We start from the raw sequence: 102471 nt of genomic DNA on the forward strand, positions 1-102471 counted from the left end.
TCCACCTGCACCTGTGCAGGGGCAGACTCGGCCACCTGGAGAGGAGGCAGCGTTGCGGGTACTGGTTGAGAGGGGGGCAACGGGTGAGATGTGGGAGCGCTTTAAGTGGCATCCCCACTTCCATGTCCCCTTTCGCCATCATCCCTATCCTGGGCCTTCTGGCATCTCTCCTCCTATCAAGGCAAAACACAGAGAGGTGTGACCTACTGCATGCATTGGTGTAGGTGTGGGTGGGGGTGACCGTGAGGGAGATGCATGGGAGGGTGTGTGTGAGACATAGCCATGAGATTGTATGAGGATTGGGTTGCGTGGTAGTGTTCGAATGGGAACTGGGGCGGTGAGTAAGTGCAGGCAAGGTGAGGATGATGGTTGAGTGGATGAGGAGTGATGCAAGAGCGTTGTGGTGACAGTGCAGAAGGAGTTGTGTGGTGGTGGAGGTGATGTGGAAGACGGAGTGTGGGAGAATGCGTAAGTATACTCATTTTGGCTGACCTGGTTAGGTCATTAAAGCGCTTCCTGCACTGGACCCAGGTTCGGGAGATGTTACTGCTGCTGCTGACCTCCTCTGCCACCTCGAGCCAGACGCAGAGGCAGGCCACTTCCTCCCGTCCGCTGGGAAAAATGTTTCCCACCTCCTCCTGACCCCATTGAGCAGCACCTGGAGTGAGGAGTCTGAGAACCTTGGAGCAGCCTTGCCTCTGGGCTGCTCCATGCTGCCAATTTGGTTCTCTGCTGCAGGAGGAGCATTGGAGGACTGCCCCTTTAAATAGGGCTCCTCCTGCTGACAGCCTGTGATGCGGGTGCGCAGTGCGCCCGCTGCACAGGTCTGGAACGGGAAACCCGGAAGCACGCGTAAGTACCTTCAACTAGGCTGCGATTGTGTGCGGAGCACCCCGATTTCAATGGGCATGTTACCCACGCGCCCAGTCAACCCCCACTGCCAACCTGCCTTCCTCTTAATATCGGGCCCCTGGTCTTCAATCAGCACTTTGCTAGGTTGGCCTCAGATCAGGTATTCACCCAATGGCTCATGGTTCAATGTAAAAGCTCATTATCCATCAGCAAAGCTTTGAGAAATTGGAAATCAAGAAACATGGATAGAGTTAAAGAAATACTCCAGGATACAACATATTTAGAAAGAATGGATTTATGATTTTGCTACATTTAATGGACAGGGCAATTCTTGCCCTTTTTACTTTATCTTCGATTGTTCCTTTTAGGGATGAACCTTGTCTAATTAATGCACATTTTGTAACCTTATTTTTTAATGTTAGGATGAGTACAAATGTTTTAAATATTAATAACTGACCTCAGATCACAGTAACCATTTCCATTGTGTTTTCTAGACTGGGTGCTTAGATCTACTAGGGCAGAATTTCCGATTGGTTATGCCCATTTAACAGACATTGGTCCATCACACCATATATCTGCCTATTCAGCACCCAATACAATGTACAACATGTACTGTCACCAGAAGTACCTGTCAGTTTTCAGTTAAGTATTTTAAAATCATATGAAGACATAATTCTGATACCCAAAGAGTTTTGGCCTGTATGGTGCTCAGCCATCTATCTGCCTACATACAAGGAGAACCCTGGGCTGCGGGGGTGTGCTGTTTACCGATATTGTTTCTTTTTGTTTCCTGTTTCCACTTAGTTGGTTCATAAATTTTGTGCCAAGTGTGGACTTATTTGGTAATTTCACAATATTGCGACAATGCTTTTCCCAGTCGAAAACCTTCTTATGATTTAAGGAAGAAGATAAGGAGAAATGAAGGGATGCCAACAGGTTACACCAGAGGCAGACTTTGCTCCTTTGCCAGTGAACCTGTCCCACCCACATTTTTGGACAGAGGTATACCTCCCTGGCAATGACACTGCAGAACTGACTACACAGATTCTGAGTTGGTTGAAAATCAGGTGCAGAGCTGTGCCATTTCCCACAAGCACACCTGTACCTAGCATGCATCATAGGGTTGGCTTTGCTAGTGGCAGTAATGTGCTGTGGTGCCCCCAACTCCTCTTGCTCTGCCTCCTTCCATGCTGCAATACAATCTGATGGGAAAGGTGCTCTGGAGTGGAAAACATGGCCACCCTCCTCATTAAGACCTCATTCTGAACCACCAGCACTTCACCATCCATCAAATAAGGGGTGCGAGTGTTGAGCCACTCCACTTCTTAGCCACAGACTCAGTTTCCTGCCTCCGTATTTATTATACATATCATTGGATTTTACCCAAACAGCCTTTGCAGTGGCTGAAATATACATAAAACATATTAACAGCCTTTGTAAAATCTAACGACATTTTTATCCCCATATGATGACACTCACCTTTAAGTGGCCACACTCTTTAAATTTACCCTAGTAAGCAACCCTTCCATACTTCCGTCTCCTCCCATCTCAATTCTTAAATGTCCTCCTTGATAGCCTTTCCAATTCCACTCCACATAAACTCCAACTCATCCAGAACTTATCAAGTTCTGCTTACCTGTCAACCCCATCCTCCCCAACCTTTATGGTTCACTAACCCTCAATGCATTGATTTCAACATCCTCAAGGCTTCACTCTATCGTATCTCTGCAATGTCTTCCAACCCTACATCCCAGCTCAAACCTTCTGTTCTTCTGAAACTAGACTATTTTGTATCCCCCCTCCCTCTGCTTCACCACTGGCGGCAGAGATTTCAGCCAACAAGGCTCTGCTTTCTGGAATTCTCTTCCAAAACCCCTTTGCCGTACTCCATCTCTTCTCACCTTCAAAAGATTCCTTAGAACCTACCTCTTTGACATAACCTCCAGTCAACTCCACTAACTGCTGCTAATTTATGCACAATATCTAAATTCTTCCCTCTTCCAACTCCACCACCATCCCCCCCACCCCTGCTCCCCCCAAGTAAGTGTGTCAGGATATTTCACTACATTTAAGGCACCCCATAAGCGTACATTTTTATTGTTTTGTACACATTGTAACCTTAAAATAAATAATTTTGAAGTACTGGTGTACTTATAAAATGAAAACTCGTGGCCACCCAAAGTTTTTGTTCAGGAATATTCCTTTCAAATATTACTGCAAATTCTCCCGATGGTAAGTGGACTTTGTGCTGTGATACAGGCCAGGATGGGTCTGTGCTTAGTTAACCATTCAAGTTTTGGTGAGGCAATACAATTGGACTCAACCTCCCTGGGAAAGGGAAGGGAAAATTCAGCTGGAATTCCTGATTGCTATCCATTGACTGCGACTGTAAGTATACATTCATGAACATCTGATGAGAACAGTTAGATTCAGCAGTGATGGGCTCCATGTTTGAATAACCTGCCAATTGTGACTTTCTGCCATGAGGTGTGGGATCTGATCTTTGTGAAACTCCACTTCAGCACGAGTAACAGTCTTCAAAAGGAGAGGGAGGGAGGACATTAATGTGGGGAGGGGAGTTTTTTTTAAATAGAGTTACAGTCAAAGTAAATAGTGGAACACCCAATTATAGTTTATTTGAACTTTCAACAAGCTTTTATTATAGTTCTATATGAAAGATTTCTAATTAAACTAAAATCCACAGGAATCCAGGGTAGAACATAGAAATGGATAAGATGCTGGTTAGAAAATAGGCAATAGAGAATACTTGTGAGAGATGTAAAGTCACGGAGAATTCAATTCTTCTGATCTACATTATTGATCTAGTACTGAAACCAGCTGTAAGCTGGTCAGATGTGCTGATGGCACTAAAATAGGGAGTAAGGTGTTGCACATGGGTCAAGAGATGTGGGACACAAGTGCACCATGAAAAGAAGATTTAAAAAGGGACCTGGGCTTGATAGCAGGCACATCACTTTCAATGAACAATGTGGTGATGCAATTAATATTGAATTCCAGGCTATTTAGCCATAACAGTAGAATACAGAGGTTATTATAAGGCTTTACAATGCATTGGCCAGAGTATTGTGTTTATTTCTGGTCATTACTCCACAAACATGCACTAAGAAGATACAGGAAAGAGCGAGAAAACAGATTGCAATTGTAAAAGGGATGAGCTGTGAGGGAAGATTAACCTTTACAGACTAGAAAGATGGTACTTAAAGGGGAAACCTCGCTGAAGTAAAAGCATATTAAATGGTATACAGATAAAATAAATCCAGATTGTTCCTTCAAAATAATTCCAGATAAGTAGGACCAGAGGGTATAAATGGAAATGAGTGTAAAGTAAATTTGAAACAGATATCAGGAAAAACTTTTCTATTCTCTATATTTTTGGAATAATCTGCAGGTGGGGTAGTAGAGGTAAAAACATTGGAAATGTAGAAAAACAGTTGGATATTATGATTGGAGTGTTAGGGTATTAGAAGGATGAGTTTTGATAGACAAAATCTTGAGTTTCTCATGCTTGAGTTTTTTATGGTCTTACACAGCTTTACAATGGAACTGTTGGCAGCCAAAAATGGCACATACTTCATTTGTTATTTGCCACATACCATGGGTTGGGTATCCACAATTGGAGAGAAATTGTAATAGGACTTTTTGACTCTCCTAGGTAGTTACACTTGATGCTCCTTAACCACATTCAATATATGTGGAGATGCCGGTGATGGACTGGGGTTGACAATTGTAAACAATTTTACAACACCAAGTTATAGTCCAGCAATTTTATTTTAAATTCACAAGCTTTCGGAGGCTTCCTCCTTCGTCAGGTGAACGATGACGAAGGAGGAAGCCTCACATCGTTCACCTGACGAAGGAGGAAGCCTCCGAAAGCTTGTGAATTTAAAATAAAATTGCTGGACTATAACTTGGTGTTGTAAAATTGTTTACAACATTCAATATAATTCACTCCCAATCCTCATTACAATCATCTATATCGTTTCCCCGGGTATTTTATCCATTAGCTAGGACTATGCGAAGGATAATAATCCAAAGAATGATGGCTTCTACACTTAAGTAAGGCTGGGTGGTCTACCAATTTCCTGGAACTCCCATTCATTTCTTAACAGTAATTTTAATTGTAGTTACTTTGAAGTGAAAATGTTAACAGTTCAAATATTAGTTCAAGACTTTTGAATTCAATGTTCAAAGTGAAAGTAATTGTATATATTTTGCAGAGACTGGATTCCATTTTGTAGTTTCAATTTTAAACTCGGAGATCATTTTGAAATGTCACTCAAACATGCCAAGGTAAAAAGAGGTGCAGTCCATTTTAATGTCAATCAAGATAAAGTTGTATTGTGATTTGTTAGCTAAGGAGTTGGCATTCAACTTCAACCAAATGAAACAAAGTATCCAAAACAGTACGTGGCTCAGTACAACCCTTCTAACATTATTATATAATCAGATTCGCATTTTACTTCAAATACGTATGCAGTTCATTCTGACACTAGTTGACATATCCACTTTATATTTATAAACTAATATATGCACGAGGTTGTAGGATTGGACAATGAGTGGTGTCTACACCACAAATATTGGGGTCATAGAGTTCTGTTGATGGTCAAAATATTGTCTGAAAGGAATATGCCACGTGTCACCTCTGTCAACAGAACAAGTCGCCAAAATACTTTGACATCAACGCCAACATATTTTTAAATAAATTGTTTTTTGGCAGCAAAAGCTCATTTCACCTAAAAGAAGAATTGGATCCTGTCAGTAGAATAGTCTATGTGGTTTCTTTTCATTACAATATAATTAAAGATTAACCTTACCGGCTGAACAAAAGGCTTGTGTTTTTGCAGATAAGCCAACTGCTGCAATGTCCCTTGCTCATGCTGACAGTGCACTTTACAGCACTCTACTCCATTTTGTATTGAGCAGTGTAGATTGCCACACTCTGACACTCAAAGAGATTAAGTTGCGTCGCATCACCTTGTTCCAAGTCTTATATCTAACAGAGGCATTCGATTTCCAATGTTAGGAATCGCAATGGAGCAGAGGGATGTTAAAGTAGAGTTAAATGTTAGAGCAGCATTACCCAAACCCTAATGCTGGAATAGCAGGATAAAGTGGAAAATATTGGATTTAGAAGCTTGGATCAAAAGTTTGGGAGAAGGGAAGAAGAGGTGAGATTATAAAAATGAAACAGAGGGGGCAGAAAGGGGAAGAGTTAAAGAAAAGAAATAGTTTGCTAATCAGTTCAGAACACTAGAGAATTCCTTTGGACTTAGTAGGGCTGATTCCATGAGCGGGCACTCCCAGCAAAGAGTAATGCTTGTAGGGAGTGCAGAAATCATAGGCCACAGGGATTTACCACTAGCACCTATGAGAGGTTGCAGTGACTATTATGGGAGAGTTAGGGTACTAGAAGGCTGAGCTTTAAAAGGCCAAATGGTCTTTTCTCACCCCTGACTTTTCTAATGTTCTCACTCAATAAAGCAATTAAGCCAAGACATCAAATCTGAAGCAGGAGGCTTAGCTAAGAAACGCGACTAACGCAGATCGGAGTGCAAAAGGGTAGACTACCTAATGAATAGTAGTCATTATGGTGCTTGAGAATGAGGTCTTAGCTTTTGAAATAAGATTCTGAAAACACTCTCCTTTATAGTGATGTATATTGTGTAGATGTTGATATGGTATAGTGGGTTAACAAGGCATTTAAATTTGCTTGTTTGACAAGCTTCCATCAATCATTCAAACCAAAGTTGTAATTTTTCCATTCTCTGTAAACATTCTAAATATAAATGGCAAAATCAGACAAGAAAAGTTGCTTTCCCATCCTAATTTTAAATGCAATTGCAAAATTTTGCCTCTTCAATTAATTAATACCTGAACTGACAATATTTTGTGAAGCTTATAGATCACCATCTCCACTAATGATCTCATGCACAGGTTGGCAGGGTTACCACTACCTGGGGTTGTATTGTTCGTCCCATAAATTTGGGGAAAGCCAAAAGTAATGGCTTCTTTTTTCTGATGAAATGCAGGGGCATGATCATCACCATAAGAACATAAGAAATCGGAGCAGGAGTAGGCCATACGACCTCTTGAGCCTGCTCCGCCATTCAATAAGATCATGGCTGATCTTCTACCTCAACTCCACTTTCCTGCCCTATCCCCATATCCCTTGATTCCCTTAGTGTCCAAAAATCTATTGATCTCAGTTTTGAATACACTCAACGACTGAGCATCCACAGCCCTCTGGGGTAGAGAATTCCAAAGATTCACAACCCTCTGAGTGAAGAATCTCGGTCTCGGTCCTAAATGGGCAACTACTTATCCTGAGACTATGACCCCCAGTTTTAGACTCTCCAGCCAGGGGAAACAGCCTCTCAACATCTACCCTGTCAAGCCCTCTATGAATTTTATACATTTTAATGAGATCATCTCTCATTCTTCTAAATTCCAAAGAATATAGGCCCATTTTACTCAATCTCTCCTCATAGGACAACCCTCTCATCCCAGGTATCAATCTAGTGAATCTTTATTGAACCGCCTCTAAGGCAAGTATATCCTTCCTTAGGTAAGGTGACCAAAACTGTACGCAGTACTCCAGATGTGGACTCACCAGAGACCTATATAATTGCAGCAAGACATCCTTATGCTTATACTCCAACTCCCTTGCAATAAAGACTAACATACCTTTTGCCTTCCTAATTGCTTGCTGTACCTGCATGTTATCTTTCTGTGATTCGTGTACAAGGACACCCAAATCCCTCTGACTACCAACATTTCTTAGTCTCTCAACTTTAAAAAATATTCTGCTTTTCTATTCTTCCTACCAAAGTGGATAATTTCACATTTCCCCACATTATACTCCATCTGCCACCTGCTTGAACCACTCACTTAACCTGTCTGTATCCCTTTGTAGTCTCTTTGCGTCCTTCTCACAGCTTACTTTCCCACCTAGCTTTGTATCGTCAGAAAACTTGAATTCATTACACTCAGTCCTCTCATTAATGTCATTGATATATATTGTAAACAGCTGAGCCCCAAGCACTGATCCTTGCAGCACCCCACTAGTGACATCCTGCCAACCCGAAAATGAGCCGTTTATTCCTGCTCTCTGTTTTCTGTCCATTAACCAATCCTCAATCCATGCTAATATATTACCCCCAATCCCATGAGCCCTAATCTTATGTAACAACCTCTTGTGTGACATCTTATCGTATGCCTTTTGAAAATCCAAATATACGACATCCACTGGTTCCCCCTTATCCACCCTGCTAGTTACACTGCTGCCAACATAGTTTTCAACCACCCAGCCATACATAAAACAAGTATCCAAGAATTGGAATGTGATTGATTTACTTATTGTTCAGCAACCTGACCTGCAGGATCTAAGAATCACCAAAGCCATGTGTAGGGCTGAATGCTGGATTGACCTCCATATGATATGCTCCAAGCTACTCCTGACAATCCAACTACATTGTCACAGAACTGCCTTGAAGTCCATTAAATACTTAAATCTGCTTTGCTCTGGAATTCCCTCTGCAATTCTCTCCACCTCAATCTCCTCCTGTAAGACGCTCTTAAAACCTACCTCTTTGACCAAGCTTTTCGTCACTCTGTCCTAATGTCTCCTTCTTTGGCTCGGTATCAATTTTTGTCAGAAATGGATCAGCTCCATAATTCATAGAAGGGGACAGCTGGATTGCTATCCAAACCTTTTATCATCACTAATACGGTGAGGCACCTAACCTCTTTCAATCTTTTTTCATAGTTAGCGACACCACAAGAGACCTAGATGTCAATATTCTCAAATACTTCGGCACAATTAGAAAATGTTTCAATCTTAGAAGATTATGAAATGTACTTTTGTTTGCAGAGACTCTCCGGATTATTATTAACTGGTTGACCATAGTAGCAATCTTATCATAAGCCTGAAGAAAACATAGGTCTTGTATCAGCCAGCCAAAGTAAACACTGCACCAAACCTAGCATTATCATTGGTAATACTGAACTAAATATGGTTGTAACAAAGGACATTTTATGCCATGCTTCTTGCTTCATCTTCTTTCTGAACTGCTTTGAAAGTCAAATTGTTTCATCTGATGCTTGACAGTCACCTTGGGCTCAATTTGTGTCTCTGGAGAAGATAGTTCTCTGTTAGTCTGGGACATATTAATATTGACTTTTTCTTTCTCTTTTGTTAGTCATAGAATCATAGAGTGGTTACAGCACAGAAGGAGGCCATTCGGCCCATCGAGCCCGTACCGGCTCTTTGTAAGATCAATCCTAGCCAACTTTTATTTTCTCCCCATTTCAACATTTTATAAAGCTTACCACCCAAGTTTGAAGGATAGTTTCCAGGCCTCCATGAATGATCATAAATAACCAGAGGAGTTCAAGACCAGTGTAATTAGCCCTTCAAATTCCTTCCAACCACCAGCTCTCCAAAACAGTATAGCCAAGAGTAGAAGCTCAGCGTGCAGAAAGTTTCATCTCCTACCCGCTGCATCCACGGTACTGCAACTCTTTTGATACAGTATTGATTGCAGATACAAAAGAGAGAATACGGGATACTTGAGGAGGTAAATCACACATTTGGAACATAAATTGAAAATAAATGCTAAGGAGATGAATTCAATGGCAATCACAAAGAAAGAGGATCTCCCAAAAAAATGACATTTTTAATGGAAATAGAGCAAGTTGTTGGGTAGCCTAATATCGTCAGATGACTGAAGTAATAAAGAAATTAGGAACATAAGAACAGGAGTAGTCCATTCAGCCCTTTGAAACTGTTCTGCTATTCAATTATATCATGGCTGATCTGTACCTTAACTCCATCTACCCGCCTCGATTCCAGGTCCCTTAATACCTTTTACCCAACAAAAATGTATCAATCTCAGTTTTGAAATTTTCAATTGACCTCCAGCCTCAACAGCTTTTTGGGGGAGAGAGTTCCAGATTTCCACAACCCTTTGTGTGAAGAAGTGCTTCCTGACATCTCCCCTGAACAGCCTAGTTGTAATTTTAAGGTTATGCCCCCATGTTCTGGGCTCCCCCACCAGAGGAAATAGTTTCTCTCTATCTACCCTTTCAACTCCTCTAATCATCTTAAACATCTCACCTCTTTATCTTCTATACTCAAGGGAATACAAGCCGAGTCTATGCAACCTGTTCTCATATTTTAACTCTTTTAGCCCCGGTTAAACTGGGGATAGCAAATGCAAAAGAAACATTTAACATGGAGGAATTTCTGTGTAACTGTAAAATCAATATAAAATAGAAGCCCAGAAATTGCACGATCCTGGGGGGCACAATTCCAGGGTAATTCTGGTGGGGGGAGAATAGGGGAACAAGTGGAACCCAGATCGACCGGGTTTTTCCCACTTTCAGAAAAAGTCATCAAATTACGATCCAGAGAGAGCTTCTTCTGCCAGTCCCGGTTACAGTCAGCCAGTTCTTCAGGGATATGTCTGTGAGGGTTCCTAGGCTGCCCCGGAAATCCCACCAGATGCATTACTAATGGGACCTATGCTGCTGAAAGCAGGTTTCATTTTTGTTCCAGGCCGAGTGAAGGCCCCGACAGTGAAAAATCCAATGAGAACCAATCCCAGAGGAATTGATTACGGTTATAGACTATTTTCTACCTTTACTAATTTAATTGAAAAATGTTGGCCCTCCTTGGTTTTCAGGTTGATCCGACATCTGGCTTTCCCTCTCGGCGTTACAGGAGGTTTGGATTTGGCATGGTGCTGCTGCCAGGTTAAAGTTGTGGACAGAGCTTCTGTTGCACCATGTTTCCTCCAATGCATTGGCCTCAGGGAATTTGTCATAAGGTCAAGAAAGGGGCTGTTTGCTGAGGATTTCAGTGTTCAGCACTATTCACAACTCCTCTGCTAATGAAGCAGCCCATGCCAGCCTGCAGCAAGACCTGGACAACATCCAGGCTTGGGCTGACACATGCCAGGTAAAGACCATCTCGCACAAGAGAAAGCGCATTCAACTCCCCTCAACCTTCAACAGCACAACTATCGCTGAGTTTCCCTACATCAATATCTTAATGGTCTCCATTGACCAGATATTTTAACTGGACCAGCCATTGCAACACCATGGCTACAACAGCAGGGCAGAGGTTGGGTTTCTGCGATGAGTTGCTCACCTCCTGGCCCCTTAAGGCCTCTCCACCATCTACAAAGCTCAAGTCAGAGTGTGATGGAATAGTCACCACTCACCTGGATGGGGGCAACTGCTACAACACTCAAGAAGATCAACACCATCCAGGACAGGACAACCCACTTGATTGGCACCCCTGCCACTGGACTTAATATCCATCCCCTCCAGCATCAGTGCACTGTGGCCGCTGTGTATACTATCTACAGGATTTACTGCAGCAACACACTAAGCTTGCTTCAGTGGCACCTCCCATCCCCATGAATGATACCAACAAGAAGGACAAGACCAGCAACAGCTCTCTCACCGCCAAGTTACCCTCCAAGTCACCACCATCCTGACTTGAATTGCAGAGATTCAAGAAGATGCACCATCAACTTCTCAGAGCAGTAGGATTGGGCATTGAATGCCAACATCACCCACATCCCGAGAAGAAATATAAATTATACTCAAGCAGAAAACCATCACACATAAAGTATATTGCACTGGAAGCACTGTTTGAAGGTGTCTCTTGCAGCTATTGTTATAACTTACATTCCTCTTCTGTTAAAGTTAGAGGAGAAGGCCCACCGCCAACTTCTCAGAGCCACTCGGGATGGGCAATAAATGCTGTCTTGCCAGCATTGGCCACAACTTAAGAATAAATAAAAAAACAACGAGGCAGAGATTCATAGATCTCATCACGGGCCCCACAGCAGGAGCGTGGCTGGTGATGGCACAAATATGCTGTTGTATCTCAAAGCAACATTGCATCCAGCCCATACAGCTCCCCTATGCTCTTGACAGTAGATGTGCCCGGGGCCAGCCAACACAGCAGAAGCAGATGTGGGTGAAACAGATACAGGGCCTTCTCAGGAACCAGTGCAAGGAGATACAAGGTCACCTCAATCCCAATTGGCTGTGACTGAAGTGATCAGTCAACATATTTACTCCTTCCACTGGGGAATCACTTAGAAGAAGCCATATGTTAGGAGGTAGAAGTTGAACACAGTGTATCAATACTAAGGGGAAGCATTGTGAGAAAAGACGTTAACATTACTGAGGACAATGCTGTTTGGAGCCACTTTCTCAGTGCATTGTAGACAGCAACATTTCTTAAGTGAGCAGCTCAGATATTTAGCAGAATGTCTCTTGGACAAAGAGCTTCCTGCACTAGTCTTCCTTGTTCAGATACAGTTGGTGGCAAAATGGCAGGTGCAGCCAGTCCACCTAGATTGCCCTGTGATAGCTCTGGCATCCTTTCCTTGGTCTCCTTCATTCTCTTCCATTATATTCAGTGATTGCTGACCACCAAAAGCAATTGCCATAGCTTGCAATTGAATGGCAACAATAGGAAATGAACAGTGCAGCTATAAGGGATCAGTTCCAGGCAAGTGAGAACCCAGCTGGCTTTTGAACACCCGTTTGAAATGGGAAAAAAACAGCCCCCAGCAATTGTGGTGTACGAATTAAAGAAAATCATAGGATCCCTCATTAATACCTATTTTGCTTTGATTTAAATGGTAAGTTCAGTGAATCTACACTTCCAGCATGGAACTCCACAGGAGTGCTGATCAGAGAACGGGACAAGGAAGTTAGCGTGCCTGATTCCCGACGGTCCTGATTTTCTGAACATAAGAACATAAGAAATAGGAGCAGGAGTAGGCTGTATGGTCCCTCGAGTCTGCTCCGCCATTCAAGAAAATCATGGCTGATCTTCTATCTCAACTCCACTTTCCTGCCCTATCCCCATGTCCCTTGATTCCCTTAGGTCCAAATATCTATCGATCTCAGTCTTGAATGTGCTCAACGTCTGAGCACCCAGAGAATTCCAAAGATTCACAACCCTCTGAGTGAAGAAATGTTTCCTCATCTCAGTCCTAAATGGCCGACCCCCCTTATCCTGAGACTATGGCCTCTAGTTCTAGACTCTCCAGCCTGGGTAACAGCCTCTCAGCATCTACTCTGTCAAGCCATCTAAGAATTTTATACGTTTCTAAGAGATCACTCTCACTCTTCGAAACTCCAGAAATCATACGCCCATTCTACTCAATCTCTCCTCATAGGACAACCCTCTCTACCCAGGAATCAATCTAGTGAACCTTTGTTGCACCCCCTCTAAAGCAAGTATATCCTTCCTTAGGTAAAGAGACCAAAACTGTACACAGTATTCCAGGTGTGCTCTCACCAGAGCCCCATATGGTGCCAATTCTATGTGAGAGTGTGCCCTACTGGGAGGCAACCAGGTCAGGAAATTGTCACATTTCATGACAAGAATTTCTCAGACTTGTATTAAAACTTCTTTCCACTTCTATGATGAAAACCCCAGGCTCCTTCCTCTCAAAGAAAGAGAAGTGAAAAGTGTGCCAGCTTATTTGAAAATACACCAGCCTCTCACTATACCATTACCGATACGTATAACAATAAAACCTATGTCTTCCCTTCTTACAGAGGAACTGTGTAATATACCTTTCCTAAATCACACCCGCCTTGTCATGTATCTTTTGTAACACTCTATAAGACATTTTTATAGAGCGGGTCAAGCCATTTGATACTGATTAAAATGGCATAGGTAATGGGCAGCAATTCCTTGCACAATTAGTTCCTCAATCTTGCCCAGTGCAATCAGGAGCAACGTGATATTCTTACTAAGAAGAAAGGAAAACCAGAAGGTCAGTCACATGCATTTTTCTTCCCTCCCCACCCACCCCCCCCCCAATCATCTGCAGGTTCTGCTGGGTGCACATTGCACTGTCCACATCGGCCCGGAAATTGCACTGAGCGACAAATGAACGTGTCCCGCTGCTCATTAGTTATAACACTCCACATTCACCTGAGGAAGGAGGAAGCCTCCGAAAGCTTGTGGATTTTAAAATAAAATTGTTGGACTATAACTTGGTGTTGTAAAATTGTTTACATTAGTTATAAACTCACCAGGTTTCTGTGAGCTGTGAGAGCGGGATCAGCTTGAAGCATTCTTGACAAGCCGCACAGTCAGAACCAGAAAGTGAAGCCAGCACAGTGAATTCAATGTAAAATCAGTTAGAGAAAGCGAAATAAAGAGAGGGCACGAAATATCAGACAGAGATAAAAGAGACAGGAAGAAAAAGTTAAAACTTTTTTTTAATATAAGTGTCCAACAACCATTAAAATCAGATGTAATGAGACTCCACATTTTTAAAAGTTAATTTTCAGTGCCAGAGAGGTTGTTTGGCAGTCATTAAGACTCACCACGACGTTGAAAGCTAGTTTAGACCTAAAAAAAAACAGCGTACCTTTTTTATGAAGAGATTAGTTTGTTTCCAGCTGGGCAGGAAAGCAAGATCGTGCTAGTCCATTCATTCAGCCGACGAGCTGTCCTGCCCAAACGAGCAGGGCAAATGGTAGAGCAATTTCCAGATTTCCGCGTTTGACTGCGCAAATGCACTCGTCAGAACTTGCTCTTCCATTTGCCCTCAAATAACGGTGAACCCTGTTAGCCTCGCCCTTGTTTTATGAGCAATTTCTGGGCCATTAATTAAGAGCACGGGAAAACAGATGAACACTTCCCATGTAGTCATCAATGGTGTTTTCTAGCCATCGACTTATAGATATGCGAGAGGGGGAGGGATGTATTGAATCTCCATATATTTTTTTTAATTAATTTTTAACTAGTCCAGCATGGTGTTGTTTTTCTGAAATGGTTTTCTATGTCGCTGACTCAGAGTAGCCTGCCTCTACAATAAAGGGGGAACAAATCCAGATCCTTGTTTACTATGTTGATTCCACTTAAAAGGGAGTTAACAAATGTTGAGAGAAACAAAGTCCACCAAGGTGACAAATAAATAACACTGATAATCAGGCCATCAATTGTTTATAATTGCATCTATGGTCTTTGCAATTATCTTTGGGTGAAGCAGATGTTCTATGAGCAAGATTCTCTTGAAGGTGTGACTGGAAGGTGTGTGTATTGTTTTTTTAAATTAATTCTTGGAATGTGGATGTCGCTGGCAAGGCCACCATTTATTGCCTATCCCTAGTTGCTCTGAGAAGTTTGGTGGTGGGCCTCCTTCTTGAACTGTTGCATTGAAAGCGATTTGATACAACTGAGTGGCTTGCTGGGCACACTTCAAAGGACAGTTAAGGGTCAACCACATTGGTGTGGGACTGGAGTCACACATAGGCCAGACCAGGTAAGGATGGCAGGTTTCCTTCCCTGAAGGACATTAGTGTACCGGTTGGGCTTTTACAACAAACTAACAGCTTCATGGTCACCCAAATTTATGACACAACGCATTAATCTAGTCGTAATATGTTGCACCACTAAAACCTGTGTGCTATATGGGTGCATTCACTTGAAACCAATCAAATTAAAAAGCCAAAAGTGGATGGTTGATAGCACCTGATACACGATACCTGATCAATGAGGTAGATATGAGATACGGGCTTTTCTTTTATTTTGTTCAAAGTTCAAATTTCATCCAACCACAGCAGAATTTTATGACACATGCCATGAAAAGACAGATTAAATAGAGCTCATTGACATGCTGACAGATCTGTGCACTGTGAACTTGGCATTGGAGTCCTCCTGAAGTTATTTCATTTTTTTTCCTGGTCAAGTGGATAGTCAAGCGGATAGTTGAGCGATCCACCTCCTTGCCCACTGCCTGCTGCCCGTTGTGCTTTTTTTTCCCCACCTGGAGACACGGGAAAGCTCAATCTGAATTTGCCCACCTATTACTTGATGGCAAAGTGAAGAGAGGGAAGTCGCCACGAGATGAACTGGGACCAGTAAACCCACATCCTGCCACTTTGGAGTACAACACATTGGAGCAAAAACATTCGTCATCACCATTCTGAACACCTCATCGGAGTCCCTAATAAAGTATGAACTTTTCTAATGATTTTCATAGACACTAAATGGTAGGAGTTTCTTGTTACATATTATGTAACAATATAATATATTATATATATATGTTATATATTATACAACTATGTGCTGGGTATGGTAGCCTAGTGGTTATGTTACTAGACTAGTACTCCAGCGGTTTGGACTAATAATCCAGAAAATACAAGTTCAAATCCCACCATAGCAGTTTGAATTTGAATTGAGTTTTTCAACAATGCTAGAAATAAACAAACAACCATGTAAAAGTGAACATGAAGCTGTCAGGTTGAGATTAAAAGCCCAACTGGTTCACTAATGCCCTTTAGGGAAGGAAACCTGCCATCCTTACGCAGTCTAGCCTATATGTGACTCCAGTCCCACACCAACATGATTGACTCTTAACTGTCCCCTGAAGTAGTCTAGCAAGCCACTCGGTTAAGGGCAGCTAGGGATGGGCGATATATGCCAACCTTGCCAGCAACAGGCATATCCCAAGAATGATTTTTTTTTTAAAAATGATCACAAAACAAAATATTGGTAACGGTCAAAGAAAAGTACATCTTTCCATCTATATAAAAATATATAATCCATGTATATATATATATATATATATCTACAAGTTCCTTATCGCTATGTTTAGAGTTTCTGCATATACTGAACCACTTCAACAAATTATCAGGAAAACTAAACTGTCTGGAGTAGATAATGAACACAAATTAGGTGACATTCTTCACAATCTTAAAATATTTTGGAGCTCTCAAAAATGTTTTCTCATGTTCAACTATCAGAGGTTTTACTGAATTTGTTCCAAAAAAGGTCACTAAGAATATAAATGTAACTTTTTTTCCCTCTTCTACTTACTGGTTATGCAATTCTTTTGTCCTTTCTACTGTAGTCCAATACTGACCGTCATTGAAATAAAATCAGGAAATCATTTTCAAATTACAGTATAAGCAACACACTTGTCACTGTACCTGATGACTCATTTCTCTATTTAAGCCGTAACCACCAGTCTGTTCAGACCATTGTACTGAGAGGTAATACACACACGTTTGCAACACCTGAGGGGAATAGTCATAAATCAGCAGTACTTGTCAGTGTTTAGAGGTAAGCAGATTTCTGGTGTTTTTTTCAAAGAAATGAGGGACCTGTTCTTGATTTGCAAAATATTTTTATTGCTTATTATATTTTGTGTTGATAGTTCCAATTCTCTCAATGTAGAACTATTTTTAAATAAGCAACCAAACTCAACTAGAATTCAGTTTCTGAGCTGCATCTTGCATCAATTTTAAACTTTCGTGATAAAGCTTGATTAACTTTTGGAGCATGTGTATTGTATTCGTGTGTCAGATAATTAGTCAAGAAATATAATAAGAATTAGATATCCATGCCTTCTTTTTATTGTATATTTTAGACATGTCAGAATTAAAATATTTAGATATTGTATTTTAAATGTTGAAATGGTATTTTCCATTTAAGCAATTAGAAGTGCCCAATGGGCAGACAGATGGCATCAGTTAGCTGTACGTGGTTCTAAATAATAATAAAGCACAAATCTGTGCATGTGATCCCCACCATATGGAAAGTTCCTGATATTGGCCGTGCCGTTCGGTGGGGAGGCTGAGGCAATAGGGTCATTTCCACGTGGGGAGAGAAGACTACAATCAACAATCGAGTCCACCCAGTTACTCTTAATCACCTCCTGACAGTCAGTGCGAGGACAGCACTGAAACAGTGCTGGGAAGAGGTCACCTGTCCTGCCTCTAGTCTTTAAAATGTTGCGAGTGACTAGGAGATCTTGAGTGGCAGAGAAAATAATAATTTTTTTTAAGGTTCAACTAGCTTTTTTTCTGGGTTTGAATAGGAAGGAATCAGAACAGCCACAACTCATCTTTATCAACTTGATTTTCCCACAAAAGATGCAAATGTATGTTTCAACACGATTTATGACACTGTATCCGGTCTTTATTTAGAAGGGTGAACAAATACCTTTTCGTAACGACGCTGTTCCTTTAAACCGTTCTATTGGAAAGAAAGATACCAGCATAAGTTAGGGTTTTTAAATTTTCATTTCTTCTTAAATGTTTCTGGGGGGTTTCGTTCTTATTGAGTAGAGGGGTTCCAGTTGTCGGGAAATGGAACATTCATTCTTCTTTTGTCACCCAATATCAGCATTAAGCACTCCCAGGTAAAGTGAGCACAGCCAAGTACACTGTAAACTCCACTCTGTTCCAACAATATGCCTTAACCCCAACCTCAGAAGAGTGCCCCCTATTGCAACAATTCGACTTCCTTTTTTCAACACCAGTCAGCCCTATGGCCTCTCTGAGTGAGACTGCCAATTCATGTATCAGATTACAGGTAGCTTTGTGCTGTGGGACCATGTCCACTAGGAACAAATTTAATTTTGTCCAAGTTTATTGTACGTAGGATTCGATAGGCAACAGAAACAAGAGACTTGCAAAAGAACAGTGTACTGCCCCACTGAGACACCTATGCCCAATAGGCAGGCTCCAGGTAGGATTTCTTTTTAAAAGCACCTTTGTACAAATATCTGGAACATTTCTGTAGCAATTCTTTGATCTCCACTGACTCAAAATCGTTTGCAAATGCACCCAAATTGTTGAAGTGCGTTATTTACAATATCACAGCAGCAATGCTCTTAAACCCTACCCTCCACTCATGTTACAATGGTTTTCTCCCCCACTCCCATAATGTTCTTCCTTTACCCCAACTCCCTTGGAGGTGATGCCATGTGTTGGCATAGTTCTATGGATACTCTCAATCCTTTGATAACTCAACCTAGTAGCCATTCTTCCTATGTGAGGCTAGATAGTGAGTCAGTGTTGGTTGGCTATTTGTCCCATAGGAATATAACACTCAAGCCTGATCCTCTCCGATATCCGTACACTGTCCAGAAGGGGTCACTGGATAGTAATCAGCAGTGGAGCATGACCAATGATTTCCCTACCCTAGTCCACAGCTATTTGGATAGATATTCAGCATGCTGCCCAGGTGTAAAATCGGTGTTGCAGATTGGCTGCCCATTAGAAACAGGGGAAAACCTCAGCAGGTCCATTGCCATTCCTTCCCCAGTAACTTGTGCTACCCCCATCCCTATTGCATTCCCTATCTTTTCACCTTCCCATTACTCAACCTCCTTCTTATTGCCCCCTGACCTCCTCTACCTCTTACCCTTTGAAGTACCTGTTCAACCCCTGTATCCTCCTCTTCCGTTGCTCTGCTGTCACTCACCTTACTTTTAACCCTCAATCCATTCACTCTCACTGACGCTTGAGAACTTGGCAAAGAAGCTGGGGGTCCCCTCATCTTCAACCAGTTTCCATCCTCCCCTCCCCTTCCTATTTTTCCTTTCTATCATTTCCCGCAAATAAGCTTTGTTTGCTTTCAAAATTTAACTTGTTTATTTTAAGAAATCAAATTAGAATGAGGAAAGAAACTGACTATTTTAGACATTAGCAATTTCAGTTACTGAGAAAAAAAATGGAAGATGAAAAAATTTAGACGGCACTTTGAGTAATTTGTGGGAACCCAGTGGCCAGGTTGCACAACCGGAATTACAAGTTTACATACGCTAAACCAATAATAAATGCGGACATAGGAATTTATAATGGGAAGTGTGATAATATTGTGACAACAGGAAGTTAAGTTGTATAGACAGGAAATGCATGCAGGCATAGTTTCTTTGTAACCAAAATCAATACTGAAGCATAGCAGTTTTATGGTACTACAATCTCACCTTGATAGCAGTGTGAATTGTGAATTATGAAGCTTTCACACCTGTGAAAAATCGTATCAGTGAATCACTATCAGTGGAGTATCTTCTGTTAAAGGCAGGTTAAGTGATTGCTCAGTGTTTTTACTAGCTGCTATGAACAGACGACTGATATACTGTAGATATAGAGGTTGAACACTGAGCCCATTTGGATACAATAGCTGTACAATACAAAAGTGGTAAGGTCTCATGTATGTTATGGCCCTGGATCTCAAGCTTGTATAAGATACTTAACAGGCTGCCTTCATGCGTTTATACCATGGCTCTCGTCAGAATTCCAATGTAAATATATATAAAGCTAGGAACTAGTGTCGATGATATTAGTGGATGAACGTATGATATTCTCCTGTCCATTATTTTAACAGAGGTGTCAACCCAATTATTTTAAACGAGTTAATGCTTCCATTAAAATAGCACCACAGAAGAATGTCATTCAAACACATTATGCATTTGTTCGCCATCATTAGTAATGGTAGTTTCTGGCCTCTACATTTTTATTGAGTTGGTATTGGATGAATCCAATTATGCCATTGGGTCACGCTCATTTGGATGACTGTCACAGGAACCACCATGTTCAGGATTTCCCCAATTGTTTATTAGGACGATGACAGTCCAAGACAGTCATGACCAGAATGTTCAGTAAAGTCAGAACACTACCAAGCAGTCTTTACTGGAACAGTCAGTCTTATTTTCCTCCGACAGGCATAAGTACTGTAGGGCCCAGGGTTCATCATGAACTATATTGTAGCGTATAAACAAATATTATTTTTTGCCACTTTATTCCATGAATCAGGTTATTAGAGATTGCATCATATGAAAGATAAGTGGATTAACAGTCAACGTACGAATGGTGAATGTGATCTCCTGGACTGGTTTCGATCAACTGAGAGGATTGGAGAAGAATTTTCCAGTTTTCTTTTCCCTTTATTGGCACATGGTTTTTCTGATTTTTTGCCTCTCCCAGGAGATAACATACCCAAAGGGGGGTCAGGAAGGGTCTAGTCATGATGCTCTAGGCATCATGAGTGTGCGGCAGACTTGATGGACCAGCTTGTCTTTTCCTGCCTGTCATTTTCGTATGTTCGTATGTGTGTTCGTGTCACACCAGAAAGCAATCAAACATTTTAACAACCAACTGCTAAGGTAGAAAAATATATTTATTGAAAACTCTTTAAAGAAAAAGATTGTTCTATGATTTACATACTTTGTTACCATCATTTTTAAAGACACCAACAACCTTGCTCGGCTCTCTCATTACTAACCTAAATCAACCAAAACAGAGGGCTTGTCACTCACATAATGGGCCAGAATTTCCTGGAGGCTTGCGCCATTGTAATGGCACATCTACAACATTGGGTTTAGTTTCCAGTGCAAAAGCTCCAGGAAATTATGGCGTAAGTGAGTTATGCCATTATTCACGCCATGCCATAATTCCCTGGGACTCTGCCAATACCCTCGCTAAAACCATGCTCATTTGCTTATCATAGCTCCCTCCCCCAGTCAAGTCAATGGCATTCATGAATTTCCTGGATTTCCAGGTGAATGTATTCATCAGTTCAAAATAATTGATTGAGGTAAAATAAAATCTCAGCTCTTTCTTAATATTTTTCATTCTTAGCTGAAACCCAACAATAGACTTCTTCTTCGTCATTGATTATTAGGTTTAGTGTCCATTTTGTGTACAGCGCAGGGCACTGAAGTGCCTGAACATGTCATTGATGAAAATGAGAAATTCTCTTAGGCCTGTTTTTGGGCCTAAAATGGGTAGTGCACTAGCAACATGTGCCAGAGACCCAGGCCTCATCTCCTGCTCACCCTGGCTCCAAGGTAAGTTAAAAACAATAAAACGTACCTTTCTATTGACTGCCTCCAGCTGACCCCTTTAAGGAATGCTGGTTAGGCCACAGAAGGAACCTGCAGCCGCTTCATTTCTGACCAATTTTAAAGAGGGGCCCTGTTACAGGCATTAGGCCCCTACAAGGGCTTAATGCTTGTTTAAGGCGGCCGCCAGGGATGCCTTAATAGTGCCTGAATTAATATGGCGTCTGACATAGGCAGCAAAATTAGAACTTTTCGTCCCTGTTTCGCACCCAAGAAACAGGCGAAATGAGGTCCAATTTCACCCCCTGTTTTTTTAATCAATGATTTCTTAGGTGGCTTAAATTACTAATGCCATCTTCTAAACAAATGATTTTTAAAAATCTGTTACTTAAAATGTTCCTGAAAATAAATAAACAGCTGGGTGTGTCCATTACTCAAACAATTTTATTACAAGTGATCAAGTTCAGCAGAGTGAAAGGATTTGAAATTCTGAACTCTATGACTCAGGTCGTGCTAATATTGATCCGCTTAATGAGCTCATTGATGGGGCAAGCCATTTGTTGTGCTACTTCTGAGCTCCCTGATTTATTATGTTTGCTGAAGTATATTTAAATTACTTTTCCAGGAAATTTTGGAGTAAGTATGCACCAGGAAGATTGTGGCACTAAATGGTGTAATTAATAGCATACGGCGCCATTTGACGAAATTCCAGGCCAATGTGTCCCCATACAAATGAGAATTTTACCACTTTGCTTGGTCAGATATAGTATCATAGAATCTTACAGCACAGAAGGAGGCCATTCAGCCCATCGTGCCTGTGCCGGCTCTTTGAAAGAGCTATCCAATTAGTCCCACTCCCCTGCTCTTTCCTCATTCCTGCAATTTTCTCCCCTTCAAGTATTTATCCTATTCCCTTTTGAAAGTTACTAATGAATCTGCTTCCACCACCCTTTATTTGAGGAAATGTGGTATGGAACGCACCCTCAACATAAGAACGTAAGAAATAAGAAATAGGAGCAGGAGTAGGGCATACGGCCCCTCGGGCCTGCTCCGCCATTCAATAAGATCATGGCTGATCTTCGACCTCAACTCCACTTTCCCGCCCGATCCCCAGCTCAGGGGTTACGTAACTCAATGCAGAACGCAACGCTGGGTGTGGAAACTGCATCCTCTCAACCAATTCCCCAACCGAGCTACCATTCTTACACTCTGATGAGAGACCAGGAAGACCAGAGAAGCATCCTATGGTTGTGTTAATGTTATTGATCTGGAAAGAGGCTCGCACTTTAGTAAAAGTCCAACTAGATCTGTCAGTCAGTCAGCTGCAACAAAGAACTCCCAGGTGTTCTTGCCACAAATGGGTTCTGAGTCTGGCATAAGGAATGCATACCGAGCTGGGCCAACTTCTACACAAGAGGAAAGTCTTCCCCGGCACCAGTTGATAGACAAATCCCACCTCACCCAGCAGGCCATTTTCAAGTACCTCCAACTCACGCACGGGGAAAAAAATGAGAGAGAAAAGTAATTAACATCACATCAATTAGAACCTTTAAGAAGCAGCTGGATGAATACTTGGTTAAGAACAGAGTGAAGCACAGATGAAGAAGTTCAAATATTGAATGGAACATGATGATTTTTAAGCTGTTGGGACCATGGGGACATTTGAAGTCTTTCATATCTCTCCTACTTCTTATAAGAGTTAGTCCAATTCAAACAAAGGACTGAATTTTTCTCCTGTTAGTTGCAGGGGGGGGGCGGGGGGCAATGAAGTAGTGATGACTCCAATTTCCTTTTTGTTGTATTTACAACCTGCTGAGAGTTATATAACTCTGTCTCCCAACCAAACTCATCAGTAAAACATTTCACTTTGAAGTGAGATGGCAACAAACACAGATTGGGCAGCGTGTAATCTTTTAAATATTGATTGTTTTCTTCAATACCTAGTGTAAATTTGTGTAAACAGAGTGGAGCTGTGAAAACAACGCTGGAGGGAAAGCAAAGTTTTCTAAATGATGTTTTGGTGTACACACTTTAGAAACCCTCTCAATGGGGCTGTCAATGGACATCGTAGAAAAATATTAAATCAAGGCCATTTTGTGTGTATGCGAAGAGAGCCAAGAGTAACACTCTGAATGTTGTGATAAATCATAGAATCATAGAATCATAGACGTTTACAACATGGAAACAGGCCCTTCGGCCCAACATGTCCATGTCGCCCAGTTTATACCACTAAGCTAGTCCCAATTGCCTGCACTTGGCCCATATCCCTTTATACCCATCTTACCCATGTAACTGTCCAAATGCTTTTTAAAAGACAAAATTGTACCCGCCTCTACTACTGCCTCTGGCAGCTCGTTCCAGACGCTCACCACCCTTATGCTTAGGAGTTTATCTTGCTCTGTGTGTTATTTTCCATTGACTTCAAAGGAATTGAAAATCAGGAGAGATGTATAACGAGCGGTTGAATCGATACCGCCCCGCCTTACATTAATTGACCAAAGTCAAAATTACCCCTGTTTGAACCTGTCTTGGCGGGGTAGTGAGGTCACTCACTGTAAAGACTTCCTCGGGGCTATTCCCACTGCACCTCCGTAATTTCGAGGAAACACTGCTTCCACAGGTAAATGGGGTATCTGCCGAACATTTGCCGAAGTTAACGGTGATGCAGTGGGAGAAATCCCAAGGAATTTCACCCCCATTATTGCTATTACTTTTACCAGATTCCTTCCTCTTGCCAGAACAAGTCCCAATTACACAAAGATACCTAATGGCTGCAGTGGTAGATCATTCAACTCCCAAAACCCAGATTCCGTTTGACTGCTGTTTGATTTCAGCTATGCCCACTGGGAAAGTTTCACCCATGAACTGGGTGTACATGGTGGCAACATAGTCCAGGGTAGATTAAATTAGTAGCAATTAAGAGGAGGGTCACATCTCAGCCAGGAGATGCATCGTCGAATCTCAGTGACAGCCACTACAGAGAGGTTCACAGCCTCTATCGGAAGATGATGTGGAGTTGGGGGAAGGCAGTAAGGATGGGATTGTGAAAGAAGGAAAAGCAATACTTGTATCGGCCAACCTGCATGTAATTTTACAGTACGCAGAGATGCTAATGTTTGATGGGGAGATTTTTCGTTTCAACGTTTCAGCTTGTTTGCTGCTGAAACCCTCATCCATGCCTTTGTTACCTCCAGACTCAGCTATTGTAATGCTCTCCCTCCTTGCACCTTCCATGAGCTTGAGCTCATTCAAAACTTTGCTGCCCATATTCTAACTCGCACAAGTCCCTTTCACCCATCACCAGTGTGCTCGCTGACTTACATTGCCTACTGGTCCGGCAAAGCTTTGATTTTAAAATTCTCATCCTTGTTTTCAAATCCCTCCATGGGTTCGCCCCTTCCTATCTCTGTAACCTCCTCTAGACTTACAACCCTCCGAGATCTCTGCGCTTCTCCAATTCTGGCCTCTTGTGCATGCACGATTTTCATCGCTCCACTGTTGGCGGCTGTGCCTTCAACTGCCTAGGCCCTATGCTCTGAAATTCCCTCCCTAAACCTCTCCGCCTCTCCACCTCACTCTCCTCCTTTAAGACGCTCCTTAAAACCTACCTCAGCGTGGAGAAGGAGGTGGCTCAGGCCACAGCTGACCATTACTGTCACTGAATGTGCCAGCTCTACACTGTGTGGTAGGTGCAGGTGTCCTTGCAGCAGATGGCATGGTTTCCTACCTGGCTGTCTGATGAATTGGACCCTTGTAAAGACAGTTCCCCATGGCCATTACCAGGTAGAAATGGTTGCCATTTTGAATTGATGTTCTCCACACCAGAATCTTTAAAAAGGCATCGTGGGCGCCAAAGTATTAGTTAAAATTAACTCCCAGCTGTTTGAGGCGGGTGCTTCCTCTCCTGGAATTTCCTGCCCATGGGAAATTAAGCATGGCGCAGAGTGGGCGGCGATCCAGCCTGACAGAACCCTGTCCAATGTCCCAATCAGGTCTGCCTGATTAGCATCCATAAATCGTGCACACCCAATCGGAAAATCCAGGCTTCAGAGAGTTTAAGATTTCCTGCCCTAAGCTGGTCCGCAAAGTTGGGGGAAAATGGACTCGTGCCGTGTTTGAGAACGACATTGCTCACAAGTCACTGGAGCTCAAAAAAGAATAATGTTAAATGCATTCAGATGAGAAGCAGGCACCTTGATACAATCTGGGCAGCCATTTTGTGCTCAGATAGAAGTCATCGTTCCTCCCACTCGAGTAACTGGAAATGAAACGTCACCTTTCCTTTCTGGGTCACCTGTCCCACCAGCCACACAATTTAGTCATTTTAAAATAGAAAGCGATTCACTAAAGGTGGAAGAACTGCTTATGGCAGATTTATCTCTTTCTGTTTTCAGTTCGCACTTTAGCCAAACCTTATTGCACAGTGCTCTGTCTTTGTTCTGTATTAGAATTATATAAAAACATATTCATATTCTCACAGGTAACAAATGCATTACTGCGTTCATATAAAATTCATTAGTCCACTGCTTCAGTGAAGGCTTCACTCCAATGGGTTTATGTCTTTGTTGAAATAGCAGAGGTAGATTGAATAAGTACATTAATGCATTCAATGCTAATATTGCACAGCTCAATTTCATCAGCCACAATGATTAAAACAGGATAAATGAGCTGAGGGAACAGCCAGAGGGTTGTTTGGCCATAATTCTAGCCGTGACACCACCTGGGCAACTAGCTTCTTAGGGGAGGGATGTGGAAAGTAAAAACAAGAATGCCCTCAAACCTGTTTTCTGCCTGTCTTGGGTGCAAATGATAACTGGGGAGAATTAGACTCTGAGAGCCCACATGCTCTCATATCATAGTTCTTTTTAAAGTTGGTAGTGATTCAACATGTGTGTAAATATTGTGCAATTTGTAAAGATAGTATTAGGTTGATAATAGACTATTCATTGGTAATAAGAATTTCACCTCCAACAGTCCTCTAAGGCTTCTGCTGCAGACAGTCTAAACAGGTTCAAAGCTCTTGGACTAATATTTACCTCTGTAAAGGTGCTTCAGGTAATCAGATAATTAGGTATTCTGGTGCTACGTCACCTCTGGCTCACTGCTACCTTAATGCCTGTGTTTATAAAATAGAGTGCAGAGAGATAACCAGCTCCAGTCGAGGTGGGACTGCTTACAGTGCAGACAACAGCCCATTGAAGGAGGGATTGGTGGAACCTGAGGTGCCTGGAAATAATACCACATCGTCCTAAACTGCAGACCAGGTCGGTCCCTTCTGCTAATCGCTTTTCTTTTCTTTCCCTCAATTGTCCATTCCTCTTTTCCCATTTGCCTCTTTGCTCTTTTACTTCTTCATAGTTGTTAAGAAACGTTGATTCTCCCTGGTCTGCAGAGACCTGGTGATTGTTGTCCCATTTTTAACGGATGCGAACGTCTCCCAACTTTGGCTCTGCTCGTTCAGCTTGGCTCAGTCCTCAGACTGAACCTCTGCCTGTTTTTACAGTTTGTGGGCAACATTTGGCATTTTCTTTTTCAAAAGTAGGTTGTCAGTGTTGTATTCATTAAAGTGAGAGATGAGTGTGTTGGAGCACTATTCAACGGGTTTGGTTGTTTTGCTCTATTTGACACAGTAAAGGCTAAATTCTCAATTTGTGCAGGAGAGTCTGTGAGACTGGGGGAGGGGGGGGAGGGGGAGGGAAGGGCAACTTAATAGCTCTGTGTTCCAAAGCAGCTAAAAGCTCACAAAGGGTGTCAGCTGTACATTTGAAATTCTCCACACAGTATGATCTACTTGTTGGAAAACACTGGGAAATTATTCAATTGTTATCTTGTTGATTAACAAAAGGTTCCTTTAATTAAACTCCACTGATCCTGTCAGCTCTTTTGAGAATGATAGAAAGATGTTCCATCTAGTCACTGACTGGAGCTCAAAGTTAATCAAACATTAGGATAATCTTGGAAAAATTTTGTACAGTAGTGTGTGAAAGCTGGTCACTCCTTAAGTAAAATTAAACTGATTTAATATTTCACTCTTTATGACTATGGGACATATCAAAGTATTTGTTCTACTTCCTGCTCCAATTTTCCATTGTATTTTTATGTCCAAAGTTCTATCTTATTGAAAGAATACCTGTCTAATATTTTTTAAAACCCTGTTGCATGCTGTTGTAACTGGATATAGAATCATAGAATCTTACAGCACAGAAGGAGGCCATTCAGCTCATCAGGCGTGTGCCAGCTCTTTAAAAGAGCTATACAATTTGTCCCATTCCCCCATAGTCCGGCATTCTTTACTTTTTCAAGTACATATCCAATTCCCCTTTGAAAGTTACTATTGAATCTGCTTCCACCACCCTTTCAGGCTGTACATTCATTATTCATATGATTTCAGAAAGGCAAATACTGCTATTTGAATTAGATTTCTAGAGTACTTGTTGACCGAGACTAATGTACATTTTAATCTGAATGTCGCTATGTTATAGGGGTTCAAGGTTGTTGTGTTGTTCAGGTATGTGCTGCTGTTCTCTGCTGCCTGTATCCTAACTCGCACCAAGTCCCGTTCTCCCATCACCCTTGTGTTTGCTGACCTACATTGGCTCCCAGTCCAGGGATGCCTCAGTTTTAAAATTCTCAACCTTGTTTTCAAATCCCTCCATGGCCTCACCCCTCCCTGTCTCTGTGACCTCCTCCAGCCCTACAACCCTCCGAGATCTCTCGCTCCTCTTGAGCATCCCTGATTTTAATCACTCCACCACTGGTGTCCGGGCCTTCAGCTGCCTGGAACCTAAGCTCTGGAATTCCTTCCCTAAATCCCTCCGCCTCTCTACCTCGCTCTCCTCCTTTAAGAGGGAGGTCTACCCCTTTGACCAAGCTTTTGGTCACCTGTACCTTCTTAATACCTCCTTATGTGGCTTGGTGTCAAATTTTGTTTGATAATGCTCCTGTGAAGTGCCTTGGGACATATTACTACATTAAAGGCGCTATATAAATGAAAGTTGTTGTTATTGTTGTTTGTCTGTGATATTGTTATTTCACTGGTCAGTTATTTTTTAAAGGTTGTTTATTTCTTGTCCCACCCTCTTTAAGGAAACACTATTGCCAAAGGACATAAGTTTAAGATCATCACCGAAAGAACAAAGAGAGAAGTTAGGAGTTTTGGTTTTTTTCACAGAGATTTGTTCGGATATGAAACAAGGTGGAAGCAGAATCCACAATAGCTTTTACAAGTAAATAAATGAATAAAGAATCAATTAAAAAGTTGCTGGGAAAGGGGCAGAGGGAATGGCACCAAGTGGTCAGATCTTTCAGAAAGCCAGCACAGGACCAATGGACCAAACAACCTCCTTCTGTGTAGCAAAATCCTAAGGGGTAGATTTTCTCACGCTGAGGTTTTCAGGCAGCTGGCTTGCAGAGCGTGCCGGGCAGTCATCCGATGGTGCCAACTCATTAGTATAGGGCCGACGGGCAGCGGTCAGAAAACGAGTGCCCTGGGGCTGCCCCCGGCAAAGCGGCGACAGCAATGGCAGGAAGGGGGCAGTTAAGGTCTTCCCCATGATTTTCGGGGTGCTACTGCCCCATTTCTGCCAGGTTAGAGAGGCCTCAACATCTCCCCCTAAGATTCCAGGCCATCCCAGGCCATACCACCATTCTTTAATGATTGAGGGGGACACGTAGGCTGCTTTCGAGCTGTTATCAGTTCTCTCTAGTATGTGATCAAGGGATGGCTGAGGTGACTCTGCCAATGATTATTTACATGGCCTCCATTCAATATCACATTCCTGACGGCACGGCCGGGACTGGGTACTTTCTGCCATGAAAAATCGACTGTGGCACAGTATGATGCATTGCACCATCACATCACCATGCCACCTCATGTTGGGGTTAGGGTTAGAGTTGGAGCTTGGATACTCAAATGTTCTTATGTTGGCATTTCATAAAATATTAGGCCATTGTCAAAATTCTCGATCAACTTTCTCATAGTGAGCACTCATGTATTTACCTTTTATAATAAGGGGCTAAATCCTCTTTGATCTTCCTGCAATATCTGAAAGCAAGGGTGACGGGAACTACTCCCAAACTCTAACCAATCTGCGCACCACCACTAGGTAGTGACTGAGAGTAACCTGGGAATGACGATTCCTCCAGTTTTCCCACCCCACAGCCGCAAAGCTGAGATCAGTGACTCAGTGCCATGAAGGACGGACCCTGCTTGCCTTGTTATTGTGATGCCATGTTGTTGGTGCGTCAACATGTTGTACCACCCAATGAGCATTTATCTGTAAAATTAGGGCTGACAGGGGTGTACACAAACTGAAGCATCTGACAATCCCTCTGTGTCTCTGTGCCCCCTTACTCTCTCTCTGCCTCTGTCTCCTACTCACTTTTTCTTTATGACTCTGTTTCCTTACTCTCTGTCTCCGAGTCCTTTGCCTTTCGCCATGTCTCAAAATCTCCTTACTATTTCTGTGTCTGTCTCTATTATATTTCTGTCTGTCTGTCTCTCTCTCAGTATCTACCTCCTTTTTCTCCATCCTCTGTGTCTCTTTAGTCTGCCGCTTTACTCCCTCTGTGTCACTCTCTCTCTCTTGCCATTCTTTTCACCACTCTACGGGCAAGTTTGCGCTCTCTGTGGGATACAGCAATTTCATAGGCATTTTTTTTTATTCGTTCATGGGATGTGGGCATCGCTGGCAAGGCCAACATTTATTGCCCATCCTCAATTGCCCTTGAGAAGGTGGTGATGAGCCACCTTCTTGAACCACTGGAGTCCATGTGGTGAAGGTTCTCCCACGGTGCTGTTAGGTAGGATAATTGTGAATTATGGGATAGTTCCATTGCTACAGGGAGATCATTCCTGCAATAATTATTTCTGGAATGGTTTCCCTATGAAGAATAACTTACATACAAGAGTACAAAACCACTGAACCAAACAAAGTGGCTGCCGTTGGAAAAAAAGCATGATCAGATCAAAACAGTTGATTATTGGACCTGTCAGCTATTCTCAGCTATTTGAAACATTTGCTTTATCTACTTCCTGTAAACTTCTGACACAGGGCACTATTGGCCAAAATTAGAGAAATGTACATCATCCTAGTAAATCATATTATCACTGATTTTATTATAGTTATGTACAAAATGCTGCTGCAGTTAATAACTGTCAAGACAAGAGATCAAAGCAATACACTTTTACAATTGTCGGGAATTCCTTTGCAAGTCCTTTCAAGCAAAATGTCATGAAGGAACACTGTGGTTTTCTTGTAAAAACTGCCCTGCCAGTTACCTCTGTTGGCCCATAAAAGTATTATTCAAATTATCTTTATCAGGACACAGAGAACATTTTATAGAATGCTTTGGTCGGATAAAGACATGTTGTTGATAAGATTTGTATTAAAAGAAAGAAAACATAGGAGAGCGATTCTCAGAAAAATGGTCCTGGGATCGTTGCATGTGCAGAAATAATTAGGCAAGAGGATTGGGGAGCTCATCTTACCTGGATCAGCTAAGTTAAATAAATGGCATGTGCATCCTGCGTGTTTTACGTGAGTGCAAGTAGCAATAGGGCTGCAATTGAGTGGGGAATGGGGAGCAGAGTAGCTGTTAAAGGACTGCTGCTTGTTGGAAACATTGCTCTTTGCAATGGCAGTGTGGTGTTGCAAAGGTGGAATCTCACCGAGAGCCAGAGGCAGAACCAACGAGAAGACTGGACATTCTACTGGAAGAGACGAAACAGAGGAGGGTAGCCATAATTAGAGCAAAAGAGAATCCTCTTCTGTGACCAATCGGGCAGAGTGCATGGCTAATTGAGTCAGTGCTGTCTCCTTCATCCATACGTCATGTGAGCCCATGAAGATGAATTCTCTTCATGAGGAAACGTGCCAATTCAAGGTTGCCTACTACTCAAATTAAATCTATGTACAAACTGTACCTACCACAAGCACTGTGCCCCCAACATGGTGCAGTATAGCAATGGAGCATGAACAGCACTGGCTGAACCCCTCACATCACGCACACCAAAACTTCTATGTTTACATTGCTTCAGCTTGAACCTTGTGGGTGGCACAGAGAAAGGTTACAATGTAGCACTTGACTTTTGCACACTGTTACACCAAGAAGAAATGCCATTTCAAAATACTTGCATGCTGTGTAAGCCTCCGTTCACACAAGGTGGAATGTAGGCTGGGCGTGCCACTCATATTAGATCCAGGTGCTGAAAGTATATATTTTGTCTGCTTTGAAAGGAGAAGGCTGCCCACAACCATAGAGATAAAAATCACATTTGGTGGTGGCCCTGCCAAACTGCACCGTCTGACCCCACCAAGAGGGGGCAGCTCCAGCGGCCACAGGAGGTGTGGGTCAAGGAGAGCTTGGTGGCTCCATGCCAAGTGTTCTCTTTAACTTGTTCTTCTTCCTTCCCCTTCAAACTCACTCACTCAGTAACATGCAAGCACATCTGGCCAGTAGCAGCATGGGACTGAATGCCTTGCCCTTGGTACTGCGCATAAACCATTTTCAGGAAGCTAGGTTTTGTCCTTTTCTCTTTGTGTAGGGTCCTCCCAGGATAACGTACCTGCCACCAGGGATGTGCAGGAAACTGGCCCATCACACGAGCATTCCTGACCACACAGGCACCGGTTTAGATATATCTGCCTTGGGGGAATTAGTGGGTCAGGAGGGAGCACTTGGAGAAGCACACAGCACAAGTGAGGAGGAACAAGTGGAGGTGGCAGCAGAGGAGCAACAATAAGATGCAGGGAGGTCCAGGACCAGCTGTTCCTCTGCTGCAGGGCCCATAGATATAGACCTTCTCTGGCTACTTAGGAGTGGAACTCATTAGTGAGCAGGAATTCTTCATGCAATACAGGAAGGGCTGTCCCTGTGGTAAATCTTGCCTGGAAAGTGGGTTAAAGTAAATGGCATAATTCTGTGACAGCCTCCCTCGTGAAGTGTAGACAGCAAAGACTCAGACATATACACTACTTGACGATGTCTGAGGAGACCTGAACTGGGCCTAGACCGGATGGACATCAGGTGTCTGAGGTGCAATCACACCCGCCCTGAGCCTGAATTCCTTCAAATCCAGCACAGCCTCTAGAAGGTCCAATGGAATGCTCATGCTGAGCAACAGTGCTGCGATAAAAGGAGTCTCTGCAAAAGGAGTCTTACACAATGTAACAATGATGTGGAGATGCCGGTGATGGACTGGGGTGGACAAATGTAAGGAATCTTACAACACCAGGTTATAGTCCAACAAATTTATTTTAAAATCACAAGCTTTCGGAGATTATCTCCTTCGTCAGATGATTGAATGAAAAGGTTCTCAAATCGCATATCTTATACGATGTTGGGACAGCATCACACCAATCAAAAGGTGTCGTTGTTATTCAAACAGGCCAGTCACGGAGAACAGCACGTCCCAGTACACTCGATATACATTGTGTCTTTTACACAGGCAGGCAGAAAGAAACTTAAAATGGCAGAGAGAGAGAGAGAGAGAATTTTAAAAAACATATAAATTTTTTCCCCCTTTTTGCTGGTGGGGTTACGTGTAGCGTGACATGAACCCAAGATCCCGGTTGAGGCCGTCCTCATGGGTGCGGAACTTGGCTATCAACTTCGATGTAACAATGCAGCAAAGAACAGTAGCAGAAAAAATACCCCAAATATAATGCAGAAACTGCTGTATGACAAGTCCAAACAAGTGACAATTTGCAACATTGTGGTAACCTGTCACTCACATCTTTAAAAATCCAAGTTCTCAAGCCAGGGCAGAGAAACACAGAAGCACTGGTTGGGCAATATCAAAGGAGAGCTACGGGCAATAAAACAAAACCTTGAATTTGTTGTGGGACCAATTTGCAGTAGATTGACTATAGTTAAGAGCTTTAAGAAGGTCCATGCACGGTCTGGGCACAGGCTTCAGAACCAGTAAAAACCACTGGACCACCGAATGCAGATCCTCACGTATCTGGCACTTGTGCTTACTTCAGTAAGGCGTGTTTGTGGAATGCATGGTTACACACTATCAGTGCATGATCACGGAATCACCCCTACGGTTCCCAGGTCAAACACTAATGATCCTCCTGTCTCTTTACAAACAGTTAAAGCTGTGGTATCCTGTTTGAAGGTGTGCCGTACAAAAAATGTTCCATGACACATTCTTCGTTCCCTATCTAGAACCTTTAATATTGCAGCGCTTGCAAATGACAGTTGCCCCTGATTAATAGAGAAGGCACACCTGGAGCTGTTGGATGTGAGGTTGGTCCAGCCAGGGTATATGGCTGACTAATGCCCTAGTGACATCAGGCCCACTTGTTGAGTAAGCACAATATTCAAAGGAACCCCAAAGTATTTGTGTTTATACTGCGGTTAAGTTTTTGTTTAACATCATTGATATTTTTTTTGAGGTAAGTTGTTTTAAAGAGCCATGTATCCATGGGAAAGAAGGTAGAACGAAAGACTTGCATTTCTATAGCACCTTTCAGGACCTCAGGACGTCCCAAACCTCCTTTACAGCCAATGAAATACTTTTGAAGTGTAATCACTGTTATAATGTAGCAAACGCGCCAGACAATTTGCACACAGCAAGGTCCCACAAACAGCAATGCGATGTTGGTTGAGGGATAGATATCTGGGACAGGACACTGGGAGAACTCCCCTGCTCTTCTTTGAAATAGTGCCATGGGATCTTTTACGTCCATATGAGAGCGCAGACGGGGCCTCAGTTTAACATCTCATCTGAAAGACGGCACCTCCAACAGTGCAACACTCCTTCAGTACTGCACTCGAGTGTCAGCCTGGATTATTGGGTCAAGACTCTGGAGTGGGGCTTAAACCCACAACCTTCTGACGCAGTGTCGAGAATCCTATCACTGAGCCACGGCTAACATGCAGGGAAGGCCACAACATCTGCAGTGTACTGATGACACAAGCATTTATTAGGGTAGAAATTACTATCGGCGATGTTATCAAACGAATGATTAACGTGCTCGTACCAAATTCCATTCTGTGCTATTTTAACACAGGTACTAAGCAGTTAATATTAAATGGGTTATTCCCTCCACTAAAACAGCAGAGAAAAGACTTTAATGTAAGGGTGTGCAGTGTTGATCCGGTAACACAGTGACAGTAATTTCCATGTGAGAGGGAATAATTTTGTCATGAGGGTGCGATGAGGAAGTGCTTTGTTGGTTCTTTGAGCTGAAATAACTCAAGGGGACTCTCAACGTATCTGCCTGGTTGTTTAAATCAGTCTTGTAGCCATACGGCCATTTAATGGAGCTGGTAGAAATCAGATTTGATATTGCATTAGAAGCAATATCCAAGAAACGAGGGAGAACCGGTTACGCAGGGTGTCTGCTGTTTCTACCAGATTCCATATTGACCTGTAAGGGGGTGGAACTTCCATCCACCCCTTACAAGGCAAATAATGGGTTGGGGTGGGGGCTTGCTGGGACTCCCTAAGCCAGGAGACTCCAGCCCTGGCAGTAGATGAGGACCCAACACATCAATTACGGCCGGTACACCAAGAAAGACGAAGCATACTGGCCTTGCCAAAGGTGAATGTCGGCCCCACTGGTGGGGTTTAGGCCTGGCAAGCGATCTTAATCGCCGAAGAGAATAAAGTAAAACAAAAAACTCCCAGATCAATCCCTTCGCTTGGCAGCTGATCAGAGCAGACGCTGGATCAGTGGGGAAGAGCTTTTCACCCACCCACTCCCCCCTCCCCCCCCCCCCATGGGCAGGGGTCCATCCAAGTCTGCAAGCAAACGGGGTAGTCAGCGCCAATGAATTACCCCAAGTGGCATTTGCACCCAGCTGCCCTATGAAAATGAGGTAACCTCCCACTCCAGCAGGAGTTGGTGCTGGAGCCAACCAGCGGGCACAATCCTGGCACAACCACTGGCATCACGAGCCGTGGAATTTCAGGACCATAGAGGTTTTAGCACAGGAGGTCGTCGGTCGGCTTTTTTTTGCCCCTGCTGTGTTTAGGTCCCTCTCACAAGCTGATTTTATGCAGTCCAATCTTTCTGCTCTTTTCCCTAAATAATCCCATTTTCTTGCTTTCTTCCTGCACTCTTTTATACTCGTTAGATAATTGTCCGGTACCTTTCTCAATGCTGTAATTGATTTAGCATCAATCACCACCCATGGCAATACAAACCACATTCCGATAATTTAGCACAAAAACGTTCCTTCTAATGTCCCTATTTTGTGTATCCAGTGCTCACCTTGAGATCATGGTTTTTGATTTATCTGCCAATCGAAATTATCTATGTTTACCTTGCCTGTTTCCTTTGTTATTTTGAAAGCCTCTATCAAATACCCCCTCAATCCTTTCAGTTTAAGAAAATACAGCTCTAGTTGCTTCAACCTTTCCTCACAACTCAGAACGCTCATGCACGATAACATTTAGTGGTCCACTGCGATTGGCCATTGTTCTGCCATTAACAGAATTGTGTTCCAAAATCAGCAGAAGTATAACTGAGAGCACTGAGGGACATTTTAATTCACAGCTGTTCAACAAGTCTAATGTCTGGCTCATTAACTCCAAATGGAAATTAAAATCGGGAGAGATGTATAACAGGCTGCTGACTCACCACCACTCGTTTTACACTAGCGCACAAAGTCAAAATTACCCCATTAAGTGAAAGGGTAATTGCTTCCAGGCAGTAAGAAAGAAAAAAAAAGAACTTGCATTTCTATAGCGCCTTTCATTACCTCAGGACGTCCCAAAGTTCCTTTACAGCCAGTGAAGTTCTTTTGAAGTATAATCACGGTTGTAATGTAGGAAACGTGGCAGCCAATTCGCGCACAGCAAGGTTCCACAAACAACAATGGGATAATGACCAGATCATCTGTTTTAGTGGTGTCGGTTGAGGGATAAATATTGACCAGGACACCGGGAGAACTCCCCTGCTCTTCTTCAAAATAGTGCCATGGGATCTTTTGCATCCATCTGAGAGAGCAGACAGAGCCTGTCTCATCTAAAAGATGGCACCTCCCTCAGCACTGCACTGGAGTACCAGCCTAGATTTTGTGCTCAAGTCTCTGGAGTAAGACTTGAACTCACAACTTTCTGGCTCACAGGTGAGAGTGCTACCAACTGAGCCACAGCTGACAGTACCTGGCAGGTGTATTAACTACTGGCAAATTAGTTGCACCAGTCAGGTATAAATTGGAGCTCTTGCTGCAGAAGTGTGGAAATACCATTGCGGAGCTGTTTACTACAAATTACTGGGACCAAAACCAAATATAGATAACATGGTTTGTTCCACGAGGTCTGATAAAGGACAAGAGTCACCTTCAGAAATAAAGGGAAGGCCTGTGATAACCTTGAAATGGAAAAAAGTTGCAGCTCTGCACCTTTATCTTTCTTGAAAGAGGCTCTACATAAAATTAAATAATAATGAATTATGCAAAGAAGCTCTATTTACTTAATCAAGGCTGTTGCCTGGAAGTATTGAAACGTGATCATAAATTGCAGATTACAATTTTAAGAAATATATATGTGCTACCATGAAATGGTCTGAACCTAAGCACTGGACCAACGCACATTAATCCCAGGTAAGACCCTCAGAAGACCTCAAACGTGCATAAATAAATATACAAATAAAATCTATCATATTGATAGGTATGTTGGAGATGAAGTCGGCATCAGTCTCATTGTAGAAGTTGTGAAAGTCATTTGTTTCTTTTGTTAACTGGATGCCCTATCAAACTATGTTGTAAGTGTGAAATAAAAACAGTCAGCCTCTGAAAAGAGAAAAGGCAGACCGATAAAAGCAGGATGTGAAATATAGGCCATGAAAAGCCAGGCTTTGACGTGTCGGTCCATGAAAGGTAAGCCATGAAAAAGCAGATCATGAATAGGTGGGCTTTGAAAAGGCAATGAGGTTGAAATTGTGTTCTGGAATTAGTAACGGATACATTAACACACCTTCATATCAAATTTCCTTTTTCTTTTATTTTAATAAAGATATCGGGGGGAAAAGAAAGGGCCCATTTTCGGGCGCGGGTAGCGTGATCCGCTATTACCCTGCACCCGATGGCCCCTGCGCACGTGAATTTCGAGCTGCCTGTTACTTACCGTGATATTTCCACGCAGCCAGTGCTACCCGCGCTGCTGAGAGGCTGCACTGAGAACGAGGAAGCCGGAAATGGGGCGCACGTCATCGGCCACCTGCACCTCTTAAAGGTGCAGGTGCACATTTTAAATGGGACATGCACAGTTAACGAGGAGGAGGGAAAGATGGCCGGAAGGATGGCAGGACTGGTCAAAGAGAGGGCCCCACGCTTCTCTGATGATGCACTAGATGCCCTGGTGAAAGAGGTGGACGATAGGAGGGCCAACATGTACCTGCAGGGTAGCAGGAGACCCTGCAGACTGCAGCTCCACAGGCACTGGAAGACTATGGTGCAGGAAGTGAACGCCAGGAGCATCGCACCACGCACATGGGTGCAGTGCCGAAAGAAGCTCAATGATTTGACTCAAGTGGTCAAGGTGAGTGAATGCAAGTGTCAAGTAGCACATCCTACCAACTGCACCACTGCTCCACGCATCACGCCCCCCGTCACCCATCCACCAACAAACACTGCCCATCTATACGCAATGCTGCACTTGGCATGCTGCATTGCACCCACACATAGTACCACACTTGCAGGCCACACAACCACCACTTAAAGGTCACACACACTGGCAGCTATTTGACCACGACAGGCACATCACCCACACATCTTGCAGGATACTCACTGACACACTGTCCTCTATCTTGCAGGAGAAGATGGCGCATAACAGCTGGCAGCAGGAGAGACCTGAGGGTGGACGGGGACGCTTACACGTCCTCAACCCCCTAGAGGAGACAGTGCTTCGGATCATTGAGCGGGACGTCGCTGCAGCCGTGACAACATGCCGCGCTGGAGGTCCCGATGAAGGGGGTCTCTGCATATCTAATGCTCCTTCTCCTTTCCCACATCTCCCTCCTCCCATAATCTTTTCTGACTCACGTGCTGCAGATGCTGTCAGCACGCAGGTCTTGTTTGCTCCTCTCCCTGCTCCACAACTCAAAGTGTTTCCCTTTGTCATTGCAGATACCCAAGAACACGTGGCGGCACCGTCCGAGGACGAGGAGGAGGAGGAGGAGGGAGACACTGAAGCCACACCGTCACTCGATCTGACACTTGCTTCCACCAGCTCAGAGACTGACACTGCGTGTCATTTAGAGGCTAGTTTAGAGGAGGGATCTGCACTTGGTGAGACACCGGGCACAAGTGCGCAGGTGCCGGGCGGGGTGGGGAATGGATACCACAGGTGCCAGCTCACCAGAGGGCGAGGTCGCTCACTAGTTCTGCTGCAGAGGAGTCAGATGGGGACGTTGATGGGCCAGGCTACAGATGGGCGTACACCACCAAATGCTTGGGGCACTGGAAAGCCTGCCAGAAAGCCTGCGCCCAATGACAAGGGGCATGGAGGAGTCCAGCTCCAAATTGGCACAGGGCTTTGCACGGAGCTTGGAGCCCATCCTTTCCAACATGGAACAGGTGGTCACCTCCATCAGCACACCCGTGGAACCCACCATGATGCAGTGTCTGATGGCCAATGTCGCAGCTTCCATTGCAGCACAAACCGATGTCATCAAAGATCTGCAAGTCACGGTTGCTGCTCAGACTGCTGCAATGGAAGCTCAGTCTGCTGCTATCGTGGCTCTGGGGACCACTTTGGAATGGGACTTCCAGGGCATCACAGCACTCCAGCAATCCATTCCCCAGCAATCTTCAGCTGAGCCAACTCCCCGGGATAGTGGCAGTGGCGCCATGGCAGTCGGACCTGCTGTCCTCTCTCAGGACAACAGTATTCCTGCTCTCACCCCTGCCACTCAGCCAGTGCCCTTGTTGTAGCCTATCAGCCAGCCAGGCCAGACTGTGCAGCCCATGCTGAGATGGTGCAGTCTGAAGCCGGGCCCTCCCGGCCCAGAGCTGCTCAAGGTCATCCTCCAAGGCCACCTGCATGCTCCTCCATTGAAAGCCAGCAGCCTCCCACCACCCAAGCTCCAGCCACTGGGGAAGCACCTCGGAGGAGCACTAGGATAGGTAAAGACACATGAGCAAAATGCACTAAGGGAATTCACAAGGGTGAATAGTTCTGTTCTGTTTCCATAATTTCATTTATTCATTGATAAATGTGACTCTGAATTTGCATTTGGTGGTGGTTTTTATTTGTGCGATGAGAAAATGTGCAATCGGATGGAGAGCGATTTGATTGTTTTGTAGGAGCGGAAAAGTGGGTAACGCAGGACTGTTGATGAGTTGGGGGATGTAGTCAACATTATTGATAGCAGGCACGGATCAGGCGAGCACGCAGAGCCCTTGTAGACAAGGCGTGTGGTCCCTGTTGCACCCTTGCGTCTTCCTCAACTTCCTCTTCCGGCTCCTCCTCCTCCCCCTCTTCCTCCTCAGCCTCTTCCTCCACCTCTGGATCAGGGTCTTCTCCTATCATTGGTGGCAAAGGTTGGTCCCTCACGATGGTGAGGTTGTGCAGCATGCAGCATACCACCACAAATCTGCCCACCCGCTCTGCGGAGTACTGCAGGGCTCCTCCAGACACCGGTCTGGGCAGCGGAAGCGTTGTTTGAGGAAGCCTATGGTGTGCTCCACGATGTTGCGTGTGGCAGCATGGCTCTCATTATAGACCTGCTGTACACGTGTGCATGAGTTCCTGACCGGAGTCATGAGTCACAGAGTGAAGGGATACCCTAGTCACCCAGTAGCCAGCCTTCGACTTGCCGAGGTGGGTGACAGATAGCTGGCACGTTGGACTGCCGCATGACAAAGATGTCATGACTGCTCCCAGGGTAGCGGGCATCGACCTCCATGATTCGATGCGTGTAATCACACACCAGCTGCACGTTCAGGGAGTGGAAGCCCTTTCGGTTGACGAAGATGGCCGAGTTGATATGCGGGGCATGCGGGGCACGCAGGGCAATGTGCATGCAGTCAATGGCACCCTGCACCATCGGGAAGCCAGCAATGCGAGCGAACCCCCGTGCTTGTTCGTTCTTCATGTCTCTGTCAAGAGGGAAGGTGATGAACCTGTTCCTCATCTGGTACAGTGCGTCTGTGACCTCCCTTATGCAGCAGTGCACTGCATACTGCGAGCTGTTGCACATGTCACCAGCAGAGGCCTGAAATGATCCTAAGCTGTAGAAATTCAGCGCCACGGTGACCTTTACAGCCACAGGCAATGCTGTCCTCGCCCTGCTCTGAGGCTGCAGTTATGGCCACACCAGTTGACAGATCTCGGTCACGGCTTCCTTGGTGAACCTCAGGCATTGGTCGTAATCCTCCTCGGTCATGTTGAGGTAAGAGAATTGGTTCCGGAAGGCTCTCGTTAGATATGGCCTCCTGCTCAGTGGCTTGCGCCTCCTTGTCCTCCCTCTCTTCGCTGCTTGACCTGGTGTGCCTCTCTGCATGCTCCCAGTCGTGCTTAATGCCCAGCAAAGCCCTAGCAGACCATCCATGGTTGCCAGGAATGTTGTCCAACCATGGTTGTAACTTTCTGAACCGTAAGGCAATACCTGCCAAACCATTCTCAAATGTACTCTAGGAAATCTCAGTAAGTACCGGGAGCTTCAAAAAACACTTCCTATTCCACCAGCAGCCGGAAGCAATAATCCAGCAACTAACCTGTAAATCCTGCATGGCCCCTTTAAATAACGCTGGTGGGGGGGTCCTCTAGGCACTGTTATCACGTTCAGGTGTGCGTGGTTAAGATTGTGCGTTGAGTTGAGCGTTAAGGTCCAAAATTGTGTGCATCACTTTAAATCAGCGTTGCACACTGATTGCACGAATTTTCTCCCTATTTTACAAGCTTCCGGTATGTGCGCGTGCGCTAATAACTATATCAAGATGGCGTCCAGCGCACGTCACGCACAAAACGTGCGTGTGCAGCCAAGACGCCATCTTGGACATTCAAGAGGCCGCGTAGCGCCGAAACAACAGGCGCGACACGGCCCAATTTACGCCCATTAACTCATCTATTTAAAGCAAGCTAATGGGCTCGATTTTAAAAGTAAAAAACAGGTAGGTTGGGGGCGGGGGTCATTGAAAATTGCCATCATTTCAGACCCGGTCCCCAACCCGCCTCCAACCCGTCCATTTCCGGTTTTCATGGGACCGGGCAACCAACCCGCTCCCAGGAGGCGGTCGGGCCTTAAAACCTATCAAGGATGCTTCGGGCTTCCATTTTTCACAATTTCAACCCTGGGGGGCCAGGATTCCCGGGCCTTCTGTTTTACGTCTCGTGAAAGGAGGCGAGAAGGCCCAAGACTAAAAGCTAGGTGCCTAGAAAGGCATAGCATGTGGGCCCGGAGGAGCAGGAGTGCTTCCCCCAGGTCCAGCAAGCCTACCTGCACCGACACCCCCGCCCGATCGCGGACCCCCGACCCCCGACCCCCGATCGTGGACCCCCAACCCCGATCCTCCCCCTCCGACCTCCGATCCCCTGACCCTGATCCTCCCCCTCCGACCCCGACCCTGATCCTCCCCCTCCGACCCCCAACCCTCCTCCCCCAATCCTCCCCCTCCAACCCTGACCCCGATCCTCCGACCGTCTCCCTCAAAGATCGCGGAACCCCGTGATGACCCCCGATCCCGATCCCGATCCCGGCCCCCCCCCCCCCCCCCGGGTGACTGACCCCTGATCCCATCCCTCATGACACGTGACCCCCGTGCCCACCTATGCCCACCCGTGCCCCAGTCCGACTGAGACCAGCCGATCAGTTGGACGGGAAACCAACAAAAAATAAATAAAAGATGTCCTTACCTCAAAATCGTAAGGACATCCGGGGAACCCGTACTAAAGGGTTTCCCAACCTCAAATTGACCTCCCGCCCCCTTCCCAGCTCCGTTTTAAAATCACCCCCCAATATCTTTGTTAAAGTAGTGGAAAGAGGAATTTCAAACAGAAGCGTTAACGTATTCATTATTAATATCACACAGCACAATCCAAACCCCATTGGCTTTACCAATGTCAAACCTTAAGCATCTTCTCCAGTTTCTCTCATTTATATTCCATTTTACTTCCTTCTTTCTTTCTATATTGGAACGATTTCACTCAACCTTTTTCTCTTTCTAACACTTTCCCAAAGCCCAGTTGCGATGAGATATTTCATCTCTCACTCATCACATCTTTCCAGCTTTTTAAAAGAATCTGCTGGCATCCCATTAGCTGCCTCTTTCCATTATCATGTCATTTACCACCTTCCTGTTCTCCCAATATTTGTCGTATAACATTTCCTTCATCAGTCTAACAAAGGATCTACATGGGACAATGTTGCAATTTTAACATTAAAATCTCTTTTCGGATGACAACAGATTTTTTTTCAAATGATTTGTTCAAGGGATATGGGCAGTGCTGGCAAGCCCATAATCATTGCCCACCCCTGGTTGCCCTGAGAAGGTGATGGTGTGTCTTCTTTTTGGACCACACAATCTGTGTGGTGATGGTACTCCCACAATGGTGTTAGGTGGGGAGTTCCAGGATTTTAACCCAGTGACAATGAAGGAACAGCGATATATGTCCAAGTCAGAATGGTGTGAGGGAAACTTGGAGGTGATGATGTTCCCACAATATTATTGCTCTTGTTCTGCTGTGTATTTTCATAACGCTGTTATCTGTTTCACCTTTATTGCATAGTTTGAGAGAACATTCAATATTCAAAGGAATATACGACTTTAATGACTTCTGCAGAGGGGCTGTCTGGCACCGACTTCATCTCAAACATACCTAGCAACACCACATTGTTTATGAGTATACTTAACTATGCACATCCACAAATAATGTATGTTTTTCCATGCCTGTTTGACTACAAAGATTGTTTTATTGCTATAGGTCTTTAAAAAAAACATCTGAGCAAGTAACCACACACTAGGCATAAATAGCACGGTGACATTTTGTGGGAGTATGTTCCTGCCAGCGTAGCTGACACCAGCAAGAGTCTTCACAGTGGTTTTGGTAACAGCCATACTCAAAGAGAGTGCCAATTGTGGGTAAATATGTGTAAGGTTTTCCTGTTGAAGATGTACAGGTTCTACCTGTGAAGTCAGGATGTGTTCTTGTTTGGAATCTTTTTCGGTGATGCTGCTTGTTCAACTGCTTGAAGTGTCGTCATGGGCTTTTTGGGGCTGCTTAAGTGAGAAGAAGGTGCGTAGGTGTCTGGGATGTGTAGAGAACTGAGTGAAATTCAGCACTACCTACAAGTGCAGTGGACACAATGAAAGGATAAAACTGCTGTCAACAGTTTCCGCCACAATTGAGACACTGGTCTTGGGTGTATAATGCAGGATGTAAAGTTAGTCAGGGATTCAGAGGCTTTGCTTTATTTATCTCTTGGAAATGCCAGAGATCAATTTTGTAGAACTTTCCCTCAGGAGATTAATTGGGTTGGATATAGTTAAAGATCATTAAAGTCAGTTTTTATTTGGCAATTTAAAAACACGGGTTTCCTTGGGTGCATTTCAAGTTCTAGCTATAGGGGTCTAAATCCATTAGCCCCCCGAAACCGGATGCAATCTGTATGGCGCGCAGCCAAGGCCGTCAGAATGGAGAGTTCCCGTCCTAAATAGGTCCTCATCACCATCATTGCGGTGAGCTGCGGGCGTCAGTAGGGCACGACGACTCAGCTTACCAGTCGGGGCCTGGGAGGGAGGGAGGCAATTGGAAGGGAGGTGAGCGTGAGCCGAGAGTGGCTGCAGTCTTAATGTGGAGGTGAGAGGAGCATTCCTTCCTCTCCTGGCTCCACATAAAAGCAAATTTTGAAAAAAAAACTTGCCTGCAGGCTTCTACCATGGCCTCCAGCAGTCCCTTTAAGGACCACTGGTTAGGCAGCTGTAGATCCTGAAAAAAGTCGTCAGAGCTTGTGGTCACGCAAACTCCGACTCCTTTTAACCAATTTTACGAACAGGTCCAGAAATGGGCGCAGGAGGCTCATTTCAATATTGAAATGAGGCCAGCACTTATTTCAGGCAGTTGCCATGGCTGCCTAAAAAAAGGCCCTAGCGTATTTTGCAGTGGCCCAGGCACATGTCCAGATCATTCAAGGGCCTTTCTACTGCTAAATTTGCCATTGTTGAGCCTGTTTTACGCCCATAAATTCAGGGTGAAAGAATTGGACCCCAAAAAACCCAGGTGAATTTAAGAGGAAATCAGTAAGAAAAAAAAATCAGTTTTCATTTGGAACGTGGCTAAAATTCAACAATAAAGGAATAAAGTAAAGGCACCTGAAGCTAATTCACAACCTACAATCATTTACACAGTTTGCAGGCATAGTGTGAGGCTCCACCAAATGGAGTTTGTGCTTCACATTCCATCCATAAATATTGACAATGAAGTGCATTTTATTCATCTTTAGCTCCTCGTTGGCGAATGCTGAATCCACTGGAAAAAACTGATGCAAGGGAAGTATTTTAAGACTTGAAATGGAGGGTAAATTATTTACAGTGACAGTGAAAAATGAAAGAAAAGGGAATGTAGAACTTTGTCGAAATCTACCCAGCCAAACAGTAACGTTTACTCTGCATTGTATCGAAGTGAAGGGGAAAACAAGTGCATACAAGTGAAGGCTTCCTTTAAAGATAAGTTAATCTTGTGTGTTGTAAGACCAGTTTTGATTATTGAAACAGCATATGACTTGCCTCTTGTGTAGCATTGCCCTGGAGTCTCCAGGAATTAAAGATTAATTTCCTGGACACTGCTGCGAGCAAACACCCAGGAGAAAAATCATAAGGGCATTAAAAAAAAGTTATAATTTTTTCATTTGCTTTAAACACTTTTGTTTATAGTGAGTTATTAGTTATAAAAATATTGGAGGTGTGAAGAGAGGCTGTTTGACCCGTTGGAGGCGGGAGGTCATGTGATGAAATACATCTCCAGGAATACATCCAACCAGAGTTGGTAACTACTCCTGTTTAATCTGGAATCTCTAATCTCACAAACATTAATATTATAGGAGGAATTGTAACTATCCTGCGCTGGTTGGCCTCCCAATCCCTCTGGTGGATCCATTTCGAGGACCAGGGCCTCGTTACCATACTTATGTTGAGCTGCGCGCCCTAAACGGGCATCCCCAGTACAGTTGGCAGCATGGTAGGTCCAGGGTGACCGTGCGATCGCGAGGTGGGGGTGGGGTACCCTGAGGCCGGCTGGTGCCCACGTTATTCTTGTGAAGCCTGGAGCAGCACTCCTGGCCCCAAAATTCTGTGTCTCCCAGCCCATGATCCACTGTGCAAATGCCCTCCCTGCCCTTGGAATTTCAAGGTCGTAGTTCTTAGACGGCCACACTTGAGTTTCACTTCTACAGTTTGTAGCAGTAAGGGAAGTCTGAAGGAGACAAGCAATTTTCATTGTTGAGGCCCTGGGAAAGAACAAGTCCGAGGCTTTGGGGTAGATTTTTTATTTGCTGCCTGGGTGTTGCGGATCGACCGCTTGTTGTAGAAACCACCCGCTTTTCAATGGAAAGAAAACGGAGCTGTTTCTATAGTGGGCGGCCTACCCATAGTGTCATTTTTACGCCTGGAGAGCAAGTTGAAAATCTATTCCTTTATTTCAGTGGGGATGCAGGGAGCAGGAGGTGTGTGTTGTACAATTGTTTGTCTAGTTATTGAGCTGCACATTTTTGGAGTGAAATAACTCAGTATTCCAAAGTAAATGATGCACAAAAACCCCAGTGCTTAGCCAACAGGGTTCAAATCCATATTTTATAATTCCACCAGCAGGTTTATGCCCCGCTTTTTTAAACCTTTAATTAGATCGCACTTTAAAGAAAGTGGTAAAGAAAAGGGATTAATAACACACACTGTGGGGGGAGGGGGGGCTAATTTTGATTTTGTACGATAGTGCAATGGATATAAAAATAGGGAGAGATGTAAAACTGGCTGCCGACTCGCTAACTCTCGTTTTACACTATCGCACAAAATCAAAATGACTCCCAGTGTCTGCAATATTTTATTTAATGGCAGTTTTATTTGTCGGAAAGTAAATGCTACATACCGGGGGTGGTTCCGCAGTCCAACACCCACAGGAATCGTAGGTGCCCAGCCTGTGATTTTCTGTCCATTCAAATGCATAGCTTTTGAGCAGGAAGCAGTGTTTAAAGCCTGAAACATAATCAATATCAATCCTAAATTTTGACGTCATTGTATCGTGCCCTTAAGATGTTAAAATGTTTGGCAAAACTTTTTTTTGGGTGGGGGGCAGAATTATTTTCAACAACGGCAAGACATGCGCATCGGATATGTAACTGTAAACAACAAAAAGATTTGCCAGCCATTTCTTAGTAACGGGGTTGGCCTTTTTAAGAAGAGTGTCCTTTACGACACAATGCAGAGCAATAAACATTCAAACTAAAATAAGACAAGTGATTGCTACTTACTTGGCACACAGTGTGCCGAGGTGAAGGATCAAGTTAAATCATTGAGGCACACCTGAACGAAACAATTGTACTGGAATTGCCAGGTGCAAAGATTTTATGTGAGATTATGTGGGGCAGACTCATCCTAGCTCCTAATGGGACACACAGCAACAGCAATAAACTGTCAACTGTATAGTATAAACCTGCATTATATCAGCAGCTTCACTCTAAGAGGCCATAAGGACAGTTGGCGGAGAAGTGGAAGCTAATTTCACACTAATGCTGTAGATGGAGGGGTGTGCTTCTGAGGTTGGAACGCTCTGTTGGAGCTTCCTAGAAGGAGGTTTACTTGGCATCTATCTTGTACCTGGGAATGTTTGATGTTAATGTTCCCTAGCACTGGCACCCCTCGCCTTGATGAGCACAGAATTCACCCTCATCCCCCACACATACGCACACCAAGTAAAATTAAGACGACACCAGCAGTAAGACTGCAAGGGGTGAAACTGATCTTGGGCGGTGTGGGAAAGAATATCGGGAGCAGCGTGAAACGGGCTGCCGATCGGCTATCGTCCATTTTGCACTCCCGCCCAAGGACCAATTTCACCCCCTACGAGTCCAACCAATGCGTGGATTCAGTGGTTACTTGAAGGACTGAAACGTTGACGACTTGTTTCTCATTATCTGTATATTTTTTTACCCCAAGACTTTAAGGCAAGGGCAAGATGCATTTCCGTCCACGTTATATTGTTGACCGCTCGGCTTATTCAATTCCTGAATTTGATGAAGAGTACCAGAAGAAAATCAGAAGTTATCCCCATTCACAAAAAGCACGGAAATTATTCAGGTAAAAAAAATCATTTAAAATGACCATTTTTGTCTTGAGACTTGCCAACTAATTTGAATGCTTGAATTATTTTTTTTTTGCATTTGGTACTATTGCCGGATACTCTTCCAATTACTTGGGTTTGTTGACCAAGTTTACATCTTGGTTCTATTGGCAAGTACTCCCTTCGGTTTCTCGGAGCACCATTAAAGGCAAGGAAGGCTCAAGGTTTGATCCCTGGTCTGTGGTGGGTGGTGTTAGGGTCACTACAACTAACCTCTGTGCCCCTGCGCTAGGGAGGGAGGCAAAAATCAGCTCCTGACCACTCATCCAGTGACCCGAGCTGGCAAGTGCAGATGCAAGTACGTAAGGTGAAGTGAGGTCAAGATAGGGCTCGGTCATGGTGTCCGATTTGGTCAAACATCCTACTGGCAATCATTGTCAAGGACTACATCCAGTAGAGAATTCAGGCAAAACTTCTTTACTCAGAGGGTAGCTATAATGTGGGACTTGCTGCCACAAGTATTTGAGGTGGATAGCATAGAATTAAGAGACTATACCTATCAGGAAAGATTGAACAGGCTGGAGCTCTTATCTCTAGAAAAGAGAAGACTGAGGAGTGACCTGATAGAGTAGATGTTGAGAAGATGTTTCCATTTGTGAGGGAGACCAAAACCAGGGGCCATAAATATAAGATAGACACTAATAAATCCAATAGGGAATTCAGGAGAAACTTCTTTACCCAGAGAGTGGTTAGAATGTGGAACTCGCTGCCACGAGGAGTAGTTGAGGCAAATAGCATAGATGCATTTAAGGGGGAGCTAGATAAATACATGAGGGAGAAAGGAATAGAAAGCTATGCTGATAGGGTTAGATGGAGAGGGGTAGGAGTAGGCTCGTGTGCAGCATAAACACCGACATGGACCAAATGGCCCATTTCTGTGCTGTACATTCTATGTAATTCTATGCACATACATGAACAATGGCCTCTTGGCCGCAGTACCCTAGGCTACACAGGGTCCTGGGGCCCACATCCTACTGATCCTACTGCGAGTCAACAACTTGTGGAGGGGAGAAAACTCGGATTTATTTTTTCCAAAAGGAAATATTTCACAGCTCTCGGACCTCAGAAGTCTTTAGGATACTTCGGGGCAATTTCAAGCGATTAGCATAAAAAATGCATAGTGCTGCCTTTAAAAAGTTCTAAAAGATGGAAATTTGACCGATTGCTCCTAGCAAAATATATTTACATTGTGCTTTCACGCAGTCTAATTTGACAAAATGATGCTGAATTTTTCCTTGACGTTTCCTAGCTGCTCAGCGGCCCGTCTCAAAGCCATTTTCATTCAGCTCTTCCCAATAATTTCATGGCTTCCAAAGTACAACATTAAGAAATGTCTCATTTTTGATGTCATCGCTGGGATCAGTGCTGGGACTATCCAAGTCCCTCAAGGTAAGAAGCATTCTTCTCTAGACAGAAGTCCAGTAACATTTTTATGCATGTGAGATGTCACAGCACAGATGAAATAATGACTCTATACTTCAATCCTGTTATTCCAAACTCACAGCACCCAGCACAGTACTGCTTCTTATAACTGGTGTTCTGTATCAAGGCTAAACATTCTCCCTTTTTTAAAAAATTATGCAATAGTTTCCCCACAAGGAGCTTGTATTCACCGTTTTTATTATAACGAGATCCCATTAAATTCCATATTTGTGTTCTTCAGATCCACACAACAGCCAATGTTATTTTTGTTCAATTTGCTGCACTTTGAACTATCAGCTGGACAAATACTCAGGAACCGATTCCCTTTTTAAAATTCCTCTGCTGGCTTTGGTGCGATGAGGTCCAATCATAGAATTTTACGGCACAAAAGGTGGCCATTTGGCCCACAGTGTCTGTGCCTCTTCTCTGAAAGAGTTACCCACTCATTCCCTGCCCTTTCATTTACAAATATTTATTCACTTCCCTTTTAAAAGCTAATATAGATTCTGCTTCCACCATTACAACCTTTTGTATACAATGAACATTCTCCCAACCTCTCCCTTTGTTCATTTGTTCATGATGCTTGTGCCACTACAATGAGTACACATGGTGCCTGTCAGTAAAATGAGTACACATAGTGCCTGTCAGTAAAATGAGTACACATGGTGCCTGTCAGTACAGAGTACACATGGTGCCTGTCAGTACAGAGTACACATGGTGTCTGCATCAGTACAATGAGTCCACATGATGCCTGCGTCAGTACAATGAGTACACATGATGCCTGTGTCAGTACAATGAGTACACATGATGCCTGTCAGTACAATGAGTACACATGATGCCTGTGTCAGTACAATGAGTACACATGATGCCTGTGTCAGTACAATGAGTACACATGATACCTGTGTCAGTACAATGAGTACACATGATACCTGTGTCAGTACAATGAGTACACATGATGCCTGTGTCAGTACAATGAGTACACATGATGCCTGTCAGTACAATGAGTACACATGATGCCTGTGTCAGTACAATGAGTACACATGATACCTGTGTCAGTACAATGAGTACACATGATACCTGTGTCAGTACAATGAGTACACATGATGCCTGTGTCAGTACAATGAGTACACATGATGCCTGTGTCAGTACAGAGTACACATGATGCCTGTCAGTACAATGAGTACACATGATGCCTGTGTCAGTACAGAGTACACATGATGTCTGCGTCAGTACAATGAGTATACATGATGCCTGTCAGTACAATGAGTACACATGATGCCTGTGTCAGTACAATGAGTATACAAGATGCTTGTGTCACTACGAGCACACATGATGCCTGTGTCAGTACAATGAGTACACATGATGCCTGTGCAATTACAATGAGTACACATGATGTCTGTGTCAGTACAATGAGTACACATGATGCCTGTCAGTACAATGAGTACACATGATGCCTGTGTCAGTACAATGAGTACACAAGATGCTTGTGTCACTACGAGCACACATGATGCCTGTGTCAGTACAATGAGTACACATGATGCCTGTGCAATTACAATGAGTACACATGATGTCTGTGTCAGTACAATGAGTACACATGATGCCTGTGCCAGTACAATGAGTACACACGATGTTTGTGTCACTACAATGAGTACACACGATGTTTGTGTCAGTACAATGAGTACACATGATACCTGTGTCAGTACAATGAGTACACATGATGCCTGTGCCAGTACAAAGAGTACACACGATGTTTGTGTCACTACAATGAGTACACACGATGTTTGTGTCACTACAATGCATACACATGATACCTGTGTCAGTACAATGAGTACACATGATACCTGTGTCAGTACAATGAGTACACACGATGCCTGTGCCAGTACAATGAGTACACATGATACCTGTGTCAGTACAATGAGTACACATGATACCTGTGTCAGTACAATGAGTACACATGATACCTGTGTCAGTACAATGAGTACACATGATGCCAGTGCCCGTACAATTGGTACACACGATGCCTGTGCCAGTACAGTCTAATATATGAACTATTTGATCCTGAATTAACAATGATTGCTTATACATACTGATAACAATCTTACTTCCCCAAATGTCTTCTTATGGTCTGCCCAGTGGACGGAATTCATTGTAGAACTATTTCTATATTCCATTTAGTTGAACCATTTCCAAAACACCCTGCCAGTTATGCCATTGGACTTCAGCAATATTTCATTGTGTCGAGTGTTGTGATATGATAAGGTGCCAAATAAATGAAAGCATTATTATAAGCAATCTTATTTTTAGTCCATATGATTATCAAAGGGTTTCAGTAAGATTAATATATACCTTGCAACAATCTTAAATGAACCCAGAGACCTAAGTTAAACAGTTAATCGGAAGCAACAATATAAACTCAGGAAAGGGACTAGTCCTTGGCAGTCAGAATATTAGCTTGGAGCTGTAAACAAGGAAGCTGATAAAATGATCTGATGCAACTTGTAATTTTGCAAATCACCCGATAGCGCAAATCTTGCATTGAATAAAATGGAAGAGAAGATTTCAACTTTAGGAATTTACCATAAAATCTGGTGTAAAAGCTGCCTTGCTGTGCAGTTTTTATGTTTCTATTTATGGAGGATGCATCATTATACCAGCATGCTCTAATTTGTTTTAAACTTTAAAAGTGGGCGGAGGGTGATAGGTACTTGTGTAATTTATCACTAGGATTTTATGGGCGCGTTATGGATTATACCAAAGAAAAAATGTTTTTTTATGTTGTTAACGACCGTGATTTATATGCAGGGCTGTTTATTAGTAACTCAGTAATATGTCGCTTTCTATTAAGACGTGCTTTATTTAATAGGAATGGCGTTTGCTCTGCTTGCCAATCTACCACCAGTTAATGGACTGTATTCCTCGTTCTTCCCACTTCTTCTCTACTTCTTCCTTGGAAGCATACGGCACATGGTCCCAGGTTAGTCTATCTTGCTTTTTTGATTCTTAGCACAAGACAACATGGGCCAGAAATCGCGCAGAGCAGCGAGGCGATGCTCACTGCAGCTCCTGCAAATTTAATTAATGAAAATACTGACTGCGGGCTCTGTGGCATACAATTGCTTGAATTTGAACTTTAAACAAAATGCACGCTATCAACCCAGCCCCTGAGCAGCGTGAGCTGCCGCGCGGTTGGAAAAGTCAGTGAGGAGACGACGCGCAATCTGTCAGGAAGAGAAGTCACGCCCATAGATTCAGGCTGCATCGCTCAAGCAGGCAAGCAGACTTCATTCATTTAAAGTTCGTATTCTGGATGTCATTGTAAATAAAAAAAAAAAATTTTTTAATAAAAAGCCAAAGAAATAACTGAATTAAATTAAAGAGACAGAAGGAAAAAGTAAAAAAAAAATGTTTTTAATTTTTTAATTTTCAATTTTTAATTAAATCTATTAAATAAGGAGTAATATGAGACTACACATTTTTAAAAGTTAATTTTTAGTTGTTTGGCAGTCAATAAGACTTACAGCACTTTTAAAACTTAGTTTAGACCTGGTATTTTTACAGTGTACCTGTTTGATGGCGTAATTAGTTACTTTCCAGCTGGGCAGATAAGCAAGTTGCCGCTTTTTCAATGATTTCTCTGATTGCAGCGTGCGATGGCCCTTTAATTTGAAGCTGTGATATCGCCAGCGAACCACGAGGAGCAAGTTCAAGATGTTCGCATTTTACTGAGCATGTGCAAATGCAGGAACTTGCTCCTTCAATTCACCACTAAAATCTGAGCGCGCTGTTGAGCTCCTCCATTATTTCAGAAGCGATTTCTGGCCCCATGTATTTTTAAACACGCACTTGTACAATGACATAACCCAAATTGGACGCCAAACTTTTATTGTAAATAATATTTTATAGAACTTGCTTTTGTGTTTATGATAACTGAGTTGAGTGTTTTTTTAAAAATTGGGATTTTATTTCTGTTGCCTTTGTTTTGACAATGGGATTCATTGTCACCCCATTTTATGCTCCACTCAACAAACCACAGTCAAGTAGACAGACAAAGTGACCCCTGCCAGCGCCACTGTTCATGTCACTCTTGAACCAACAAGGGAGCTATGGAAACAGGAGATGCTGGAAATACACAGCGAGCTAGTCAGTGCCGAAAGAGAAAGCCAAATTAATGTTTCAGGTGAAAATTTGGGCGGGGAGGAAAAAAAGATTTCTGATGAAAGATAGCCTGTCTGTTCTCCATCTTGCACAACCTGAGCTGCTTTGTATTTCCAGCAATTCTATTTTTATCTCAAGTTTCCAACATGCTTTTTCTCTTTATCAGGGAGTGTCTTGACTGCTAAATATACCACCCCCCCCACTGCCCCATCCAGGAAAATACCTCATACAATTCCCTGTTAGCACGACTGAGTTTGTGATTAATGGGCGTGAGAAATTGCAAATGGGAACCCACGGGGTCAATTTTGATATTTGAGCGGTCGACTGGTGGAGCGTGCACACAGCATGCGAGGACCAAGACTATCTCCCCTGTATGGCCAGCTTAACAAATGGCCACAAGAGGGCAGGTAGAGAATAATCTCGCTGGGAACTCGTTCAACAACAACAACTTGCATTTATATAGCGCCTTTAACATGGTAAAACATACCAAGGCGCTTCACAGGAGCGTTATCAAACAAAATTTGACATTGAGCACATGAGGAGATACTAGGACAGGTGACCAAAAGCTTTGTCAAAGAAGTAGGTTTTAAAGGGTGTCTTAAAGGAGGAGAGGGAGTTAGAGATGCAGAGAGGTTTAGAGAGGGAATTCCAGAGCTTAGGGCCTAGGCAGCTGAAGGCACGACTATCAATGGTGGAGCGATTAAAATCGGGGATGCACAAGAGGCCAGAATTGGAGAGATCTCGGAAGGATGTAGGGCTGGAGGAGGCTACAGAGATAGGGAGTTATTTAATGATTACTTTGATCACATAAGTGATGCGATCTTCAATAATTCCTGATCCATCGCTCAACAGACTGCAGCGCATTAGATTAAGTTTGTAGATAGGGGTGGCATTATATTTTAGATTCAAATGTATCTTGAGTGGCAAAATGAGCTGAGGTACATTTTAATATATGCAGGATTCTTAAAATATCATTGGGGTCTAAATTCAAATATATGAACATGCGAAAATGACGGCAGGATAAGACTAGCCGGTCCATCAAGCCTACTCCTCACTCATGATGCCTGGAGCATCGTGATCAGACTCTTGCTAACCCCCCCCCCCCCTCGGGTATGTAATCTCCTAGGAGTGGCAAGGAAACAGAAACATCCAGGACTAATAAGAAAAAAAAATCTGGAAAATTCCTCTCCGACCCCCCCTCAGGCAAACAAAACCAGCTCAGGAATCCAACATTGTTGTTCCTATTTTCCAGGAATGAAACGGACACAATAATAACTAATTTTTAGCTGGGAAGAGGCCAGCGTTGAACAGGCGTTTGGGCCGCTGCTCAATTGGTTGGGGCCTTTTGGGCCTTGGCGGCCACCTGAAATGAGGCTCCTGCATCCGTTATCAATCCAGATGCCTAAATTCGTTTAGACTAGTCGGAGCTCTGGAACAGTGTCTCCGGGTCTTGAGCTACCTAACCAGTGCTGCTTAAAGTGACCACTGCAGGCCGCTCAAAAAAAAGGTCCCAATTCTTCTATGCGGAGTCAGAAGGAGCTGTAGTGCTCCTCCTGGCTCCACAGAATAATTTCAGGCTGCTGTCAGCCTGGCTTCACCTCCCCCCCCCCCCACCTCCACTCCCGAACACCTCCCCCCCACCCCGGGCTTACCCGAGGGCCTTGGCGCTGGTTGAAATCAGTATTCTAGCCCTACCTCCGACAGGTAATTTTTCATCATGGCATCTGATTGGCACCCACAACTCGCTTGAATTACGATAATGAGGCCCGAGGACAAATTTATGAGGCGCACTGCCAGAATCGAGCACGGTTTCAGGCACGAATCAATTTAGGCCGCTGTTGTTACAGATTTTGATCCAAATCTGACATTTTTTGGCAAGCTTTTACGCTTCTTATTCTGGTGTAGCTGTTTCCCAAAGTGAAAACCCGAATTATTCATGTTCAAAATTGTCTGCTCTTCAAAATTATTCTCTGTAAGATAAAATTCAATGGTCCTGCAGCCCCAGCCACAATCAAAGAGAGCACAGGTCGGAGGTAGGGCTATAATAATGTTGCACAGATTCTCCAACCGTGCTCTCTTTGAGCATTGCTCCCCGCTATTGAATGCAGGAATAATGAATATATTCCTTCCAATTGAGCTATTCTACCAGAATATACAAGTTTTACTATAAATACCATATTTCTAATTGTGGTGCAGTGGGAAAGCTCTCTGGAGTTCCAACGCACCATTGTCTGGAAGTTATAATGTGGATTTGCTGCCACAATTCCCTCCCTGCAAATTAAAGTGTCAGCTGTGGTTCAGTTGGCCGCACACTTACCTCTGAGTCAGAAGGTTGCAGGTTCAAGTCCCACTCCAGAGACTTAAGCACAAAATCCAGGCTGATACTCCAGTGCAGTACTGAGGGAGTGCCGCACTGTCGGAGAGGCCAACTTCCGAATGAGGTGTTAAACCGAGACCCCCATCTGCCCTCTCAGAAAGATCCCATGGCACTATTTCGAAGAAGAGCAGGGGAGTTCTCCCCGGTGTCCTGGCCAATATTTATCCCTCAACCAACATCACTAAAACAGATGATCTGGTCATTACCTCATTGTTGTTTGTGGGACCTTGTTGGGCGCCAATTGGCTACCACATTCCTCTACATTGCAACAGTAACTACACTTCAAAAAATGTACTTAATTGGCTGTAAAGCACTTTGGGACATCCTGAGGTCATGAAAGGTGCAATATAAATGCAAGTCTTTCTTTTTACTTGTTTCCCTTATTGACTGAGGAACAGTGGTGCCATATGGGAGTGGTACAAGAAGAATTTTTATTCCATTAAAGTTGGAGTAAACAATTAAAAAATTAAGAATAACAAAAATAAATTCATGTTTCTCAAGCTGGTTATAAACGTCATCTTATATTTCTCATGGGTTTCTAACAGGTACCTTTGCTGTGCTGAGTATTATAGTCGGGAACGTGATTCAAACTCTGGCTCCAAATGAAAAATTTCAAACCTTCAACGAGACTCTGAATAAAACAGTCATAGATCATGTAGCTATGGATGCTGATCGCATGAGAATTTCAGGAACTCTGACGTGCTTAACGGCTGTAATACAGGTAAGGAATTCAAAAACATCTCTGACAGATGGAAGTTATTAAGGCAAAATGGAATGGAGACATTCTTCTGCTCCAAGGAGAGTTGCAGATTTAATCGCTTTTTCATTTTAAGCTTTTTTTTTCCAAACAAGGGGAAAAAAGAACAAAATCGCCTCAGCTCCTCAGAGGGAGTAGAGTCATACAACAGTAAATTCACGGATACCAGCTCCTCAGAGGGAGTAGAGTCATACAACAGTAAATACACGGAAACCAGCTCCTCAGAGGGAGTAGTGTCATACAAGAGTAAATTCACGGATACCAGCTCCTCAGAGGGAGTAGTGTCATACAACAGTAAATTCACGGATACCAGCTCCTCAGAGGGAGTAGTGTCATACAACAGTAAATTCACGGATACCAGCTCCTCAGAGGGAGTAGTGTCATACAACAGTAAATACACGGATACCAGCTCCTCAGAGGGAGTAGTGTCATACAAGAGTAAATTCACGGATACCAGCTCCTCAGAGGGAGTAGTGTCATACAACAGTAAATACACGGATACCAGCTCCTCAGAGGGAGTAGTGTCATACAAGAGTAAATTCACGGATACCAGCTCCTCAGAGGGAGTAGTGTCATACAAGAGTAAAACCACTCACGCCGCACACCCAGTAGGGAGCCACACTCAAAGGGAACACGAGTCGGAGATAGAGCTATAACATTGCAGTGCTGATTCTCCGGCCCGCAGTACCTTTGAACATGGCTCACTAGTGGAGGATTGTGGAATTAGTGAATTCACCATTTGGTGTCATAGAGTCCTGACCTTGCTTAACAACATTGGACCCAAGGTGGAAACATTTCCATTTGCCATTTCTACTGTCTGTCATTCCTATGAACACAAATAAACACAAATGTGCGCGCACACGCATACACACACGCAGACACATAAACATGCACATGCACGCACAAAAAGATGAGGGGAACCTGTGATGTCAGAATGCTGAGGGGAATGAGACATAACAGAAAGGTTCTTTTCCCCAGCACACCGCTTGAGAATTCTAACTGGTTTGCACTGACAACCAATGAAAGTTGCGATACTCCTCGACACCTCAGCTCCAAAATGGGAAGTCAAACATGTTTTTAAGCCACATCTGTAATATCCTTCAGGTTCTGTGGGGGGTTTTTTCCACTTCCCTCTTCTGAAGCTGTGGATTATTTACTAGGTTTCAGCTCCATGGGTACTGGCACTGTAAAATACCTTGCCCTAGTGTCCATAATTCATGTGTGAGGCTTGACATTAAGGCCAATCACAATGTGGCTTAGGTTAAACACAACGTGACCTGGATTAATCAAGGTATAACCTGGGTCAAATACAACATAACCTGCATCAATCACATTGTAACTTAGGCCAAACACAGCGTGACCTGGATCAATCAAAATATAACCTGGGTCAAATACAACATAACCTGCATCAATCACATTGTAACTTAGGCCAAACACAGCGTGACCTGGATTAATCAAAATATAACCTGGGTCAAATACAATATAACCTGCATCAATCACATTGTAACTTGGGCCAAACACAGCGTGACATGGATCAATCATATGTTATGGCTGATGAGCCAAGGATGTGACTTGCTCACCAGGAGTTAAATATTTCAGAAGATTTTTTAGCATTCATTAAGAAATACCCAAACGGGCATTCTTCAGGAGACCTAGATAAGTCATGTTCTTGTTAGGGTTCTTTGTAATTCAAAGTGGTGAAAGTTTTAAACAACATCATACAGCAGTTCAACTTTTGCTAACAAATAATGTGCAATGTGTCTGGAGCAGGCTGGTACAAACTGGTGCAGCAAGTTATCATCAAAACCATTAATTGGGTTACAGTACCTTTACTTTCCCCCTTCTCTTTGCAGCCTCGGTGAAGTCTTGCACTATGGGCCTCGGTCCTTTGCACGTTTCTCGATTAGAAAACGTGAAGAAAACCAACAAATGAAATAAAAAACACGTTTAGCCGCTTAGAATAAGATGAACTGCATTTATAATTCAGTAAAATGACAGGGCGGCAATGCAAGTAAAATGAGGAGGTTTACCCTCAGTTGGCCAGATGGTTTAAGAGCATCTTAAGAACTTCTACATGTCACCTGATCCCGTCAATTAAGTTACACCCTTAGACTTACTTATACCTGTCAACTTTTTACAAAAGGAGGGGCTCTTTTGTGAGGTTGTGCCGCCCACGTGGAGCCCCACATGTTGCCAGTGCAAATCGGAAATTCAGGTGTGCACTGCCACGATATTCCGACTATTTCGTCAAGGAATCACGGGCAGCGCACACCCGAATTTCCGGTCCGCACTGCCACCAATGGAAGCTCGCCCGCCAACAGCGCAGACTTGGCAAATTACCACCACCATCTCAATGAAATGAAAACAGTGCCGCTGACTGCACTTAGGGTTGCCAACCCTCCAGGGATTACCCCGGAGTCTCCAGAAATTAAAGATTAATCTCCTGGACACTGCTACGAGGGAACCCAGGAGAAAAATCATAGGGGTATTAAAGAAAGTGTTTTTTTTTTCATTTTCTTTGAACCACTTGCGTTTATTAAATATAAAAATATTGGAGAAGGGGGGGGAAAAGGCTGTGGGGTGGTTAGAGGTCATGTGATGAAACCTCCAGGAATACGTCCAGAGTTGGCAACCCGTCACCTGATTCACAAGAACCTATAATAAACTACCTTACCAAGCAAGGGAAAGATACACAAGATTTGAATTAAGGCTATATTCCAATGTCTTTACATGTAGCAAAAAGACAGGGTATGGCAGTAGACAGCTCTAGACAAAGAGCTGGCATTGAATGGTATTGTTCTGTGCTGTAATCTTTGATTCTACATGTTGTACAACAATAAATACAATACACTGAATAACAAGCTCCCTTCTTATTGATTAACAGATTTGTTTAGGATTCATTCAGTTTGGCTTTATTTCCATTTACCTCTCCGAATCCTTCATCAGAGGATTCATGACTGCAGCTGGGTTACAAATTTTCATCTCGGTGTTGAAATACATCTTTGGTCTGACCATCCATGCACACAGTGGCCCGCTGGCAATAATATATGTAAGTAACAGACAGGCAGATATTAACAGGATATTGATTCATTGCTCTGTTTTGAGCTACAGCGTAACTTTTCTGATCTTGTTATTTTTTTTTAAACCAGACGTTCATTGACATCTGTAAAAACCTTCCCAAAACGAATGTAGCATCATTGATATTTGCTCTGATCAGCAGCGTGGTCCTGTTCATTGTAAAGGAGTTGAACGTTAGATTTAAGCACAAGCTTCCATTCCCCATCCCTATGGAAATCGTTGTAGTAAGTAAAGCCTTGTAGCTCCTATCTTTTCTTGGACCTTGCGTAGATTCTTGTTAAGACTAGGAGTCGCATTTGAGAGTTTCTGAAATCACAGTTGCTTTTCACGTGAGATTTAGTGATTCTGCAATCTATCAGGGGGAGCCCTAATGGCTCAGTGGGTAAATGGATCACCCAGTGCAGGACTAACATGCAGCCCAAGGTCAAATCCTCGTTCCCTGGTCTGTGCTGTGTTTGCTGATCTCAGTGGGGTGGTGATGGAGAACAATTGGATATGTGGGCGTAATTTTGAGCTTGGGGGATAATGTAAAACAGGCGATATCAATTCAGCTGCCCGTTATACATCTCTCCTGATTTTCATTTCCATGGAAGCAATGGAATTGCACCAAGTATCCCCAAGTTAGGAAAGGGAATAAAACAGCCAGGTTCTGATCATTATCCAGTCAACCCTGTTGGAAAAGGTAAATGTTATATTGGGCGAAGATAGGATCAGGATCAAGTGAATAACCTGCCCACACTAACTAACCAGACTCGAGTGGTGACTTGGACAAAGTATCAAAGAGCTGCTGGTACCTGGTGCACTGAATCATCACAAACGTCACCACCTCTAGCAGAGAGGGGAAGAAAAATGGAAGTTTGGGGTGGGGGAGAAGGAGGGAGGGGAAATTGATTTATTACAATATTTTTTAAAAATGGAATAATGTTATGATTTCGCTTTTAGGTCGTCGTTACCACGGCAATCTCAGGAGGCCTACACTTACCAAAAAAATATGAAATTGATGTTGTTGGAGTGATTCCTCTAGGGTGAGTGAGAATGGAGAATATAAACATCCTCCTGCAAAACGTTTGGTGGTGGTGAACCCTAACAAATATACAACATAGCTGGATCAAATACGACATCAATGCTAAAGTGATTTATGATCGCTATCTGATTCCAGAGATCAGAGGGGTAAAATTCTGAATTTGAACTCCTGGTGGGGGGGGGGGGGGCGGGGGGGACATTGCCCACCAGCAGAACACATCGGAAATTCAAACTCGTTCTGCGCACAATTTTCTTGAACATTAGTTTAAATCACATGCAGGGTGCGCCCGAATTTCTGATACACAAAGGCGGAAAATTATCCCTTAGATTTGGATTTGGCCTTGGAATCACTGGCGGTTTGTTCCCCCCATCTCTTCTTCCCCATCCCCCTCCCCCCCAACCCCAATATCCAACAGAATGACTTGGAATTTAATAAAAGGAAATGCTGGAAAGCAAAAAAAAAAATCAAAAACAAAAGCAAAGGTCCCGATATAATCCCAGAGACAAGAACAGAAAGGGATGGGAGAAGGGGGCGTTAGCGGGCAATGAACGTGCAACATCACAGGACATGTAGGAATGGTCGATTTTTACATTTTAACCACCCATCCGACCCTCTCCTGCCCTTCGGGAGGGGTTTAATATCCAGGCCAAAGTGCAGGAGGTGATCAGCGAGCATGTCAGAATCTCAAAAGGGACGAGGTAGTTTCGCATTTTTAGTTAAGATTGTCCTGACAGAGGGTTCGATCACTAATTCCACAGCCTCTCAAAATTTCTCCTGCTCTCTGTCCTAAATCTCTGGCAGGGTGATGGGGAAAAGAGGAGGAGAGTGGGACTAATTAGATAGCTTTTTCAATTAGATAGCTTTTTCAAAGGGTTGGTAACCAAAGGACACGGATGTAAAGTGATAGGCAAAAGAGCCAGAGGCGACATGAGGAAACATTTTTTTTAATGCAGCGAGTTGTTATGATCTGGAATGCATTGTCTGAAAGGACGGTGGAAGCAGATTCAGTAACTTCCAAAAGGGAATTGGATAAATACTTGAAGAGAAAAAATTTACACTGCTATGGGGAAAGAGAAGGGGAGTGGGACTAATTGGATAGTTCTTTCAAAGAGCCAGCACAGGCACGATGGGCCGAATGGCCTCCTCCTGTGCTATATCTACCGTGATACTGTGATCCAGAACCATGCAGCTGACTGACCTGTTTTGTATTTTCACCACTTTCTATTTTTTCTTGCATCGTGTTTACTGAGAAACAATTTCCAGTTGGTTGGGGCCAGATTTTGTGCTGATTATTTAATATGCGATATGGGGTAGATTTAATGAATTAGCATTCTTGGCACCAAGCTTTGTGCAGAGAGATGGGGGGGTGGAGGGGGGTGCATCTTGGGAATTTGGCTCTGGAGGCCAGAACACCCTGCATAATTAACGGAGCACTGGGCGGGACACTGCACTGGGAGCTAATTCATCAAATCCATCCTTTTAACTCCAGCTGGAATATGAAGGGAGTGGTTATACTGACAAACAAATAATAAAAAGTCTGCCCTGGTGTCTAATCTCTGTATGATAATATTTATATTAAGAATTCCCACCCACAAGACTGAAAATATGTTCTTTGGCTTGAAGCAGATTTTAAGCAATACGACCAGCTGGTAATAAATCCAAAAATTATCGATCAAATCTAAAACAAGCGTTGTCATCACACTGGTGAATTTTCTGGGAAAACCGAGGAGCTGTCAAAATCAGTCTATTGTTCACTACTCGGAAAAGTTTGCGTTGTAACACATGATGCGTCACACATGCACGGTGGCATCTAGATACAAATCCAGGATTGTTATGAAAATCGCCTCTGTTTGCTGCTGTAAAGATCCCACATGAAATGAGTTTAGGAAGTCTCAATCCAGGGACAAGCAGCGGAAAAGTGTCCACAATTCAGTATTAACTGCCATAAAATCAGTTATCATTCTCAGTGATGGTACAAGATGATTTTAATAGGAAATGGAATAAATTCCCATTGGTGCAGCTATTCTTCTGAGATTTGGAATCACTGGGCAGCGTAAAAGGATTTTAACTCTGTATTTAGTTTGTCCTGTGTGGGACAATGGGTGTCCAAAGTGGGATCTGTTTAATCCCCCCCAGTGATATCCCTCACCTTGATGTACACAATTACTCTTCTAAAAATAATATTTTTTAAGGAAACTGGATTTTATCGGGAATTCTCATTTAAAGGGGAAGTTTATGGTGATAGAATTATCCCTTGTATTGAAATCTATGAATATGTGCTTCTAGCACAAAGCTTCACCTGGTGGGAGTACGTATTGGAATTCAGGTAAGAACTCTCCGCGATTTTCAGTCCATTCATTTTAATGGCCAGGAAATCATGGTGAACATGTTCCCAAATTCCCATTATGCACTCCCAGTGAGTGAAGCTCCACACCAGGATTGCGTTAGGTGGAATCTGTGTATCCATAATTCCCAAAATACTCTGGATGGGTGAAGCTTATAAAGTACTCCCAAATCCAAGCAATGTTGAAGGAAACTTTTATCACAGATAGTTGCAGTGTCAATTTGAGCATCTAAGTCAGATCGCCCAAAACAAGAAGTTAAACTTCAGGAAGGGGAAACTGCTCCATATGGGTGCATTGTGTTTCAGTGATAACTTGGAACGAGCCAACCCTGGTGTAAGATCACTGGTCTATCTCACTGGGGGACATGATCTGAATCTGAACTCCAACTGATATTCAGTTTACGCTGTTGTCAGTGAAGAGGTTTCACCAGCTCTGCTAGTTGCAGTAGGTCAAGAGTAGCGATGCACTCCATCTCAAAAAGAACCTACCCCACACAGGGAGGTCGGGGGTGGGTGGGGGGTGGTGGAGGTCAGCATACTCTGCTTAATTAACGCGTACTGGGAGGGGCGCACATGCCCAGCTTGCCACATGCCCAGAAATACCACACGGCATTAATGGCAGCCCTGGCAAAATTTGTTGTGCAGAATGCTTTCCCTCCCCACTGAAAGAAGAGAGTGTAGTCTCCTTTTATTCTTTAGCTCTACAGTAAAGAGTGGGATATGAGGAAAAGATTTAGAGGAAAGAAACTTAGAGGCAATGGCTAGAGTTCCACATTGCCACTCAGCTGGAGAAGATAGTCGCACTTTTCCTACATCGGACCAAGTTCAGATTTTGGTAGCCTTGATTAAATTGGGATTTGTCCAAGTGATCCACTCATTCCCAGTGGAATTCCTTCCATCTACTTCAAGCAGTAAGTAAATATTGGCACTTTTTTTCTTTATCTAACAGGATGCCTGCTCCAGATGTCCCTCAAGTCAATCTGTGGACTGAAATGGTCGGAACAGCTTTCTCACTTGCCATCGTTGGTTACATCATTAATTTAGCTGTCGGGAGGACAATCTCCGCCAAACACGGCTATGACATAAATGCAAACCAAGTACGAATCAGACAACTGCCTGATATAAATATATGAAGAATTAGTTGTTCTGTCCTTTTAAAAATTAGCTACAATATTCGACATCACAACATTGCTACAGTGAACTCTTTTTAAAAAAAGAGTTAAAAAAATTTGCTCTGGTACCTCTCCCTTAAAATGAACCTCAGTCCTCAAAAAAACGAACCACTTTGTCGCTGTGGATTTTGTAATGATGAGGTCAGAATGTACACTGGCACTAATGCCAAGTGCCTTGTATCCCGAACGAACTTAAACAACTAAGGGAGCAACCAGCTCCTATCCCTGACCATCTCAGTAATTCAGCTAATCAGCCTGATCCAACTTTATCTCTGCTCATGATGTCTGTAAATTGATTATTAGAGCTGCAAAAATGCAACCTTACTGAAAAGAAACATTAACTGCGGTTTTCCTGTCCTAACGGCAACTGCCCCTGATGATCCCTTAGCCAAACCTGGCTCTCAGAACTTTGATCACTCCTCTTTCCATCCCACTTCCTATGGTGGTACTGTTGTCAGCTCTTCCAAAAATAAAGATCACCCTTTCGGCTCACGTTTCTCCTCCAACTGTAATCTTGATGATGTAGGGAAGGAATCTTCCTCTCTTGCTCCTTCCTATTTAAATGATTATAACTGAAATCGTGCTTTATCCTCATCTGAACCCTCCACGCTCTGAACGCCAATATCACCTGAGGTCCTAATAGTATCTCTTCTATTGTCCTTAAGATAGTGACATAGAAACTCTTTCCACTTGGAGGGAGGGGAGCAGATGAAATTCTTGCACTGTAGTGGCAGAGGGGGTTTCTGCTCCATTTACACTAAGCAAAAAATCTCAATCCAGGTGGGGCAGGCACATTACTTTGTCCTTGTTCATGTGGACCCAATCTTGAAGAAAGGTGATTCAACTTATCTTTCAAACCACTGTACTGTTGCCTTTACCTGAGTACTTTGTAAAGTTATCAAAGTTACCGTTAATTTTAAAAACCCAAGTCCATCCAAGGCATGAATACTGCTTACGTGTCTGGGGAGGTTCTTCCAGCACCCGTTTTGCACTTCTGGACAGGAGTCAAGAAAGAACTATCATCTGATTCATCTCTAGTCTCTAATCTCTCTGCCACAGTCTTTCTTGTTTTTTCTTCTATTTATTAATATGATTATAGTCACTGTTCCACTGAACTTTCCTTTTCCTTCTAAGCTACAAATTTGCTATTCTCCATGTGTTTCCTCCTTGCTACATATTCACCATGCTGAAATCAAGACTCAATGCAAGTTTCTTACTCTAACTCATTCTTTGCCAGAACCATAAAACTGTGGAACGCTGTACCTCCCTCATCCTTTCCCTCCTCCTACAATCTTCTGACTTTTAAAAGTTAAACTCAGCATTACCAAATCACTACTTAGTTTGTCTTCATTTTTGCTCTTTTCAACTCCAGTGATGCCCTGTACTACGGGTCTTTGCCTTTCACCCTTCAGTAAAAAAATTGAAACCTCTCGAAAGAATATGGCAATGCAGTTCCATTAATAGTTAAAATGAATTACACAAAAAGTGACTCAGGATGACGACACCCCCACTTCCCCCTGTCTCATTATGGGGAAGTGTTTAGCCTCACCTTGTCACACAGTTAACAATTGCCAACTCATCAGATGCAAAGTTATCACCTGCCACACGATGACACAATGTCAGAACTCCAGCCATTCTGCACCATCACAGCCACCATAATAGTAGAGTTTAATTAGAACAGCAATTTAGAACGAGAATGCTAAACCTATATAATATACTCAAGCAGCACCATGTGAACAATACAGGTTCAACTGAGAAGTATTAACCATTGGGACAACTCTAAAACAGACGTTATTCTTTTCATTCGCTTTGGTTCATAGAGGACATTAAGATTTTTAACCCCTTTCTCAGGCTGATCCTGATTATATAATGTACAATATAGTTCCTGACCTTACTGTCTCCTTATACCAAAGGAGGCTGCAGCTATACTGAGCACCTGCTCTAAATCCCTTCAAGCAAGGTTCAGATCCTCGCTAGTACAAAATATGTTGCAGAGTTCTTGATCTTGGCTTTGCCAGCTGGAAGTGGGGATGGGGGGGGAGGGGAAACAAGCAGGGGCTAGTTGCTTCCTTTCAAAGAGGGAAGGAAAGCTAATAGGCAAGTGCGCTGTATGCCATTGGCAGAGACATGGAAACAGGTCACCAACCATGCATCTTGAATGAGAAATATACATAACGAGTCAAAAGAGAAAAAGGAAAATAAATACGAGATTTTAAACATATATATTTTCAAGTTCCATTTTCAAATGCAGACCAAATACAAGGGGATTATGACCATCCTCCACCTAAAAATGGATCTGATGTTTGGGTAGGAGTCAGTAGTTTTGTGACATGCCCTTAGTACATCAGTAAATGTAACTCTGTACCAATACATATTGCCATCAGTTATACAGCCTTTCAGGATTTTGATCCTTCCACTTCTTCCTTGTTGCTGCAATAATTTGTTTCTTCTATATTCCAGGAAATGTTGGCACTGGGCTGTGGTAACTTTTTTGGATCATTTTTCAACATCCACGTTATCTGTTGTGCACTGTCTGTTACGTTGGCTGTAGAAGGGGGTGGTGGAAGCTCACAGGTAAATTGATTCATTTCTCTGCCACTATTGTCAATCGTGACTGAAGCTTCAGATTCCAACCATCACTTGATGGGGCATGGTGTGGTCAGAGGGATTTCATGGTCATTTCTATTGTTCACAAAATGCCACTCAAGAGGGCCTCCTGGTACCTGATGCTCACCTACCGTGGACTCAAACATTCGCTTATCAGTTGTCTAGTGACTGTCCTCCTGAGGGATGGGTACAGTTAAGCAGGATCTTTGAGGGACTGAGCTGGCTCCAAGGCAAAAACATCTAGTGATGGAAATTCGGAACCATGTCAACTGTATGTGACATATGAGGAGTAGGCCATTCAGTCTGTTCAGCCCTTCAATCAGATCATGGCTGATCTGGACCTCAACTCCATTTACCCATCTTTGATCCGTAGCCCTTGATACCCTTACCCAACAAAAATCTATTCATCTCAATTTTGAAAATTTCAATTGACCCAGCATCCACCCAGTGATAGACTTGGTAATCTGATCCCTGAGCTAAGCAGGTCCACAGTGTTCCAGTGCACTGAGAAGGAATCACCAGCCAGCCTGGCTCATTATTGGGACCTAGAGGGTTAGACCTGTCACTGGCGATAGAATTCTTCCCACTCAGCTCCATGTAGCCGTGTAAAGCACTGCCCTAAGCGGTAGGATAGGTTTGGCTGGACAAGTAGCAGGAAGCTTACCCGTGTCCTGTGCTGGTAAGCTGAGTGGATTTAGTTAGTTAAACTGCAGCAGTACCCTTATACATACTTGGAGGTTCTTAAGCCTTTGCTCTGCCAATTTGCAGCTAAGTTCTCTGGAATTAGGGTATGTCCCTGAAGGGAGTGAGTGCATACTCCATATCGGGCAAACAGAAACTCTACCTATGTGGATTTCTCATTTGCTTGGTTTGGAGACTCTTAAACATGGGGATGGGTCTTGACGGTCTCTTAGCGAACCGTAATAATAAAAACAATCTGGCAGTTTAATTGGTTTTATGGTTTTTTATGTCAAACCAAAAGCTTTTGGTGTTGGATCGGTGACTGGAGGGAATTGCCTAAAATCATCTTCAATCATATTTTTAAGACTTAGAACGCAATTCAATTTCTTTAAGAAATCATGTGCGTTAACTGATGTATATCAAGCAAAGCACATCACTCACTTGAGGAGTGGCTAGCAGGGATTTAGCACACTTGATTCATGGTGCTCCCAATTTTCTGGTCATTAAGATTAATCCCTGAAAAATCAGGATCCCTCGCAAATAAGGCAAGCTGATCTCTGTGCCCAGTTCTCCAATCCACATGCCCATCAAGCAAGTCTCCTTGGTGGGAGCAGAGCCCACCCACATTTACCCTGGGGGCAATGATCCATGCTTTTCTGGTGGTCTCCCACTGTAATTTTGGTGGGAAGCTGACGGATTGGCTGCAAACTCAGTCTAGGGCCTGGATAGTCCCGATACTTTAGATCCCAGTCTTATGTCCAAGATTCCAATACGGCCTTGTCGGGAAGAGCTTCCATCCACTCCTACAAGGCCACTAATGCAAGAATGTCAGAACCAGAAGTGAGGGCACACCCCAAGTTGTGAGTTTCTATGTCCCAGCCCTCAGCCAATACCTGATGTAGTGTTGATGGACGTAGGACTCACCATGGGGGCTGAGCCAAGATCCACGAAGATCAGGGTAGTTCAACTTTTTTTAAAATTACAACCCGCTCCCTGATGGAGGGAGTCACAGGAGGGGGGTGTTGACACCTTTTAGGGGGGACCCGGCACTTCGCCCCTCCGCAGAAAGCTTTAGCTGGTGTATCTGCTTATTTCAGCGAGGGGACACCACAAACGTGCTCCTAACCTACCAGAGGCTTGCTCCTCTCCCTGACTGCGGGATGAGTGACGGAAGCCATGAGCAGGCACATCCCGGCACTTACATTGGAAGGCCCTTTCCCCCACCTTGCGAATTTTCAGGGCTCCTATTCCTTTTGTTGCTTTCGCATGTCGTCCAAGATCTCCATCTTCAACTGCTAGATGTGACTATTTTTCATCAATACTGGAAAGTGCACTGGTTACACGGTGGTTCATTTACTCAAAGCACTGACTGACCAAAATGAGAGTTACTTTTTCCTCCCATTTTTTAGTGCACTGGCAGGAACACACAAGTTCTCTCATTGGGCATTCAGGGACATCCAAACTAACACACAATTCAGCAGCCAATCATGCCAATGTTGAACTTGATGAATGCAGATACTTGCCAAAAGAGGCCATCTGCTACCTCTAAGGTGCAGTGGTTAACTACGCACTAGCTGATCTTTTTGACATCTGCTACTGTCTGGAACAAGCCAATGACATAGACGTTTAGTGTAGCAGTCACTTTTACTGAGAGTGCAAAAGAAATATTCATCCTTGGCTGCAGGTCTTCAAAATATACCTTGTAACTTGATGTGTCATCTCTTCTTTCCAGTTTGCAAGTCTGTGCGTTGTGCTTGTGGTGTTTGTGGTATTTATGGCTTTGGGAGTATACTTGGAGCCACTTCCTAAGGTAAGAACCTGTCACATGGTGATACATACAGTAGAAAGAAAGAACTTGCATTTCTATTATGCCTCTCATGTCCTCAGATTTCCCAAAGCGCTACAAACCAAAATGAATTACTTTTGAAGTCTAGTCACTGTTGTAATGTAGGGAAACACGGCAGCCAATTTGTACACAGCAGGGTCCCACAAACAGCAATGAGCTACATAACCAGATAATTTGTTTTGACTGCTGGTACAAACATATGAAATGGCGAGCAGGAAAAATCCATCAAGCCTACCTGCACTTGTGATGGCTGCAGCATCAGGACTAACCTCCCCCCCGCCCCCTCCAAGAGCAATGTAAACCACTGGGAGAGGCAAAAAAAGAGAAAAACCCAGGGCCAATAAGAGAAAAAAAACTCTGGAAAATTCCTCTCTGACCCCCTTAGGCGATCGAAACAAGTCCAGGAGATCACATGGTCCAAGTGTTATCTATAAAGACACCTACCTTCTATATGATACAATCTCTGCCCCAGTCAAGAACCGGTTCAGCTCCCTCTTGTTGTTGAGGCACAACTTATGATCAGGACACTGAGAACTCCACTACTCTTCTTTGAATAGTGCCATGGGATCTTTTACAGCCACCTAAGAGGGCAGACGGGGAGTCAGTTTGACAACAATGACTTGCATTTATATAGCGTCTTTACTGTAGTAAAACGTCCCAAGGCGCTTCACGGGAGCGATTTTCAAACAAAAGCTGACACCGAGCCACATAAGGAGATGTTAGGACAGGTGATCAAAACCTTGGTCAATGAGGTAAGTTTTGAGGAGCGTCTTAAAGGGGGAGAGAGAGGTAGAGAGGCGGAGGGGTTTAGGGAGGGAATTCCAGAGCTTAGGGCCTAGGCAGCTGATGGCACAGCCGCCAATGGTGGGACGAAGGAAATTGGGGATACGCAAAAGGCCAGAATTGAAGGAGCACTTCTGACGGTGCAGCGCTCCCTCGGCGTCAGTCTAGATTATATTCTCAAGCAGGAAGAGAAAAGGTCAGAAAGACTCAGCAGGTCGGGCAGCATTTGTGGAGAGAACAGATAAGTCAACTTTTCAGATGTCGATGCTCTGGAGTTGGGTGTGAACTCACAATCTTCTGATTCAGAGGTGAGAGTGCTACAACTAAACCAAAGCTGAAAAATTAATTCAAGTTAATCTATGACTGCAGGACAAGGGGTACAAACTGGGAAAAGGCAAAGTTACTCTCATGTCAGGAAGCATTTCTTCAAACAGAGTGACTTATCACCTAAAATGAACTCTGGGCAGAGTAGTGCAGGCAAAAACTCTGGAGTCCTTTAAGAGTTCGACTTCTATGGATGGATGGATGAACAGCCCACCTCATCTGTGCTTTTCTTTGTGATTTAAGGTGGGCCAATCAAGTACTGACATTAACAATCTTTATACATAAGTGGATTATTCCATCCTCCCCAACAAGGGAGGTAAAGTGGGAAGGAAAAGAGTGACAATATTTTAAATAGATGATGACAGCATACAAAAGATAAGGGTTTACTCTGGTATACAGTTTGATGCTACATAATCCATACAATTTTAATACAGCAGCTTGTGATATTATTTAAATACACAGAAGTGCTTTGTTTCTGTCTCTAGTCTGTGCTGGGAGCACTGATTGCAGTGAACCTGAAAAACACCTTGATGCAGGTCACAGACCCTTACTACCTGTGGAAGAAAAGCAAACAGGACTGTGTGAGTGAAACTTCCTTGTTATAAAGTGCGAGAACCACACGTAATGTGTTAATTGATGTGTGTCAAGTCATGCGTGTACAAGCTCATGCTTCAACATGCAACTCCCAGTACCTCTGTCCTAATACGTTGTTTGGGAACCCAGATTTTTTGCATGCATTTTGAAAACTGTAAAAATTTCAATACTCAAAGTGTTAATGAAATCTACTAGAATTAGAGGGTCCACTTATTAAATGCACTTGATACCGTGGCACTGAATAATTCATCCCACATCCCAGGTTTGATTCCCGGCCTACACCGAGTTACATGATTACTACTACAACAACAACTTTCATTTATATAGCACCTTTAACATAGTAAAACATCCCAAGGCACTTCACAGGAGTGTTATCAAACAAAAATTGACACCAAGCCACATAAGGAGATATTAGGACAGATAGAAGTAGGTTTTAAGGAGCCTTTTACAGGAAGGGAAGAGAGGTGGAGAAGTTTAGGAAGGGAATCCCAGAGCGTACGGCCGCCAATGGTGGAGCGAAGGAAATCAGGGATGCAGAAGAGGCCAGAATTGGAGGAACACAGAGCTCTCGGAGGGTGGAGGAGATTAGAGAGAGAGGGAAGAGAAAATCAGCCATGATCCTGATTGCCACACAGTGACCCCTTGGAAAGTGAGCATGTGTGGACCACTGGGTAAGGGCACAATCGGGCTGAACGGTGGCACCTTCCACAGTTGAATAACTTGCCAGCACTAGCTGCTTAGGCTCAGGCTTAAAAATGGCCACTTAGGAGAGATGCAGAAGAGCAGCCGACACCCACAGAACTGTGCCCCAAACATGAATCAGCAGCTTCAAGATAGAAAACTGGAAACCAAAATTAGACCCTGGCACAGAAGCACAGTGAAAAACAGTGTGGGGAGGTAAATAGTTGTGGTATAGGAATTGCGGTAGGCAAAAGAGTTGGGAAAACTAGGAAACCCACATGAAAGTCCCGGAGTTATGAATCTGCAAAAGAGATTACAACTGGCTTGTTTAGGTCAACCTCACTGGTTTGAACATACTTTATTTTGAAAGTGATGTTGAGCAATAGCTGTTGACACACCCCACTGTGGATCTATTCAGATGAAATAGTAGTTTTGTTTTTGTGGTGAGCGTTTGCTTCTTTCATGTAAAAGTTACACATCCTCTCTTTATCCCTCAGTGTGTGTGGGTGGTGAGTTTCCTGTCAGCGTTTCTGCTCGGTCTACCCTACGGGCTAGCTGTCGGAGTAGGATTCTCGGCGCTGATGGTTGTGTTTCAAACACAATTGTAAGTACGTTGGCATAACTTAAAGCTCATTTTAAGTAACCGTTAAAAAAAAAACACAAGGGTTGGATCTCAAAATTAAGCTCGAAGGTCGTGGAAATTTGAAGTGAATGAAACAGTATATGGAAAAATAAGAGGAGTGAGGTTGCTGTCAATACTGAACACTTGTCTAAACAGGGTATTGCAATTCTTTTAATCACTTTGGCCCAGAATATCATCTTTAGGGTAGCCAAGTGATTCCTACCACATTTGTTTTTTATTAAAACCAGAAATGGCTGCTGGAAACATCCAGTTTTACCCCTTATCCCCTAACACAGAGAACTACGGCAGAAAGGACTGGAGAGTTAGCTGGTGGAGTGGCCAGTCTGTCTACCCAAATGTTCTTCTTTTTGAATGCTAATGCAAAAAAGGCCATCTTAGGTTTGCCTTATTCAAGCACATGTTGGCTCCTCATCAGAGTCCTGTCTGCCATCCGGAGATATGATGTGGAGATGCCGGTGATGGACTTGGGTGGACAAATGTAAGGAGTCGCACAACACCAGGTTATAGTCCAACAGCTTTATTTGAAATCACAAGCTTTCGGAGCTTTGCTCCTTCGTCAGGTGATGAAGGAGCAAAGCTCCGAAAGCTTGTGATTTCAAATAAAGCTGTTGGTAAAAACAGAATGAGGATAGGATAGATGGAGAGAAATTATTTCCTCCGGTGGGGGAGTCCAGAACAGAGCAGCATAACCTTAAAATTAGAGCTAGCCCCTTCAGAGGTGATGTCCAAAAGCACTTCTTCACACAAAGGGTAGTGGAAATCTGGAATTCTCTCCCCCAGAAAAGCTGTTAAGGCTATTGAAAATTTGAAACTGAGATTGATAAATTTTTGTTAAGTAAGGGTATTAAGGGATATGGAACCAAGGCGGGTAAATGGAGTTAAGATACATGACCTGACTGAATGGCAGAACAGGCTCGAGGGACTGAATGGCCTACTCCTGTCCCTATGTTCCTGATTCCGTTCCCCCTCACCCCGGTCAAATAACTAGCTGGATTGTTGTAAACCCAACTGGTTCATTCGTGTCCCTTAGGGAAGGAAAGCTGCCCTCCTTACCTGGTCTGACCTATATGAGACTCCAGTCCCACACCAACGTGGTTGACTCTTAACTGCCCTCTGAAGTGGCTTAGCAAGCCACTCAGTTGTATGAAACCACCATGTAGTGGTTCACGAAGAAGGCCCACCACCACCACCTCAGGGCAACTAGGGATGGGCAATAAATGCCAGCCTTTCCAGCGATGCCCACATCCCCAGAATGAATGAATAATAAAAAAACATGAAGAATAGCCACCCAGTCAAGTTAGCAGAGAATGGCCCCAAGCTGTGGAACTGGCCCCCATCAACAGTCAACAAAAAGTTCCAAAGATGTGACAGAACCCAACTTGGGGTTCGATATATTCTTCTACATAATCAACAAGATTTGCCAGTTGGATGAACTGTGCCTGGCGCAATTGCTGCTGAGGGAAATGAAATTAGCACTTGAGTCTAATATCCTGCAAAAGCAAACTTCAAACAGGGCTTACAGGGAGAGCTGAAACATTTCCATCTTGATGTGGTTTCTTCTGAATTTTCCTTCATTTCTTCAGAACCTAACTCGGGGATTTTTTTTTTGTCTCACGAAAATATACCATTTCAGAATTGTTTTGCCAGCTGTGTTTACATAAAGATAATTCCCCCGATATTAAAACAAAATTAAGAAGTATGAAAAAGGCACATTTAGTTTAGAAATAGTTTCAAAGGACAAAAAAAAGAGCTTGTCCAGGTCCCCTCGGCCTCATCTGCAGTTTCAAACTCGACAGAGATTCCAGTTTATTTATTTAATCTTTTTGGTAATATCCAGGCACAAAACAAAAACTCCTTCCTTCAATGATTTGCATCCTTAAGATAAAATACAAAGTAACTGCAAACCAGACAACAAGCTGAAAAAATATCAGGTTAATCCGAGAACTAATTTATTTTATTTTCGTTGGCTTCAGAAAGAATCCTCAGCAAACAGGTTGCTCCCAGACACGTTGTAACTGTTCAGATAGCTTCATAACATCATGAGAGCCATCTTGAGCCCCAATAATAAAGAACTTTTCAATAACCAAAAGATAATGGTCAAAAGAAATCAAAGGGGAGATAAGGAGAAATCTCTTCTTTCTTTTACGCAGTGAGTTGTTATGATCTGGAATTCACATCCTGAAAGGATGGTGGAAGCAAATTCAATCATGGCTTTCAAAAAGGAATTGGATAAATACTTGAAAGGAAAAAAATTGCAGGACTACGGGGAAAGAGAAGGGGAGTGGGACTAATTGGATAGCTGTTTCAAAGAGCTGGCACAGGCACGACGGGCCGAATGGCCTCCTTCTCTGCTGTATGATTCTAAAATGGGTCAGTGAGGGTCCCAGTACTACTTTTTGATGGCTTTTGGGGAATTCCGATACCGTCATATCTTCAGAATTCTTGTACGTTACAAGAAAATCAAGTCCAACACTTGTCTAACAGAGGAAGGAAAATGGCAAAGGTACAGAATCGACAGGATTTTGGGCTCTTGTTCATTTCTGTCAGACTTGAAATAGCCACCCTCTTGTTTCCACAGATGGAGCCAATGACTGAATGCAGCCCTCCAATGATGTTATTGGCAGAGCAAAGAGGTTGAGACTTGATTTATGGGTTGAAAGCTTTTTAGCAACTATTTAGCAAAATATCAACAGAGCGATTTTATTGTTTGCATCCTTGCCTTGTTGCATTTTAACTTGTAGATGTGTGCAGGAAAGGACAGGGTAAAAACATCAAGGTCTTGAGGGAAAAATACTGGGGCGATCTATGTAATGCACAAGAAAAATAGTGAAGGGAAGCTGTTTGGCGACAGGAAAAATACTGGGGGAACAATGTCATGTATAGGAAAAATACTGAGGGAATTGTGCCATGTATAGGAAAAATACTGGGGGAACGGTGCCATGTATAGGAAAAATACTGGGGGGAGCTGTACCATGTATAGGAAGAGTATCATAGAATCATAGAAGGTTACAGCACGGAAGGAGGCCATTTGGCCCATCAAGTCTGCGCCGGCTCTAAACATGAGCAATCCAGCTAGTCCCATTGCCCCTGGGGGGGGGGGGGGGACTGTGTCATGTAAAGGAAAAGTACTGGGGGAAGGACTAGTCATGGACAGGAAAAGGGGGAAACTGTATCATGTATAGGGAAAATAGTGATCAGAGGAACTGTGTTATATGCATAAAAAATATTGGGAGACATAAGAACAGGAGTAGGCCATTCAGCCCCTCAAACCAGTTCCTCCATTCAATGAGATCATGGCAGATCTATATCTTAACTCCATTGACCCGCCTTGGCTCTATGTCCTTTAATATCCTTGGCTAGCAAAAATCTATTGATCTCCAATTTAAAAATCATTAATTGAGCTAGCAACTATTGCTTTTTGAGAGAGAGAGAGTTCCACACTTCTATCACCCACTGTGTGAAGTGTTTCCTAACTTCTCTCCTGAATGGCCTGACTCTGATTTTAAGGCTATGTCTCCTTGTCCTAGAGTCCCCCACCAGCGGAAAAAATTTTCTCTCTATCGACCCTATCAATTCCTTTCAAATTCCTCAAAACCTCAATCAAATCACCCGTTAACCTTCTCTATTCCAGGGAATATGAGTCTAGTTTATGTAATCTCTCCTCATGTCTGTGTCGTTCAGGGCAGATGTGATGGGGCTGGACTGCAGCGGGCTGCCATGCCAAGTACAGGAAATAGTCTGAAGATGAGTCAGGAATACTGACTGGCTTTGTACGTGAGCGTGCTCAATTAACTTTTTTCACTGGCAGAAACAGTTGCCGTGAAGGTGTTTACACTTAGTGTACAAGTCCGCACAGCCCCTCTTTCTGTTTGCTCAGGTCCAGTCACATTCTTATAATCCGTGTGGCATTGTACAACTAAAGTGCATCGGGTACTGTAGCATAGTGGTGATGTAATCAATAAGCCTGGATTAAAAATCCAGAGAACGTGCATTCAAATCTCACCATGGCAGTTTGAGTCATAAAAAAATTCTCAAAATAAAAAACTGGTATCAGTAAAAGTGACCATGAAACTGATGAACTGAAAAACCCAATTGGTTCATTAATGTCCTTTAGGGAAGGAAACCTGCCCTCCTTACCCAGTCTGGCCTAAATGTGACTCCAGTCCCACACCAACGTGGTTGACTCTTAACTGCCCTCTGAAATGGCCTAACAAGCCACTTGTACCCAGTTGGATCAAACCGCAATGCTACGTGGGCTGCAGTGGTTCAAGAAGACGGCCCACCAACACCAGCCTTGCCACAACGCCCACATCCTGAGAATGAATTTTAAACAAAGGATTGAAATTCAGTAGGAATTTTCAGCAGCTTTTGTAAATCAGCAAATGATGCAAGGAAGATGGATCCTCTGATAAGGGTGAAACAAGGTCTCTCAAAGCTTCAAAGAATCTTAGCAACATGTTACAGCAGTGACACCGAGCATACTGTGCTACAAACTCACTCTGCCATTCTCCCATCTCTGCAGAAGCAACAATACACATTAAAGACTTTTAAAATACTACATATGTATAGAAGGGAAAGATTTTGTGAAGCAATAGTGTGCTGGCGATTCTCCCATTCTTCATCATATAAACAGGATAACCACCCAACCAGCTGCTTTTCTCTGATGACACAGCAAATTATGCTCAGAATCTGTTTCAGTGCTGAGCATTCTCGTGTGACACATTGTCACATTTATAAATGTGGTTTCACACTGGCAGTTATTTGGGTTCTCTGTTTCAGCCAAGAATAGCATACAGAAGTATAATGATGTGAAATGGTTGATGGATGCCAAGAGACAGGAGGGGAGAGGATGAAATTACTTTTTTATTGAAAAATAGCAGAATGCCTTCTTCCTGGTTAAGAAGCCAGAAATGAAGCTGTGGCGATACGTGGATTTGAAATGTGAAATTTGTAAGAATGAGACTTTCAGTCTTGGCTGAGTGGTAGCATTCTCACCCGAGTCAAGTAGTTATGAGTTCAAGCTCCACTTAATCTAGGCTAACACTTCAGTGCAGTACTGAGGGAGTACTACACTGTTGGAGGTGCCATCTTTTGGATGAGATGGTAAATCGAGGCCCCATCTGTCCTCTCAGCTGGACATTAAAAAAAATCCCATGGTATTATTCCAAGAAGAGCAGGGGAGTTCTCCCCTGTGTCCTGGCCAACATTTATCCCTCAACCAATATCACTAAAACATGTGGTGATCATCTCATTACTGTTTGTGGGAGCTTGCTGAGCGCAAACTGGCTGCCACTTTTGCCTACATTACAGCAGTGACTATTATTCAAAAGTACTTCTTTGGCTGTGAAGCACTTTGGGACGTCCCGAGGTCATGAAAGGCGCTGTATAAATGCAAGGGCTTTTTTTTTCTTCATAAGCATGTGGCTGATTACAGAGACATGTTGTTGGTGTATTTGGGTCTTGGGCTGTGAGTGTTGTTCCTGTTGCTGTACATATTACAAGGAAAGTTGGGATGGAAAGGGTCACTGTCACCTTTGCTTATGTGTTTCTATCTGTGCCTGTCTCCCCAGTCGGAATGGCCATCTCGTGGGGCAGATTGGAGCCAGTGACATTTACAGAAATCCCAAGGTCTATGAAAAGGTAAGGATGTTAATTAACACAGTGGCATCTCGGGCAACCGTTATTTCTTGAGATCAGTGTTATTACACTACAGTCTGGAAATTACTGTTGAAGATATTAACAGATGCAAACTTAAATGGCGACGTGACTGTTTTAACATAGACGATTACCAGTTTATTTTAGTGGGGTTGGTACCTCCTCTAAAACAGTGCGCAGACCAATGGATGCATACATATGTTAAATATTAGTCTGCTATCATGGGCTGCAGTGATTTCTCAGCTTCTACCATTTAGATGACTTAAAATTCCTAACCTAGAAATTACTCTTGTGAATATTAGTGGATGAACTCATACTTGGTCCCTATGACAAGCTTCTGTCTGCTGTTCCAGCTTTTACCCATTGAAAAAGAAATAAGTTAATGCCTGGGTTAAATCAGCAGCACGGAGCAAAGTCATCCGAGTAAGCTAAATGTTCGTCCGCTAACATCACCAACAGTAAATTTCCAGGCTTATCACGGTGAAGATAAGAAAAGAAAATCATGAATCCTAGAAATCTGAAAAAACACAAGAGAATGTAGGAAATACACAACAGGTCCATCAGCATCAACAGGTTCACGTTTCAGGTGAAGCCCCTGATGAAGAGTCTCCACCCAAAGTATCAGCCTTTCTTTATATTTTAAAAAGGAAAGAGATGCTAAAAGGTCCTGCCGTGTATTCCTGCTCTTTCTATTCAATGTCAGTGCAGTGTGGGTCAAAAGCTAGAAGTGTGAGTCAGTACAACTGGGCTCACATTGGCCCATAGTTTCCCAGATGTGAAAAACAACCACTGTTCAGTTTGAAACAAAAAATGAAGATAACTTCTCTTTTCAGAAAAAATGCCCTAGTTTTGGGGGTATTAATGCATTTTGATGATGCAATGATTGCTGTTATGATTTATGACCTGATCGGAATCCCTTGACGTGCTGTTGCCTTGTTGCACGCTCTGACGTACCGGATTTGCTGAATGTAGGAAACTCCATCAGTAATAGTCTCATCATAATACAGGATGACACTTGGGAGTATTTAGTACTTGCTTTTAGTAGTGGTTTACTTGTCTAACAATGTTATTTGTTCTCCCAAGTATATTCTATTAATAAGTATAGCATTTATTACTGAATCATTGAACTGTTTATTGTCCAGTTGAAAAAAAAAATTCCTTAATTAGTAACTGAATAAAAGGTTAACGGCCAGATCATTGCATTTCCCTTCCAGGCAAAAGAAATCAGTGGAGTAAAAATCATAACTTACTGCTCCCCGCTGTATTTTGCAAATGTGGAGTTTTTCAGGAAGAAAGTGATTAAAAAGGTAAAACATCTCCATTCATTTTAATCTTGAACTTGTTTAATAAAAAATTGAAGTTACAACAATTCAAAACATTGGAGCACTGACACTAAATATACAGAAAGCATCCTAAACACATTGTAAGTTGTTTGTGATCCAGAACCCTGTGTGTTAATGCCTGCTGCACATTCCCAGCCCTCTCATGGACTCTCCCCAACCTACTTGATCTCTTGAGGAGAAGATTGCAAGTTCCTCCCTGACACCTCCAATAGTGAATCAAGCAAAACTGCAAATTCCCGAACTAATCTTCCATGTTATGTGATACTCTCTTTCCTTAGCATGACGTTTTACCCCACCCTAATATTAATAACATCTGGCGATGCTTCCAAGACCCTTTAGATGTTGCCCTGTGGTATGGTCTATACATTATGATTGGCTGTCCGACACCAATTGATTCAATCCTATAGAAGTTATTCACATGTCCCACAGGATTTTAAATTTATCCTTTAGGATTTCTTCACGTTATTTGTAAGAAACCTGGGGCACCTGACAGAATATTTGAATTTATATTTTTCCTCTTCCTTGGTTGCTTTTGACCCCTCGAACCCTTGCATTCTTCCCCTGTGGAACCCGCAGTTCCCCACTCGAGGGGACAGGAAGGGGCAATAATTTATGGGTTTCACACATTAATGGTCAGAGTTGTGGAATTCGATCCCAAAGCACTAGTAAAGATCCCTGAATACAAAGTAATAAAAATGGAATTTGACTTATTCGCTCACTGAAAATCATTGGCCCTGATGTTATCCGATACATGGCACAAACATCCTAACATTACAAAAAACAGCAAGTCCCCCAACTTTATAAAATCACTTTATGTCACAAGATTTCAGTATCTTATTTGATTTACATACATTCACACTTGCGGAATAAAACTTTCTTTGGATCATATTGATAGCCTGTCCTGGTGGTGTGACCTTGTGACTGTCTGTCTGTCTGTGTGAGAGTGTGTGAGTGTGAAAGGGATAGTCAACATCAACAAGATAACTTCTGTAATGAAACACAGGATGTTTCTTCTTGCCAAGACACAGTTAGATGATTTTTTCCCCTCTTACAGTCGGGCTTTGATCCAATAAAGGTTTTATTAGCCAAGAAGAAGTACCTCAAAGCTGCAAAAAAGGAGGAACAGGAAATAGACACCAGAAGGCCGAGTAATCTCTGCAACAAGGTATGACCTGGTGTGATTGCAACAATAGACAGCTGCCAAGCAGAGTTGCACAAACAAGTACATAAAAAGTCCAGATTTCTGTAACTGCCTGTGTGACCAACTCTTTCCACGATAAAAAGAAAAACAACTGCAAATGTGGGAAGTACACAGCAGGTAGATCCCCGTCTGAACAGAGGAAGCCGAGGTCTGAAGTTGTTGACGTTTTAATATCGTCAGGCCTTAGCTTGCTCCATTTCCTCAGAAGCAGAGGGAGTGTGGGGGATGCAAGGTGGTCTGTCGGCATGGGGGTGACATTTTGCATGTTGACCCTCAGTCAGAATGCAGCACATGGAAAGTTTGGGCCTCCCCTGAGCCCCTCTCATACTTTTGAGCAGTCATAAATCGAACATATAGAGGAAGGTTCTCTGCTCGACCTTTCATCTCAGAAAGTGCGTAGTGCAGGGCGGCCTAGAACACGACTACACAACAGAGGCGAACATTAAATCAGAATTTAACAGATTTTTGATTAATCCATCTCCATAATATTTTCTGCAGATTAAGTGAGTGGGCAAAACTATGGTGGGTGGAGCTTAATGTGGGCAAGTGTGAGGTTATCCACTTTGGACCCATGGAAGGTAAATCGGAGTATTTTCTAAATGGTGTGACACTAGGAACTGTTGAGAAGCAAAGAGATTTGGGAGTGGGGGTGAATGGAGTTGAGGTACAGATCAGCCATGATTTAACTGAATGACAGAGGAGGCTCGGGGGGCTGAATGGCCTACTCCTGCTCCTATGTTCCACAGTGAAGGCTGGTTGAACTGCACAGTTTGTGTCTTTGCAAAGCAATTTCTCTTTGCATCAATGCCAACTTCGTAGCGTTATTCAGGAGTAAGGGCACCTGAATTGAATTTAGGCAAATGAGGGGATGTGTACAAGCACAGAGCTCGGTTTTCCTTAATGACGCAGTGTGTCCAGTATAACGCGGGTCTGCTATCCCCTTCATCACTGCTAATAGGAATAAGTTATGTTAAGCTTGTATAGTTTAACAAATTATGCTTCACTTGTATAGATCCTTGGTTAGACCACACTTAAGTACTGGTCTCCATATTATAAGAAGCATATAGAAGCACTAGAGAAGGTGCTAACATGATTTACTAAGATGATACCAGAACGGAGAGGTTATACCTATCAGGAAAGATTGAACAGGCTGGGGCTCTTTTCTCAAGGAAAAAAGACTGAGGGGTGACCTGATAGGGTAGACATTGAGAAGATGTTTCCACTTACAGGGGAGACCAGAACTACGATCCATAAATATAAGATAGTCACTAATAAATCCAATAGAGAATTCAGGAGAACCTTCTTTACCCATAGAGTGGGTAGAATGTGGAAATGTGGAACTCGCTACCACAAGCAGTAGTTGAGGCGACTAGCATAGATGCATTTAAGGGGAAGCTAGATAAACACATGAGGGAGAAAGGAATAAAAGGATATGTTGATGGTTGGATAAAAAAGGGTGGAAGGAGGCTTGTGTGGAGCATAAATACCAGCATGGACCAGCTGGGCCAAATGGCCTGTTTCTGTGCTATACATTCTATGTAAGTCTCAGGATGTATACTGCGTGCAGTTCTGGTCACCACATCACAGGAAAGATGTGATTGCACTAGAGAAGGTACAGAGGAGATTTGCGAGGATGTTGCCAGGGCTGGAGAATTTTAGTTTTGAGAAAAGTTTGGATAGGCTGGGGTTGTTTTCTATGGAACAAAAGAGGCTGAGGGGAGATTTAATTAATTAAGGTATATAAAATTATGATGGGACTAGATAGAGTGGATAGGGAGGACCTACTTTCCTTAGCAGAGGGGTCAATGACTAGGGGCCATAGATTCAAAGTATTTGGTAGAAGGTTTAGAGGGGAGCTGAAGAGAAATGTTTTCACCCAGAGGGTGGTGGGGGTCTGGAACTCACTGCCTGAAAGGATGGTGGAGGCAGAAACCCTCAACTCATTTAAAAAGTACATGGATGTGCACTTGAAGTGCCGTAACCTACAGAGCTACAGACCAAGTGCTGGAAAGTGGGATTAAACTGGATAGATCTTTTTCAGCCGTAACGGACACGATGGGCCGAATGGCCTCCCTTCCGTGCCGTAACTTTCTACGATTCTATAATGATGCAAAACATTTGAAAAAATGCACATTAATTGTCCTAAACTATCTCTCTTCCACCAACCTTTTTAATGAGTGCACAATCACAAGGAAATAAAATGACATAGCTAAGAAGTGTTATTAAACTCTTAAAAAAAAACTATAAACACAACGGAGACCTATCAGTGCCTGTGGAAAGAACAGATGAGTTAACACTTCAGGTGTGCACACCTTCATCAGGACTGAAAAAATAAACAATGAACACACATTTTAATAAAATTAGAATGAGAAGGAGAGGAGGGGGAAAAACACGCAGAGACGAAGTATCGGAACAAATCTGTTGCCTGATGTAAAACCACCTCAGCCATCTAACAATCTGCTATTTTCCTTTTAAGCAGGTTGCAGGCCTTTCCACCGATTCTTCCTGTCTGTGAGTTCTTCCTTCCCCTCTGTTCCGATTCCATTAAAATGTTTGTCCATCCTTCACTTCTTCAGTTCTGATGAAGGCCCGAAACATTAACTGATCTGTTCTCTGCACAGGTGCTGACTGATCTGCTGTGTGTTGCCAGCATTTTCTGTTTGCTTTTTGTTTCACTAAACTCTTCCTCCTTTTTTTCTTCTGTCTTTTACAGCAAGTGTCTTTACAGGAGCTGGTGAAAGAGGTGGAAGCTGAAACATCCATGGACTGTAATAATAACTCAGTGGATGAAGCTCCCAGAATATCCTACATCACAGTCAACACTCCTAATGGATTACATGAGAACACACAGAAATCCACACTAGATCTGGAGAATGCTGAAGATCCCATTAAACTTGCACATCCCATAATTGACATCCACACTCTTATCTTGGACATGAGCGGAGTCTGTTTTGTGGATCTTATGGGAATCAAAGTACTAGGAAAGGTAAATATTAATCGTATTCAACTGAAATGCCAGCACTGTCGTATGCAAGCACTGTGCTCCCATATCTGCAGGAACCTCTTGTGCTTCACAGGGCAAATGACCCGTGTATGGGTAAGGAAAGCAGAATAAGGAAAACTGGACAGCCAACAAGGAAATAAGAGAGAGAGGGAGAGAGAGAACGACAGGGAAAAGTGAAGGAAGAAATTCTAAAAAAAATTCATAAGCTACAGAAAAAAAAAACTTAATAATTCTCAGAGAAAACTGAAGGCACAAATATTCTATCATCGCAGCCGGGAGACGTGCAGCACGGAGTTAACCCTATCCATTTTTTGTAGTACATGTACCGGTGGGATAACACTTCGGCTCCCGAAATCCGCAGGAGCCTGCTCCATCAATGCAAGTCTGGCAGAATGAAACCCCTGCCCATCCTTGCCCAAAGCCATTGACTGCAACCCAAATTGCATGGATGGGGTCATTTGCATGGCTGGAACGGATGTATCCTACCTGCGAAGGCACTTCAGCAGTTATCACACCAATAAGCCCTTGGAAGGCAGAGCAGTCCACAGCCACTTTGCCTCAGGTGCCCAAAGTCCCTTCTGAGCTGAAGACAAAATTTAAATAATATTTCTTCAGTTCCCAGTGCAACCATTGTGCCCTCAGGCTAAAGGCAGGTGATCCCCTCTGGCACGGTTTATCTTGGTCTGTAAAATGTTTTTAAAAGACCTCAATAGGACTCACGTCCGCTGTCAGCGGGCATGAGTTGCATCGAGACCTACTAATGGGTGGAATTCCTGGAGAAAGCTAGGAATTCCATAGATACACCCCTTTAATCCAAGGTGGGCCTGCCCACAGCCCCTCTCCCATTGGAATTTAAAGGGCACTGTAAACGGGGAGGGGGGGGGGGGAATCCCAGTAGAATCGGAATCTGCCCCCTCCCGCCTCGGGTAGAAATTTTCCTTTCCACCCTCTCTTAACCCCAGGAATCTCTCCACACTTCTGTAGGTGCATTCATACTTGTGTAAACACAGGAAAATATACAGGAAAAAATAGCACGAGGATATACAAGAAAAATGGACATTGTGGAAAATTGCTTCAGTTGTGTTGCTTGCAGGTATCTCTCACTGGAGACTATTGACCAATGACAATGTTTAATGGAGAGCAGTGAAAACTATTTTCTCAGACAGACTGTCTATTCAGTAAATCATATTTATTCTGTGCTTGGTGATTCCTTGCCAAATAAGAAATCTTGTAAGGCTTCTCAATTTATTCCACAGAGTTTTTTTTTAAATAACAAACTTTAAAAATATAGAACTTTGAATGTAATATAAAAGGCAAAAGGAGGGTCATTTATATTGCATTTATCACATCTCAAAGTGTTTCACATACAATTAATTATTTTGATGTCCAGTGACTGGTGATTTAGCAAACGTAGCAACCATTTTGTGCACAGAAAGATTCCACAAACAGCAATGCGATGAATGACCAGTCAATGTTATTTTGATGGGATTGATTGAGGGAGGAATAAGGTGAAAAGAAGAAATAATGATATGAAATGAACAAAGCTGGGCGCCAAAATAAAAATCACTTCATCTTGCACTTCCTGTGTTGACTTGTTTATTAGCTTTCTACAGAATTTGATCTTTTGATTTTTTGGGACTTTTTTGTTTTCGCAGATGTGTTCCAGCTACAAGAAGATTGGTGTAACTATTTATCTGGCTGGTATACGGGGTGAGATCATCTACATCTAAAATGGCATCAGTTACAAAATTAATGACGAAATAGCATTGATTAACATCTAGCACATTTGGTTTATGCTCATCAAGGTAAAGATGTTGGTGCTGGGGGAATAAAACATTTCCATTCTGAGTATCCAGCATCGTCGTCAATCACTCCCAGTTGAGGTATTGCATGATTAGACGTTCCGTCTGCTCTTCTCCAACAATACGACTAAACCTGAGCTCGGTACAGCACTCTCAAGTGCACCAGTGTGACAATTTTCATTTCCCACAACAACCTGTAGACTCTCTGAGTCTGGTGGTCAATTTGCTGCCAATTAGCACTGAATTAGGGAGAGTTTTGTGCACTGGACTTCTGTTCACCAGAAATATCTAAATTTAATAATAAATACAATAGAGATTGCAAAGTGTGTTGAAGCATCAATGTGTTGCACCATGAAGCGATAGGATGTGGCTTCAGGGCCACTATTCCCTACACAGTGAGTTCCTGACCATAGCCATTTGAGTAGAAGCCAGCCACTTCTCCACAGTGAAAGAAACGAAACAGGAAGGACACTGTCTCGTGCTCCCTAGTCAACTAGAGCAGCATTGATAGAGGCTTGGCAGCAGGGCTCTGTCACGGCTACTCAGTAGGAGAAGGTACATCCTGGAGGTAGAACGTCCTTCCTGTTTTCCTTCCTTCCGTGTGGAGAAGCAGCTGGCCTCCCCTCCGCATAGTTAAGACCAGGAATTTGCTATGTGGGCAGCAGGGACCATATATTGGTACGGTAGCATAGTGGTTATGGTATTGGTCTAGCAACTCAGACATCATGAGTTTAAATCCCACCACGGCAAATTGTGAAATTGAATTAAATAAATCTGATAATCTGTAGGCTAACACCAGTAAAAAAAAAATTGGTCATGAAAGCTGCGGATTGTCATAAAAACCCAACTGTTTCACTAATGTCCCTCAGGGAAGGGAACTTGCCACCCCAGCTTGATCTGGCCCATACATGACTCCAGTCCCACACTATGTGATTGACTCTTAATGCCCTCTGGAGAGACCTAGCAAGTCACTCGGTTGCAAATACAAATCGCTACTCAAGAAAAAGGCCCACCACCAGCTCAAGGATGGGCAATAAATGTGGCCTTGCCAGCATCACCCACGTTCTAAGAACAAATAAAAAGAAGCTACGTCTCAATATGTTGTGCCACTTTGCCATCCTATATTGTATCGCAGAAGGAGGAACAAGGGATAAAAATAGCTAAGTTATAATATTAGTGTTAATCATATCTTACAATGCAGGTTTGAAATTTGTCCTCATCACTAAGCATTGGCAGCCTGAAGCAATGGAGTTCATCTTGTCAATTAAAATATAGAGTTGACCTATTGAACACAAAGGAAATATAGTGATAATTTCAACATTTTTTTTAAAAGTATATGCTGCACACCCAATCATGTTATATGATTTAAGCGTGGGCCATTCACAATGCAAAGACTGAGTCATATGACTTAAATTATTCAGTGGCATGACGTTTGGTCTCCTCATGCCAATGGATTTAGGTCATCCCATCAGGCTTCGATTTTAAACTTGTTCTATCATTTGCACATAAAATTGCAGTTTTAATAGCTACTGATGTTGGCAGTGGAAATGCCGCACCGTTACTGCAGAGGTTCCCATCTGAAACAAGAATCAAGACAGCAGAAAGCCTTACACTGCCTCTAGCCTGTATTATACCTAACCTTGGAGTGCTTGATGCTGATACAGGGTAAGGTTCCATTTCCTAGCCCTGACATCCCATATCTTGACGAGCACACAAGAACAACCAAATAATAGCTTTTTAAAAGCCTATGTACTTGTAAGGTGAGGCGGATTGTCACTGTGTTTAGATCTGTACCAGTAATTACCTGGAGCATCATGACTGTTTGCCATTATGAAGTGGGTTCTTTCTCAATGTAACGGGCTGGGCGGTGAAATCAGTAATTAAAGAGGCAACCGTCAACTTAATTTCCTAACCCATTCATCGAGAACAGTCAATTCTTAAAAGCAACGGATATAAATCACTAAAAACATGGCCGTAAGGGGCCAATGAAGAAGAGCTGCAAATATTATGCTTTTCATGAGAACTCACTCAGTCATTCATTCTGTTATGTTCATGTTGACATCACATGGGCTCCAGGCTTTTACAGTAACTTAGAACCTTTTTAAATAGCAAATGATTTTGGCCAAATGTTGTTTTGCTTGCATCCTTCTTCTCTCATGTAGACAATGCAAATACAGTAGCAGAAGAAGCCAAGTAGCTGAGAAACACATCAATTATACTCCACCATTTCACAACTCCATGGACTTAGGTTTAGGGCCTGCAACTGCCTGATAAGAATTACTGATCTGGGCTCATTCAGCTCAATTCATCTAAACTCAACCAATCTATTTTCGTGGAGCCAGAACTAAACTTGGCTCGCCTTTAAATTTCTGGCCAGCCGAATTGAAAATTCTACCATTTAAAAGTGGATTTGAAATTCACCTGAGCTTTGGTTCAGTTCTGCTCTACCTCAACTGAACCAACAACATTTAAATTAGGTCAGATTAATATTCCAGATCGGCAGTCACCCCAACTTTCTGAGGCCCATCTGATAGAAACACTCTTCACCATCTCGGCCAATTGGTATTACTAGGCCCAGCGACCTTGTTGGTTAATCGCGGAGTGGTACCTGCCACTGAAAAGATAGCAGTATCACTCTCCACAAACATGCTGCTCGTGTGTGCTGCATGAGTGCAAAAGGAGGAAAAGACAGAAGCAGAAGTAGATTTTTGAAGGCAGGAGACCTTTTAAGAGGGATTCATTCCTTTGGAAATAATCACGACGTCCATTTCTAATTGTGTGCTTTTTGTTTACTTCTTACAACAGATCAAGTGTATGAGGACATCGAGGCTGGAGGAATGTTCGACGAGGGTGGACTGGAGCGCAATTGTCTCTTTATCTCGGTGCACGATGCTGTCCTGTACACATTGGCCAAGGCGAGTGAAAACAGGCAGGATGCAGCCAAAGAAAAAGTAAAGAACCATTTTTTTTTTTTAAGAATCCTCATTTATTTTTCAAAATATGAAAGAACACCTTGCGTCTTTTCGCCAGAATAAACAGATTATGATGGCTTCTCGTAACAAAGTCACAACTAATTCAATCCAGTAGATCTGATAACGCCATAAACAGAAAGAGCCAAAAACTCAGTGAACTCAGTTTATGTTCCTCATCTGATTAGATTACTGCCTTAAATTCACCAGGTAATAGTTATCACTTATCTGTATCAGATAATCCCAATTGTTTCTCTTACTGGTTAAACAGTACTTTTACTTTGGTAAAGATTTTTTTTAAAAAACTGTTTGAAGCAGAATCTAGCACCAGGTAACACAGGGTAAATAGTATTGACATTTTGTTTTACTAAATTGTAAAGGAAATCAGCATGGTGAATATGAGTATGTTCTTTGTGAAGGGTTATGGATGGAAATGGTCTGTACAGGTTTTGATTACAGATCTAGAGATCGAGGGGAACTATCGCAACTAAATGATTTCTTGTTCCTGTACTCAGAGACACACTAAAAGCTCTGGGACCAGACCACCTGCCCGTCCTCCTGATTGAGATATTGATGTAGGTTCTACGGGGTTCCAGAGAGGATAAAAAAAAAAATCAGGGGAGACCCAGGAAGAAAGTAGGAGTAACAGAAATCAGATGGAAGAATGTTTACTAAAATTAACAATAATCAACAAAATAACTAAAACTAATTTAAAAAGATAAAGGTTCAGAAATGAATTGAAAATGTTTCCACTATTTAATTAAAATATAAAGCTTAACAATTTATATCAAGAACAGATATATTAAATATGTCCATTACCTAACCTTAAAACCCAATTCACTGAGCATAGTCTGAAAACATTAAAACAGTACCAGACTCAGAGGACTCAATAAACTTCATTATGTTGCGAATGTAATTTGAAATTCTTGCGCATTATACTGGAGCGCACGGCTACACAATGTCATTGAAATTATCTCATCTAACCACACTGAACAAATAGTGCACAGCTGTGTATTTCACACAGTGCAACAGTACAAAGCAAACATTGCAAACAGTATGTGGTTAGAAATCTAGACCTTAGATTACATCATTGACCTGGACTCAGGCATTCAATGTAAGGTGTTAAAAAAATTTCTAAATGACACCACACTAGGGTGGGGAGGGGGCAAAGAAAGTTCAAGCAAGGGAGCCAAGGACCTACAAATGGAATTAGGTTAAATGTGTAAATGGACAGAACAATTTTAATTCAGATATGTGCATAGGGAGAAAACTTGGGAGGCCGACATACTGTATGAGCAGTGTAGAAAAAGCTAAAGGTGAGGTTGAGAGAGATCTGAAAGTGTTGGTAGACTTGACACTTAGCATGTGAAGCAACAATGGAGAAGGCAAGTATATTGGCACATTAATACAGTACCTGTTGGAGAAGGTTCTGCTAAAATTGAACAGTGTTCTGACCAGGCTTGCGCACCTTAAGTACTGTGTCCAGTTTTGCTCACCAAGGCACAAGAGAAATATTCAAGCCCTGGAAGCAATCAAGAGAAGACTCACAAGGCTAAACCCCAGTGTCAGAATACAGACCCATAATGGTAAATAAAAGGAATTGAGACCCTTCAGTCTTGAAAGATATTAAATGGTAGAGAAAAGTATTACTTCAAAGGAAACCGAGTTGGTAGGACAAGGTAGCATAGTCTCAAATTGGCGATGGGCAAATTTAGGACTGCGGTCAGGAAGAATCTCTTTACACAAAGAATAATTTACAAAGAATAATTTGACTTCCAGCAACAATAGGGGAGATGAAAATCTTCATTCAAGAACCTATTGGAAGATGCTATGCTAGGATTGTAGCTCATCAGCACTAAGATGGCCTCCCTCATCTTGTGAACAGATTGTGGGTCACAGAGTAGCCCCAATGCAGGCTACTAAACTCGACCATCACCTACTGGTGAAAGGCAGAACAAGTTCATGTTTATTTCCCTCGTGCAAAAAAAGTACAATTGGATCAATCATACATATTTGCATTGAATTTCCATTATCCAGTATAATATTGATGTGTACAGTGCCTTCCACAACCTTGGACATCCCAAAGCCACTGAAGTACTTTTGAAGTGCAGTCACTGTTCTAATGCATATGCCACCTTGGAAAGAAATTAACTACTAGTCATTATCTTGATTAAATATTCTTTAATAAGTTGCAAAATAAAAATTATCCGAAGTCAAAATTTCAAAGCCCAAACTGCAGTCTCCATGACAGTGACACTCAAAATATAGCCTGGAGGCCACTCAAAATCTGCCTGCATTCCCTGAGTTGGCATTTGCACTGCAATGTCCGTGTGCCTGTGTGCCTGCAAACAGAGAGGGACTATCCATAAAGAGAGATTTTTTTAAAAATTCAAATGCTCGAAATGTGAACTAAAAACTGAAAATGTTGGAATTGCTCAGCAGATCCATCAACATCTGCCTATTTCCAGCATTTTACGTATTTAGATCCATAATTAGATCAGTCAAATTCTGCTTCAATCACACATGACAGACTCAGCAGGGGCATAAAACAGGGAAGGAATTACAGGGGTAGATTCTCCATCTGCCCTCCCCCCACCGAGTGGTGTTCGGCCGGCCGGCGGAGAGTGTCAGCTGACCTCCCTCCAGAAGGCCTGGTCCACTTTGAGGGTCGGACCTCATCAGTATCAAGAGTGGGCTGCGGGCTCAATATTGGCCATTCTTCGGGCCTGGATAAAGGTAGGTCCGGAGAGGGGGTGGTCTCAGGATGGGGATGGGGGAACCTCATACAGCAGTGGCCCAGGTTGTTTCTAAATGCAGTCCGGAGGAGCACTCCTGATCCTCCCGTCCCCACAAAAATAACTTACCTTCGCTCAGTACGTAGCACTCTCGTCTCCGAGTCAGAAGGTCATGGGTTCAAGCCCCACTCCGGGGACTTGAGCACATAATCCAGGCTGACACTCCAACGTGGTACTGAGGGAGTGCTGAACTGTCGGAGGTGCCACCTTTCGGATGAGATGTTAAACCGAGACTCAGTCTGCCCTCTCAGGTGGACGTAAAAGATCACACTATTTCAAAGAAGAGCAGGGTAGTTCATCCTGGCCAATATTTATCCCTCAATCAACTTCACGAAAACAACAGATTATCTGGTTATTAACACATTACTCTTTGTGGGACCTTGCTGTGCACAAATTGGCAGCTGCATTTCCTACATTGTAACAGTGACTACACTTCAAAAAAGTACTTAATTGACTGTAAAGTGCTTTGGGACATCCTAAGGTCGTGAAAGGTGCTATATAAATGCACGTTTTTCTTTCTTCTGGGCACCAGCTGATAATGTGCGGACCTTACACAGCACATGCTCTCAGTACCGTCCTAAAATGGCAATGGGATCCTATGTATCTCATAGGACACTGATTTGCATATTAAAGGAGTCTAATGCCTGATTGAAGCAGGAGCTCTGGACGCCCTTTGGAATATGGCATCGGACACACAGTCGGCGGGAGTGGGGTGATAGGTCATGTCCCACCGTTTCCAAGGCGATACCATACCGTATTCATCAGGCGGGAGGCCTCAAAATCTCCCCCACTGACTTCACTTTAAGTGAAAGGATCAATAAAGGAAGTGACAGTAATTTTCCATATAATAGAACTCATTGGGCGCTAAATCGGGGTGTGTAGCATCCGTTGTTTCAGCACTACGCGGCCTCCCGAAGTGCCAAGATGGCGTCTTGGCCGTGCACGCACGTTTCCAGCGTTACGTTTGCCGGATCCCATCTTGGTATAGGAGTTAGCACAGGTGCAGAAAACGAACGCCGTAAAGTAACGAGAAAATGGATACAGTTCAGTGTGCAACGTTGATTTAAAGTGATAGACACTATTTTGGGACTTGTCGCTCATTTCAACGCACAGTCTTAACCCCGACCATCTGAACACGTCTTAGAGTGCCTGAAGGAGCCCCATCAGCATTATTTAAAGGGACCATGCAGGATTTACAGATTAGTGGCTGGATTATTGCTTCTGGCTGCTGAGATATTAGTAACTGTTTTTGGAGGTCTCCCATACTTGAATACTAGGACTAGGGGACAGGGCCTAACATTTAGAGCCAGGACGTGCAGGAGTGAAGTTAGGAAATGCTTCTACATGCAAAGGGTGTGAGAAGTTTGGAACGCTCTTCTGCAAACGGCGGCTGATGCAAGCTCAATTGTGAATTCTAAATCTGAGATTGATAAATTGCTGTGAACCAAGAGTATTTAGGGATATGGGGCTAAGACGGGTATATGGAGTTAGGTCCATCATGATCTCATTGAATGGCAGAACGGGCTTGAGGGGCTAAATGCCACTGGCACTTGCTGCCTCCTGATATGCACCTTCTCCTGCAAGAAAGTAGGACGTGCATCTGGTTGATGTGCCTGTCATGGTTGAATAGTTGCCAGAGTGTGTGGTCTGTGAGTTGTGGGTGGGCGGCTTGCAACAGTGGCAACGTGTAAGGGTGAGAGGAAGCATCTGATTGGAAGAGTTGAGTACTGATGGAAAGAGTTTGTTGGTATGTGGGTGATGGGGGGGTGTAGTGTGTGGGGCAGCGGATGTTGCTAGTGGTGCAGTTGGTAGGAGATGCCACTTGACAGTTGACCTCACTCACCTTGACCACTCATGTCAAAGCATTGAACTTCTTCCTGCACTGCGTCCGTGTTCATGATGCTGTGCGCCTGGCATGGACTTTGTCCACCATTACCTCTTGGGTATTTGTCTGGAGAGTGCCCCCCAACCCCCACCCCCACCTCTTGCACCAAGGTCTCAAGTGCATCAGCAAAGAACCTTGGTGCGGGAATGGACGAACTCAGATCGGCAAATTGGTGAGGACTGGCATGCAGATTGGAGGATGTGGGGTTTAATAGCGCACAACCTTTATTCAATGTTTTAACATAACTCATCAGTTTGTAAACATAGGGATGGGAGTGGCATCTGTGTTTTGCATGTGCAATGTCTGATCTCCATTCAGACAGCAGACTGTTATTTTCAGCAAATAACAGGTACCTGCTACCTTTAAGAGATTTTTAAGAGACAGCTCGCCTTTAAGAGATTAGACCGCCCCCTGTTGTTAGAAAGTGCAAATTGCATGGAATCCTCATTCAACGCCGATTTCCATCGCAAGTTGCAGGTAAGTCCTCCAGCCTGACAAAGGCCTCGCCCTGCCTGCACAGACGCCATTGGGCACGAGGTAATAGCGGATCAAGCTACCTCCGCCCAATAACAGGCCCTATCCTATTTTCCCCCATTGTATCTTTGAAATGCTGCTCCTTCTGTTTGATGTTTGAAGTGCCATGCTGTGTACACTTGTACATTTCTGATAATTTATACTACCCTTCTGACCCAATGACGCTGAATAGAACTAGTCTCTTATCAGGTAACTGAAGTGATATTTGCCAGACTGTGGGTGTCAAGGTGAAATCATTAACAAATATATGTATAACAGTCCAAGGAAAGGGTAAATGTAAGTCAGAATACTGTAGCAAGGGCTTCACAGAATTTTTCAAAGAATTAATGTGAAACCATGTGTGTAGATATTAAACTAGTCAATAGTTTGCATTTAAAAAGGGCCCTTAACTTGGTAAAACGTCCCCAAGGCACTTCACAGGAGTGTATTCAGACAAAAATTGATACCGAGCCAAAGAAGGAGACATTAGGACAGGTGAGCAAAACCTTGGTCAGAGAGGTTGGTTTTAAGGAGTGTCTTAAAGGGAAAGAGAGAGAGAGAGAGAGAGAAAGAAAGAAAGAGAGAGAGAGAGAGAGAGAGAGAAAGAAAAAAAGAAAGAAAGAGAGAGAAAGAAAAAAAGAAAGGAAAGAAAAGAAAGAAAGAAAAAAAGAAAGAAAGGCAGAGGGGTTTAGGGAGGGAATTCCACAGCTTAGGGCCTAGGCAGCTGAAGGAATGGCCACCAACGGTGGGGCAATGAGAATGGAGGGTGGACAAGTGGCCAGAATTGAACACGAGTCCTGCCTTACAAAGCACTGGATAATCTATATACTGTACAAGAGCAAAAGAGCACTTTGAAACCCACAGCTTATGGAAATTGGTATTGGACTAAGTATAATACTGCATTTACATTACAGCAATTCTCTTCCAAGAAGCCCTCATCTGGTGGCAACGCTGTAATGTAAATAAGGAAGTGTTAGTGCCTCTGGTTTTAGGGAAACCCATGTTAGGAGGAAGTTTTTATCCACTTACACTGCTACCAGCAAACATAAATAGCCATAGTAGGTAGTGCTGGTCACCCATTCTCGATGGCAGTGGGCATACTGACCCCACGGCCCAGCCGCTCAGGCTGGCATTGTGAATTCTGCTCTATGGAGAAAGTGGCAAGGTGAAGAAAAACATTTAGCAGATTGTAGCTTGTGCACAGTTTCTCCATCGCTCACAGGGCTCTGACATTTGCACCGTGAGGCGAGTGGAGAGGATTCCACAGCACCAGCAGCCTCTGCACATTGCAGAGCCTTGTCAAATAGGAGTCAGTGTTCCCCTCCAGTCTGACCTGCCGATTTAGCTATCTCCAATAAACCGTCTTACCAAATGTAATTAAACAGTCAGTCATAATGTTTCGCCAGTAATTTTAAAGGTTCTCCCCTTTTGATATGCTCCAGGTTTCTGGTGCTGCAGCGATCTATATGAGTGAGGACGTGTCAAGCGATGAAAATGATAATGATCAGGATTTGGAACAGGTAAGAAATGTTGAAGCCAGTTGCACCTGATGATCACGTACTGCCAATCTCTCCATTCCCCAAGAACGTAGAAAAGAACAAATGACCCTACGGTACCTTCCTCCCAATCCTTAGATCCCTCCCCCCGCCTTTGACCATTTATACTTCACTCATATTGGGAGCTTGCTACCAGGTCTACTGTTGCGTGGGCAGAAAACTCTCAATGCTGTTGGAGGAGACATGCGTGCCCAGCAAGAAGGCCTTTTCAGCCTTGCCATTGCAGCATGGCCTCAACTTCCAATGCAAACTCAGAGGCTGGAGGCAGAGTCGGCCAAAATACACGCGTGGCCAAAACAGTTTTGCTACCGCCAGGGGGAGGTAACAGCAGTAAAGAAAATGGCAACTTTTAACAGATTGCGCCTATTTAAAAGGTCAATCCTCTCCTGCAATATGAACAGAGCAGTTTCAACAGCAGCAGCATCGCACCCAGCACAGTAGAACCACTTCAGGATAAATGGGCCATTAGTCATGCTCAATTCCACAGTACATTCCCTAATTAATATTTCATGCTCCGACTTTCACTGCCCGCTCTTAAGTCACCAAATTCCCCTTTTTTCCCTCACTTTATTAACTGCACGCTTCTACCTAAAACTGGCGAATGATATTCAAATACACTGGTGTTTGTTCTCTGGGAGAACAGCGGACACTTGAGACCTTCGAGTGCTATTTCTTCCCCCCACCCCCCCAGCCCCCTTTTGACTACATCTTTGTACTACCAGTCCCTAATACAGGTCCAGTAGAAAGCAATGTTTATTTTCTATGACTCCGACCCCCGTTCTCATGATCCCCAAAGCCTGAGTTCTGGGCACTGTTGGAGGCTTGAAGGCTGTCTAACTGATACGATTATGCGTGGTTTGCAGTGGGAGTACCACTTCTTGCTGCCATTGAGACGTGATCAATTTCTAAGCACCTAGAAACCATCATATACTCCAATAGAGTAGAGACGGTAGAGTAGGATAGATGAAGTTATAAAGACTAAATAATCTGCCACAGATGTCTGAGTTCCTCCTTTTGCACCCTAATCTTCCAGCATTACATGTACTACATATATATACAAGCTTCTGAAGATAATGGCCATGGCATTAGTGGACATAGGCCAATACGCTTTGGCTGCCATTGCACATTTTAATTAGGGAACAAAATACTGTTTTCCTGCTTTGAGCAAGATTGGCTGACTGTCAAACAGGCAATTTCAAGTCTGTGCCACAAGTCTGTGCCAGGTTCTGCATAAGCGAAGGGATCTTTTGCTTGTCTTTCTAGCTCAAATATCAAACCTGAGCCAAACTCAGGATCTTGAAGGAACCACCTCCCCTTTTATATCGACTGGGATTTGAACAGCAAACATGTTTTAGTGGTTGGACACTAAAGCCTAGACTCTCCGTGCCAGCCATACCCAATGCGAGGGGAGGGGGGGGGGGGGGCAGAAATCAACTCCCAAGTGTTTAATATCTCAACTCATCCTCACATTAGAAAAATTACACAACTTGATGATTTATTTTGTTAGTTTTTAGACAATTTATGTAGGACTTCTTCATATCTATCGACATTCCCATTCACTGATTTAAAAACCTGGGTACAACAATGCTATATTACTTCCACAAAAACTGATACCAGAGAATTTAACCGCAAATAGCTATTGAGGTAGAGTCGATGAAAGAGAAATAACACTTGAAGAAGAAAGATATTAAGTGGCACAGACAAAGTGCAGGAGAATAAACATAGTAACAGTTTCAGGCTAGAGAAGTCCTTCGGTCCATCTAGCCCACCTATCCACGGTATTCCCTTGGTTCACTTCTAATTATCTTGAATCCCATTTGTTGACACAAACCTGTCTAGTTTTTTCTTGAAACCCATTAAAGTTTCTTGTTCCGGTAATCTGTTCAACACACTTTCCACCCTTTTAATGAAAAAGTTCCTCCTACATATCCTATTTTGTTTTGCTGACCTTAATTTGTAACTATGACCCCTTGTGCTTAAATTCTGTACGGGACAGAAAATCATACTTGGATCTAAATTGTCCAAACCTTTCTTAATTTTAAACACTTTGATCATATCTCTTCTCAAATTTCTCCTTTCTAAAGAGAGAAAACATCCAGGGCCATCAATCTTTCCACATACATCATTCCCTCAAGTTCTGGGATTGATCGTGTACCCCTTCTATGTTCCAGCTCCAAGAATTGAATATCCTTTTAGAAATGAGATTAGAGTATATATATCTCTGATAGTGGGAGCTAGCACCAACACATACACTATGGGCTGAATAGACTCCTTGTGTATTGAATTTTCTGATTTTATATGCAGCTCACATGGTTTGCAATGAGCTTAGACAGACCCAAGAAAATTCCAGGTTTATTTTGCTGAGAGTCAGCTGGTTTCAGCTAATGTGGGCATATTAGCCTCATCTCTGGGCTCAGGAGGTTCAGATTGACCAAGATTCCCATTTGTGATCACTTTGCAGCAAACTCACCACCACCATACAAGTTGAATAAGCTGCCAACACTCTCTAGTAAAGAATGGCCACATGGGTGATGTACTGGGAGCTGTTGGGGCAGAACTGAACCTTCCAAGAGTCACCTTTATCAGGAGGAGTAAGGGAGGGGAATTAGAGGGAAAATGGGAGGCAAGAAATAAATTTAGCGCGCACTTGTTTTAACATCAATTCTTAATTGTTTGAGAGATATGACCGTAACAAACCTTGCAAGGATGAAAATACACACAAAACGTTGATGCAGAACCTGTTTTCTGCCACCAATTATTGCCGTTTAATGTAGAGCAGTTTCAAAATGAGCTAAGATATTAACGGTTTAATTACTTCTCTGCACTATTTGTAGTGAAGTGATTAAAAGATCTGCAGTCATTTCCTGCATTATCTTTTACCACAGTCTAATACTTAAACTCACTATTGACAGCTAGATGGTTATCTAAAGTCCGCTCTTGGTTACCAGGTAGATCCTCTCTCAACCTCCTCCTTCAAAATCACATTCTTTAATGGTTATTCTGAAACTGTAGAACCATCTAGTGGTGAAAGGAAGCAAGTAGCACCTGTTTCAACATCAATAACTTATTACTGATGCTGTTAGTTGATTTTAAGCTTTAGAAAAGTATTGTTTCTGTTCACGAATTTGCATTTATATGACATTTTATTACATCCTCATGACATTCCAAAACGCTTCACATCCAGTGAATGAATTACTTTTGAAATGTGATCACTTTTGTTATACATGAAAACACAGCAACTGATTTGCACGCAGCAAAAAATGCCATGGGATCTTTAACATCACCTGGACAGGCAGACAGGTGGCTGGTTTAATACCTCTTCTGAAAGACAGCACCTCTGACAATGCAGCATCCCTCAGGACTTCTTCTGAAGTGTCAGCCTGGAGTGAGTCTTGAATCTTTAACCTTGTGGCTCAGAGACGAGACAAGGTGACAGTTAACAATTGAGCCAAGCTTACTATTAATATGCAATTGTTCTTTCCCCCCCCCCCACCCTCTGTAATACCATCTATTCATTTTAGGCCACATTTCTTTTTCCATTCCCAATGCCAAGTAGCATTCCTGAGTTGCTCGGGCAGGCAGGTGACCAATGTTAATGCAGCTTCAACACTGGCTGTTAAGAGCTGTGCAGTTTGACTCACTGCCTGATTTCTGCTACTCTCTCAGGAAGTACTTCAAATGTCAGCTTTCTCGATTGGTAGAATCCTCGTCTCCAAGTCAGAAATTGGGGGTTCAAGTCCCACTCCGGGAATCAAGGATATATTCTAGGCTGATACATCAGTGCTGCACTGTCGGAGGCGCCGTCTTTCGGGTGAGACAGTAAACCAAGGCCCCACCTGCCTGTTCAGGTAGACCTAAAAGATCCTATGGCACGATTCGAAGAGGAGAACACAGTGTCCGCCCAGTATCCCAGTCAACACTCCTCCCTCAACCAACACCACCAAAAACAGATTAACTGATCATTTATCTCATTTACTGTTTGTGGGACCTCGCTAATTGGCTGCCGCATTTGCCTACATAACAGCCACTACACTTCAAAAGTAATTCATTGGCTGTGAAGCACTTTGGGACATCTTGAAGACGGGAAAGGCACTATATAAATATAATGCAAGTTCTTTCTTTCTCAACTGTGATCTCTGGCAGCCTTGGTGAGAATCTAAACTCACCATATGAGAATGCATGTCTTGTCATCTCAAGGCCAATGGATGAGTTCATCAAGGTAGTGTGCACAGATCTACCTTCTATTTGCTATTCAGCTTCAATTTGCAGAAGACTCTTTAATTGGGTACCTTCAGTAAACTGATTTGTCTTATTCCAATCGCAAAGAATGTTTGTTGTTATTCAGAAAGCCAGATAAAGAGCAAGGCCCACAGTAAAGAACACCAAGGTTGATAATAGGAGAGATGATAAGATAAATCAGGATGTAATGAGGTGGTACCAAGCTTCAGTTTGCAAAGCCTGCAGACTGTAGGAGGAAGGGAAGATTGAGGGAGAGAAGGAGTTCTACAGTTTAGGTAGCCTTGGAGTACGTTATAATAGTAGATTAACATTCTTCTTTATTTCTGAGCTCAAGTTGAAGGATGTTAGTGCTAGGAAATGAAATTGGTGTCTTCCAGCTTTCAAGTCAGAGAAGGAGGCTATTTGGCCCAACAAGTCTGCACTGACTCTCCGAGAGAGCTATCCATTCAGTCCCATTCCCCTGCCCTTTCCCAACACCATTTTCAATTTTCCTTTTGCCAACATTTATCCATTATGTTTTAAAAGCAATATGAATTCTGCTTCCACTACTGTTCCTGGCATTCCATGTCCAAAAACCTTCAGTGTAAAAAAAACCTCAAATTCTCCTTTTATTATTTTGATGATCTTAAATTTCTACCTACTAGTTACTGACTCACTGACCAGTGGAAATAATTTTTCCTTATTTGCTTTATCAGATCTCCTTTTAACTTTCTCTGTTCTCGAGAAAAGTGGCCCAATTCCAATGGTTTTTTGTCATAACTAAAGCCTCCCATCCCTGATATTTTCTTAGTGAAACTCTTCAATCTCCATGATCTTGATCTCCTTCCTAAAGTAGGGTGTCTACAAGTGGATACAGTATTCTAACTGTGTCCTAACCAATGATTTGTATAGATTTAGCATTAACTCTTTGCTTTTGTACTCTATGCCCCTATTTATAAAACTTAGGATCCCTTATGCTTTAGATTATGGGATATTATAACACTTTTACAGACCGAGAGTAAGTACTGCTATTGGATATTGGAATAATAGTGCATTATTAAATTATAGTTTTGAAAAAAAATTAATCTGCCTTTTTTCCTTCTCCTTTACAAAAGGAGTATAACAGAAAGTCCTTTGTGCTCTAGTTGAATTAAGCAGACCACGCTATAATTAGCATTTGTACTTAAAAGTCTTCACTTTTCTTTTCTCCCTACAGGTCATGTTTGGAACAATGTTTGACAATAATGTTGGGGACCATACTGTTCTGTGAACAAATTCTGGAAGTACTGAAGATCAAATGCAAGTGATTTGCACTCGAAGGCACAAGAGCTTTCAGAACAAATAACTTGGCAAATGTGTATTGTAAAGTGCTTTGCACTGGCTTCTGATACACTAAGTAATGTGGAAAAGGGCATAAATGTGCAGGCACCAATTATTAGTTAAAGTGTGCATCTTTTTCTCGGTTGTAGTATACTATTTTCTTATTTAAAACACAATGATTGGACAAGTCTTCTCATACTCATATGGAATGTCTGATTTGGCTCATGTGAAAATACGTACTATTGTACTTAGTTAACTATGTTAGCGTCCCCGCTGCAGCCAGCAGCTCGCCTCTCTGAAGGGATGCTAAAAGTAGGGGCTCCCACTTTTAAGGCTAATGTTTTTTTAGGGCGTGTTCAGAAACATGGGGAAAAATTCCAGCCTGAGGTCATTTGCAACGTGAAGTCTTACCAAAGAGCGTAAGGGTGTCAGATAAAGCACTGTGCTGCACACAGACAAAATTACAAGAGAATACAGTGCCATTGCAAGAGAAGTGAAGATGACAGATACCCAAGTGCACTTTCCAGTAGCAGTCAGTGGATAGCAATAAGGACCAGTAACCCCGGCTGATATTTTTCCCTCCTTAGCCCAGGCACTGAAGTTAAAATGCAGTGCCCCAACTGAGATCAGCTAACTCAGGACAGACTGGGAATCGAACCTGGGACCTTCCTGGTTTGTATGGGTCAGCAACATGGATACAACACAAGAGTGCATTCATCCTCTGAGCCACTTGAGCGAGCATTTAAGCAGGATTGCAGAGAAGCAGTTTAAATGGTTTAATTTTTTTTAACATGAAACTGGACTCAAAGAAGTAACACTGGGGCAATTTATGTTCCATGAAGTAATTTAAGTTATTGGGTTCGGTGAAGCAGACTACATTTTAAAGAATGGAATGTGGCTTAACGGAGGTGCAGTCTGCATTCCTTTAACGTTACGTGACTGTTATTCTGAAGGTCCTTAATTAAGCACCGTAGTCACTGCCTAATTGTAGAACAAGCTGTTGCCTTTCGATCAGAAAAGCAAAACCCACTCCTGTGCCATTCCCCCACCTTTAGTGACACAAGTGCATTTAATGCATGGCTGCAACATCTCAACGTAAGTTATACTGACAATACAGGAATAGGGTCGGGTTTTTCATGTTCATAATTATGAAATATATAATTAAAGTAATAAATTAATGTTTTGTTGCACTCCAGTGTAAAATACATGCAATTGTTATTTAACTGATAAATACTAGTGTATGCTAATGATATATTAATAAATATAATATATTACCAGTATCCTACTTGTCATTTTTTTTAAAGAAGTGTCGTAAATAATATTGTAGTTTGAGGTGCCTTTCTATTCCCAATTATGCCCATGTGATTTTAGCTTCCAAATCTAAGGCAATTGTGCTATTTGGTAAATTATGGAGAATCACCAAATCATGGTTTTGACAGTGGATTTACTTGCCTGCTTTAAAAATTCTCAATGTGTGTCTGTGCCAGGTCTTTGCTAAATCATTAATTTGCTAATCAAAACTAATCCACTGCCCTGCTTTCTCTCTCTCTCTCTCACCGTCTATCTTCCTCTGCTTCAAATATTTATCCAATTTTCCTTTAAATGATGCAATGGTCTCCGCCTCAACCATTCCTTGTGGCAAAGCATTCCATGCTCCAACAAACCTTTGTGTAATGAAATTTCTTGTAACCCCTCCCTTCATTCTCTTAGTGATAATTTTAAATTGATAACCCTTCGTCACTAACTACCCAACCACAGGAAAGTCTTTCCCAATTCACTCCATCAAAACAGTCTCTCAAGGTTTTCTTCATAACTACAGCTTTCCATCGCTGGCATCATCTTGGTGAATCTACATCGAACACATACAGAAAGGCTTTAATGTCCTCTTCATTATGGGATGCCCAAAACTGCGCACAATACCCTAACTGTGGA

At 43.0% G+C, this 102471-nt stretch overlaps 1 protein-coding gene across 1 annotated transcript; it reads left to right on the forward strand.

Annotated features, from left to right (window-relative positions):
• Nucleotides 1–16892: 16892 nt before the first annotated feature.
• On the forward strand, nt 16893–101819 carry LOC137344546 (solute carrier family 26 member 9-like). Its single transcript, XM_068007592.1, has 22 exons — nt 16893–16987; nt 26631–26761; nt 47607–47747; nt 49040–49179; nt 52076–52186; nt 56290–56465; nt 59386–59550; nt 59651–59803; nt 60522–60604; nt 63897–64044; nt 66580–66693; nt 69140–69217; nt 70846–70941; nt 72133–72239; nt 77849–77918; nt 79148–79240; nt 80331–80441; nt 83191–83463; nt 85137–85191; nt 88089–88234; nt 94888–94965; nt 100436–101819. The coding sequence occupies exons 3-22, from the start codon at nt 47626–47628 to the stop codon at nt 100487–100489; spliced, it is 2373 nt and encodes a 790-aa protein (XP_067863693.1). The 5' UTR covers nt 16893–16987; nt 26631–26761; nt 47607–47625; the 3' UTR covers nt 100490–101819.
• Nucleotides 101820–102471: the final 652 nt, after the last annotated feature.

The sequence above is a fragment of the Heptranchias perlo genome, chromosome 27 (genome assembly GCF_035084215.1).
Source record: "Heptranchias perlo isolate sHepPer1 chromosome 27, sHepPer1.hap1, whole genome shotgun sequence".
NCBI lineage: Eukaryota > Metazoa > Chordata > Chondrichthyes > Hexanchiformes > Hexanchidae > Heptranchias > Heptranchias perlo.

Excerpts from the sequence above, each read along its gene's own strand:
- LOC137344546 (XM_068007592.1), top strand. The coding sequence starts at position 47,626 with ATGCATTTCCGTCCACGTTATATTGTTGACCGCTCGGCTTATTCAATT. Across the intron at positions 72,240-77,848 it reads GTTGTGTTTCAAACACAATT|TCGGAATGGCCATCTCGTGG; the intron begins GTAAGTACGTTG and ends CTGTCTCCCCAG. Across the intron at positions 77,919-79,147 it reads ATCCCAAGGTCTATGAAAAG|GCAAAAGAAATCAGTGGAGT; the intron begins GTAAGGATGTTA and ends TTTCCCTTCCAG.